Genomic DNA, 144179 nt, shown 5'->3' on the forward strand with positions numbered 1-144179 from the left:
GATAAGCACCTATTTAAGCAACAAAGGAGTTCACTTCAGCTTCCCATTCCAGACAACAATCCATTACCGAGAGATACTGGAGCAGGAACTCAAGGCAGGAACCTGGAGGGGAGACCGTGGTTTTGCCATCCCCATCATTCATTAGCTCAGGTGATTGGGTACAGACTGAGGCTGGCCATGAGGTGAGGACCGACTGTAAAGAACCCTCTGTCCTTGTCCTCAGTAGGAATCTGGGAGAACAGGGAGACATAAAGGGCGAGTCTCACAATCCTGAGAAACCAAGCAATCCAAGCAGGCAAAAGCACCTTGGTCTGAATACTGCCATTTTGACCTCAGGCTCCATTTTACCTGCACGGTGAAATCGAGTTCAGGTTCCCAAGCCCTAGGGGAGCTGAGGACTTCCCAATGGCTGACCAATCTCCTCTCTAAACCACAGGAATAGTCAGTATGCATATTTTGTTCTTTAGGAACATCATGGCTGCTCCTAACAACTGAAGGAAGAGATGAATTTGATTGGTTGAACTGAAAGGCGTGCATATCAGTTGACAATGATGGAACATTCAAGGAAGCCCCTAACATCTACGTCCTGATTGGTGAAAATTGTAACTGTAACTTGGCAACAACTATTTGTGGGTTTTGTGCTTATGAACCCCACTTCTGCCCCTGCTCAGGGCTGTGAGAACAAAGCTTCTGAGTCCTTGTCCTGCAGCCCTAATCCATCAGTGACTTGCTAATGTGGTGAGTTATCAAAATCTTTGGAACCATGGGTGCTGTCTCTCAATAATTACTGAGGACTAGGGGTAAGAACATACATAAATAATGAATTATGTTTTGTTTATTTTTATTTTTCCCTTATTAACTAAACTGTGATTTTGAGTATGGATATACTACTGTGATTTCCTCAATTTTCCTTACACTGTTCTTCTGATAATGGCTTAGACAACAGTTATTGAATGCCTTGCTGATCTCTCGTAATCTGGGACTTTGATACCACTGACTTTTTTTGTGTAACTATAATATAATTAGATCATTTATCCTAACCCTCTCCTCCCTCCAAACCCTCTCATATACCTCTCCTTGCTCTCTTTCAAATTCAAGGCCTCTTTTTTCATTTATTGTTGCTATAGGTATAAATATATATATATATATATATATATATATATATATATATATATATATGTATTTTTCCTAAATACAACCTACTCAGTCAGTGTAACTGTACATGTAGGTATGTTTTAGGGACAGACCATGTGGTGTTGGGTATAACTGTACATGTTTTAGGGATGGACCATTTGGTGTTGCGTGTAACTGTACATGTAGGTATGTTTCGGGGACGGACCATGTGATGTTGGGTAACCAGTTGCCATGCTCTTCCCAAGGAAGACGGTTTCTGCCACTCCCAGCATTCACTCCTTAGTTGCCTGCATGTCTTTGTGCAGGGTTGCCCCCATGGACTTTTCTTTATCCACTTTGGCCAGTCTGTTGTTGTCTTTGTTTAGGTCATGTATGAGCAGCTGTGTGGTTGAAACATTATGTGTGCAGCTTCTGATATTACTATGAGACACACTCTCATAGCAAGCTCACCAATCCCTCTGACACAACCTTTCCGGCCCCTCTTCCTTAATGTTTCCTGAGCCTTAGGTGTGGGAGTGTTCTGTAGATGTTTCCATAGAGACTGTGTTCCACAACTTTGCATTTTGATTGGTTGTGAATTTACCAATGACTTTTTTAAATGTCTAGGTCAGCTGTTTTTCAGAATATCCCTTGATTTGGATTTCTGTAATTGTTTCTTCTCTGTTAGGTTTAGATTTGCATTTGGGGCAGGAATCTTATGTAGGAAGTGTTGTGTCCACACACCGCCACCATGGAAGTGAAGTCTGGTCATTTAAGTAAGCAGTGTCTGCCAGATTTCACCAGCACCAAAGGGCACCTTTTCTTGTGTACTTAGTAAGCTTCTATGAGACAATACTTTGAGACTGAATATGCTCTTCTAAACAACCTTTCACTCAGTGACTTTAGCGTATACTAAAAATTCTTTCCTGAATTATTATAAAGATGGCTGAAATGGCACTTTTCAATTCTACCATTCCTTTGTATTGATTAACTGCCACTCTTCTACAAAAAAGGGGGGGAGTGGGGGTGGGGGGGCCTTCCAGGGACTGATGGCTCAGTGGCTGAAACCACTGGCTGCAATTACAGAGGACCAAAATTCAGTTCCCAGTACCCACAAGGTGCTTCCCAATTGGCGGGAAATATAGTTCCCGGGGATCTAGCACCCTCCTCTGGCTTCTGTGTGCACACGTGGTGCACACAAATCTGTGCAGGTAAAATACCCATACACATAAAATAAGAATACTTATTTTTTGAAGAAGGTGTTCCCTTCTCTCTTCTCTTTTATTTGGTACAAGTATGAACTGAGAGTTTCGTTTGGTTGGCCACAAGAACACCTTAAGTAAATCCTATCCCCTTCAGTTTTGAGCACAGTATAGTGGTATTTAAAATGGAAGTAATAACTTGAAGAAATAAACAGAAAGGACCTTGAAGGACTGATAACAGAAAGAGCTATAAAAATGACAAGCCAACAGAGACTCACCCTTGGCCAAGCCATGAAGACATGGCCATGGTCGACATACATGCAGTATTTACCGGTGGGCTTAAGAATACCATCTGAAGCCTGGCAGCGGTGGTGCAGACCTTTAATACAGCACTCGGAGGCAGAGGCAGGCAGATCTCTGTGAGTTCAAGGCCAACCTCGTCTACAAGAGCTAGTTCCAGGACAGGCTCCAAAGCTACAGAGAAACCCTGTCTCGAAAAACCAAAAAGAAAGAAAGAAAGAAGAAGAAGAAGAAGAAGAAGAAGAAGAAGAAGAAGAAGAAGAAGAAGAAGAAGAAGAAGAAGAAGAAGAAGAAGAAGACGACGACTATCTGCTTGGCAAATAATCCAGAAAGCTATGGGAAGCAAGCACAGCAGCACAACCATTGGATCCTCAGTTGTCATTGTAGTTTCTTTTCTGTTGCTTCTAAAAACATTCTGACCAAAAGCAACTTAGGGAGGAAAGGATTTGTTTCAGTTACAGCTCATCACTGAAGGAAGTCAAGGAAGAATTCAAACAGGAACTGGATATAGGGACCATAGTGATGTCCTTCTGTATATGTGTTGCTTTTATTGATTAATGAATAAAGCTACTTTGGCCTATGGCAGGGCAGAATATAGCCAGGCTGGAAGAGAGAGATAGAGTAGGCAGAGTCGAAGCAATGCCATGTAGCTGCTGAAGGAGAAAGATGCTGCCAGAACCATACCTGTAGGCCATACCTGTAGCCTCATGGCAATATACAGATTAATAGAAATGGGTTAACTTAAGATGTAAGAGTTAGTTAATAAGAAGTCTGACATAATAGGCCAAACAGTGTTGCAATTAATATAGTTTCTATGTGATTATTTGGGTCTGGGAAGGCAGGAATGAACGAGCAGGCTCAGGAAAGGGTACCACCCACAGTGGGCTGAGTTCCCCCCTTCAACAGTCCCCCCAGAGACATGGTCACAGGCCAATCTGATTTAGCCAGTATCTCAGATGAGGCTTCCTAGTTAGCGCTGCTATAGCTGTGATGATACCGTGACCAAAGCAAGGTGAGGACAGGGTTGATTTCACTCACATCTCCACATCACTGTTCATCACTGAACAGTCAAGACGGGAACTCAAGCAAGGCAGGAACTGGAGGTAGGAGCTGATGCAGAGGCCCTGAAGGAATGCTGCCTACCGGCTTGCTCAATCTGATTTCTTATAGAACCCAGAACCACCAGCCCAGGGATGGCACCAGCCACAATAGGCTGAGACCCCCATTTATTGCCAATTAAGAAAATGCCTTACAGCTGGATCTTCAGGGGGCATTTTTCTCAATAGAGGTTCCCTCTTTCAGATGGCTCTAGCTTGTGTCGAGCTGACATAAAGCTAGAAGCACTCCTTCAGCTGACTCTGGGCTTTGTCAAACTGACAATTAAACCTAACTAGGACAATTGTCTAGGAAGAGCAGGGGTTTTCAAGAGAAATCTGGGGCCACTATGCAAGCCGACCTCTGCTAGCCCTGAGGTAAGGGAGGCAACCAAGAGGAAGCTGAGCCCTGCAGTTCATGGAGGCTCAAGCAAACTGACTCATTTCACTGAAACAAAAAGAAAAAAAAAGAGAAAAAGAACAGCCATGCTTCCCTTGGACAGCCTGTTAGGGATTAGATACCAGTGTTCCCCAGATTCTAACTCCCGATGTGATCTGTTAAGAGGTGTAGGCCTTGGGCTGGGTGTGACGGCCTTGGGACTGGGTGTGGTGGCACATACCTTTAATCCCAGCACCTGTAAGGCAGAGGGAGATGGATCTCTATGAGTTTGAGGCCAGCCGATCTACACGGCAAGTTCCAGGACAGCTAGAACTACATAGAAAGAACCTGTCTCAAATAACAAAACAAAAGAAGTGTGGGCTCTGGAAGATGAACAGGTCATGAAAGTCAAGCCCTTATTAGTGGGATTGGTACCCAAGCGAAAGGGGCCAGGTGCCATCTTGCTTTCTTTTTTAGCACAGAAAGAGAAGTGGGCGGGCACCTATTTTTATTGGAGACAAGAAGCAGGCCGTCTGCAACCCAAAAGAGGCCCTCACCAGGCCCTAGCCATGCCTGCCTCAATCTCAGGTGTCTCACACCCAGAACACAGTCCTGGTGTTTATACCTGTCCACAGAATGGCGCTAAGAGCAATAGCAGACCAGGCATGCTGTGTGGCTTTAGTCCAGGAAAACCACAGAGAAGCCACTGAGGCTGCGATGGGGGTGCCACGCGTACCTGGGGGAGCGGAGCATTCCCCGCAGTGAGGGCATGGTCACAGAACTTTTGAAGGACGGAGAAAAGAGACTGTGGCCAGCCACAAGAACAACTGAGCCAAGAGACAGCAAATCAGTGCTACAAAGTAAGCAGCCCTTTCCCAGCAGCGGAGGAGGTCAGCCTCTAGTTACGACCTCTCCTGGCGTGGCAGGGGTCTGCCACACCTCACGGCTAACTAGGCACGAGCTGGTTGGTATCACAGGTCTGGAACACGGCCTGGCAATTCTTTCCACCAGGTAGAATGGAAATGAAAACAGATGTAGAATTTCAGAACAATGGAACGAGAAAAGAACGAATCGCTACAGGAAGAGAAGTGGGGATGAAATGACCTGGAACCATCCAGAATAGAATACACAGTATCCAGACAGGCCAAGCTCAGGGACCCCATGCTAGCCACCACTTGGAACCTTGCAGGACAGTTGCTAAGATGGCAACGCAGTGGAATGGAGACTGAGGCACCCCAGAGAAAACCGAAATGGCCACGGGTAGCGCTCCACAGGGAGACAGGCAAGAAGTCAGAGAATAGGAAGGCTGCAGATCTAAAACACTGGAGACAGTGGAAGATGCCTTTGTGTGACCAAAGCTCTAACCTTGATAAGGAGGGCAGCAGCCCTGAAAACAAACCTCTGCTCCCCTATGCTAAGTCCCTAAGCATTGTTTTCAAGAAAACTGTTTTCCCTCCAAGACCAAGTTTGCTTATATGCATTATCTCTTACCTCCCCCTAGTGTCTGAACACGGGAATGTTGGAGGCATTGGAAGTTAAAGGACCCCAGGAAGGTGATGTCGCTGGTGGCGGTAAGAAGGCTTCTTTTTGCTCCTGTGGTGTTGTAGGTCCCTGGGTGTGCTTCTGCAGGTAACCCCATGAATCTGGGCAGCTCTGGAGAACAGGACACATTCTCCCACCAACACATCTCACTTGAGCACTGGTTTAGACTCAGGCTCCTTCGGTCTTTTGATATCAGAAACCAACGTTACCATCTCCAAATTGACACTTGAGAACTGTGTCATCAAGTTCCAAGAAAAAAAATCACAAACATGGGGCTGGAGAGATGGCTTCATCATTTAAGGGCACTTTCTACTTTACAGAGGACCCTAGCTTGGTTCCCAACACCCACATCAGGTGCTCCAGCTCCAAGGGCTCTGTGCCCTTGTCTAGCCCCAAGGTGCAGGCATGTGCATGGTATACATACATACTGCGGTTTGGATGAAATCGACCCCGCACAAGCCCATAGAAAGTGGCACTATTAGAAAGTGTGGCCTTGTTGGAGGAAGCATGCCACAGTGGGGGTGGGTTTTGAGGTCCCCTTTGCTCACGCTTTGCTCAGTGTGACAGTCAGTTCGCTTCCCATCGCCTTGGGATCAAGATGTAGAATCCTCAGCTCCTTCTCCAGCACCACATCTGCCTGTGTGCTGCCATGCCCCACCATGACAATAATGAACTAAACCTCTAAACTGCAAGCCACCCAGTTAAATGTTTTCCTTTATAAGAGTTGCCATGGTCATGGTGTTCCTTCACATTAGAAACCTTATACATATACACACATATTTATTTTTCACATACTCATACATATTTTACATACACTTATATATATAAGGCAATACACATACACATTTTTAAATTGCAAACAAAACCTGTTAGGATTTATTTGCATGTGTATATGGTGTGGTGTGTGTGCTTGCTACTTTTAGTGTGTGCAGGTGTGTGTGGGTGCATGTGAGGCCAGAGGTGGACATCAGGTGTCCGTTTCTTTTTGATCGCTCTCCACCTTCTGTGTTATGGCTGTTAATTTATGAGTGTGGACATTTTTCCCATATGTGTATCTACACCATGTGATTGCCCAGTGCCCTTGAAGGCCAGAGCAGGACACTGAGTTAGACAGTCACGAGCCACCCATGTGAGTGCTGAGACTTGAACCTGGGTCGTCTGGGAGAGCAGCCAGGGTACACGCACAATTAGGCAACATGAACTTTAGGAAAATGCATATTTACCATCTTATGCCTATGCATAACAGACCATGAGTATGATTAAAAGCAGATGCATCATGGGAGATGTGTACAGTGAACCAAGACTTAGGTAACAAAAGCCCGTGGGTAAGAACAGAGCCTCACCGATGCTCTTCCCCTACCAATCTATTCTTTTCCTAATCCACCAAAGCAGCTGCGGGCAGCAGTCACAACTCTTGCATAAACCACTCAGAGCCCACTGCTCTCTTCCAGGAAAGACATCCACCATAAATGCTTGCCCTGCTCCTCGCATGGACATCAGGTCCAGACAGACACCAGCAGCATTGCCAGCCTATCTCCTAGCCTCTTCACCTCCCCCACAAAGCGGATAAACCCTGAGTTTGAACAGACCCTACAGGGGCACCAGGGACAAAGCTGACGTGCACTATCTCGAAGGGCGACTCTGGACGTCTCACGTGAGCTTCATGCTGGGCTGTACACTTAGTTACACAAGTCTTAGAGATAAACGCTCGTGCTTTCTCTGTAACGGCCCAGTCTGAGGAAGCAGGTTCATCAGACTGTCCTGGAAGCAAGTCTGTGTCATGTCTCCTGACTGTTACCTGATGTAGAAGGGCCCAGTCCCCTGTGGCCAGTACCTCCTATGGGCAAGTGATTCTAGGTGTGAGAAAGGTAACTGAGCGATGAGCCTGACCAAGTCAGCAAGCAGTGTTCCTCCGTCTGCTCCAGACTCACTGCACACTCTGAATTCCCTCAGCAATGGCCTGGGATTATGTCATGTAAACTGGGTTTGGTCAGTGTTTACCATAGCAACAGAATGCAAATAAGAATATATTCAAACATTCATTCCCAGAGTGGGCCAGCCAATTATAATATACAGTGTACATAGTACAATACACTCAGAAATATAGAACTATGTTTATTACTGTGAGTCAAAGAAACCAGACAAAGCTATACCTGATTCCATATATAAATTTGAGAAAGTTCAAAGTAACCTCAGTGACAGAAGCATATGAGCTGCTGGGAACAAGGAAGCAGAGACACAAATGTTTTGTAATTAATGCTTTTGTTCATTTTCTCAGCTGTAGTGCTACAGTGTAGGGATACAGCAAGATGTAGCCAATGGTATACATGTACCACACAGACTGCTGTTAAACAAGCCATAAGGTCTCTCAGTGTGCTCCCGTGTTGCTGATGAAAGCAATCTAGATCAATCTGTCTGTTTATTTCCTGTGGAATGCAAACTAACCAGCAGGCAAACCGCCTGACGGACCCATGTGCACACGCCACAAACCAGCTTTAGCCCTCGGCAGACAGCCTCAAGTCTGCTGCTAAACTACAAACGGCACAAAGACCTACACACATTTTCAAAGCATACAAAGCATATTGTTAGGGTATGTGCAGTTCTCTGGGTACATGACATGGATTACATGTTCACACAAGATAGTTCAAGTACAGGCTTGTTTAAGTCAAACATGCTAATAACTGATAAATGAGAGGAGGCTGTTTTGCTTCTTATTTCCTATAGGTGTCAAGTACCGTTTTAATATATTCAAAGACAACAAATCCATACATATAAAAACTTGTAACAAAGTAGTCCAGACAAAAACAGCTTAAAATTAATTTATTTAAAACAAATTTTACACAAAAGTTGTCAAAGAGCAAAATGAAAATTACAAAAATACAAAACAAGATACACTTTTTAAAATATGGATAATTGCCAGATGCCATCAAAAAACTACAGGAAAGAAACAGTATGCAGAAACAGTAGCTCTCCAATTTTTTGGTCTGAGAATTCCTTCAGATTTAAGAATCTATTCTGTAACAATATTTAATGTACTAAAATTAAAACCAAAAAATTATTAAAAACCTTTTTGTCATATAGCAGAGCTGATCATGCTTTTCCATCCCATGATTTCTTCCAAATCCTCCCCGTCTCTCCACCCACCCAACTCCACACCCTCTCTTAAAAAAAAAAAAAGTCCCACCAAAAAACAGAAACCAAAATATACAAGCAAAAGATCAGTAAGACAAAAAACACCCAAACAAAGCAAACTAAGAACACCACTGAGCTCATTTTATGACGATACGCCTGGGCATGGAACCTACCCTAAGGTGTAGTTTATATACTCAGTGAGACTCCATTGGAGAAAGGTAGTTTTCTTTTGCCAGTGGGTATCAAGTGCAGATTGTTTCTTGGTTAGGGGTGGGAGCCGTGTCCACCTCCCCCCAGCAGTGCTGCGACTCCATCTGGCGAGAACTGGAGCATGCCGTCGCCAGTCTCTGAGTCTCTATGTGCACCAGTCCGGTCATGGCTGGAAGACACTGCTTCCTTGGAGTAGCACAAGTGTCACGGTGAAAAGGGCAAATGGCGTCTTATGAAATTGGTTTTGACCTTCAAGGCCCCTGGTGCCACACTTGGGAGAACCACTGAGGTAGGCAGGAGAAGACGAGGAAGGCACAATGGCACCAGGAACAAATCTCTCCTTTTAAATTGACCTTTCCTGCACAATCTTAAATTTTCTCTAGCTACAATTACATGCACATTATTACAGAGATGTGTATGTAGATATGTATATGTTCACATGTCAGACACAGGCCAGAAGGCTTAGGCTCAGGACTGGCTCTCCTGAGAAGCCAAGTCCAGGTTTTCACATCTACAAGGAAGAGGGTGACAGAGATCTATCCCTTGCCTACCTCAACATAACCTGGTGAAGAATAAAACATGCACTCCAAGTTAAGTGCTTTTAAGCTAGTTAGTACACAATAAATTGGAGCATATTGCTAGATAACGTGAAATTATTCCAGGGAAGCAGAAAGCAAAACCTGAGTGAAATGAGAAACACCTACCAACCAGTCTGTCATCACCTAAACTTAAGTCTTCTTAGCCAATCAGTCTCCACCTCGCCCTGTGTTTTACACAAACACTGACCTTGGCAGCCCAGCTCTGGTAAGAAAGACTGTTCTTTCCTTCCTACACTCTCTTGTCTTCTGTGAGGAGCCAGATAATGGACTCTCTCACAGGAGGGTGCTACCGGCAGCCTTCTCCTGGTGGTCTCTGCTCCTCTCACACACAGCAATCTCCTTCCACTGCTGGACATGACAAAAACCACTTACAGCGGGATTTATTTTGGACAATGGTTTCAGTCTCTAATTGGCTGACTTCATTGACAGGGGAATATTAAGCCAAAGTGAATGTGTGCTGGAGGCTAGAACCTTTATGATACATCACCTGCTGGAGGCAAGAACCTTTATGATACATCACCTGCTGGAGGCGAGAACCTTTATGATACATCACCTGCTGGAGGTGAGAACCTTTATGATACATCACCTGCTGGAGGCGAGAACCTTTACAATACATCACCTATCACTAGGGCCACCAGCTGGGGACAAGTCTTCAACACACAGACCTAGGGAGCAAGAGAGCTGTATTTCCTATCTATAGCATATAGCATCTAGGGAAGTCCTCACAGCACCGGTCATAGCTGCAGTTCTGTGGGTAGTACAGTAACTCCCTCACTAGCCTAGGCTTTCACACAGTGTCACTGACTTCTAGGAAACTGGTGCGCTTTCTCACACCAAGGGAAAGGGCTGCTTCATGGGCATTCCCACCCATTCCTTCCATACCTCGCCATTCTCTTCCGGAGTATCGACAAGTCTGCTCCCAAACACATACGTTCTAAGACAGTGGAAAGAGGAGCACTGGGACTAGCAAAGCCTTTCACTGCCTGTACGACTGCAGCTCTAGGAATATTTAACCTAAGGCCAAAGACTGAGAGCCCAGAGCTACAACTGCCCAACTGAGCCATCACTGAATGGGAACATGGTCACCTTTCCCTATGTTACTCCAGAAGCTGGCTAGACTGACATTCTCCAGGGACAAAAATTTCTCATATGATTTTATATAAGAAATCATTAAAAATTACACATGCCCCAATAGCATTATCGTGAATATCCCACCACTTCACAGGCAAAAGATGCATGAATGTGTGCTTACAACATTGAGGGAGGGGGCAAGTAATTGGGGGTTAAGATGACATTTAAAACAAAAGAAGCCAGTTGCTTTGTGATTGGGTCTTACTTTCTAGCCTAGGCTAGCTTCTAACTCATGATCCTCTTGCCTCTACTTATCAACTGAAGTTTGATGAGTGTTGTGGTTGTTTGAATTGGTACGGCCCCATAGACTCATGTTTTAGATGCCTGGCTCTTAGGGAATGGCATTATTAGAAGGTTTGGCCTTGTTGGAGGAAGTGTGTCACTATTGGTCTCATATATGCTTAAGCTATTCCCAAAGCACAGTTCATTTCCTATTGCCGGCAGATTAAGATGTAGGACTCTCAGCTCCTTCTCCAGCCCCATGTCTGCCTACATGCCGCCATGCTTCTCACCTCTGAAACTGCAAGCCACCCCAATTAGATGTTTTCCTTTATAAGAGCTGTCATGGCCACAGTGTCTCTTCATAGCATAGAAACCCTAGCTAAGATAGGCGTACACCACTAAACCTACTTCAAAATAAAACAGCTCTAAACAGAAAGAACATGAAGTGCAAAACCTCTGTGTGGGAGAAGCATGACTCTTTGTCCAAGAAAACAGTAATAAGGGCTGGAAGGATACCTTAGAGGTTAAGAGAACCTCTGCTCTTCCAGGAGACCTTGATTCCCAGCACCCACATGGCAGCTCACAAATCTTTAATCTCCAATTCTAGCAGACTCAGTATCTTCTGCCCTCCATAGGCACTATATACGTGTGTTACACATACGTGCATGGCAGCAAATCACTCATGCACAAAAAATAAAAAACAATTTTTAAAAAAGAAACACCAATAATACTAAAAAGTACTTTAATGCTCGATGGTACAAGATAGTTGTCAACTGTTATTGCCATTTGAAGAAAACAGTGCCCGCCCCTTCTCTCTCTGTCTCTCTCTCTCTCATACACACACACACACACACACACACACCCTTCCAACAGCAAAGAGACTGCACGACAATATGACAGAGTCTTTGGACAGGAAAATTTCCCAGATGTTGCTTTAAAACAAGAGTAGTGATGGTAAAATAAAGCAGAGCCTCCCTCCCCCCCCCCCCCCGCCATGGTGGGTGGGACCTGCATGCCTGCACCTTCCTTGTCTTCACCCACACCATGGTACCTGACACAGCCCTGTCCCACAGAGGACACAAAGGTCTAGACAGGACTTGTCTTGTTTGGTGGCTGCAATTAGAAACTGCATTCTAAATGATCCCAAGTGCTAATGACACTGTTAAACTCAATGAGAATCAGAGTGGGTCGTATCTGAATAATAAGTGTCCCTTTATTTGCTGAGTACATTAGCAACAAAAGTGTTTCCTGGAGCTGATGTCAGTGGCAGTTACTTCCCAAATGTTGAGTAAAGCAGTGAACAACATCAGTATTAAAATGTTGAATTTCATGTTGTCTACACCACTTTGATCTTCTGAACAACTGAGCAAAACAAGGTAAACGATGACATTTATTTTATATTTAGGAATGTAAAGGTCTAATTATTCAAACAGTTTTATTATAAAACTAAACTCTGGAGGTGTCTACAGAGTTGGCTTTTTAAAGTGTTTTCTCTTTAAGTCAGTAGTCTAACAAGGGTTAGAAAAGACAAAACTGTTCAGTGTCTGACAAAGTAGAAAGGGTGAAACATAAATAAGGCTTTAATTTGGCAAAATATAATACAACGCCTTCTGTTAACTTCTAAGGAGTAATTTCCCGAAGACTTCACTCTGTAAAAGATAAGAAAGCAATCCATTTAGAGCACAGGCAGAAGAGACCCCCATGCTGTATCCCATGCATGTTTCATGAGATCCAGAGCAGTTCCCCCTGATGGTAATCCAAATGAGAGTCTCAGGATTCAGGAGACTTTTAGGTGTGTCTTAAAAAGAGAACAACCCTGAGAAGTCATTTTACTACTGTTGGTCAGAACAATGCAAACCTAGGGCACCCGTGCTGAACAGACTGAATGCATAAACCACAACATAAGCACAAACACACGCTGGGTCAGGAAGTAGTAGCCAATCTCAGGACATTTTTTTAAAGCCCTTTTCATAGCACCATATCTGCATACTTGCATCTTTTGCCCATATTTCCGATATCTATACCACTCACTATATGCAAAGAAAAGCTTCAGCAAATTATAAATGATGTTGGCAAAGTAGTTTTAGAAAGAAGTTATTCTAGAGTAGATGAAGAAATTATAGCAAGGAAAGAAAAAACGGAATGAGAAAAATGACTTATTAGGAATTCTTGTTAATAAGTGAAATAGAAACTTAAAATCTCAAGGTGATGATGGTGCACACCTTTAATCCCAACCCTCAGGAGGCAAAGACGGGCAAACCTCTGTTAAATTCGAGGCTAGCCTGCTACATACAGTGAGTTCCAGAACAGTCAGAGCTATACAGAGAAACCCTGTCTCAAAAAAGTGAAAGAAACAAACAAAAGTTTTATTTAAACAAGCAAACAAACAAAAAACTTCAACTGATGATCTGCAGGAGAAACAAGATTAAAGAAAGGAATGTGGTCATGCAGAAACAAAGCAGTGAGGCTGAAACCACAGGAAGAAGAGGTGAAATGCAAGAGGCTCCCTAGAAACAGAAAGCAAAGCTGTCTGCCTTCTGGGAGAGCAAAGTGCCTGAAACATGACTTGAGAAAACGGAAAAAGGAGCTTACACTGTCAGGAGTGAGCACTGAGGCGGTTCAGTGTGCTCAGTCTTCGGAGCGGAGGTTAGCATTTCTAATAGTATGAGCGTAGGTCGGCTAAAGGTCTCCTAAATAGAAAGTGTGACCGGCATAACTGCCACATCACAAGTAAGTCTGTCAACTTTTTCACACACCTAACCCATCTATGAGGTTATGGTATGGGTTCTGAGTGGCAGCTTGAGTTGCCCCTTTATATGGACAGGGTGTCACCATTATTTTGGAGCAAACAGTCCCAAAAGAAGACTATCTGAAATATTCTGTGTATATTCAAATGCTCTTCCCTAGGCAGTATGATTTAAATCATTTAAAGAAATCAAAACACTGTTAACAAAGCCTCCTCCATTCACCAGCAGGAATACAAGGCATTTTTAAATGCTGCTAAAGCTGAGCTTCTACAGTTATGTAAGCAACAAGAGCGCATACCATGATCTAATGATGGATTTATTATTTCTCCCAAAGCAAAACTCTCACTTAAAGTATAAAAAAGTAGCTTTTGTCCCCGGACCATCGAGCTACCAGGCGGCCCTGTTTAGGTACTGAGGAGTTCCATCTGGACAGGTGAGTGTGTGCTATCCAGGGGCGGATTGTCCCGGAAGAGAGCACAGGCCCCCCTCCCCCAGCTCCTCCTGCAGGGCTGTCTTTCTTACACCCGACACCCCCCTCCCCCACACAAGCCTGCGTTTTCTGCTAGGTCCTCTGCTCAGGAACAGTTTTCTGCTCCTACACTAAGGCGACCCACCCAGAGCGGTGAGTGCCTGCCTACCGGGCAGGCCTCAAGGACCCCCGAAAGGGAGCCCAGGCACCTTCAGCTTGTGCTCCAGGGGTGCCTCTGCACTCCTGGATCTCGTCCCGCCTGCCCGGTTTCTTCCTTTTGTCCCCGGATCATCGGGCTACCAGGCAGCCCTGTTTAGGTACTGAGGAGTTCCATCTGGACAGGTGAGTGTGTGCTATCCAGGGGCGGACTGTCCCGGAAGAGAGCACAAACCCCCCTCCCTCAGCTCCTTCGGCAGGGCTGTCTTTCTTACACCCGACACCACCCCCCCCCCCAAGCCTGCATTATCTGCTAGGTCCTTTGCTCAGGAACAGTTTTCTGCTCGTACACTAAGGCTACCAACCCAGAGAGGTGAGTGCCTGCCTACTGGGCAGGCCTCAAGGACCATCCCCCCCCCCCCCAAGGGAGCATGCCCACCTTCAGCTTTTGCGGCAGGGTGTCCTGTGTTCTACTTGTCCCCACCCTGCCCCCCAAGTTCTCCCTTTTGTCCGCTGGTCACTGGACTACCAGGCGTCTATGTTTCGGTGCTGAGAAGTTCCATCTGGACTGGACGGTTCCTGCTAACAATGTAACACTGAAGAGTTACAACCAGAGAGTCAAGTCACAGCAAAGACTGGACCAAGACACCAGGCCTCTCCTGGCTCCATTTGAAGGAAGAGATGGGAAGGCGCCAAGGCAAGAATTCCTCCAACAACCTGAAAGGCAACATGACATCACCAGAATCCAGAGATCCCGAAATAAGAATTGTACACCCTACTCTAGAAGAATTAGAAGAAATCGACTCAAAAGTGAATTATATGAAAATAATAGAAGACCTTAAACAGGAGGTGAAAAACTGCCATAAACAATTAGAGATCACAAACAAAAAGGTAGAGGAAATGAATAAAGCGCTCAAAGATACCCAAGAAAACCAAGAGAAACAAGAAAAAGCATTCAAACAGGTAAGGGAAGTAGTTCAAGACATGAAGAATGAAATGGAAGAAATGAAGAAAACACAAACCGAGGGAAGGATGGAGATGGAAAATCTGGGTAAACGAACAGGAAATACAGAGACAAGTACTAACAACAGATTACAAGAGATAGAAAAAAGAATGTCAGACACTGAAGATACCATAGAGAAAATATACACACTGATCAAAGAAAACAGCAAAGCCAACAAATTCTCATCACAAAACATTCAGGAAATATGGGACACAATAAAAAGACCAAACCTAAGAATAATTGGGATAGAAGAAGGAGAAGAAGTACAGCTCAACGGTCCAGAAAATATATTTAATAAAATTATCGAAGAAAACTTTCCCAACCTAAAGAAGGATATTCCTTTGAAGGTTCAAGAAGCATACAGAACACCGAATAGACTGGACCAAAAAAAAAAAACCCTCGCCATATAATAATCAAAACACAAAACATACAAAATAAAGAAAGAATATTAAGAGCTGCAAAGGAAAAAGGCCAAGTTACTTATAAAGGTAAACCTATCAGACTTACACCTGATTTCTCTATGGAAACAATGAAAGCCAGAAGGTCCTGGATAGATGTACTGCAGAAACTAAGAGACCATGGATGCAAACCCAGACTACTATACCCAGCCAAGCTTTCGTTCACTATAAATGGAGAAAACAAAATTTTCCAGGATAAAAACAAATTTAAACAATATGTAGACATAAATCCAGCCTTACAGAAAGTAATTGAAGGAAAATCACAAACCAAGGAGTCCAACAATAACCACAATAACTCAAACATCTAGAGACCCTTCACCAGCACAACTCAAAGAAAGGAAACACACAAACTCTACTACTAAAAAAGTGACCGGAACTAACAACCACTGGTCATTAATATCACTTAATGTCAATGGGCTCAACTCACCTATAAAAAGGCACAGGCTAAGAGATTGGATACGAAAACAGGATCCAACATTCTGCGGTTTACAAGAAACACACCTCAACCACAAAGACAGGCACCTACTCAGAGTAAAGGGCTAGGAAAAGGCTTATCAAGGAAATGGACCTAAGAAACAAGCAGGTGTGGCCATACTAATTTCTAACAAAATTGACTTCAAACTCAAATCAATCAGAAGAGATGGAGAGGGACATTTTATACTCATAACAGGAACAATTCATCAGGATGAAGTCTCAATCCTGAATATCTATGCCCCTAATATAAAAGCACCCACGTACGTAAAAGGAACATTACTAAAACTCAAGGCTGCCATCAAACCGCACACACTCATAGTAGGAGACTTCAACACTCCTCTCTCACCAATGGACAGGTCAATCAGACAGAAACCTAACAGAGAAATAAGAGAATTAATGGAGGTAATGAAGCAAATGGACTTAACAGACATCTATAGAACATTCCACCCAAATAGGAAAGAATATATGTTCTTCTCTGCAGCTCATGGAACCTTCTCGAAAATTGACCACATACTGGGTAACAAAGCAAACTTCCACAGTTACAAAAAATATTCGTAACCTCCTGTATATATCTGATCACCATGGATTAAAGTTAGAATTCAACAACAATGCTACCCCCAGAAAGCCTACAAACTCATGGAAACTGAACAGTCAACTACTGAACCACACCTGGATCAAGGAAGAAATAAAGAAAGAAATTAAAGTCTTCCTCGAATTAAATGAAAATAAAGAAACAACCTACTCAAACTTATGGGACACTATGAAAGCAGTCCTGGGAGGAAAGTTCATAGCACTAAGTGCCCACTTAAAGAAAACAGAAAAAGCACACATTGGAGACTTAACAGCCCACCTGAAAGCTCTAGAAAAAAAAGAAGCAGACTCACCTAGGAGGAGTAGAAGACTGGAAATAATCAAACTGAGGGCTGAAATCAACAAAATAGAAACACAGAAAACAATCCAAAGAATCAATAAAACAAAAAGCTGGTTCCTGGAGAAAAATCAACAAGATTGATAAAACCCTATACAAACTAATCAAACGGCAGAGAGAGAATATGCAAATTAATAGGATCAGAAATGAAAAGGGGGACATAACCACAGACACAGAGGAAATTCAGAGAATCGTTAGATCTTACTACAAAAGCCTGTATGCCACAAAACTGGAAAATGTAAAAGAAATGGACACTTTTTTAGATAAATACCATATACCAAAGTTAAACCAGGACCAGGTGAACGGCCTAAATAGACCTGTTAGTTGCGAAGAATTAGAAGCTGTTATCAAAAACCTCCCTACCAAAAAAAGCCCAGGACCAGATGGTTTCAATGTGGAAATCTACCAGAACTTCCAAGAAGACCTAATACCTATACTCCTTAATGTATTTCACAATATTGAAACAGAAGAGTCATTGCCAAATTCCTTTTATGAAGGTACAGTTACCCTGATACCAAAACCACACAAAGACTCAACCAAGAAAGAGAATTACAGGCCAATCGACGCAAAAATCCTCAACAAAATACTGGCAAACCGTATCCAAGAACACATTAGGAAAATTATCCATTATGATCAAATAGGCTTCATCCCAGAGATGCAGGGCTGGTTCAACATACGAAAATCTATCAATGTAACCCATCATATAAGTAAACTGAAAGAAAAAAACCATATGATCATTTCATTAGACGCTGAAAAAGCATTTGACAAAATCCAACATCCCTTTATGATAAAAGTATTGGAGAGATTAGGGATACAAGGGTCCTACCTAAATATAATAAAAGCAATATACAGCAAGCCGACAGCTAACATCAAATTAAACGGAGAGAAATTCAAAGCCATCCCACTAAACTCAGGAACACGACAAGGCTGTCCACTCTCGCCATACCTCTTCAATATAGTGCTTGAAGTTCTAGCAATAGCAATAAGACAACATAATGGGATCAAGGGGATTCGAATTGGAAAGGAAGAAGTTAAACTTTCGGTATTTGCAGATGATATGATAGTGGACATAAGCGACCCCAAAAACTCCACCAAAGAACTTTTCCAGCTCATAAACAGCTTTAGTAATGTGTCAGGATACAAGATCAACTCCAAAAAATTAGTCACCCTCTTATACACAAAGGATATGGAAGCAGAGAGGGAAATCAGAGAAGCTTCACCTTTCACGATAACCACAAACAGCATAAAATATCTTGGGGTAACTCTAATCAAGGAAGTAAAAGTTCTATTTGACAAGAACTATAAGTCTTTGAAGAACGAAATTGAAGAGGACACCAGAAAATGGAAGGACCTCCCCTGCTCTTGGATTGGGAGGATCAACATAGTAAAAATGGCAATTCTACCAAAGGCAATTTATAGATTCAATGCAATCCCCATCAAGGTCCCATCAAAATTCTTCACAGATCTTGAGAGGACAATAATCAACTTTATATGGAAAAACAAAAAAACCCAGGATAGCCAAAACAATCCTATACAATAAAGGATCTTCTGGAGGCATTACCATCCCTGACTTCAAACTGTATTACAGAGCTACAGTGATGAAAACAGTGTGGTACTGGCATAAAAACAGAGAAGTCGACCAATGGAATCGTATAGAAGACCCGGATTTTAACCCACAAACCTATGAACACCTCATTTTCGATAAAGGAGCTAAAAGTATACAATGGAAGAAAGAAAGCATCTTTAACAAACGGTGCTGGCACAACTGGACGTCAACCTGTAGAAGAATGAAAATAGACCCCTATCTATCACCATGCACAAAACTCAAGTCCAAATGGATTAAAGACCTCAATATCAGTCCGAACACACTGAACCTGACAGAAGAGAAAGTGGGAAGTACCCTACAACATATGGGCACAGGAGATCGCTTCCTAGGTATAACCCCAGCAGCACAAACATTAAGGGCCTCATTGAATAAATGGGACCTCCTGAGACTGAGAAGCTTCTGTAAAGCAAAGGACACTGTCACTAAGACAAAAAAGCAACCTACTGACTGGGAGAAGATCTTCACCAACCCCGCAACAGAAAAAGGTCTGATCTCCAAAATATATAGAGAACTCAAGAAACTAGACTTTAAAACGCTAATTAACCCAATTAAAAAATGGGGCACTGAACTGAACAGAGAATTCTCAACAGAAGAAGTTCAAATGGCTAAAAGGCACTTAAGGTCATGCTCAACCTCCTTAGCGATCAGGGAAATGCAAATCAAAACAACATTGAGATATCATCTTACACCTGTCAGAATGGCTAAAATCAAAAACACCAATGATAGCCTTTGCTGGAGAGGTTGCAGAGGAAGGGATACCCTCATCCATTGCTGGTGGGAATGCAATCTTGTGTAACCACTTTGGAAACCAGTGTTTCGGTTTCTCAGGAAATTCGGGATCAACCTAACCCTGGACCAAGCCATACCATTCTTGGGAATATACCCAAGAGATGCCCGATCATATGACAAAAGCATTTGTTCAACTATGTTCATAGCAGTATTATTTGTTAGAGCCAGATTCTGGAAACAACCTAGATGTCCTTCAATGGAAGAATGGATGAAGAAAGTGTGGAATATATACACAGTAGAGTACTACGCTGCGGTAAAAAACAATGACTTCTCGAATTTTGCATGCAAATGGATGGAAATAGAAAACACTCTCCTGAGTGAGGTAACCCAGACCCAAAGAGATGAACATGGGATGTACTCACTCATAATTGGTTTCTAGCCATAAATAAGGGTCACGGAGTCTACAATTGGTGAACCTAAAGAAGCTAAATAAGAAGGTGAACCTAAGGAAAAACATATAGTTATCCTCTTGCCTATGGGAAGTAGACAAAATTGCCGGGGAGGAAAGTGGGATCTTGGGGGTGGGGTGGGTTGGGGGTAAGGGGAGATGGGGAGAGAAAAGTGAGAAGGGGAAGATGGAGGGAACTTGGGGAAACAGGATGATTGGGATAAAGGAAGGCTGGATAGGGGAGCACGGAAGCACAATTCTTAGTTAAGGGAGCCACCTTAGGGCTGTCAAGAGACTTGAACCTAGAGTGGCTCCCAGGAGCCCAAGGCGATGTCCCCAGTTAGTTCCTTGGGCAGATGAGGATAGGGAACCTGAAACGACCCTATCCTATAGCAATACTGACGAATATCTTGCATATCACCATAGAACCTTCATCTGGAATGGATGGAGATAAAGACAGAGACCCACACTGGAGCACTGGACTGAGCTCCCAAGGTCCCAATGAAGAGCGGAAGGAGGGAGAAGATGAGCAAGGAAGTCAGGACCACGAGGGGTGCACCCACCCACTGAGACAGTGGGGCTGATCTATTGGGAGCTCACCAAGGCCAGCTGGACTATGACTGAAAAAGCATGGGATAAAACCGGACTCTCTGAACATGGCGAACAATGAGGGATGATGAGAAGCCAAGGACAATGGCACGGGGTTTTGATCCTACTTCATGTTCTGGCTTTGTGGGAGCCTAGCCAGTTTGGATGTTCACCTTCCTAGACATTGACGGAGGGGGGAGGACCTTGGACTTTCCATAGGGCAGGGAACCCTGACTGCTCGTTGGACTGGAGAGCGAGGGGGAGAGGAGTGGGGGGAGGGGGAGAGGTGTAGGGGGAGGGAGAGAAGGGTGGGAGGAGGGGGAGGGCAATGGGAGGCTGGGAGGAGGGGGAAACTTTTTTTTTTCCGTTTCTCAATAAAAAAAAAAGTATAAAAAAGTAAATTTCTTGGATTATCTACAAAAGCAAACTCAAACAAAACACCAACTTGGTGTGGTGGTGCTGCTGCAATTCCAGATCAGTGGGGGCCTAGCCTAAAACTGCCGGAGCAAGTCACCACAAAACAAGAAACAAACAAAACAAAACATGCCAAACCCCCTTCCATCTACAGAAACCATGGAAATCTGACGCTGCCATCTTTAGGTATACAATAAATGCTGTGTACACATTTCATGTTTCTAAGTGAGGATGGCTTCATTTTCAGTCCAGCATTGAGAAAACAAAGCCAAAAGCACCACAAGTCATAAAGGGAGGGAAATATCACAGAGACACTTGCCCTAACCTAGGATCAGAATCCACTAATGGGCAATTGAAGGCATCATGACAACAGACGGGCAGCCAAGGCAGGTAGCCAAGTCACAGAGAAGCTGCTCGACAGAAGGCTGAGTAACCACACTAAGATGCTTTTCCTTTAGACCAAAAGACTTCAAAATACACCATGAGAGAAACAAACAAGAAAGGTCACAGCTAAAGCTGGAAACGACCGGGATGGAAAGGGATCTTCTCTACAGGGAAGGAGAACTGATCTAATGGAGAGTACATTTAGACGTACTTCTCCCCCACTATGGTGTTCATAAAGAAGCAGCAGGATTTAGTGTCCATACCCGCAGCCAGGATCATTTCTCCTTCGTGAGCTGTTGATTGACTTCCTGAAGCAGCTGCTGTAACTGAATCACAGTCTGATTGAGACTCACAGACATTGTCTCTTTCTCAGGAGCCTCCTGAAAACACAAATACAAGAGATGATATTTTAAAAAATATAAATGTGGAAGATCTGAACATTTATTTAAAGAATTAGCAATAGTAAAAATTGAACAGAAAAATGTGGCACACACTATCTGGCACAGAAGAAACTATGCTGCTTAAAATACCAACCACAGAGGAAAATCTAGTCTGTGCATACTGGAAATAATGTATTTTTTCTTTTCAGAAGACAAAAAAATTATGTTAAAAAAAAATAAAATAAAAAAGAAAAGCCACCTGTCCACAAAAGAGAACATGCCTCCAACAACTCTAACCATAACGCCACACACCGGGCTCTGACTGGGTGCCAGAGCTACCCCCTCTTCAAGGTTGTGCCCTCTGACAACCCTAGGACAGGTAGTATTGCCATTTTCTTTTACTGAAGCAGAACAACTAGGGTTCCTCTAGGCCACATAGGGTGTTAATAAGAAACATTTGATCCCTGAATCTGCCCCTGCCCAAACATGGAAGCACAGCTTGAAGCCAAAGACTGGTCTTGCACATGTCTGTTCTTCAAAACATCCACAGGACAACTGGCCTAGAAAGCTGGGGCTACAGGAAATACACACCACTTCTGGGGAGACAGCACTGTTCCCGATCACGGCATTGTCTCCTGCAGCTTTCAGTGAGATTTTCGAGTGGATAAAGTTCAGTGACTGCTGAGCCTGTAACAAACCAACAGGGAACACAGACATCAAAACACACAGAACAAACAACCCAATGTGTAGTGTACAAAATTAAAGCTCCTCACAGTGTGCAACGTAAAACTTTCCTCACAAAAATGAAAATAGCTACATCTCCAACAAGCTAAAAAAACATATATTCACACTTTCAAGAATTCAAATACAGGAACTATATAAAGAAATCAAAACACTGATATTTAGGTTTAGTCTAGATTAAAGTCTAGATTAAAGATTAAGTCCACCAAATCCAACCCACTATCTGCTTTCTACAGCTCACATTTAAGAATAAGTTTTACCCTGTAGTAACTTTGGACTGGAGAGGGAGGGGAGAGGAGAGGGAGGAGGGGGAGAAGGGTGGGAGGAGGGGGAGAAGAGTGGGAGGAGGGGGAGTGAAATGGGAGGCTGGGATGAGGTGGAAACTTGTTTTTTTTTCTTCCTTTTTGAAACAAAAAAAAAGAATAAGTTTTACGTTTTAATTAATTCTGAGATAGCCTGATAGCTCGGACAAGGCTCATGTTGAACTAAGGACGCTCTAGCCCTGCTGCCCGAGTAGCTGAGTCATGTCCATGTGCCACCACACCTGGAGTTCTGTGTCTCTGATGTTTCTAGTTTTCACTACCGAATGAAACACGTACGAATATCACATGGAGACCGCTAATCCTAAACTGAGTTTGCTGACTCCTGGTCTGAATCCTTCTTTGAACATAAAACACATTTAGAGAAAACTAGCAGGAAATGTCCTGTGAATGGTCTCCACCATGCTTTATGTTTTCAACTGTAGGTTTTCCAAAGTGTTTTATTAACTCTTTCAGTCTGTAATGTCGATGTGCATTCCAATTCCAAAGGAGTATCCAATGGGGCAGAGGCAGACAGCCGCCACCTGACCTCGTCATTTCATCAGCACACATACTATGGCCTATCTACGTCTCTAAGCACCTGCTTTAGTATCCTCAAAGTTCTGTCTGAGAAACTGCATTGCCAGGCTAAAATTTTATATTTTGATTCATAGGCCAAAACTTAAAATTTAACAGACCAAATTAAATTAAGAGTTTGTACTTTCTCTGGGCATGGTGGCACACACCTTTAATCCTAGCTCAGGAGGCAGTTGGAGGGCAGTTGGTCTACACGGAGAGTTACAGACCAACCAAGGCTACACAGCAGACTCTATCTCAGAGCAAAACAAAACAGAGTTTGCACTTCAACACAAACTTCCTGAATTCCCAGTTAACATTTCATCTGCACTTAAGTAATCTGAAATATTTCAAGTATTTCTCAATTCTTAGTCTTCTGTATTAATAACAATAAGCATTAACTTTGAAAAACAAAAACTTTTTCCTATTCTTATGAAATGATACAGCATGATACTTAAATAAGAAACTTTTAAAAGATCTGTTAGCATATAAATATTTAAATATTGAGCAGTTCCCAGTAATTGGTGCAAGTATCAAAATTTAAGTTGTGTGAATACTTGATTCTGCAATTCCAAGAAAGTGACAGAGGCGATTTTTATGATATATATATACAATCTCCCATAAATACCAGCATGGTTCTCACCATCTTTGTTTTAAAGCTTACATGTTAGGACAACTACACATGTCAGAGTGACAAATCACCTGGAACCAAATGAAGAGCAAGAAACAACCCCAAAATCCTCAATTTGAGTATGAGAATAAGAAAAACATTTGTGTTCAACCTGGCAGCACACATCTGCAATCCAGCTGTCCCTGAGTTCAAGGCCAGCCGCAGATACATATTGAGGCCCTGTCTCAGGAGAAAATGGAAGGAAAGGCAAATGCTGGCACAAAGAACTGAATGAAAGGAACAAACTTCTGAAACTACAGATGTGTACACTTCTTCTTCATAAGCAAACAAATGTACTTTGTAAAGACAACGGCAAATCTTATTTTAGAACTTTGGAGGGCTAGAGAGGTGGCTCAGCAGCTAGGAGCAGGGGCTGCTCTTCCAGAGGACATGAGTCTAGTTTGCAGCACGGACATGAAGCTCACAGCCATGTGCAATCCAGTTACAGGGGTCCAAGGCACTCTTCTGGTCTCCAGAGGTACCAAGTACCCATGTGATAAGCAGACATACATGCCAACAAAACAGTTATACACATCAAATAGTAATTCTAAGGAATTTTTCAAAACTAAAGAAACAAAAAGTAAAAACTTTAACATCAAATGGGGAAGTATGTGAAAGTTTTTCCCCCATGCACCAGAAGCCTAAACTTCTAAGGACCCAAAAGGACAAGAGCAGTTTTCCAGTGTCTGCTCAGGAGGCATGCACAGCATAGGCGGGGCAGTTTCCTGGCCAGGCAGTGTCTTACCTTATGCAAATCATCAGCCACCTTCTTTCTCTCACTTTGTTCATTCTGAAGTTTTGCACGTGTTTCATTTAGTTGTGTCTTCAACTGTAGAAACAGAATAATTAACTTAATTTGCATACTAATTTGCTTAGGAAGCATGAATACAGAATGAGCTCTTAACAGCCTTTCCACCAAGTGGATTAGCTAAGAGCAGACCAAAAGCACAGAAGAACTGGCAGCAGAGGTCCCATCTGCAGAGCAGAACCTGAGAGAAGCTACAGAGTGAACTAGAGTTTAGTGTAGAAACCGTCAACCCCAAACCACAGCCAGAGGCTAGGAAAGTGCCTCTGAAGAGAGTTACTGAGCATACTTACTGAAATTATTCCAAACTAAAAGGAGAAGAGGAAATTTTCAATTGGCTTTAAAACACTCCTTTAATCTAAAGTTCTTTAAAAAGTCTGTTGTGAAATAACCTTTTTGTACAATGTGAAGATGTGTCCCTCAGAGTGGTTCAATACAGAGCTGAATGGCACAGAGGATGCTGGGAAAAAGCAGGGTGGAGTCACCAGCCAGATGCAGAAGAAGCAGGACGTGCAGCAAGAGAGGTAACACGACAGGACGTAGATTAGTAGAAATTGGCTAACTTAAGTTACAAAGGCTAGCTAGAAACAAGTCCGAACTATAGGCCGAGCTTTCCTAGTTAATAAGTCTCTGTGCCATACAGGGAGCCGCTACAAAGAGTCCCACTAGAAATAGCATCCAACATGAAGGCTTGTATTTTCACATGAAACTTAAAAAGGTTCTAACACACAAAAACAGAGCCAAATGAAGCTTCCTAGTTCCTCAGTCTCTCATTCGGCCATGGTATAGACACATGTCCCCTAGCCACTATCTGCATCTCCCAGTCACTGCCTATGGGCACCGTACCAAGAGCTAAGCTGCACAGTGATTTAAGATTTTGCTCGTGCAAACAGAAAAGGTTACAGATAAAAGCAGGCTAAGACGGGGGGGGGGGGGGGGACCTCTAAACAGGTTATAGTGTATTTAAAATGTGCATAGGCTTAAGAAAAGTAAATGGGTATAGACAGTCAAAGCAAAACAATAGTTTATATATAATAAGATAAGAGCTTTTAAGAAAAAGATAAAATATTAAAAGGGAAGCCACATAAAGATGAAAAATACACAGAGAGTCTGGATCCTGTATGGTATTGTATTGACTTTTAATTTTTTGATTGCTAATGAGTAAACAACAGCTGCTGAGAGACACTGGAATATAAAAACTATTAAATTAAAGCAACCTATATATTTTTAAATGTCTTTACTTGAAAATGGAATTCAAAAAACTATTTACATTGGAGAAGAGGCTAAACCTTTTTTCTACAGAAAACAAAAGAGTGTGGATTCACTGAAGGTTGATGAAGATCAGATTTGATTGGGGAAGACTCTCTGAAAATACTTGCTACAGACTAAGGAAATACAGCTTAAACCGTAAGACAGGTGGCATGTATTCTACCTACTCAGACATAGAAAAATCACCTTTACCTTTCTTCTGCACACTGCACAGTCCACACTTGTGTTAAGGTACATACGTATGTTACCCTTGAAAATTCAGGTCAGGTATGTTTTAAGATCAAGGGGGCAGACATCAATGAGAACAGGTGACTAAGGTGATCCAGCCTTAGAATGCCTCTGCTGAAGGCTCTCCAGAGTTCTGCATACAGAAGAACTTCAAGACTGCTGGCTGAGATGGTCCAGCCTCACAAACTATTTTAGCCAAGACATAACCATTACCTTAAGTTTTCTCAGGGTCCCCCAAAGATTCCAGAACCCCCAGAAAACAGGAAATAGTCTAGAGAACACAATGCCCATATTCCCAAGAGATGGGGCAGGTGGTTTTTGGTCATTCAGTGGGTTATGGATGTTTGTCGTGGTTTAGTGGGACTGATTTCAAATTATTATTGGTCACGGTCAGATCAAAAAAAAAAAAGCTGAAAAAGGTGAATCAGGGACCTCTTTCTGAAGAGAAGAAGTGATGTAGGAGGTCCCTCCATATACTGTGAATGTTTTATATTGGTTAACAAAGAAGCTGCTTTGGCCTATAGAAGGGCAGAATACAGCTAGGCAGGAAATCCAAAAAGAGAGAAAGGGAGAAAGAAGGCATAGTTGGGGAGACACCAGCAGTGGCCACAGGACTAAGACACCAGAACATTACTGGTAAGCCATGAAGAACATGGCAATATATAGATAATTAGAAGTTAGTTTATTTATATGTAGAGTTAGCCAGTAAGAAGCCTGAGCCATTGACCAAATTATAATATTAAGCCTCCAAATGATTATTCCATAAGTGGCTGTGGGGACTGGTGGGCAGAAGAGAAACCGATCTAGTGGATCTAATGCAACAGAGAAAAAACTTCCAACTACAAAAGGGGGGTTGTGATATAGATATGACGGGGGATAAAATAGAGATATGATATAGATATGATGGGGGATAAAATAGATATGATGGGATAAAATATAGATATGTAGATATGATGGGGGATAAAATATAGATATGATATAGATATGATGGGGGACAAAATATAGATATGATATAGATATGATGGGGATAAAATATAGATATGATATAGATAGGATGGGGATAAAATATAAATATGATATAGATAGGATGGGGGATAAAATATAGATATGATATAGATAGGATGGGATAAAAGGGTGGATTGCTGAGTCTACTTTTGAACACCCACTAGTCTCAAATATCTTACATCGATAAAGATTTTGGTATATTAATGCAAATTTAAAGTTATTCTGGGGGGCTAGTGAGATGGCTCAGTGGTCAAGAGCACTGACTGCTCCTCCAGAGGACCTGGGTTCAATTCCCAGCACCCACATGGTGGCTAGCAGCTGTCTGTAACTCCAGTTCCAGAGAATCTGACATCGTTATACCAATGCACATGAAATAAAGTTAAATAAAGTTTTTTTAAAAAGTTATTTTTGTTAGAACAGACTGCAAATACATTTCTGGTCTTGTTTAGGGCATTGTACCTATGCAGCTCACTTAACAATTTAATGTAAATTTCTAGTCACTGAAAGTTATTATTACAAACTATTTAGGATAATAAAAAACTGCAGGTTAGTAGTTAGCCATCTATAACTTGTAGTCATGTCAGGTATGTTTTCAAGGTCAAACAGATATATTTTAGATAGATGGTCATCAAGCACTTCAAAGACTGGCAAAACATGGCATTTAAAATGTTTGGTTAAAATAGGGCTTTTTATGACAATGAGACAGGTCTGCTCATGGTAGCACTGATTTACTCCAGAGAAGATGGTAGGCATCAAAGAAACTCCACATGGAGTTTGCTTTCAATGTGGCATGGCTAGCCATTTGGACAAGAAACTGCACTTGTCCTAACTGCTGACCGTACGCTGTCCAAACTGTAAAATCAGTATACAAAGGAAAAAAACTTTGGAGCTTTGCCAAGATAAGGCAGGTCAGTCCGTGAAATCTCCTGTTTCATAGAAAAGTCTGCCAGACATTCTGCAGGACACACAGGAATGCAGCTGCTGAACTCTGGCAAAACATGGTGTGACAGTCCTTCAAAATTCCTGCTTCACAGAAAAGTCTGTCAGATATTCTAGGCCTGTAGGCCAAGATGGATTCCCCAGCATTGCTGAGAAATCTTGTGACTGTCCAGCTGTTCTTAGTCACCTTGAGGTGTCTGTCTCTGTCGTTTCTTAGTTTTGAAAGTGGCTCGCACTGCCCAAGTCTTTCCCGGATTTGGAGAGTCTATGTAGTAATAGTATAGTTTCCTTAGTTTGGCAAAAGGTAAATTAGGTACAGAGTTTTGGGCTCATCAAGATAGAATAAATAATGGCATTATTTTCTTCTAATATGCCAGATACAAATGGACTAGATATTGTAAATGTAATTCTTACTTGATAATTGTTCTTATTGTATATAGTTTCATTTGTTAAAGCTAATACCTTTCTTTTCTATTTATTTATTTATTCTTTTTTTTGTTTTGTTTTCTTTGTTGTTGTTTTTAAAAATAGGGTTTCTCAGTGTAACAGCTCTGTATGACCTGGAACTCGCTTTGCAGGCCAGGCTGACCTCGAACTCACAGAGATCCACCTGCCTCTGCCTCCCAAGTGTTGGGATTAAAGTGCCACCCGGTCTGATAATTATTCTTATTGTATATAGTTTTACTACGTTAGAGTTAAAATCTTTCCTTTTTATTTAGACAAAAAGAGGGAAATGCTGTGAAATAATCTTTTTGTACACTGTAAAGATGTGTCACTCAGATTGATTTAATTAAAAAGCTGAATGGCCAATAGAATAGCTAGGCAGGATTTTCAGGGGATAGATGACACTGGGAAGAAGCAGGGCGGAGTCGCCAGCCAGATGCAGAGGAAGCAGTATGTACAGGAGGAGAGGTAAGAGCCACAAGCCACATAGAAGGATGTAGAAAAACAGAAATGGGTTAATTTAAGTTCTAAGAGCTAGGAACAACCCTAAGCTATAGCTGAGCTTTCATAAATAATAGTGAGTCTCTGTGTCATTTACTGGAGAGCCAGTGGCCCGATGAAAAACTCCAAATACAAAAGTCAGTTGGGGTACTGAAGAGTTAGCTGTGTTTAAGAGAACATGCTGCTCTTAGAGAGGACCTTGGTTTGATGCTCAGCACCCATATACTGACTTTAACTCTTCTCTCACAACTGTGCTAATTCAATAGAAAGGAAATCATCCATATTGCCTCAAAAGTTAATGCCAGGCATGGTGACGTATACCTTTAATTCCAGCATTTGGGAGGCAGAGGCAGACAGATCTCTGAGTTTGAGGCCACCCTGGTCTACAGAGTGAGTTCTAGGACACCCAGAGCTACACAGAAATCCTGTCCCAAAAATGGAAAGAAAAAAAATTAACTGATTTTGCCTCCAAGCCACAGGCATGACTTTCCAAACACCTCTGGAGACTAAACAAGAATAACAAGTAAGTAACAAGCAAACAAATACACTGACATTTAAAATGGAATGGGGAATTTCCACTTGGACAATTTATTTGGGGAACCAAATTTGAATGCCTAAAGCTATTTGCTTTTCTTACTTAACTGAGAGTTCAGTCTCTTTGGCAGAGAAGGTCACCGTTTGGCACAAGAACACAACGATGTGTATATGGCCAAGCAAACTCATTTTATTTTAAAATAAGGCAACTATTACAATCACTTAAAATGGTCTCCTAATAGCAGAAGGAACCTTCTAAACCACATTATAGGCTTACCACGGTGGCATACCACAGGCCTGGCAGGTGTAAAATACAGCAAATACATGCACAAAACTAGTCTTATATTGCAATGGAAATGGGTCTAATTAAAACAAGGGTTTGGTAAGTAAAACAAATTTTAAAAATAGGGGTGGGTGGGTGTGTGGGTGCGCCCACTATAAACATACATACACATATACATAGTACTCTGTATTTACTTCTCATACAACTCTTAGAAACTAATTCTAATAAATCACTGGCATGCATCTTGGGCGCCATGGTGCACACCTGTAATCTCAGTAAATCATAATGCTCTGCAAGCGGGGGCAGGCAGAGTGCTGCCAGTTCAAGGCTAGCCTGGATTATGTGGCCAAGAATGCCAATTAGGAGCAAACAACCAGGTAGAGGAAACAAGGGAAGACAGGGAAGGGTAGGGAGGAAGAGAACGGTGAGAGGTATGTATGAAGATGCTATGCTGAAACACAGTACTAAGCGTTAACTTAAAAACTTTTAACTGTAAAAAGAAATGCATTCCCTAACATAACTGCGGTGACAAAGAGCGCCCAGGAATGGGAGTAAATGAGGTGGAGGTTTTCCTTGAACCTGTGCAGAGCTCAATGAAACAATCTAGTGTGAAGAGAAACCTACTGGATTCTTCCTAAAATTTTACATCACAGGAAGATACAATGATTAGCTATAAAACAGAACAAGACAGCTGTTTCCACCTAACAGCTCAAAAAACTTTAACAACAGGAATGCAAAGAACTTCATGTCTTAAAATATTGAGCTGCAGCTAGGCCTGGTAGCACAGTCCCCACCTCTTGGGAGGCTGAGATGACCTGGACTATTAAAATCTCTCAGCTACCTTAGACAATTTAGCAAGACCCTTTATCAAAATAAAAAGGGGGGAGGGGCTGAGGATATACTTCAGAGATAGAATGCCTGACTATTATGCATGAGGTCCTAGGTTTAATTCCTAGAACCACAAGAAAGAAAAAGAAGGGAAGGAGGGAATCAGTCAGTCATTTTAGGTTATTATGTGCTAGACAATATATTGATAATGAATACTGGCTCATATCTGTAATCCCAGCTAAAAGACTGAGACAGAAGGATTACTGTGAGTACGAGATCAGTCTACGTAATAAATAGACCCTGTCTCAAAAGAACAAACAGAAAGAACAAATAAATTACTTTTAAAAGTTCTGAAATTTACTTTTAAAACAACTAGTTAGAAGCTTAGGTCACTCCCTTGAACGAAGAACACATATCTGTAAACTTTCACAAGCTTCCTACAGGTCAGACACTTAGGAAGCCCAGTTACCTGTGACAGCTTGAGAAAATAATCCTTGCTACTCCTCCAATCTTTTGTTTCTTTATTCACCAAAAAGTAACACATTGTTTGAGAAATTAGAATAAAAAAGGTAGGAAACTTTGAAATATAGCTGAAAGCCAAACATGCCATAATTAGGAGCTAAGAAAAGAAGAACCATCTTCAGAGACATCAGAAGAGGAAGACTGGCTCCCACTGAACAGAAGTGCCAAGCTAAAGGTGTTAGCCAGGAGTCTGGTGGGTCACCACCCCAGCACGCGTGTCTCCAGAGCCCACCGGCGCTCAGAGGAAGGCCAGCTGCTTACCAAGTTAAGCTCCTCATTCTGTCTTACTGCTTCAGAATATGAGTCATCAAGCTTTCTCTGCAGCTCAGTCAACAGATCTTTCAGCTGCAATGAAGTTTAAAGTTTAAGATTGATCGCCATGACGACCCATACTTGGTAGCTACCTGGAAGCTCTTCTACACAACTTAAACGGAAATAAAACACTCTGTCTCTACTTAATTTGAATTGAAAAGCACTTTAAAGAACTTCTGTCACACGTACCTCTCTGACCTCTGTCACATAAGTTGACCGTTCAACCTCTGCTTTCTCTAGCTCCATTTCCAAGTGTTCTCGTTCTCTTCTCAGCTGTCACACAAAGCAAGGAAGTCAATACATTTACATTTTCCTTCCATGGTTTTTCCCATAATGGGAGGTTAGGATACCCAGGAATTTAAAACTGTATTAACTCAAACTACTCAAGAGAATAAAAACATAATTATATCATTAGATATAAAAGTAGCCTTAAAATAGTTGGGCAACCCAAAATGATAAAAATGGGTTCACAGCTTACAAGTATAACTATCAAATAACATACATTTTCCATATCTTGGTTTTCTCTTCTTAGTCGCTCCAGCTCTTGCTCTGAGGACGTAAAGGAGGATTGCATCTGAAACATGAGACAGCGTAAGAGAGCCACTGGGGACAGAGGCACCCCACTCTCACCACAAGAGTGGACAGCACAAGCTCCCACTCTCACACAGGTGTCCATATTCTGAACTGGGACATGGTATCATCTACAAATGTTCTATCCTAGATCACAGGGTAGAAATCCTAGCTTAGAGTTTTTTTAGTTTTGCTTTTTAAATTTTTACTTGTTTTATTTGGGGAAGGGGCAAATATAAGGCACTGTGCATCTGAGGTCAGAGGACAACTTGCAGGAATCAGTTCTCTCCTTCCATAGGGGTCCTGAGGATGGAAGCAGGTTGTCAGGTTTGGCAGCTGCCTTTACCTACGAACCTTTCGCCAACCCCACTTAGAGGTTTCAAAATGCACCCCATACTGAACTGTTCTTAAAATAAGAGCCTCACTCACATACAACTTCATTTCAATAATGCTCAGAACCTACCTATTTATATGATCCTGTATTAAGAGCCAGCTAGAATCACTTAATTTTGTTAACATTAATAGCTAATCACTATATCTAATCCCCAAAGGCGTGTTTTGGTTTTTCTGTAGTTCTTGAGCCTCCTGAAATTCACTCTGTAGAGCAGGCTAGTTCCAGCACAGGCTCCAAAGCTAGAGAGAACAACCTACAGCCTGCTTGCAGCTTGCACACGCAAGGTACCTCATGCATTTGTTTCTTCACTACACCCATGAAAATAGCAGAAAAGATAAGACTACCAAGAAAAAAACAAAACACATACAGAAGAATGACTCAGTCTTTTCTTAAATACAATATGCTATGGATAGAGCACTATTTGAAGACTAATTCTGAATCTGGGCTTCTTGACTGTGTTTTCATGTGTGGTACCATCACTTTCAAGGTACTGTGCCTGCTACCCCGCCTGTTGGTCACTCCAGTAAGTGGTTTTCACACAGAAGAATCAGAATCAGCCAGGGCTGCTTCACATGATTCCCTACCCCACCATGGTGTAAGGCATAGTTGATAAATCACAGATCCCAGAGGACACTAGTGGGGACCCCACTGCTCGGCACAGCTGCTCTAAGCTTGTCCTTAAATACCTGCTTAATCGTCCTCCGTGACTCGTCAGCTTTAACCTTCCATTTACTTTCTTCTTGTTCCACACTTCGCTGCAGCTTCTGTAAGATCCCTTCCTGTAGACAAAAGCAGAATTAGTCTGAAAAATTCATATTCTAGTGTCAAGATAAAATCACATAGGCCAGGAGAAATACATTAACAACTTACACATAAAATCAAAATGCAATTCAAGTCATTTCCTACCGTTTCTGCGAGGACGGACTTGTACTTTTCACACTCTAGCTGCAGCAGTGTGTGCATCTCATCAGCTTCTTTCAACCTGTGCTCCAAAACCTGCAGAGAAAAACAATGACAACTAGGAGGGCCACATTTCATATTAGTTTCAATATCAGAGGACATAATAATCGGGAGAAATGACTTATGATAGGATATGACATTTCAACCTTCGTAAGCAGCAATGCACGCTGATGACCTTTTGGTCACATGATGTCCATCTTGACATTTACAGCAAGGATGTACTCTTTATACAGTGGAACAACTAAGGAGAGCCATCAATAAACACTACAGTGCTCATGCCACACAGTAGGCCTGCACTCTCTGTGCTCAAGGCTAAGAAGGAAGCCTGTTTCTGAGTGTGGCTGAAGTTGTCTGGGATGCTTCAGAAGCCAGTGAGACTAGCTTCGTATCTCAGCTGATCTTTACTTTCAAAAATTAAACTAAAAAGAAATAACAGTAATTAAGCATTTGGCTTTAAAACTGAAGGAACCACATTCTTTTCACTACCCAACTAATCTTTTCATCCTTTCACCACCCAACGTTACTGAGAACAAGGTCTGAGTATTCCACCTCACAGTTTATCTCCTGAACTGACCTTGACCGTCTCCGCATCCGACGTCCCAGCCACACTTGCCTTTGCCTTCTTTTCAAAGCCTCGTAACCATTCACTGTAACTCTGTGGGGAGAAAGGTCCAGGCCATGAATTTCCAAAAAAGTCTGATTATTAAAAGAAATATTCAAGCATCTAAAAGCACCAAATCAGACCATTATAAAAGAAAGCTACATACACTGTCGTTATACATATATCAGAGGAGGATATAACTTTCACAGACTGAACATAATCCAGTTTTTAAAAATAAACATCAACAAGAAAAAAAAAACACTAAAAGCCAAATGATGCCACATGCTTATAGCTACACAGCCTAGAAAGCATAAACAGGAAGCTACTGAGTTCAAGGCCAATCTGGGATACTTGTGAGTTTCAAGCCAACCTAGGCTATATAGGGAAACTATAACAAAGGAGAGAGGGAGGAAGGGAAAAAGGGAAGGAGAGAAAGGAAAAAAATTGAAACAGGGCCTCAATATGTTGCCTAGCTAAGCTTGAACTCACAAAGAATTTTCCTGCCTCTGCCTCCCAAGTGCTACGATTAAAGACAAATGCCACCATGGCCAGCAATAAATAAGTAAATAAATAATTTAATGTTCACTAAAAATTAAATACGCACACATTACTCTAAAATGAAATGTTTTTTATCCACACCAAGTTCTTCGCACTGAATTTTGGAAGCGATGGCAACAGACCTCAGCTCAGAACTCATGTCATGCTCTATTGTCCCGAAAAGTATGCATGAGCAAAAAGCTGCCGGGCTTAATCTCTAAAAAACTCAAAATCTAGAATGAGCAGCTTTTCAAAAACTTTTCCAGGTGAAACAATTCTTAAAACGAAGTAGAATTCAAAAATACAAAGTCTAACGAAAGGGGTTCTGTTCAGAGGATTTCAGATTCTTTGAGGGTATTCCAAAGTTCACCTTCAAATTAAAAAACAAAACATGCATTAGAAGCACATTTTAAATCATAATGGGGATGATACACATTTATTTAACACCAACAAAAAATTGGTTTCTGTTTATAGGTCAAGTAAAGAAAACAATACATTTATTATTGTTTTAGCCATTATCTGAAACTTTAGAAAAAAATATAAATTTCTGAAGCTTGTTAAGAAAACTTTAAAAGGTGATAAGAAGTGTCTAATATTGTAAAATCAAGTTTCTTCTTACATTTTTGGTTTAGTTTAATTGATAAAGGAAACAATGTTTATTAACTCTGTAATATGAAGCTTTCATTTCTGTAGCTGAAAAGGGGCATTCTAGAAGAACTACAGAAGAAAAGTGAGTGGTGCTGACGTTACCCCACGCTGCAATGCTTTCGTGGTCTGTCAATGTCAAAAGCCACTATCCATTTAAAAGAATGGTATTCTCACAATACAAGCTCGAACCACAATAGTGTACAGTAACAAACTGGAATACAACATCAATTAAACAAAATGAAACAGTTCCCTATTTGGATCTATTTTATACAGTGGCAATAGCAAGCAATAAAAAAAAACCTCTAGTTATGCTAATTTATCCTAATAATAATGAGGTTTATGGTAATTCTGTTTTTGTTTTCTCGTGTATCCAGTCCTGGCTAGTCTGTCATATAGACCAGGATGGCCTACCTCTCCTTCCTGAAATTAGACGTGTGAGCCACCATGTCTGGCTAAATTAAGTAGTTCTTTTAAAAACCTAGAATACAAAACTCTTTTAACTAGCACATGAAAAATTTAATATATATTTTAAAATACAGACAACATGAAGCAAGTTTCATCTTTTAACAAGAATGTGAACAAAACACAAAGAATATCATAATGTCTGATGGTGATTTAGATTTACTTATTGAATGTCAATAAATAATGTCATTAAGATGAATTTAACCAGGCACGATGGTACATACTTATAATCCCAGGTCAGGATTTGGAGACAGAAGGATCAGGAATCAAGGCCAGCCTGAGCTGCATGTGTGGCAAGACCATATCCCCAAACCCGCGAGCAAGTAGTAGCAGAACAAACAATAAGTCTATTAATATTAAAAGAAAAACTCTGGGGGCTGGAGAGACAGCTCAGTGGCTAAGACCTGGCTGTTCTACCAAAAGACCTGGCTGGGTTCAATTCCCAGGACCCACATGGCAGCTCACAGCAGTCAGTAACTCCAGTTCCAAGGTGCACAGCACCCTCATATAGATACACATGCAGGCAAAACACCAATATACATAAATATCTTTTTAATTAGAAAAAAAAGTGATGTCTACAATCTTTGAAGAATAGAAATTGCAGGTCTTCAGCATTCTTGGCTGATGAAATATTGTCAAATAAGTAAATCCACCAATAAAACATAAAGTAGAAACAAAAGCAGATTATGGCCACAGAAGAAAAAGCTATGGAATGTATAAGTAGCCCCTTCCTCTAGGTGATCTGTCTAATAAAAGACCTTTCTTCAGTTCTGTGCACCCTCCCCACAGCTATAGAGGAAACAGAAATCTTCCCTCCTTGCGTGAATTAACAGTAGGATGCATGTACACAGACCCTAAAGAGAGAAAGCAGCTAACGTTCTACTACTCATACAGTGCACCCCTGAACCCACCTAGAGGAAGGAGCCATTCCATGCTTGAAGCTCTAACTGTATGCAATAAATGAGGACCATCTTGCTACAGCCCAAGGCACAACAGCTACCAAAGGCCATCACAGACAGCCTGAGGAAGCTCCATTAAACCAGGCAAGCAGATGTTACAGACCTCAGTTCCCACTACCCACCTTGAAATACTGACCCTGAATCAGATAAGCCTCTAATGGGTGCCAATTTATGAGTTATACAAAGGACAGAGGACACACTAGCACTGGACATTCAGTCAGCTAAATCCAAACTACCAGAAACTACCTGTTACTACTGTAACAGGACACTTCTAAGCTAAAAATGAAAAAGGTGAAAAGCAGTACAATTATAGGGAATCAGCCAGCCGAAAACACCAATCACATATGTTAATCTTATTTGAGTTCTATATTTTATATCTTATTATTCGATTGGCATGAGCAATATATATAAAAATTAGGGAAATGACTAAATATGTAAAATTAACATTTTTTAAATAAAATAATTCTCATCTCTTAGGACTATGTGTTAAAATATTTGCTGATAAAATGCTCTGATGCTTGAGCTCCTTCTGAGTGATCTAACACAGAGGCTCTCTGCTGTGGAATAATGCTCTTGTACACTGTAAAGATTTGTCTCTCATATTGGTTTAATAAAACTCTGATTGGCCAGAAGCCAGACAAGAACTATAGGTAGGACAAACAGACCAAGGTACCAAACCACATGCTAAACATAGCCAAGAATTATGAGTTAAGTTGTAAGAGCTAGTTAATAATAAGCCTGAGCTAACAGGTCAAACAGTTTATAGTTAATATAAGCCTTTGTTTCTTTGGGACCGGACGGCTATGGGACCAGGAGGGACATAAACTTTATGCTACAAAAGGCACCCAAACATTTAGCAAGAATTTCCACATAAAGCCGGAGAAAGCTTAAAAAAGGATTCTAGACAAACAAGAACAGAATCAAGCACAGTTTCTTCGTATTCTTACTCCAATAGCCTCTGTTTACTAGCAGCAAGCAGAGGCATGGCTCCTTAAAGCCTTCCTTGACTCAGCATTAGCAAAAATCACATGGCAGATCTTCTAAGAGGCCCTACCACCAAACTCTTAAATGGTGTTTATAAACCATATGAAGCAGCAAGCTTCTTGGTGATGGCATGGAACTAGAAACTCTACAGAGTTGTGGCAATAAATGTGGCTCCTACCAGAACCTCCACCATGAAGCTAGACTCTCAAAAAGGTAAGGAGTGGGGTGAATCTAGCCACCAAAGAGGCAACTTTAATCCTAACCTATTGCTTAGCAGATTAAAGATTCATGTGGTCAGAAAAAGATAGAAATATGCAGTAAATATAGATTCAGATGAAAAATACCTCTCAACAGTTTACAATGTTTAAAAATATATGTAGGTTTGGGAGAGAAAAGAAAAAGGACAGAGAAAGTATTCTAAAAAGAAATAAAGTAGTTGGGTGTGGTGACACATGGCTTTAATTACAGTACTTGGGAGGCAGAAGCAGGCAGGTCTCTGTGAGTTCAAGGTATGGTGGCACACACCTTTAATCCCAACACTTGGGAGGCAAAGGTAGACAGATCTCTGTGAGTCTGAAGCCAGCCTGGTCTACAGCATGAATTCCTGGACAGCCAAAGATACACGGAAAAACCCTGTCTCAAAAAAACAAAAAATAAAAAATAAAAATAAAAGAAATGGAGTAAAAAGAAAAAGCCACGTAAAGATGGAAAATACATTGAGAATTGGGATACTGTATGTTATGATATTGTTTTTGAATTGTTTGACTGCTGAGGAAGGAGCAACAGCTGCTAAAAGACATGATTATAAATGCTGCTGGATTAATACAACCTATATATTTTGAAAATACCTTGACTTCAAAATTTAAGTCAAAAGGTATGTTACTTTGGAGAAGAGGTTTTGCTTTTATTTCCACAGGAAATGGGAGGCTGTGGATTCATTTTGGGTTAAGAAAAATCAGGTTTGATCAAGGAAGATGCCCTGAGAAATCTGATAGAGCAGATGACCCAGGTGATCCAACATTCCAGAGCACCTCTGCTGCAGTTTCCTGTGAGGTCTACACCCAGAACAGCCTCGAGACTGCTGACTGAGATGATCCAAGCCTCACAGAAGACTTCAGTCAGGACTTGATCATAAATCCTAAACTTCCTTTGGGTCCCCATAAGAATATCAGTGCCCCCAATCAGCAGGAAGTAGTCTAGAAAACTACACGCATAGTCTCAAAAAAATGGATTATGGATGTTTGTTTCAAGTATTGATTATAAGTTGTTATGGATAATGGTCAGGAAAACAAAGATAAAGGAGATTAAATTCAGAGTTCTTGTTTTGAACAGAAAAAAATGGGGGAATGATGTGGGATAATGCTCTTGTACACTGTGTCATGAGTATTGGCCAATAGTCAGAAAGAAAATATAGGTAGGGTAAGCAGACTAAGAGAATTCCGGAAAGAAGAAAGGTATAGAGTCAGTCACCTGCCAGACACAGAGGAAACAAGATGAGAATGTCTTACTAAGAAAATGTACCAAGCCATGTGTTCTCAACATTAAGTAACAAGCCCTCAGGGAAATCTTTATCTCAAAAAAAAAAATATTTACATTACAATACATAGCAGTAGCAAAATTATAGTTATGAAGTAACAAGGAAATAATTTTATGGCTGGGACACCACAGCACGAGGAACTGTATTTACTGAAGGGCGACACAGCAACGGGAAGGCTGAGAACTCTGATAATGGGAAGTCTAAAGTCACTCATGTATTAACACGAGTGTGCACAGTGACTCCCAAAGTGAGTCGGTCCTGGGACTGTTATCCCATTGCCTACACTTTTTTATTAAAAATTTAAGAAGGCCTATCTCACCATTTTAGCAACTTCAGGGACATTCCCTGATCGTCTCTGCCCTCAAATACTTGCTGCTGTCTGAGCAAGCTACTTTCCTATCCTACTAGAACCATTTTCAACCTCATACCTGGAGTGAAGAATAGATGAAAATCATGGTCGTAGGGTGGAATACATTAAAGGACAGCTGTTAAAACTAAGAAGTAGTCACTTCCAAACACATCTAAAGCCATTCAATTTGATAAAATACAACAAAAGTTTCAGGCACAGACAGATGAGCTTTGAGCCAAGTTACTTGGAAGCGCACCTGTCTGGTAAGTCACAGGGACACTGAGCGATTCAGCACGCTAACAAATCAAACTCAGAAATGAAATGCTGCTACAGACAACTTCCTACATAATTAACGTTAAATGTTAAAAAGCAACAGATTCATCTTACCAAATTAAAAGGGACAGACACCATTGGAAATAATCTTTGGAGAAGTTCTTTGGCCTCTAACTCAACAGCTTCCACATGTTGTTGTCTTTCCTAAAGAGAAGACATACCGGGTCAAACTTACATGGTTATACAATTTTTCAAGGGGGTGGGAGGAGCTAAAACCTTTGAAACTCTAATGAAGAAAAAAGTCAATTTTTAAAACTTACTTTAATATTAAAAAATATAATTTTGTCACTTTAAGGAAGTAAGTAAAACATACTTCCTTAGAGACAAAATCTGCAGAATCTCTAAAACATCCTAAATATTAAATAATACCTTGAGTTCATCAAGCCAAAGCAGTAACTGACAATATGGATTGTCTTTGGTATTAGAAATAAAGTGCTTTGCCCCTCTAGGAACACTTCACACACATCCCTTCCTATCAACTAAACCTCACAAATGACTTTACCAAGACAAACGTACTTGGGAGAAATAAATGAGGCTTAGCGACCAGTAAAGGTTACCGAAAAGAACAGTGACACTATCCTGTCCTGTTAAACAAAAGGGAAAAATAAATTGTGATGGGAAGTAAGAATGGGGGAGGGGAGGGACTAATTAGAAACATTAATAAGAATACTTTTGATACACAGTGGGCAGTAAATTTCAACTATTACTAATGTTTAATCTAAATTTCTTGAATTCTTACTCTTACTCCAATTATAAACTCAGAATCATGGTTTGTCAAAATTAGGGAAACAATCTGATCACACACACACACACACACACATCTCTTCAAATCTAATGTTCAAACTATTTCTGTAAGATTTAAAAGCAAACAAAGAGAAAGACACTATAAACCTATAAAAATGTACACCAAAGCCAACAAAATCATTCCACACACTACTGGAGTCCAGGAAATGACAAGAGGGGACCAAGCGGCACCTCAACCATCTCTCAGCTCTTTGAAATCTGTCCCTGACTTAAGACAATTTAAGAAAATGTTAGCCTAAATTATTACAACAGAAACTAGAAATTTCATATTCTATGCACACTAAAAGGTGCTGTACTACTAAAGATTAGTAGTAATGTTCTAGAATAGCTGTTTTACCAAGTATTTTCAATAATTTAGAAAAGTCCAAAAACTTGTACGTATATACCTAACTGCACAAAGTAAGGTATATGAAATAGCAATTAAAGAAAACAATTGAGACTGATCTCATCTGACTACAGGTAACATGAAATAGAAGCATCCTGAACCACAGAGGGAAAAAGATTGGCTTGTAATCAACAGCCACCACACAAACTATTCTACAGAGAATGTTTTAGTTACAAAGTTTTCATTTGACATAAATATGGTTGTAAATAGCAATTTCCATTCAATGCTTGAAAAGGATCTAATTTTAGAAACTGAATTATTTCTTTAGAACCTCCATTGATCAGAATATACAAAATATCTTTTATGTAAGTCTGTCATTTACAGTTTCTAACAAGTATTTATTACTATAAACGTAACTCTAGGCTAGGTATGGTAGCTCAATAACAATAAAACCACAAGCTGGAATGATAGAGTTTGCCTACAATCTCCAAACTTGGGAAGCTGAAGCAGAAGGATCTCAAGTGTCAGGCCAGCATGGACTTCATACTGAGACCCAATAAAACAACAAAAAAGAAAGAAAGAAAGAAAGAAAGAAAGAGAGAGAGAGAGAGAGAGAGAGAGAGAGAGAGAGAGAGAGAGAAAGAGAGAAAGAAAGCTAAACATCTACAGCCACAGCTATACAAAGAAAGCCTGCTTCAAAATAAATAAATAAACATCTAAGAACAGTGAGCTATCCTTCATTTTGATTTTATTTCTAGCACCTAAAAACACTAAAGGTGCTTTATGTAGTCACATCATAATGTGTAGCACTTAGTAAATCACGCATCACTTTACATCCATGCTGTGAACGGACTCAATTCTGTTAAGGAAAGACTGGAGTCTATTCCCCATAAATCATTAGCATCAAGCCAGCATGCACAGACTGGAGTTCCCTCTGTGCATTAGAAGACGCAGCAATGCCTTGTGCAGGAAATGCATGAAGAACACATTAGCTCTAAATAGTGAAAAACCCATACTAGAAAGTCCCCTTTGTGACAGGTGACTGAACAACAGGAACCCTTCACAATTAAACTGCATCTGTGTGGCTAGAGCCTCAGTCCCTGGCCTAAATTTCTCTGGCAGTAATAGCTGCCAACTCTCTCAACCTAAAACTGAATGAAAATTTTCACCAGGTTAAGTACCACAGTAAGCATAAATCTGCTGCACTAAAAAACATAAATATATATAAAATTAGCAAATCATAAAATTGTGCTGCTACTAAGAAATTGTTTCAAATATCAAAAGACTTTGTAATTAAAACACAATAGATTACCTTGGCACACAAACACTTTCAGAATGTGGACACATATGCGATCATATAGGGGCATTAATTAACCTGGCTTCAAAATTCAATGTTCATGTTGCATTCATACTCAGTTGTCCCACTGTCTATTACTCCACTATTAGGACGCTTCTCCCTAGTGGACAAACAGGGCTCAAGAAGAATGTCCTTTGTTGTTTTGGAAATGAAGGGAACATTTTTGTCGGAAGTATTTTATATACTCATCAAGAGAATTCTCCATTCATACTAATATTCCATACTTCACAGGACATGTGGGCCACAACTGCCCAGCCACTTCAAAATACAGAGTTTTAAGTCCCTCTCTTCTGAGGAATCATCCCCAGTAAAATACTTGGAATTGGAACTTTTTCTGTACTATTTAAGATTTTGCTGTTTCCTACCTTGCCTGAATCCTCCTGGTATGCTCAGACACCCCACTTTACTATGCACCACAGACACATGGTAGGTTTCTAAGTCTGTTCCATTCATTCACATCAACTTCTCTGATTGAGGGACTTCATCAAAGTTCTCTCAACTACACCAGTGGCACACAGCATCTGACAAGGAAGGAGGAAGGTCTGCACACACAGCAGGAGTTTGGACTCTACCACTTACAGCTGTGCTCACCAAAACACCAACAAAGTTGCCCAACAGACCAGACTGGCAGAAGTAAGGTCTCAAGGAGCAGACAGATGAAAGCAGAGATGGTGACGATGACAAATGTGGACAAGGAGAAACTGTGTTTAAAGTGCAGTGAAAGGAAAGTTCTGCCCTGATCTAGACAGGCTGCAGACTTCTCTGTGCACGGGCGTGTCTGGGAGTTAATTACAACCTTGGAAGTCTTGTTCACTTTGTCCTGCAGCATTTTTTCAGTTGATGCCAATGCTTCCATTGCTTCCCAGTTTTTCTCCCGAAGCTCCTAATCATTTTTAGAAAGAATGATTTCAGTTTATCCATTATTGAAAGATTTCTCCTTTAACTTCATCAATATTTTGCACTGCATTTAAATGCTTGTTACTGCAAAATCATTTCAATGGAAAAATGTGTATATTAGCTAAAACAAAAGTAATGTTTAGAAGTTTGAATGAGAAAAATAAAGATTCCCATTTCTCATGTTTTAGTATGCAACACCAAATATGCCAGTTTTTAAGAACAATTAACTGTACAAATGTGACAAAGAAGAAAGCATTTGAAGGTAAACACACCAACCACAATTGCAGGCATTAGAGCTAAGGACAGAGCAAATACACAGTACTGGAAAATACTTCTGTAATTTCTGTGAAGTCCAACATCACCCGCAGGACTATAAACTGCCGCATAACACTTTTTTCCTCTAACTCTATTTTAAATAAAACTGGTACATTTCCAGTCTTCCTAGGAATAGCAAAGTAACCCTCTGTGTTCTATATCTTGGCAAGGTCAAACATGGACCCCACATGCAATCAGACACAACTGTACTAGTCAGATGACTGAAGTAAATAAGACAGAGAAACGATAAAACACATTCCGTTAAGGAGAAACAGAGGCCATTTAAACACAAGCTCTGAAAGAAAGCATTTCCTTAGCAAACACAAATAAAAATGATATGCTATAATTCATCTTCAGAATTAGGAATAAACAAAAGTTAAAAGCCAACAATTATCATTTATTGCAAGTTTAGATGCCAAATACTGCATATTTAGCAGGCAACAAATTCTCATTAATCCTTATAATAATTTATGAGATTTTTATTCCCATTTTATAGATGGGAAACTACAGCTCAAGGTTAAGAAATCTGGCCAATGTGTGGAACAAATGAGCGGCAGAACTGGAGCGGGCTGATGCTGCACCCTGCTGGCCTCCACTGCCCTAGGAAGTCCACAGGTTTGAAATCCAGACCCGCAGAGCTGCTGTTGCGATGGTAAATAAACTAAACTCCATTATTGTGTCCTCCTTATTTCAGAATCCCAGCAATAAAGCAGTTACAATGTTAGAAATATAGTGTACCATCCATGCCAAATTTTGTGGCTAGGTTAATGACTAACATTACATAACACACAAAGAGCAGTCACATACCTAATTTTGACAAACTCGGGGTACAAGAAAATGCCAACTTGTTAGCAATTCAACACAAATTTTGAAAGATTTAACTTACGTTAAAAATACATTTATTATTGATATTCTCCTATCATCTAAGAACATCTTGATCCTGCTTACAATCAGCAAGCATATTCTCATGTGGAACACTTCTCCAGCAGGAATACTCACAGCTACAAGTTACTGCCTTTGGGCAGAGGGAACCTGTCTGCTCAGTAAAGGACCAGGACTTATGATCGGAAAGAACTACTCATTCCCATTTTGTTGTTGCTTTGTTGTTGGGTTTTCAAGACACGGTTTCTCTGTTGCTTTGGAGCCTGTCCTGGAACTAACAGCACTTTTTTTTTTTCGGTAATCATTCCCATTTTAGTAGACATACATTCAGTTCTAAGACCACTAGCAAACTTAATTACCAATATTTTCTCTGCCTCTCACTCGAAATAAAAAGAGCAGTCAAGGTAGGCTTTGCAAGCTGAATTAGAAAGACTGAACTAATAATTCTTTTAGTCTATCAGAAAAAACTCAAAAATAACAACAAAAGTTTAACCTTGTTTAAGTAAAAGGAAATACCTTTGTTTTTAAAATAACAAGTTTGAAAGATTTATTTTTCTAAGCAAAGATTTTAATACAAAATCAACCAATTTGGGTTTTTTTTTTTTAAAGCTCCATACTGGTATTTTTTGGTATTAAAATTCATCGTTTTACTACTAAAATTGTTTTCCAATAAAATGATTGCTCTAGTAACATCCCCAAAGACAGGAAGAAATCAAAAGGGCTTTCACACAAAGATCAAGACACCTAAAAAGGAAAAAAAAAATTAACACACACACACACAAAAAAAAAAAACCTCTGCCGTTTCAACATTAACGCTCTACAATGGAAAAGTCTGTTGTTCATGAATAGTAGCTTACATTGTTTTTCTTCCTCTGATGTTCAACAGCATTCTTCAAAGAATCTAACTCGTTGCGAAGATCAGTTAATTCTTTTTCCTTTTCTGAAATTCTAAATCAGAATGTGAATATATTTTAGATAAACAACATCTAAAATAAACAATAACACAACTTACATATCAAACAATAAAACCATTCAGATACCTAATTTCATTATTTTTAATACAAAAGAAAAACAGGTAGTACTGTGAAAAATGTGATAGATCAGTTACTGATCTAAGTAAAATAAAGAACCAATCCTATGAATTCTTAATTTCAAAACTGATTTTTGGGGCTAGAGATGTAGCTCCCCAAGCAGCAAAGGGCTTGCACCAAGCACGCATAAGGCCCTGGGTTCAATCCCACATATGACCCACATGTGTGACTGTGCAGCACCTGCAATACCAGCAATTGGGTAGCAGAGCCAGGAAGACCAGAAGCTCAAGGTTACCCGCACTGAACTGCATCCGTCTGAGCTGTAGAAATGTCTTAATGGGGGCTGGGGGTGAGTTTGAGACAAAGGAGTCTTTAAAAGCATTTTACTTTAAACGATGAAATCAGTTATGACTAATTAGCTCATTAAACCAACAACATTATATTAAAGTAACCCGGTATCTACTGCTATTTTTACCCAATCTTAGGATTCATGGTTTTGATTTTGCTTGTTGTTCTCCTGGTCCTGCCTTAGTTATTTCCCAGAAATTCAGAAACAAAGACAAAATTTCAGAATTTACTTGTGTTATACTGCAGCAGAATATCTAATTACAAACAACTTTCTGATGACTAAAGTGTTGACCAACAACCAACTTGGTCCTGGAGCTCAAAAGCTGTTTGTTATACTTTGGACATGAAGTTACTTCCTCAAAAAGACTCAAGTGATGGGAGTTTGGCCCCACGTGGTGGTGCTATTTTGAAAGGGTCTGTTAAACCCATATGGGAAAAGATTATCACTAGCAGTGGCCACTGAAAAGTTTACCTTGTTCCCAGTCCAGATCCTCTGAGATGGGGTTCTTAACATCCTCTTCTCCCATTATAGCCCAGCATCAGTAGAGCTAAGGATGATGGACTATCAAGTATCTTGGTCGCAGTAACAAGTCTGACTAATAAAGTAATACTATTGGTTTTGGTTTAGGGGTGGGTTTTTTGGGGGGGAAAAGGGAGGAAGAGCTAAGACAAAATCTAACTATGTTGCCAAGGTCGGTCCAACACTCACTGCTCAAGTAATCCACCTGCCTCATCATGCCAATAGCTGGGATTACGGTGTGCACCACTGTGTCAGTAATTAAAATAGGGGCTAGAGTGATAGATAGGTCAGTGGTTAAGAGCACTTGCTGCTCTTGCTGAGGACACAGCTTCAGTTCCCAGCACCCACATCAGGCCACTCACAACCACTCTGAGGTTTCAGGGAATCCAACATCCTCTTCTGACCTCCATGAAACATAGACAGACAAGCAGCCAAACACACATACATATAAACAAGAATAAACCTATGTGTACACAAAACAGAGTAACAGCATGAAACTGGACTTGCTATGGTTCCTGAAGCCCAAAATACTATCAGCTCATTAGAGAAAATGTCTGCAGTTGAACTCAAAGCTCAGTTAAACAACTAACAACTAGCCTACTAAATGGGCAACTTTGCAAATAAGTCAAGATGGGAAAACATTTAGACTATTATCATTTATTGATATACTTAAAATGGTTCGTATTTAGCATTTTCAAACAAACTGTAAGCAGAAATGACTTTCAATTATTAGCCTCTTGGATAAATCAAGGAGCAAGAAGAAAGAGCGTTCCAGTATTTTAAAAACAGCAAACAAATACACAAGCCTCTTTAAAAGAGAACTGCAACCACTCCAACAACTCTGGGTTTCATAAAAACCCAAAGTCTGCAACATGGGTCCAGAGTGGGCCAAGGAAGAGCAGGCAGAAGAGCTAAGGGCTGTGCTGACCTGAGGAAATCCTGCGGAGTGCAGCTCCGCCCCATCTGAGTTCTCTGAATGTCTACAGAGGACAAGAGTAAGAAAGCAAGCACAAACACCTCCCTCCGCAAAACTGGAAGGGAGACATACCTCAAAAGGCGCTTTAGATAGAAAGGCATAACTGCCCACAAGCCAGAAGTCCAGAGCATTTAGACAATCATGAAATTACATTAAATTCCTTGTCTAAAGGTAATTCAACATTGTATAACACACCAAACTTTGAATAAATGCATTACTTACACGGTTTGTAATTCTTCCTGAGAGGGAAAAGATGCCTATTAAAAGAATTAAATATTAGTTCAAAATAAAGCTATTAAAAGAATTAAATATTAGTTCAAAATAAAGCTTTCTAGAATATAACAAAATTAAATATTCTATTATGCCAGCATCCCAATCAAGAGGTTTTAATAAAAGCATATACAAACTTATAAGGTGTACTGAGTGGTAAGTTTCATTATCATTCCATAAAGGGTTTACTTTGTATAGCACCAAGGTACTTTTCATACTGGCTCCTAAAACTAAATAAAATCAACAACAAAAATTTAAAAAGCTGATTTTTCTCACATCCAGTAAAAAAGTGACTTTATATAACACGCGAAGGAAACCCAGTATGCTGACTAGTCTTCTCAAATCCGCCCAGGTTGTCAACAGGGACCCGGACTGTCTCTGATCCCCCCATACATGCTCAGAGAACAATGGGCGGCACCCGTGAGGAAGGCTTAGGACTTTCTCAGTGGTGCTGCACGTGCTTGGCATGCACGAGGCCCCTAGGTTCAACCTCCAAAATGCCAAAAAAAAAAAAAAAAAAAACACAAAAAGGTGCATATCATATATATCTTCTTAAAATACCTTATGTTTATTCTTACCAAACAGTATTATATATTAAAGAGCATATTAATGCTAGCCCATTACTTATAACATCTATCTTATATATCTATCAGTTTCTTTCCAATTATTAATGTTTTGTTTAAGGAGAAAAGATAAACGTGCACTTAGATTTCAACACACCTGGGCCTAGACATTAGCTGACTTCCTAAGAAAAGCATTCTGTAAGACTGGAGCATATGCAGGCACATTAGCATGTGTGTATATAACAAGAGTTGGAACACTGATCAGAGCCTACACATGAGTATAATAAAGCTGGAACACTGACCAGAGTACACATGCACACGTGTGTATATTATAATGGAACTGGAACACTCATCAATGCATACACATACATACATGTTTATATAAGAGCTGTAACATTAATTAGCACACACACGTGTGTGTATATATACATACATAAAGATAGAAATATAATAGAGCAGTAAATATAATAGAGCTGGCCAGGGCACACACATACGTATTATTTTATGTGTGTGTGTGTGTGTGTGTGTGTGTGTGTGTGTGTGCGCGCGTGCGCGCGCGGGCGTGTATGTGTGTGTGTATATATATGTATATATATACATGTGTATATATACACACATTATATATTAGAGCTATAACTGGTCAGGGCACACACATACGTGTTTAATATATGTGTATGTGTGTGTGTATATATATATATTAGAACTATAACTGGTCAGGGCACACACATACGTGCATATTATTATATATAAAATAGAGCTGTAACTGATCAGGGCACAGACATACATGTGCATGTATATATATATATTATATTGTGTATGTGTCCTGACCAGTTATAGCTCATATATATAACTTATCAGGGCACACACATATGTGTATATTATTATATATAAATATAATAGAGCTGGTCAGGGCACACACATATATGTTTATTATTATATATATAAAATAGAGCTGTAATTGGTCAGGGTACACACATATGTGTATATTATAATAGAGCTGTAACACTGATTAGAACACACATACATATATATGTATATAACAGTTGGACCACTGATCAAAGCATATATGCACACATATATATTATAATAGAGTTAAACAATGATCACACATGCACATATACAGCAGAGCTAGAACACTAATCAGAGCACACATACACGCACATATGTATATAATAGAGCTAGAACACTGATCAGAGCATACACACATATAATTGAGCTGGAATACTGACCAGAGCATACATATATATGTGTACATTATTATGGAGTTGGAACACTGATCAGAGCACACAAGCACACACATGAATATAATAGAACTTGAACACTGATCAGAACACACACGCACACATATGTATATAATAGAGCTAGAACACTATTCAAAGCACACTCCCACACGCGTGCACATACAGTAGACTTGGAACACTGATCAGAGAACACACGTGTATGTATGTAATCAAGCTGGAACACTGATAGTAACATTACTTTTACTCTCCGTGAACATGTAAAAAAAAGAGTAACTGGAAACAGCTACCATATAGGAAAAGGTGAGACTTGGAATAATCCCTACCTGTTGGTGGTTCTGTTGAGTAAGCTGTTCAACTTGGGATTTAAATAATTTATTTTCATCTTGTACTTCCTATAAACAAAAATTAAACATGAATACCTAAACAGAGATTTTTATTTTTCTATAAGGCTTTAAAATGTCATACAGTCTAGGAAAACTCCAAAACAGTAACAATTTAAAAAAGATGGAAAAGTCCAAATTAAAAAGCACTACTAGCCAGGCAGTGTTGGCGCACTCCTTTAATCTCAGCACTCGGGCGGCAGAGGCAGGAGGATCTCTGTGAGTTTGAGGCCAGCCTGGTTTACAAGAGCTAGTTCCAGGACAGCTAGGGCTGTTAAACAGAGAAACCCTGTCTCGAAAAACCAAAAAAGCACAACTAAATTAAAATACAGTAACTTTATTTAGTTCTAGTCTTGGAAGGGGTATGTTTCAGTAGAATAAACTGACCCAACACCTTTGAGACTCTAGTATAGGGTGGCATGCATCTGCCAGGACAAGGTTTTCAAGCACCACACTGCAGCATCGTTGCAGGCTCTTCTGACAGACTCCAGACAGGGGCAGCGACAACCTGAGATGCCTGCTGCTACCGTTATAAAATCCCGTGTGGAGCACTGCAGTGCTGACAGATAGTTTACTGCACAGTTAGCTTCCCTTCCTAAGGTTAGAACGCTATTCTCACCACTCAGTGCGGTAAACTACATGAACTAAAATTCTACTTATTAAAAGGAAACACAAAAGTGTTCAAAATCACAAAATGAGAGTGCTTTCTTCCTGTGACTTAAAACAGGAACTGCTTATATTTTAATGTATAAACACTCTCAATTTTAGAAGAGAGGACGGGAGTCAAAGATAGTCAAACCTCACAGAATAACAAAACATTCATTTTCAATTTTTTTTTTTTTTTTTTTTTTTTTTTTTTTTTTTTGGTTTTTCGAGACAGGGTTTCTCTGTGGTTTTGGAGCCTGTCCTGGAACTAGCTCTTGTAGACCAGGCTGGTCTCGAACTCACAGAGATCCGCCTGCCTCTGCCTCCCGAGTGCTGGGATTAAAGGCGTGCGCCACCACCGCCCGGCCTCATTTTCAATTTTTAATATTATATAAAAAGATCTTAAAGTTAGGTTCTTTTTTTAAGTCATCCCAGAAGAACAATTGTGGAACAAAATTAAAAGATCAATTAACATACGCATGACTTAAACATACTAAGAAATCTCAACTTCTCTCAATCTAAAGCCATTTAAAATGATCCTTCTTTTTAGGTATGACATCATGTCTACACCTTTTGCCAATGCTGGACATGAAGGGGAAACAGTCCTGTTGGCAAGAGTGTAGCTTAAGTAAGAACACATTCAAGGAGCATTTCAGCGTGGCCTAACAAAACTGAACATCCTTAGTGAGAGAGGGCTTGTGACAGAACGGCTCCACCTAGAGCACAAACATGGACCAGGCTGCTCCAAGGTACTGCACGCTGCTACAGACTCACTGCCCCTTCAGGCTAATGTCCGTGGCTACTTTGAGTAGTAAGTACATAGAAAGTGCAAACTGAGTTTCTCTTTAAACTACTAATCGCTCTGAAAACAAAGTAAACTTGTTTAAACCATTAACACAGAATGTTACTTCTAGGAAAGTATAAGACAAATAGTATTCAAAATATGTTTGCAACAATAGCTAATGAAGGGGGCTGGAGAGATGGCTCAGTGGTAAAGAGCAATGCCTGTTCTTCCAAAGGTCCTGAGTTCAAATCCCAGCAACCACATGGTGGCTCACAACCATCTGTAATGAGGTCTGGTGCCCTCTTCTGGCCTGCAGACAGAATATTGTATACATAATAAATAAATAAATAAATAAATAAATAAATAAATAAATAAATAAATAAATAAATAAATATTAAAAACAATAGCTAATGTAGTGTACTTGTAACTAGAGAACAACCCTAAATACCCAGGTATCTTCATCAGCTGTGATTGCTTATACAGTACAAATGAACAAACTCACTAAAGGTAAAGGGCAGCTGGGCATGCTGACTCACATGCCTTTAATTCCAATACTCCTGCTCAGAGGCAAGAGGAGGACCACAAGTTAGAGGCTAGCCAGGGTTACATAGCAAGTTCAAGGCCAGGCTGAAACACTGTCTCAAAAAAAACTTTAAAAATCAAAAACTAGTGATGTAGGTAAGTATAGATGGAGCATTTGTCTTGCATGTACAAGGCCTTAGATTCCCTGGATTTGGTCAATATGAAACAAAACAAACTGTTAAAAAAAAATCAAGAAAGGCATTTCTATGAAAAGTCTTAACACTAGAACTTAAACTGAGCACTTTCTCAAAAGACAGAACCAGCCCACAACCTGAACAATCAAAGAACTCATCTACTAATTAATTTTAAGTACTCACACTTACCTGTAACAGCTTTGATTTGTTGGAAAGATCACTCTCTGTATCTTTTAATATAGCTTCTATTCTCTTAATTTCATATTCCTTTTCTTTCAACCTAGAATTTTTACAAGGACCTTATTTAGTACTGTACAAAGAAAAACCAGACTATGCTATCGTCCCTGAGAAAAAGACAGCACAATCAATGTCTACCAGCCATTTCTCTATTCTATCTACTTAGGATTTGTTTTAAAAGACAGTACTTCCAAGAGCTTTATATTTCCTCGTCCAAAACAATCTAAAACAACATACTTTATTCTAATACTTCTTAAGTAAATATGGCATTGCACAAGAGAAAAAACTAAAATGCTAAATACAAACCAGCATTTCAGCTACTTCTATTAAAAAAATGTCTTAGCCACAATTCATTAACCCTAGAAGTTAGAAAACAATCCTTGTACTAAAGATATATACATACTGTTTAATTTGATACTTTACTTCTTTCAACTTTGTAGTTTATTTCTAAAGACAGAGTGAAGGGTAGGTAGGTATACAGACACCACGGCACACACCAAAAGCCAGGAAATAACTGACAGGAAGTCAATTCTCTCCCACCGGGTGTGGGGCACGGTGCCCTGAGTGACTATGTAGCACAGTACCAAGAAGTCAGTTTCTCTCTCAACCAGAGTTTTAGCCTTGGGATCAAGCACCTTTACCCAGTGAGCCTTCCCTCACATATGTAAGGCTTCAATTTAGCCCAAGCCAATTCCAACTGCCCTTTCCATTCTAAACAACAGAGTTCTCAAAACACCTAACACCACTAAAGGATATGTCTACTTTCTCAGGGCTAGAACCTATCTTTATCCTTTTCAGTATCCTCCGTGTCTAAAGACATATGTCTTTAGACTCATCAAGTACTTTTATCCTTCATTAATTTAGAAAGTATCAAGAAATTATAGGTATTTACAAAATAATGACACAAAGGCATACATAAACAGTAAAATTTTTAAAAATGGAAAGAAAGCCAGACATATGGGTACATGAGTGCATTCAAGAGGCTGAGGTAGCTCAAGGCCAGCCTGGTCTACAAGAGCTAGTTCCAGGACAGGAACCAAAAAGCTACGGAGAAACCCTGTCTCGAAAATCAAAAAAAAAAAAAAGAGGCTGAGGTAAAAAGTACGTTCAAGGCCAGCCTGGGCTACAAAGGACACCTTGTTTCCTGAATGAAAAAGAAAGAAGGAAGAAGGTGGAGGAAGAGAAGAGGGGAGGGGAGGAATAAAAACAAAGTAAGAAAAGGGGAAAAAAGGAATGGATGGTGGAAAGGCAGGGTGAGTCTTAGATGCATTCCCCTAAGTGAAGTCAATCTAAGAAGGTCGTGTGTACTGTATGGCTCCAACCAGGTCCCTCCCTCCGGAGAAGGTAATCTACAGAGGAAGGCAGTCCGTGCATGCCAGGTTTCAAGGGAGATACTGGTTGGAGAGTGAATGGGGAGGGGAGAAGGAGGGAGGGATGGAAAGGTTAACAAGAGGGATCCTTGAAGGAGAGGAAAACTTGCCCTGCATGACACAGTGATGATGCATTGTTCTTAAACTTTTGCTGAGAGCTAATGGAAAACACAGTGTTCCGCTGCTAACAACCATAGCTTTTTGTTCAGCTGTGGTAAGGGGTATACTGCATCAATGTTGACATGTTAGTAACAGGAGGAAACGAGAGTGGTAATATGGAAACTAGACTTCTCAATCTTTTCTGGAGATCTAAAAGGGCTTCTCCCCAAATAAAGTCTATTATTTACCAAAGGAAAGGTCAAGAACCACTGTACACACCTATAGGTCCCAGAACTTAGGAGGCAGAGACAGGGAGATCGTCTAAGCCCCAGGCCACTCAATGCTACACAGTGGGACCCTGTCTTAAAAAGGTAATAACAGGGCAGGTCAAGAAAAATTAAGGATAAAAATAATCCTAAAACTATATACTTTAGTGATTATAAGAGGCCATAAATGTATCTCTAAGCTCCTACTAGCAGATGAGAGAGAAATATCCTGATAGCTACTCAGTCTATAAATACATACACAATCATGATGCCCAGAAAGCCAGTCCCTTGTATTCAAAAACACAACCTGCAATCTTCATAATCTTAAAGACACTGTTCAAAGAAGGCTCTTCTTAAACAAATGTCAATCAATGCTGACGGATATCCTGCCAAAGAAAAAGCTCTCAAAAGTAATCCTCCTCTGGCCAATGAGATGGCCCATCAACAAGTGGAGGCGCTTGACAACAAGCCTGACACCTCAATTCGATTCACAGCAACATGGTTGAGGGAGAAAACTGATTCCTGTAAATTGTCCCTGTAGCCTCCACACACGCGCCATGCCTCACAAAACCACACGTACACATACAATGAATGTTTAAAGTGATTCTCCAAAAACATGGGAACTAGTTTTAATTATTTAGTTTGTGGTGTAGTTTAAGAAAAACAACTGTGAGCTGGGCGGTGGTAGTGCACACCTATAATCTCAGCACTCGTGAGGGAGAGGCAGGCAGATCTCTGTGCATTTGAAGCCAGCCTGGTCTGCAAGAGCTAGTTCCAGGACAGGCTCCAAAGCTAGACAGGGACACCTTGTCTCAAAACAAAAACAAAAACAAAAACAAAAACAAAAACAAAAACGGAAGGAAGGAAGGAAGGAAGGAAGGAAGGAAGGAAGGAAGGAAGGAAGGAAGGAAGGAAGGAAACACTTATTGGGTGTGGTGGTGATCTACTGAGTAAGTCTGAAGCCAGCCTGGGCAACAAAGTGAGACTCTGTCTCAAAAAATAATGACTTTTGCAGGATAAAAACAATGCTATAATACTATTCTGGTATGAACACCTAAGAAGGCAGATCTCTATGATCTAAGTGGTGGTGATATTTTTATTATTCAGCATGGAACTAGCTTGACAAGACCCATGCTTCCTAAAAACAAGTACAATTATGATATGGCCACGATCAGTTATGACTAGGATTATTTCCTGATTAAATGGAAATCAACTGATTTCCTCTTTATAATAATTGAACAATTTGTTTGTGGAAAAAGTCTATATTTGCAGAAAGAATACTGGAGAAAATGGGCAAGTCTTTAGGTATTCTTAAACATTTAAAGGGTCTCTGCTTTACTACTCAGCAAGCAGGAATTTCTCTTATCTGTCTCTAGACTATAATTAATATTTGACCATGAAATCAATGACCATGAAATCAGAGACCCATAAAAATTAATTTTAAGCACATTATGGCACACCTCATCAAAATACTAGCTAAAAGCATACTCACATATTTTCAAGTTCTTCAAACCGTGGTGTTGAACACACCTAAGAAACAGATTTACCTTTTAATGTTAGCATCAAAACAAATCATCATCAAAACAAATGCATGCCGACATTATACCCAACTATAAAATAAAAATATAATCATGCTAAATTTAAGATTAGGTTGTTTATTTATCCCTTTCTATAGATTTTTGAAACAGAGCTCACTATGTAGCCCAGGCTGGCTCAAGCCCAGAGTGACTCTTCTACTTCAGCCTTCCAGGGGATGGGATCACAGGTGTGAGCCAACAAGCCTAGGAGGAATGAGTTTTCCTGATCACACTTATCTTTTAAAAAGTATTTTTTTAAACCATGTGGTGGCAGTGCAGGCCTTTAATCCCAGCACTTGGAAGGCAGAGTCAAGAGGATCTCTGAGTTGGAAGCTAGCCTGGTCTACAGAGTGAGTTCTGGGATCCTGGATTAGTGTACCGAATAAGCAGCACAGTTAAGCATAAGCCTGCAGTCTATCTGACAAAGAAAGGAGAAAGAAATGCTTACACTATTAGCTTGACAAATCAGGCAGTTAAACTTGGCTTGACAGTAATAAAAGTTAACAAGAGCAATAACACACAAACTGAGAAGATCTCCCCCCTTACTCTAGAGTGTTACATGGGATGCACACTGCTTCCCTAGCACTCTTGTTTCTACTGTACCTCTGACAAAGCAGGCAGCGCCACCTCCTGAACATGAGCCTTTAAAGATTTGTTTTCTTCTCGAAGATCCTTAAAAAGAATAGATATGAATTGATACTCAACTATCAGAGAAAGGGTTGCTCTCACTGCTATTTGCAGCTTCTCACCTGTATCCATTTTCCTCTATCTGTCAGGTCTCTGTCTTTGTCTTCTAACGCAGCCTTCATGGTGTTCACCTCTTCTTCCTTGCCTCTTAATCTGGCAAGTTATTAAGAGGGACAAGTAAAAATTTTACATGATCTTAAATACCCAGGTGTTTTTGTAGTCCACATCTACTGTACTATTGTAGAAATAAATATTTCTACAAACCATTTTAATATAAAGGAATACAAGATTTGAGATATAAAATTAAAAAGGGTAAGATAAGCAAAGTCAAGCTATCACTGAACATAGAGAATGGAGGAATTAATGGAGCTCTACTCTTATCCCACACCATCCCATCTAGGCAGTATCAGGAAATTCACACAGCTTAGCAAACCGGCTCAGGTGTCAATTCCATGGCCAGTTTTACATGGTAATTAAAATATGCAAGAAGCAACATCTCCATTTAAGGTATACTATGATTATAACTCCAAAGAATAGGGATTTTCATACCACCACCTCCTTCCCACAAAAAACTAGTAGCTGTTAAAATATGATGAGAACCAAAGACTTACAAAAAACAAAAACAAAAATCCTAAGGACTTTTGAAAAAACTCAGTATTTTCCAGAACAATAAAATCAAATTATAAAAAAGCTACAATTTTCATTAAATTTAACTTATAGAAAAGAGATATTTATAGGAAAATGAGATAAATGTTACTTACAAGTTCTGAAGCTCCTGAACTTGAGAGGTGACAGATAACTAAAACACAAAGGACAGAAAAAGCAATTCAAAATTCTTTCTCTAAACTAATCAAGCTTTATGTTGTAAATCTTTATAATGTATATACTTCAAAATATAAATTCCAAGCTAAATTGTCCATGCCAAAATTAGATGAATTTACATTTCACCTCTTCTAGTTCCAGTGACAGTTAAACTAACAAAGTAAATAATAACAGGGCAGGGCCAAAGTAACAGTGATTATTATAAATAGCAGACCTGCATAAAGAGGTTAAAGAGGTATCGCCACAGTTAAGAACATGAGTCTTCCCATCTCCACACACTTCCATGCACTATCAGAATTTTCCAGCCTGGTCCTCATGAATGTTTGCTCTACAGTGCTCTGTGTTTTCCTTAATTTCTTACTTATTTATGTATGTTATTTGTTTATGATTGAAATGTGCATGCATCCACAAATGTGCAAGAGGCAGAGGTCAACATGCTGAATCTACACTCATCTACTGTTCTTCACGTTATGTTCTGAAACAGTCTCTTTACTGAACCTGACGCTTGGATTGGTTAACCTGACTGGCCAGGGAGGTCCTAAGATCTTCCTGTTTCTATCCTCCAGCTGTGTACTGCCATGCTCAGCTTCTACAGAAAAGCTGGAGATCTGAATTCTAATCCTGTGCTGGTACAATGAGCACTTTACCCTCCCCAGCCCTGGGCTTCCTTTCTAGAAACTCACTGGCAATCTAACACTGTATCCCATTCACTCATGGCCTTGATTCAGATGTTAGCTCCTCAGAAGGAGCCTCTCATGAAGGTTCAGTCACAAAACACTATCTCCAATCCTAGCATGGGGCTTTGACAGGCTGTTGCATTAATCCAATGGATGAACAAATCATCTCTTCCACACAATCTCATCATTTTAATGAAGACTTATCAGATTAAATTTAATAAAACCCATCTACCAAGTAAAGTCTACTTCTAGAATCTCCAAGGAAACTCATTTTTTTTTTTTTTTTTGCTACATTCAGAGGATGAATACACATTCTATAACAACACATTCTGGTCCATGCAGTTTGTTTTACCAGTGTTCTGTATTTTGCATTTTTTAAACGGATTAAAATGAAACACTAATAATACAGAGAACTTGTTCTAGAAGAGGGCCTTGGTAAAAGGTTTTAAAAAGGAATATAAATAAATATACTTGTAGTAAGCTATTAAAGGGCTTTTCTGAATAGCAAGAAGAACCAAATTTAAAGTAGCTCATATATAACATAGGCACTACTGAGTCTGTCATGCTGTGGCTCTGGGATTTTTACCTGGTGAGCCTTTTCAAGCTGGGCATTTCCTATTTCTTCTTTTAGAACCTCTATTTCCTGTTTCAAAGCCTTGACAATGATAAAACAGACAAGATTGGACAATGGAAACACACTGAAGTTGACAACATATAAACACATGGAATCAAATGGTATCAACTCGAGTTGAACAGAAAGCCCAGACACTCTTCTCTCTCCTAATACCTGAACAGTTTTCTCCTTATTAGCAACTTTGAGAAGTTCAACTTCTAGAAGCTCTTCCACAGACTTGATCTGTCCATCTTTCTCATGGATCCTTAAACAAACAAATCAAATATTAACTTGACTAGAAACGGCTGAGACCCACCAACTAAGCATAGAAACAGCACCATGGCATGAGAACTCTCCAAGCCAACTCCTTCATTGAAAGTGAAACAGTACCCAACTTCACAGACAAGCAGAGAAAATACTTAACACTCCTTTCAGGAAGAATGTAATCAACATCTACTAGAAATCTGTGCATACAAGAAGATGGTGGTGTGCTTCAAAATACACAGGACACCCACCATGTGTGCCATTAAAATCCCAACACCAGGGAGGATCAAGCTCCATCCAAGGACATGGGCTTATAGGACTTTGAGCTTACTACACAATATGACATCAAAGCTGGTAGGTACCTTGCAAGGGGAACGCATGCTCGAAACTGTATCTCTGTGCAACATAAGCTCATCTGTAATAGCTTCTGCTAAACACGGAAAATTAACAATTGATGTCACATAAAAAAAGAATCAATTATGAAAATGGATTTTAAAAAGATGAAATCTTTCAATTTGGATAGCACTGCTAATCTCCCTTAGTTCACTGATAGAAATTCTAGAATGCAGGTTCAACTGAGTCAGGAGTGGTGTATACACTATCTCAGTCCTCAGAAAGGTGACAGAAAAGCAGCAGGAGTTAAGACACCAGGCCCAAGTAGTAGAGAAAACCCCGGCCAGACTGAACTAGAAAGGGAGAGGGGGTGAAAAATAGGGGGAAGTAGGGGGGAGTAATGTAGTCACTTATAGAAGATAGGTAGGTAGGTAGGCAGAGAGATAGATATGGATGGATGGATGGATGGATGGATGGATGGATGGATGGATGGATAGATAGAGATGTAATAATGTATGTCACTTATAGAAGATAGGTAGATAGGTAGGCAGAGAGATAGATATGGATGGATGGATAGATAGATAGATAGATAGATAGATAGATAGATAGATAGATAGAGATGTAATAATGTATGTCAACTATTACAAATAAATAAAACTCCATTTAATAGCACTAAGAAAATAAGTTAAAAAAAATTTATAACAATGTTATCACTTACACTCTCCTAAGCTCTTCAACTAGAGACACAAAAGAAACCTAGAAATAGAAAGATGCATAATTTAGTAACTTTTAAAATTATGAGTGAGTCAGAGAAATATACATAATCCTTAAATTTGTTATTATACAAATTCAAATCAAAAAGGAAAAAGAAAGCCCAGAAATTCTAGATTTTCTTAACATCATAATGGTAAAAGTGAGGAACATTGTGAAAATAAGGAGATTTGAGCATGGCCCAGAAAAATAATCATTAGATAAACGCTTAATTACTTAGTCATTCTAACCAGGTGAAAAAATTACACCTAAGAAATTGTCTCAATTCTTGTAGTCTTTTTGCCGTCATTAGACTTGAATTATATATGTAGTCAAAACCCTTTATTGTTGTATTAAAAAAAAAAAAAGAAAAAAAAAAGAAAATGGCCAGCAAGATGGCTCAGAGGGTAAATGCTTGTCACCCAAGCCTGATGATGTACATGAATGTGGATGGAGAGAGCACTTCCTAAGTTGTCCTGTGACCTCCACAAGCGATCCCTGGTACATTTGAACCTTCATATATCCTACAAACAGCAACACCAACAATAATAATAACTTTTTGGGGGGGCGGGCGGGGGTTTCAAGACAGGGTTTCTCTGTAGCTTTTTGGTTCCTGTCCTGGAACTAGCTCTTGTAGACCAGGCTGGCCTCAAACTCCCAGAGATCCGCCTGCCTCTGCCTCCCGAGTGCTGGAATTAAAGGCGTGCGCCACCACCACCTGGCAATAAATTTTTTTTTTAAATAAAAAAAAAGTTGGGCTGGAGGGATGGCTCAAAAGTTGAAAGCACTGGCTACTCTTTCAGAGAACCCAAGTTCAGTATCTAGCACCCACGTAGCTGCTCACAACCATCTCAAACTCCAGACCCAGGACATCTGATGCCCTCTACTGACCTCTAAGAGGCACTGCCTGCACGTGATGCATGGACACACATACAAGCAAAACACTCATATACATAAAATGTAAGTAAATTTAACTAGATAAAGAAAAAAATGAAATCCTATTTGGAGTAGTTCATAGAGTGCCTACCTAGCATGCAGACAGTTTTCAATAAACAGCAGCTTCTATTACCACTCAAGTCACTAATGATTCATTGATTAAAAGTTTAATTGAAAAATTCAGCCTTGGAAAAGAAACAACTGGGTGTTGCAATTCAAGCACCAGCTGTGCCTACTATAAGGAGAAATGTGTAGGATCAACAGTATGCATTACACAATATGAATTACCTGGTCACTCTGCTTGGCCTTTAATTCTTGAACTTCTTTCGTCAGGGTTGAGTTTTCTGTTCTTATGGCCTGTTTTAAAACCATAAGCACAACATACTTTTTTATTCTTAAAACACTTGCTAGTTCAAACTAAGCTAGTCTATTCTTCCTCTTCTACCCTTTTCCCTGTAACCTGATAGTTAGTCAACCATTCTGAAATTCAGTTATCACCACATACATTTCCACTGAAGTGCCAACACCCTCAAAGACCCAGAGTGCTATTTCTCAGCTAAGCCACAGCAGTTATAAATTCAATTACATCTTTTAATCTACTTTCCCAAAGGTCCGTGTTAATTTAGTAAGGGGCAGTGAGCACAGAGCAGTTGTACCTGACTTGCTCACCCCACAGCCAGTCGCAGACTTAGGATGTCTGCTGGTTATAATCTGAACACGGGTGCCAGAGGAACACACACACTACAAACTGTAGTGACAGCATCTATCTAACTGAGGTGGTGAATACTGCAATCATCTACCCATTTTCAGTTTCTAAAGAACTACCATTTAAATAATATGAAATTTTTCCTGAACTTGTAACATACAGCACACAATCAGAGAAACCATACTGACAAAATGACACAAGGAAAACAAGCTGGAAAATGCTTTACATTAAGCTCCTCCTCTTTCGTGGCCACCTGAATGAGTCCAGTTTCAAGTAATTCTTCTACCGTCTTTAACTTTTCATCTTTTTCTTGAATGCTGAAATTATAAATTTAAAACATATGTATGAACGACTTGATCAAGGTAAATATCATTCCTAAGTATTTTACATAGATCAGCCCCTCTGTCCCTCATTCATTATGAACTTTTCATTCTAGAAAGATTTCTGAGGATCTCAATCATGGTGTTAAGGTGGACTCCTCACCAATAATTAAAACATGCTCAGGTAATATATGGATGACAACTGCCTGAACAAGTCAATCCATATCACATGACACCCACAAACATACCATACAGTAACCCTGACTAAACCACAGTCCAGAACACCCTTTTCTACCACAAAACACAAATAGAACTTTAAGAACCTAGATTATTACAGCTAACTATTCTGTCACCACAAATTTGGAAGGAATGAGTCACTAAAGTAATGAAAAGTTAAACTCTTACCATTTTTCCATTTGTTCCATAATATCTTTATTAGGCTAAAAACAAAAACAACAAAAAGGCTTTATTCTACCAAGTTTGCATAAGATAAAATTAGTTTACAATTCACAATCCCAGAGAACCTAGACAACAAAGAGGATCCTGAAAGAGACATACATGGATCTAATCTACATGGGAAGTAGAAAAGACAAGATCTCTTGAGTAAACTGGGAGCATGGGGACCATGAGAGAGGGTAGACTGGAAAGGAAAAGGGAGAGGGAGAGGAAGAGAGGGGAGCAGAGAAAAATATATAGCTCAATAAAAATAATTTTAAAAAAGATTAATTTAGAAAAAGATTCTGTGGAAATACTTCAGGATTCTAAGTAATTCCAAAATTTAGTCCTTCTTTGAGGACTAAATTTAACAATTACAAATTTTTTAATCAAAAGAGCAGAAAAAACCATCTACGTCCAGGATACAAAAGGAGGGACGTGGCATCAGCAACTTAAGGGTAATTTTCAGTCACTAAGTGACAATGGAAAGATTTCCTCAAATATAAAAAAATTTAGGCATTTAAAGGCTAAAGTCACAAGAGACCGTTTCCTTTTTTGTTGTTGTTTTTTGGGGTTTTTTTTTGTTTGTTTGTTTGTTTGGTTGGTTTGGTTTGGTTTTTTTGAGACAGGGTTTCTCTGTAGTTTTCAGGCCTGTCCTGGAACTAGCTCTTGTAGACCAGGCTGGCCTCGAACTCCCAGAGATCCGCCTGCCTCTGCCTCCCTCGTGCTGGAATTAAAGGCATGCGCCACCACCATCAGGGGTGGCCTTTCCTTTTATCAACTGTTTTACCCCAACCAACACTGAAGTCTAACACAAATTCAATTGCATAAATCTTGTTTATAATCAGTGGGTTTTGAACAAGTAGATAGATATAATAAAAGTTACCAGACCACAACAGAGACTATATTAAAAAGTGCGTGTGCACTGCAGAAGCAGTACACAATACATCTCCTTATAAAGCATGGAAAACATGACATTAAAACTGGTCATACGCACTTGACCTTTCAGTCCTAGAACCTAGCATGTGCTCACCTACAAATGTCTGGGGTTATTAATATACGTATGGAAGCAAAGCTTTCTCCCTCCACATTCTTACCCAGGCAATTTAGTATCTGGCCAAACAGGTCTGGAGTTTTCTATCCATACCTCATTAAACAATCTCCTAATTCTGTTCATTTCCGATTTTTTAAGTCTATCTCATTATACTCATTTTCAAAAATAAAACTAATGTTCCACTGCAAAATCTGAGGCCTAAGATTCCACCTCTTCTATATTTTTACATCATTCCCTTCTTTTTGGTGCCTAAATGCAGGTCCTCATCTTTACTCATCCTGAACACAATGCCCTAAATTCTGTCTGTACTTCATAAAAATTGTTTCGTTAGCTGCAAAGGAAAGGTGTCCCAATGAGGAAAAATTGTTCCATTATGAAAAAAAGGAGAGAAGAAATTCCCAGATTACATCAGTATGATAGTGTAGAAACAACTCTGACAGGTTACTTTTTAAAAACTTAAAACTCTCATGGAAAGTCTTTAATCCGCATTTGTATCAATTAACCCCACCTTACAAAACAGACAACACTATAAAGCCCAGCTTACCTGTGCCTTAACTATTTAGTTGTCCTAGGCTCTCACTGGATCCTACTGCTTCTCTGACTCCTACCTTCAGACACCTCACTTCCATCACTGTGAGTTCTCTCACACGTAGAGTAAATGTTTGTCCATCCTTGCAATGATCTTCATGGTTACATCGGGTTCACAAGCCTTACACAATGAACAAAGCTTTTCCTAATTAGGCCCTAGCAAGTCTTTCTCTAGCCCCACCCCTATTCTCTGCACTCACACAGCATCTCTGCATGTTCCTGCTGTACACCAGCATGCTGTTGAGAGTTTTCTCCTAGCCACGGCCCCTCAATGTTCAGCAAACTCCTGGCTAAGCTGTCCCATGTTACCTTTCCACTCTTCAAATGAAATCTTACTGTAAACCTAGACACAGCTCAATAATCTAACTCACCATGCTTTTCTCCTATACACGGCTATCTGCACATTAAGTCATAGCCTCAAGCCAAGAATCAAGTTCCAAGCACCTTCAGAGCCTCAGCATAGACATAAATATCTAGTGTACACTCAACAAACACTCAATGAACTCAGCTTCCCTAATAAAATCGTAATTAGTTAAGTACGCTGGTTCTTTGGTTCAAATACTGACCAACATTTTTATTTTACTACATTCTTTATCATCCTAATCCAGTCCTATTACTTGCTCCAGCACGATAAACCTAAACCTTCAATAATTCAGTATGATCATGAATAGGTGTCAGGCAAAGAAAAGCAATTTCCCATGATTTTTACTTAGTAACCCTGATCACAACTCTTAAAAACCTTCTGGAGCAAAAATAAAGGCATGCTGCTGCTCGGCTATCACATCTGCAAGCACGCCCAGCCACCCCAGGCATTAGCTAATGAGCCGCAAATCTGCACACATTCAGCCTCCCTCTCCTCAGTGTCTGAGCACACTCCCGTACCTGGGGCTCTGGCCTTTGCCTTCCTACACCTGAAGAAACAACAACATGGCAATGTTACCAGCTTCTCCTTCAATAAGTTTAACCTCTTCCTCCAGAATAAAACCATCGGCAAGAGAGAGGGAAATCTTACATCACAAACTCGTTCTCTCTTAACTGTCATTTGGAATTCTAACTGCTGGACAGGAAGGGGGAGGTTAAAGAAAGGTGGAAATGAAAAGAAACTTAGGGACACTTTCTTTATCTCTTATTTCACAGTCAGTGAAAATAGAAAGGCGACTGCAAGTTGTTGAAGAGTAAGGCTGGAGGACGGCCCAGAAATGAGTGTGCCTGTCGCCAAGCTAATGCCCAGGTTCAACACCTGAGGCCCACATGGTGGAGAACTGATTCCTCAACTACACTGCAAGCTGTTCTCTATGTGTGCGCACTAGATACATGTTTAAAACAAATGACAAGCTGTCCTGACTTGCGAAGACAAAGGCCTCAGGCACATATTAAGTTTTAAAATAAGTATACAAGTCACTCATGGATGGGTAGAAAACATTTTTATCTGCTGAGCTATCTAGCCAGCTCCGAGAACACTTTGTACAATTATAACTTGAGGGGTTTATGTGAGAAAAAGGTGAAAGCAACACCAGGGAAGCAGCAGAGAAAAGACACCACTAGAGGTTGGCTTATGAAGCAGTGTCATTCATTAGGAAGACAGATATTGGTAAGTTAGATGACTGGGAGCGTGTGTGTGTGTGTGTGTGTGTGTGTGTACACATGTTACTTTTTAAGAATATGTGGTGTATATATTGTAAAAGGAGCATGTGTGTGCGTATTCCTTATCATCCTAATTGCTACTATATACATACGTATGTACACACGTGTACACACACATTTTAAACAAAAAGAAATGACTCGGATGTGGCTTATATGCAAAAAAATGAGACTAAGCAATATATTTAAGTTTTGTCATTCAATTCTAAGAGATCGTTTAGTACCACACTGGTGTGAAAGACTAAGTGAAAGGACAAAGAAATGTTAGCAATTTCAAAATGCTCCAAAGTTGCAAACCCACACTCCTTTTGAGAAAACATATTGCCTGTATGAAAAGATTAAGGCTCCAAAAACAGACTTTTCTTTCTTTTTGTAAAATACTTAATGAAAAGATTAACATTTGCTTCATCTCAGAGACACAAAACTTTAATTCTGAAACCTGGTAAGCACAAAATGGGCAGGTGCAATGGAGAGACACATCTAACTGTAGCACAATTTCTCCATCAGTTAGTTGGTTTCTCACTAGACCTTCTTACACTACATGGAAACCCTCACCTGTTGAGAAACAGCAGCCTGTAGCTTCTGAACTTCCAACTGTAATGCTTTGTTCTGGTCGTTCAGAATCTGGAGGGATAAAACCCAATTTACTTTTTGAGAAAGAGAAAGGCAGTAATCATTTGAATTGAGATTTTCAACAAGCAACCCCATACTGTTCATAGCAATGCTACAATTACATACATACATGCTGTGGGACAATGGTTTGTACCCTGTCAATTTTATTTTAAAAAAGCACTAATTGGCCAATAGCCAGGCAAGAAGTATAGGGGGGACAACCAGGCAGGAAGGGGGAGCAACTAGAAAAGTAGAATTCTGGGAAAAGGAAAGCTCTTTCTGCAGTCCTGACCCAGCCGCAGAGGAAGCAAGATGTGACTGCCTCACCAAAAAAGGTACCAAGCCACATAGCTAACTAAGATAAGAATTATGAGCTAATGTAAGTTATAAGAATTAGTTAATAAGAAGCCTGAGCTAATAGGCCAATCAACTTATAAATAATGTAGACCTCTGTGTGATTCTTTGGGACTGAATGACCACAGGACCTCAGATAACACATACATACATAAAAGTTCAGAGCTCAACAGAGATTAGCATCTCAGCAACAGCGTAGACATCAAAAACTGTGCACAAATGTAAAGTACTCATTTAAAGATTGCCAAGGAATGCTTGGGGCAAAATAAATTTCAAACATTTATTTAAAGATAAAAGTCTAAGCCAGGCGGTAGTGGCACACGCCTTTAATCCCAGCACTAGGGAGGCAGAGGCAGGCGGATCTCTGGGAGTTCGAGGCCAGCCTGGTCTACAAGAGCTAGTTCCAGGACAAGAACCAAAAACTATGGAGAAACCCTGTCTCGAAAAATCAAAAAAAAAAAATCTATTAAAAATTCACTATTCACAGCCAGGTAGCAGTGCACACCTTTAATCCCAGCACTCAGGAGGCAGAGGCAGAAGCAGGCAGATCTCTGTGAGTTCAAGGCCAGCCTGGTCTACAAGAGCTAGTTCCAGGACAAGCTCCAAAGGTACAGAGAAACCCTGCCTTGAAAAAGCAAAACAAAACAAAAACAAAAACAAAATTACTAAGTCACCACATAAACTAAGGAAATAATGTTTCCAAATGGCTGTGTTAATAAATAGCATTTTTTGTCATTATAACTAAACTCATAAGAAGTTGTTCTGAGAAAGCTGAGTTCACAAGCTTAATCACACACCTTAAATTCCTCCATTTTGCTTGCAATCTGACGCTGCAGCTGCTCCTCAAGCACTCGTATTTTGTCATCCTTTACATAGATGCTACAAGGAGAAGAGCAGCAGTTACCACCAGCGCAGCCGGTCAGCCTCAGCTGAAGCAGCGTGGCACATGGATGTGAGCACCAGTTTCTCTGCACAGAATGCAACACTCACCTCTTCTGCATCTTCTCTACCTCATGCACTGCAGCGGCCTGTGTGCAGAATAAAGGGAAAACCTTATTATTTCTGAGAAAACCATAAAACTATTCATCTATTCATTCAAAAACTATATTTCCATACATTTGAGTTAAAGATAACAAAACTATGTGCTTCTTTGTCTTATTATTGTCCATTAGTTTTTACTTCTCAGAGGTCAATTTTTCCTAATAAAAAGTTTCACTTTTATACATTAAAAGGAAAACACTAAGCAAGCAGTACATTAAGACTGTTTTAACAATCTCTTCTATCTCAGAAATGAGGAATTCATAGTATCATATGAACATTCCAATATGAATAGGTGACATCTAGGTGGTCTGTCAGAGGATCTCAATAATACATCCCAAAGCCAAACATAAGTAACCATTATAGACAGTATTTATACACAGAAAGCTGGGCTCACAGCCTCAAACAAACAAGAAAAGGCAAATCAAAATTCTGCAGAGGTAAATAAGCAAAACCAATCTACCTGCTCATTAGCCAGGGACTGCAATTTCTGCACTTCAGCTTTTAATAAGAAATTCATATTCTGTATATCCTAGAGCAAGAGAAAAGTACACAGTATTAAAAGAGTTTGATAGAATTTACTTTAAACTTGTGGCAGCATATCTGTCCTACTTTAAGTGTTAGGCAAAAGTCTGAAATTACAAATTTCCTAAAACAAAAAGAAAGATCATCAATTTCTGTTACTTGCCAAATTTCTGAAATTGTTATGAAATGCATCATCTGAGTAAAACCTTTTAGGTTTTTCCTCTTAGAGATAAAGTATTTATAGCTCAGAAATAAGAAGCACTTTGTGATGCATTCCAGAGCCTTTGTCATCCTTTATATAACACATACTGACTACAGTCTTCAATCTGAGTCCTATAAAATACCGCAGCAGAAGCTGAGTTACTGTACCTTGAGCTCCTCCTCTTTGCTTGCTAAGTGGTCATGTTCACTTGCTAAAGAATCTTCAGTCTGCTTTAGCTGCTTGTCCTTTTCTGCAATCCTTCAAAAAGAAAATACATTTGTGCTTTTAATAAGCATTACCAAAGGACTGAGAATTACCTAGAAAGAATAATCTTAACTAAGTTTCACATAACTCAAGTTTCTCTTTCTACACTCTTAGTCTACGAGTAACTGTCACAAAGCATAGCACCCTAAAATATCAAGCGTGTGTGCGTGCGTGACAGAAGACAGTGTTTGTGTATGTATGCGTGCGTGCGCCAGAGGACTGTGTGCACGTGTGTACATAACAGAAGACAGTGTGTGTCTGAGTGCGTGTGTGACAGAAGACAATGTGTGTGTCTGAGTGCGTGTGTGACAGAAGACAGTGTGTGTGCGCACACGTGTGTGGCAGAAGACAACTTGCCAAAGTCTGCTTCCTCCTTCCAGCATGTGAGACCAGAGGATAAAATCTGGGTCATCAAACTTGACAGTGAGAGCCTTTTTTGTGAAGGTATTCCTGCAGTCCAAAATAGACCTTTTTCATAGCAGGATGATGGCTCACACCTGTACTCAAGAGGCTAAGGCAGGAGGATCAGCACAAACTCAATCACAAATACACAGATGGATACACAGAAAGATCCACTGTTTTATACATTAAGAAGTCTGGCATCAAACCCAGATTAGAGATCTCTGCAAACAACTGAGCCGTATCTGTAGTTATGCACCAGACAACGCATATCCTGGTGTACAGGCTACTGTCACAGGGCTAGTGCAGAAGAGCCACAACAGGCACTAGCTTCGTTCCACTACTCTGAAAACACAATTGCCTCTTCCACATAATCACATAACCAAATGAAGGAACATTTGCCAGGCTCTTTCTACAATAACAACAAAAACATGCAATGTTTGGAGACTAAACAAACACAGGCTAACAGAAAAGAATAAATAGAGTTTAGAGTAATTTTTCAAACAGATCAGAGTATGAAGTTAATTCTGAATTGTATCAAACAAGTATGTTAGTCACTATGACACAATTATAGGAGAAGTGTGGAATGCAGGCTTACACTTTATGTAATTCTTCTGCTAGAACTGAAGCGGAGGTCTGAGAAAGAAAAACATTATCAACATAAGAACAATTGAGAAAAAGCTTAAAAGCTGTACAATAATAATCACAACAGAGATTTTAAAAAAACAAGAGAAATTAACATATAAAGTTGCTAAAGACATATCTGGCCTACAGTGAGTAGCCATCATTCTGAAAGCACATCTGATCCCCAACAGCCAGTATTAGGAAATTACACACCACATCATGGACTATAAGATTTAAGCAAGTGGGCAGGCTGGGAACTATGAAAGTGACACGCAACAAGTACGTAAGGCACAGGTCCATTCACAAAGGCCATCACTACCCCTGTGCATCTCTTCCTCAGCAATGTCTCCTGAAATGATTAAGACAATGTGAGGAAGCACGTGCTCCCCTGCTAACGGCTCTCAGCACTCCCCAACATTTCTGCCCAAGTCGGCCAGCTGATGATAAAGATCTCAATCCAACCTCAGCAAATTTTAAACTATCACCTCTAAAAGAAAGCAATTTAGAAAAATATGTTTATGTGCAAAAAACTTTGGAGTTTGAACTCTAAAAGACACTTTTATTCACTTTTAACATAAGAGTCAAATTTCTTTTTTAAAGATTTGTTTTTATTTTGAATATTGTAAGTTGGGGGGGCACGGACACATGCGCTCAGATGATGGAGGGGGCCATTAAGTCCCCTGGAGTTGGTGTTACAGGCAGTTGTGAATTGCCGAATACAGGTGCTGGGAACTGAACTCTGATCCTCTCGAACAGCAGCAGGCACATTCTACTGCTGAGCCACCTCTCCAGCCCACGACTCAAATTTCAAGTATTTGTTGCTACAAATAATTTTGATAATTTAAAAGTTGAACTGAAATTTACAGTATGTGTGTTTGTGTAAACTTTTACTTTTTCTAAATGTTCTATCACTTATATTCCAAAGCATTGATTGATATATCAATCAATCAAAGCATAGTGCAATGATGTCAAATCACAGGTCTTACAATACCGTAAAAAAACAAAAACAAAAACCTGTGCGATGTTTACCATTAACTAAACTGAAGCACACATTTTATATACATTTTGGGAGCTGTAGCTAACACAGCTGCCCTCTGTCATCTGGAGATTCTTAAGGCTCAGTTACTGTGCTGTGGCAGTCCCTACTCTGGGCTCCACTTGGCTCCCTTTTGCTCTGTGACAGAGTTGGGAGCATTTTTCCAGGGGAGAGTGCTTTCACCTAATCCTTCTAATTATACAGATTTGGGGTTCTTAGTGCTTCCCAAGCACTAAGTGTCTGAAACACGGGCCACTACATACTGATTCAATGACTGTTCTTCCAACTACTGAAGGCTGCACTACACAGGTGTTCAGATAATTTGTTCAAACAGCTGAAGAGTTAGGATTAACGGCAAGCAAGTAAAAGTGCACCATTACCTGGGCAGCTATCTGGGAATGAAACTGCTGAATCTGAGCTTTCAAAGACTCATTTTGTTCCAAAATATCCTTTTCACCAACAGGAAAAAAAAGAGGGGACAAATGTGTTATTAATAAATATCCACATGCACATGAACACAATGATTTACATGCTCTTGGTATATCTTTAAACTGTCTTTATTTAAAGCAGTTAAGCATTTCATTTTGTTAACTTACAAGGGAGACATCTAGGCTGTTTTACTGTCCCTGATACTATCACAAGAAGTCCTAAGGAAGTGGATGAGCTCATCTTTAAACAAATGCTCAAAGATTAAATGTTAATTATTTACCACTATTTAGAATTGACATATCACATTTATCCTAATTCCATTTTCTTAATGATTTAGACATTGAAACAAAAGTTTATTTGAATATAATGTATTCATATAAGTTTTACATTTTCTTTTTTGCAATTTTTAAATTAAAATATAATTACACCATTCCCCCAACCTCTCCAAAGGCTTCTCTCCCTCTCTCTCAAATTCATGATCTTTCTTTATTACTGTTACACATGTAAACAATAAATACACCCCCTTATTTTTAAATAAAGAAAAACAAATACCTGAACTTGAATTTGCAAAGACTCTTCTTTGCTCACCCTCTTTTGCTCTGACTCCATTAACTGCATTAGTCTTTGCTCCAACTGTTGTTTTGATACCAAGGTGTCTGTGAGCTTACTATGCAGACTCTGGACTTCATTTTCTTTGGCCACAAATTTACTTTGTAAATCTGTAGCAAACAAAAATATTAAATCTTACAAAATGCCTTTCTTTGACCCCTTCCATCCCTGGTATGTGTCACCTTCTCTGGAGCACTTGCATGGACCTTCCCCTTCCCCTCTGCAGTCTCAGCAGACTGTCCTTGCCTGTATAACACTAGCCACCCTGTCTAATTCCTGTTGCTCTTAAGAGATTGCCTTGCCTCTACAGCCAAAGCTGTGCCCAAAGACATAGCACAAAGCTCAATAAACATTAACTAAATGGAATATAAAAATCTTAAATGATTCTACCAGTTCTTAAAAGTACTTTTTATTTCCCCCAGAGATAGATGAATAATTATGCTAGCAAATTCATGTAAATTCCTTGAACTTTGCTACACAGAAAGACACCAAGGAAATCTACTATGTAAAAGCTGACATTTAAAATGCCATTTAAATAATTTGAAATGAAAGGTAACTTTTCTGTTTGCTTTTCATCCTCCCCACAGATAACACCCCCCCAAAAAAATATCAAAAAAAAATTACATATAAGCCATCCTAATGCAAAATCACAATAAATGAGAACAAAGTAAATTTAAAGACAACCATTAACTTGGCAGAGAAGAGGAAGGGAAACACCCTAAATCAAAAAGATCAATGAGAGGAGATAGCAGGCAGCATGAGAACCATCAGCCATTCTGATGAACAAACAAGCCCACAGGTCGGAGGGAGCATTACCACAGACAGAAACATGTAGCACGAGTCTCCACTAAGAAAGGTAAGTTCTCATATCTATAAAACAATAACTCAAAAAGAACTCCTGATAATTAAAATATAATGGACATATCTGGGATTATTACTCAAGATATTTACTACCACCAGTTAAAGCATTAAGTTCATGATGTCAAAATTCTGTAGATGAAATTATTGCTGACTTACAACTCATCACAAAAAGGTCTAGAATGAACAGAACAACTGAGCCTACAATCAAACCAATCCAATACGGTAAAGATGCACTTCCAGGCATACTCATATGCGGCTAGTGAAAACCAAGCTTTATTCAATGAAAGAAGGCGACCATGGCAGTGACACAGACTCCAAACAGAATGGAGAGAGGACAAAGTCTTAGGAAGGCAGCTGTGGAGGAACCTGGAAGTAACAAGCACTACAGAAGACCGACCTCCAGAAAGGACCATGAAGAAAATGTAACCCAACTCCCTGCCTCTAGCACCTAAGATGTTGAGGGGCAGTGGATTAAAAGATATTTAACATTAGACAAAAATTTTAAAATAAAGTAGCATCAAGCAAGAGCAAAGCAAAGTAATAATAAGCTTCAGGAAATAAACAGAGCAAAGGAACAAATCAGTTTTAACAAATATCCTACATCACCATCCCATTATTGTCATGCTGACAAAAACATGAATCCTGATGTCATGAAAATCCATCAGCAGTTCAGGACAATAAGATACAAGGAGAGGAGTGAGATTAAGACTTTACTTTCTGTAACAAGAAGTCAGTTTCTGCCGAGAGGAAGCACTTCTTTATTGTTGCTTTACTGACTATAGCAAAGAATCAAAACCAACCCAGATGTCCATCATGGCACATACACACACATGCACATGGGGTTTTTTGGTGGAGAATAAATGCATATAAATGTATTTGGTAGTGAAGGTGTAAACAGAGCTCCTCAGCTCTGGAATAACTTCTCTGAGTTCATTGAAATATAAAATTGCATCTGTTTGATTTACAAGGCTTTTTTCTATAATAAGGTTTATTTTAAAAAAGAAACACCAAAAAAAAAAAAGAATACTAAGGATCAGGATTACATTTGTTTAAAAATATGGAGTAAAATACTGAGATTCTAACAGCAAGATCAGTTAGAGCACAACAGTTAAACAAAAATAGGAGGTAAATCACAAAAAGTAAAAGAGCACAGTTATGGGGCTGAGGGTGGCTCAGGAGTTAGGAGCACTTGTGGCTCTTACAGAGGACCAGTTTTGGTTTCCAGCACACAGCAGCTCACAACCATTTATAACTCCAGCTCCAGGGGATTCCATACCTTCTTCTGACCTTTTTGGACACTAAGCATGCATGTACATGATACACATCAACACATACACACACACACATATACACATACACACACACATATATATGTATGTATGCATGCATGCAAAATACATACATACAATAAAAAAGATAAACCTATGAAAATCTTTAAATAGAGTGCCATTTTACTCTATAGCTATTTGGTTTATACTGGCAGCCTTCTTAGCAAGATTCCTGTGTTTTAATGATAAAATGTTAAATTTCTAAGTAAGTATCTTCACAGAAATACCAACTTTCTATAAAAGTAGAAGTCTTAAAGTACCTTGTGTGCACTCAGAGGAAAACAGAGCTGACAAGTCAGAACTCTTATCTACCCTATGTGGAGCCATATTCAAGCACGAAAGATATGCTAGCTAGTTTTCATGTCCATCTAACAAAGATGGAGTCACCTAGGAAAAAGAAATCATAAGCAATTGTTCCCAGAGGACTGGCTTGTGGACAAACCCATAGGGTATTTTCTTGTTTGATGACTCGTATGGAAGGGTCCAGGGTGGTGCCCCCATGGGGCTGGTGGTTCTGGGTGCTATAAGAAGGTAGAATGAGACGAGGTGGTGGTGGCAGCACATATCTTTAATCCCGGCACAGGAGGCAGCCTGGTCTACAGAGCAAGTTCCAGGATAGCCAGCCCTACACAGAGAAACCCTGTCTCGAAAACCCAAAACGAAGAAAAAGACATCATGAGAAGCAAGCCAGTAAGCAGTGTTCATCCATGGCCTCTGCATCAGTTCTTGCCTTAAATTCCTACCCTGACTGCCCCACATGATAGACTACAGCTCTAAGTTGATATAAACCCTTTCCTCCCCAAGCTGACTTTGGTCACAGCAACAAAACCCTAACGAAGACAAAAGGCAATGGCAGGACTAAAAACAGCAGACATGAATGCATCCAATTATGGATGAGAAGACAAAGTTAACAACTACTAAGGTAGACAGATTCAAGAAAGCAACTTGCTTCTTCACAAGTCTAAGAATCCTGACAAGACCAAAGGCAAACCACAGAAAAAACGGATGTCATGACCACGCTTTTCTGCCCTATCAGGTGCTCATTCTCCTGCAGACAAGGCTACAAGGTTGCTCATTTTAAAATACCTAACAAATATTGAAAAGATAAGACAATCCAAAAGGACAAAACCTAATATTATTTGGCTCTTCTAAATGTCAATAACCCTTCTCCGCGGGTAGACGAGACAGGAGTTCCCAGTATGCACCTTGCTGTGCAGCCTCGTGTTCTGCCGTTCTCTTTCTGATGTAGCTCTGAACTTCTTCCCACCTTCTCTCAGCTTCCTGTAGTTGAGCCTTGATATTTAAAGAGAGAAAGAAAAAAGGGGGAAAAGAAAGTCAACATAAGCAGACAAGATTTCAATTGTAAAAAAAGTGGGGCATTTGTTATGCACATCCACCATCTCCTCCAACATCTCAGACACTCAATGTCTGGCAGATCAAGACAGAGGACATAGCACGACCTACCATAAGCTTTTAGGAGACAAGCTAGAACCTTTATTGCTAAATTTCAATATTAAAATTCCTATTTAGAAATATACATATGACAAAAACTAAGATTATTAATTGTAATGCCATGTCTTATTTATTCATATCTATAGAGAACACATTCCCTCATCCACGTCAGCAGTAAATCCCCCAGGAAACCCAGTATTAAAGGAAAGATCATTTTCACAAAGGGTTCATCAAAACACACACACAAAAAAGAAAGAAATCAAATTATATAACTTCTAAAGGTAATTATATAACCATCTGGAACCAGCCTCTGGGTGTACTATAACTATACATATTTTTAAAAAAATCTTTTTTCGCAGCCTAGAGAGATGGCTCAGCGGTTAACGGCATTGCCTGCTCTTCCAAAGGTTCTGAGTTCAATTCCCGGCAACCACATGGTGGCTCACAACCATCTGTAATGAGGTCTGGTGCCCTCTTCTGGCCTACAGGCATACACACAGAATAGTCAGCCTGGGCACCCCTCCACAACTCCTGAGAGTGTAAGCACCTCTGCACACAAACCACCATACTGGGATCGGGAAAACAGTAAGATTTTTGTACACCATGGGCTCAAGTGCAAACCCCTGGAGTACTTTAGTGCTGTGTTCAAAAGAAGGGAAAAACAAACTATTACAACACTGGGGGAATTCCAATGCTGGGAGGGGTTCTATCGAAATTGATGAGGAATTCAAGTTACAGATGATCAAAGTAATGCTAAAGGTTCTTTTCTAAAATAATTTTTGCCTTACATGTGTAGACTCTAACCACCTTATATAAAACAAAATTCTACCCTTATGCGTATAACACTTGATTTCATTTTTAATTATCTTCAGTCATTAGCTTCAAATCCAGGCCTACATTCTTTTATCAAAATAAAACTTTGAAGAAGTAGAGCCCTACAGCGTGGGTCTCATTAAACTCCATCCTAAGTTTCTGAACTCCACATACACATTCATGTTATGAAGCTGGACATGGATAGCACTGACGAAATAGAATAAAGAGGCAGGGTGGTGTCACCTTCAGCTGGGTAGCAGCTTGCTCGGCGTTCTTCTTCTGAACTCCCTCCTGCTGCAGCTTCCCTGTCTTCTCATTCAGCTCACTTACCAGCCTCCCACAGTCCTGGCGCAGTTTATTTAGCTCAGCAGACTGCCTGAAAACAGTGGCTAGATTAGGGGCTTTGAATTGTTACACACACAATGAACTCACAAGAACAACATATTCTATGCTAGTTGTGCTGAGCTAGCACCCCACTTCCAGGCAAATGTAAAGGAAAGTGACTAAGTGGGAATACTGTTCCCCTAAGTGTACTAGTGTACTCCTAAATAATTCAAATCAAAACGGCAAACTCTAAAAGGAAGGCTACAGAGCAGAAAGGATAGCCAAGAGGGTAAGAGCTACAAGCTACACAGCCCAACCACCTGAGTTCCATCCCCAGATTCCATGGTGGCAAGAGCTATTTTGTGAATGCCATACACAAAGTCCATGGAACACAGGACAGGAAAACTCATGCTGTGGCATATACTGAACAATAACAAACTAACTTTAAATTTGAAAATCACTATAAAATATTCTTAAAACAGAAAACCAAAAACTCAGGAGCATGAACAGACAATGGTGCCATTAAACTAATCTAAAAGCTTCCTAAAATGGAGGTTGGAGAGAAAGACCAGAGGTTAAGAGAGCACTTGTTGCTTTTGAAGAAGGCCCAGGTTTAGTTCCCATCACCCACATTGGTTCAAAACCATCCTTAATTCTAGTTTTAGGGAATTCAATACCCTTTTCTGACCCCCCATAGGCAGCAAGCATACATGTGGTACACAGAGGCAAATACTCATAAACTAAATTAAATCTTTTTTAAAAAAATCACCTTCCTAATACCAATATCACTGTAACAGGACTTGTCCTATTGTCAGGAAAAAGAGAGCATTTTGAATTCTAATGAATAAGCTTTTACTTCATTATTGAAAAAACTCACCAGTTAAGACTGCTTACTTTGGGTCAGGTGGTGGTGGCACACACCTTTAATTCCAGCACTCAGGAGGCAGAGACAGGGTGATCTCTGTGAGTTTGAAGCCAGTCTGGTCTACAGAGCGAGTTCCAGTACAGTCTCCAAAGCTACACAGAGAAACCCTGCCCCCCCCCCAAAAAAAGTGCTTACTTTGTGTAAAACTACTAGGCTCTCTAAGAAATGGTTTCTCCACTCTGGGCCCCTGGATCACAATCTGTATAGAGGCAGGAAGACCAGGACTATGCTTTTAAATTAGTGATGAAAGTCAGGAGTGCTGGACCGCAAACAGACGGCTCCAACATGTGTGAGCTGCTCCACAGCAACAGCGATGCTGGGGGCTGCAGCTGCACAGAGGCTTACCAAGAGCCAGAGCCCTTCACGCAGAGAAACAGTTGTTCTTAGAACAAGTTTAGAAGCAAATGGAACAAGTCTAACCAGTTACTATCAAGATCCTTTTGACGACAGAAGAAAAGAGCTTGCCATTTAGTGGAGAAGGAGAACTGGAGACATACTTGCTTTCCAGCTGGCTGGCAGTGTTGCTGACAGCGTCCCTCAGTATACCGTTTTCCTGCTTCAGATGAGCTATCTCTGCTTCCATTTGCTCCCGAACTTGCTGAAACTATTTTAAAATATAAGATTTAGAAAACAAAGAACAAAGCCACCTTTTATTTTTTTTTCTAAATTTTATTTATTCTTTTTTTTAAATATTTATTTATTTATTTATTATGTATACAATATTCTGTCTGTGTGTATGTCTGCAGGCCAGAAGAGGGCACCAGACCTCATTACAGATGGTTGTGAGCCACCATGTGGTTGCCGGGAATTGAACTCAGAACCTTTGGAAGAGCAGGCAATGCTCTTAACCACTGAGCCATCTCTCCAGCCCGAACAAAGCCACCTTTAAGAGAAATTCTATCATAGTAAAAGAGTAAAAAGCATTAGGAAAATGAAATCCAGGGCTGGAGAGATGGCTCAGTGGTTAGGAACACTGACTGTTCTTCCAGAGGACCCTGGTTCAATTCCCAGCACCCACATGGCAGCTCACAACTGTCTAAAGATCCAATTGCAGGGGATCTGACACCTTCATACCAATGCACATAAAAAAAAAGTTAAAAAAGAAAATGAAATCCAAACCATCCTTTCCGGGTCAGTATGAAGACAAAGAAAAAACTGCTTAGCAATGAATGGAAAGTAAGTACAAACTGCCCAGCTCAGACCTACGCTGATCGACAGATACTCTCACATCTGATAGAACAAAGTAAGTACAAACTGCCCAGCTCAGACCTAAGCCAATCGACAGATACTCTCACACCTTGAAATAAGAAACAAGCGTACATCAAGTTTCAAAAGCAAGACTTCTCACACCCAACACAGAAGCACTTGGTGCTCTTGTAGAGGACGCAAGAGGATCCCCAGCACTTGCAAGGCAGTTCTCAACCATTTGCAATTCTAGGGGATCCCATTCTCTCTTCTGACCTTTGAGGCCACTAGTCATGCATGTGGTACATATATATTAAATGCAGGCAAACATTCATACACATAAGATACAAAAATAGATATTTTTTAAAAGATCACATTTAAAAAAAAACAAACTATGACTATCTTCAGGCATTGGGGAACTCTTTAAATAGGTCCATACTTATTTCTATATCTTTTCTTCATTCCAACCTTGGCTCTCAACTCTTTAAAAATGCATTTCTCACAAGGTTCTGGGTTCCCAAAATAGAGCCAATGAATGGTCTGAGTTGAGAATAAAGAATTACACCAAGTAACTCTTACAGCCTTTCCCCATTCCTTCAGTCTCTCTTGACAAAGTTAATTCCGAAGACTCAACACAGTCTGAATACTGTGTCTAAAAACTCTTCTCTCTACTATCAACACTGTCCCACCTTCCCTCCTCCACTGCGGCAAAGCACCCGGTGCTCACCTCTACTGCAATGGAGTATTTCCCTATCAGGTTCCAGCCTTCCTACTTACCTCCATACAAAACACTTACTTTAGCATGAAGAGTGAGTTTAACTCGCCACTCTATGTCAATGCCCACCCCGTACAAGGCACTTAAAAGTTTATGAATTAAATGGACAGAAATATTTCCTCTTACTTTCGAAGACTTCAACATACCTTCATTTGCATCTGCTGAGCATCCTGGTAACTGACGTGCATTTTGTTTTGAAATATATTATGTTCCTTTTCTAGTGTTCCAATCCGATCTTTCATCCTTGCTATAACTACACTGCTTCTTTCTTTCTCTGTCATCAATTCCTAGAATAGAAAATCAGAAAAGAATTTATGAAGAACTTGTTATGAAAAAGGTATTATAACACTATCAAAGATGCAATGTTTTAAGAGTATCAAACTCGTGAATGCTCAATCAGAGCTTGGGCACAAAGCAGAGTTGGGATTGAAAACCAAGAAACCAGGAGTCTTCTGTATCTCCCCACTCTTCCCAACTCCTTCATAGTACAGACACTCATTAGTGTGCTTCTATTTCAAATGCACTTTCTGATTTACTAATTAAAGATTGTAAACCTAAAATAAACCCTAAAAAATATAATTTAAGGCAAAATAGTGATTGTTTGTTCCTCTCCTTTGAAGTTCAGTGAAAGACCGGGAAGGATACTAGAAGGGGAAACCAAGGGAGGCCTCTCTTTGGACAGTGTATGTCTACAGCAGAAAAGAGATGTGAAAACAGCTAAGTAAGGAAGCAAAAGCAAGTTTAGTTACCTGAAGGTATGACTAGAGTCCAGCTTTAAGAAACTGGGGCAAAACTTAAGTTTTCATAAAATTTATGAAGCTATTTATATACTTCACTTCATTTTTAAGACATATTTAAAAGCTGTTATATCAACATACAATACACATAAAAATTTCTTTTTAAAGAACTACACTAAGCCGGGAGGTGGTGCCACACACTTTTAATCCCAGCACTTGGGAGGCAGGTAAGACTCTGAATTTGAGGCAAGGCTGGTCTAAGTTCCAGGACAGCCAGAGCCGTTACACAGAGAACCCTGTCTCCAAAAAAAAAAAAAAAAATTACACTAAATGTATTTACACAAAAGCACCATACTAAAGCCAGGTAGGTGGCGCACACATCTATAATCCCAGCATATGGAAGTGGAGTCAGGAGATCAAGAGTTCAAGGTTATTCTCAGCTATAGAGCCAGTTTTAGCTAAGACTGTCCAAAAATAAAACAGAAAAAAAAGTACTGCACTTTATTTAACTCCACATAAAATATGGTGCTCAAAAGCATTATTAAGTTTTATTTAAAGGTAATTAAGTCAGATTTATTTTTCACCAGCTATTTAACTGGTGTGGGATGCCCCTCTGTATGCTATGAATATGTTTTATTACCATTGGTTAATAAAGATGCTGCTTTAACATGTAATGGAAAAATATAGATAGATGGGAAAACTAAACTGAATGAAGGGAGAAAGAAGGCAGAGTCAGGCAGACTCCACATAGCTGCCAAAAAAGAAAGATGCCACAAGCCTGTCCCCAAAGAAATAAGACATGTAGAAAATGAGGCAATGTCATGGCCACATGGCAATACATAAACTAATAGAAATGGGTTAATTTAAGATGTAGGAGCTAGTTAGGAATATGCCTGAGCCATTGGCCAAACAGTGTTGTAATTAATATAGTTTCTGCATGATTATTCAGCTCGGGTGTCTGGGAAAGGAAAAAGCAGTCTGTTTACATGTACACATCCCCAGTATACAGGATGATTAGTCACTAAAAACAGCTCAGTGGGATGGAGAAATAATTAGCCATTAAAGGCTGGGCTCATAACCAAAATGTCAAAAAGTAACTTATCTATTTTTTTAAACTTAAATCAACAGTATTAAATGATATTCACATCAAACTATATTAAAGCTCAGTATAAGGAAGCAAGCTTACAGACTCTATGCTTCCACTGACTTCTCATTAGTCAGAAGCACACAAAGGCTTTACACTGTCAAGTGGGTGGTGAAGAGATGGCACATGCCAGGTCGGGGCGCACGCCTTTAATCCCAGCACTTGGGAGGCAGAGGTAAGCAGATCTCTGGGAATTCAAGGCCAGCCTGGTCTACAAGACCTAGTTCCAGGACAGGCTCCAAAGCAACAGAGAAACCTTGCGTGTGTGTGTGGGGGGAGGGGTTACATCAAGGGTTGTGGGTGCTCTTTAAGATCTCACTGCTCTGACTCAGGAAGCTCAGCCCTTAACTAAGAATGTCTTCACCTGCGTTAACTGCTTACAGCGCTCCTTTGTGGCAGCAGCGTCCTCTTTCACGGCAGAGAGCAGCCTTTCCTTTTCCTGAAGCTGATGCACAAGAGAACTCAATTCTCCTTTATTCGACTGTAATTGGAAATCAATACAGAATGAGTAAGTTAACACTGACCCACTGAAAACTGAGAGTGAGCTATCTGGCATCAGAGCCCTTGGGTCAATGGGAAGGACAACATCTAAAATAGAATGACTCCTAAATACCAGTCAGTCACTCCAATAGTGCATATTCTAACACAGGGCATACCCTAAAATTAGTAGAGTACAATTAGAGTAGAAACATATTTTAACAAAGAAGTATACACTTACAAGCCCAAAAGTCAAAAACAGCAAATTTCCCTCCTTATTTTTCCAGAAGATTAAGAGACTATGAAATCAAATGTGACCTCTCACCATAAAGCAATCATGTGCCCTCCCAAAGCCTAGTAAAGAAAAGACAGGCTGTAGGAATATTATTTTAGGGTGTGTGACTTTTGTTATTCTGCATTTGTTTAACTCTGTGAAGCTGTGATTCTTTGCCTGTCTAAAACACCTGATGGTCTAATAAAGAGCGGAATGGTCAATAGCAAGGAAGGAGCAAAGATAGGCAGGGCTGGTGGGCAGAGAGGATGAATCGGAGAAATCTGAAAGAGAAAAGGAGCAATGAGGAGGACTTCAGGGGCCAGTCACCCAAATACACAGACAGATATGGGGTAAGAACTAGTAAATAAAAGGTATAGAGAGATGGAAAAAGAGAAAAGCCCCAAGGCCAAAGATAGAGGAGATAATTTAAGAGAAGCTGGCAAGAAACAAGCCAAGCTAAGGCCAGGCATTCAAAACTAAGAATAAGCCTCTGTGTGTGATTTATTGGGGAGCTGGGTGGTGGGCCCCCAAAATGCCAAAAGACTAAAATGCCAACTACAACAGACAGAGCAGGGCAGATCAAACACAGTGCTCAACAACTCTCATCACAACACGCCCAGATGCCACCAGTGCCCAGTTCTCTGACATCAACAGGCACTATTCCCAATAGAAGGGGAAAAAAGCAAAACCAGAATGTCCCATTTGACATGAGGAAGAAATTTATATCGTAGTTCTTTTTTAAAAGATAATTGAATATGTAAATGAAAAAAATGTTAATTTTACTTTTTATTTATTTCTATCAGCAATGGATACTGAACCTGAATGCCAGTGTGTCCTTTTCTGCCTGTTTACAACCAGACCACCAAACAATGTTACTTTTATTTCCACTCTGAGTTTTACCATCAAATGTTCTCCTTAATAACTACTTAACTTCTAGCTAGGCCTACCTAAACTAAAAAAATCAAAGGTACTCTGACTTGTCATTCAGTCTTTAAGACTTCAAAAGTGCTTCATATAAAATAACTATCTTCACATGTCAGCAGCAACATCCTTAATAAGACAGACACTTAAAAGCAGTTGATTGTAACTTTAAGGACAGTAATTTTAAACAGCAAGGTAGTAATGTCACCTGAAATCACTCATGTGCTACAAACTTCCCACATCCCACAAATAACTAAAACCTCTTCAGAAACATTTACCCATCTACAATAAAAATGAATCAAAGAACAAATTCTTTAACCAAGAATACCAAGAAAGCTGAACAGTGGTGGTGCACACTTTTGATCAACACTCAAGAGGCTGAGGCAGGTGCATCTCCAAGTTTGGGCCAGCCTGGTCTACAAAGTGAGTTCCAGGACAGCCGGGGTTACACTAAGAAACCCTGTCAGGAAAAACAAAAAACTAAAAGAATACCAAGAAGTTCACTGCAATGGAACAATCTGAGTTTAGATTCAAAGTAACTTATATTTGTTGATTGTCTTAAACACGTCACTTACACTAGACTACTGTTAGTACAACCACACAGTCTAGGTAGCATACTACATGTATGTATTATGTATGCATGTTTGTATATAGCTAGCACACTAAAATGTAAGATGTCAGATTTGCTAGATGCACTGTTCACATACCCAGAAGTACGGACAGGTTTGCAAGGCTGTGACAAAAAACCCTCCATAGTTTCTGACAGAACAGCAATCGAATATTAGCACTCAAGTTAGGCACACATGAGAAAGTGACATTGGCAAGGAGGGGAGAGACTGCTGTGCTGGAAGAGTCAAAGAGCTGGTTCAAGTACCATGCAATGGGTGCTAAGAAAAATGTCACTAAACACAACTACAAAGAAAAAAGATGCATAAATCTCACTCTGAAGGGGAAACAGAGCAGACAATGCTAGTGGAAGGGGCTGGAAGGGAGAGTGGGGATGGGAACAGGAGGGATCAGGTAAGGGAAGGATGGAGGGAGAGAGCACTGGGAGAGAACTGGAATCAGGAGGCATCTCTGGGATGAGCTAGAAACCTAGAGCAACAGAAATCCAGGCAAGACTTCTAGTGGAGGGACTGGGACACTAACGCAGCCACAAGCCCTTTGACCTACAATTTGTCCTGCCTGCAAGATGTGGTAAACAAGGCGCAGAAATTGTGGGAATGGCCTACTAATGACTGGCCCACCTGGAGGCCCATACCCTGAGAAGGAACCCACCCCTGAGGGTCAGGACCCAGAGACTGGACAGCCCAGAGACCTAGGATAGAAGCAAACACAACTGGAAGAAAAAAAAAAGTCAAGGAAATGATTCCTAATGATATTCTGCTATACTCCCAGATTGATGCCTAGCCCAAATGTTATCAAAGAGGCTTTCACCCAGCAACTGATGGAAACAGATGCAGAGATCCAAAGCCAAACATTAAGTGGAACTCAGGGAATTCTGTGGAAGATGGGGTTAAGGACACCACAAGAAAACCCACAGGACCAACTAACCTGGGCTCACAGAGACTGAACCAACCATCAGGGAGCTTGCATGGGACTGACCGTGGTCCTCTGCATGTGTGTTACAACTTGGCCTTCTCATGAGACTCTTAACAGTGAGAGTAGGGGCTGTCTCTGACTCTGCTGCCTGCTTCTAGGCAGATTCCTCCTACCAGATTGCCTTATCCAGCCTTGATAGAAGAGGTGCCTAGTCTCACTGCAACTTGACATACAATGGTTGGCTGATATCCATGGGAGGGGGTGGGTGGGAAGAGAAGCTAAAGGGGAAACTTTGGGATGTAAAAGCAAACAAGCATTCTCAAGGAAAATAAAGTTTAAAAAACATAAATTTCAAAAATAACAAAGGAGAAACACTGCAGGGGAAAATAAGAAATAAAAAAGTCATTTTAAAAAAGTGTACAAGTCTACATGCAGAAAAAAGTAAAAATGGGGTTTTAAACGATGAGTAAGTAACCTGGTTTTCCTCTTGCAGATAACCTCATAGATACACAGAAAAACAGACGAAAGGTCTAAGAAAATACTAGCTAGATGATGCAGGTGACAGGGGATAACTCCCACTGGCATGTTCTTCCAGATAAAACCCAAGTGGGTTTAAAAGCCAGCTAAGTGGGTAGATGTGTGAGTGTACATGACTGAAAGTAAGGAAAACTAAGTCAACCACAGGACACTGAACCCCAGAACGCCGGGTCATCTTTGATACAAGTTAATAGCTGCGAACCTGCCACTTTTTCCGTACGACACAGCATACACAACAGTATAGTGAGCATGGACCATAAACGCAATGTTGGTTGCAAGGGTTTTGTTTTGGAGGTTTTTTATTTTACATTTTTTGTTAGTCGCAGCAGTGTAGACTGTCTAAGTGGGGGAGGGGCGTTACACAAAAGTGTAGAGGTCATCAGATGATACTTCTCAGGACGGTCATCAACCTTGTTTGTTTGAGGCAGGGTCTCTCCCTTAGTCCTAGGGCTCAAAGACTCAGCCAGGCTGGCCAGCTGGCAAACTAGTGAACACGGCAAATCCTCCACAGGGACCTCCTGTCTCTGGCTCCCTGGCACTAAGCCTGTAAGGACATGCCACACATTCAGTACTTAACATAAGTCCTAGCGATGAGAGACTGGGCACTAACCGTTTATTAAATGATCGTGGTTTCCATGTACCCAGGGATGGGTTCTAGAAATCATACTCAGACTCTACGCTTATGCATCAGCACTTTACAGACTAAGACACCTGCCCAGCCCAAAACCATGTGTTCTTGAAGAGAAACGAGAGAGAGAGAAAGAGAGAGAGAGAGAGAGAGAGAGAGAGAGAGAGAGAGAGAGAGAGAGAGAGAGATGCTCTAGCACTGAACGAAAGGTCCTAGGGTCTTTCCAATGTGAAATCTTGGATCACAAAAGTATTATCTGTTTTCTATCTAGAAATCACCTGATGCTGACTTCATCAGGACTTCTAGTTAAAGCAAAGCAGGATCCAACTTAAGAGCCAAGTGACTTCAAAGTCATAAAAATCTTGCCTATTTTTAAGCAATTGGCTTTTGTGAAAGCAGCAGATGACTCAAAGGCTGCTTGACTTAAACAAGTGCATAAATTATGCATAAATTAGAATAGATACGTGAAATGATTTCTAAAGCATTCCTGAACATTTAGATGTGACTATAAGGGCATTAAAAACAGAAATATCAAATAATTACTATAGCAGCTCTCATTTGGAAAACTGTGCCATGATAGAAAGCTATGCTTACCTGCTTTAAAGCATCTTTTACGGCACCAGACTTCTCCTTCAGCAGGTCTACAACACAAAGAGCCTCATCGTCAGAAAACACCATGGTCTTCAGGGACAGAAGGAAATCTTTAAACTTCACTTCAGCATTTTCTTAATCAAAACACAAAAGGAGGAGAAAGTTAGCAGTAGAGACCCAACCCAAGCAATACTATGAGCAAAGGTAAACATAAAAAAATTCCTGAATAACCACAAGAAAATGGACTTTTCAGGTCAAGTAACAATAGATACTTTAGTCAAGAGGGAAAGCAAGTGTTTATCATCTGCACCTAGGAAAAGTTACATCAGCTAAAAGTTTTCCCAGACTGCAGGATACTAAATCGCCAGTATGTTCTCGCTTTTTATTCTATTTATTTGTTTATTCAGGAGGGGAGCAAACATGAGCAATTCAGAAGACAACTTGCTTGAGGTTCTATCCTTCCACCATGTTTGAATCCCAAGGCTTGAACTCAGGTCACCAGGCTTGACAAACAAACACCTTTACCTACTGAGGAATTCTACTAGTACTACCTCACTTTTAAAAACATTTAGGCATTTAGTATGCGCCAGCACTTGCACCAGGTCTAGTCACAGTATCCTCATTTAGTACACGCCAGCATCTGTACCAGACATAGTCACAGTATCCTCATTTAGTACACACCAGCACTTGCACCAGGTCTAGTCACAGTATCCTCATTTAGTACACGCCAGCATCTGTACCAGACATAGTCACAGTATCCTCATTTAGTACACGCCAGCATCTGTACCAGGCATAGTCACAGTATCCTCATTTAGTACACGCCAGCATCTGTACCAGACATAGTCACAGTATCCTCATTTAGTACACACCAGCATCTGTACCAGGCATAGTCACAGTATCCTCATTTAGTACACGCCAGCATCTGTACCAGGCATAGTCACAGTATCCTCATTTAGTACACGCCAGCATCTGTACCAGGCATAGTCACAGTATCCTCATTTAGTACACGCCAGCATCTGTACCAGGCATAGTCACAGTATCCTCATTTAGTACACGCCAGCATCTGTACCAGACATAGTCACAGTATCCTCATTTAGTACACGCCAGCATCTGTACCAGACATAGTCACAGTATCCTCACTTAGTACACGCCAGCATCTGTACCAGACATAGTCACAGTATCCTCACTTAGTACACGCCAGCATCTGTACCAGACATAGTCACAGTATCCTCATTTAGTACACACCAGCATCTGTACCAGACATAGTCACAGTATCCTCATTTAGTACACGCCAGCATCTGTACCAGACATAGTCACAGTATCCTCATTTAGTACACGCCAGCATCTACCAGGTCTAGTCACAGTATCCTCATTTAGTACACGCCAGCACTTGCACCAGGTCTAGTCACAGTATCCTCATTTAGTACACGCCAGCATCTGTACCAGACATAGTCACAGTATCCTCATTTAGTACACGCCAGCATCTGTACCAGGCATAGTCACAGTATCCTCATTTAACTCTAATAGCTGTGACTTTGTAAACCAAATTCCACTGATGAGAAATAAGTCTAAGATAATTATAAGAAGGCAATCTACATCTAAAGAGATCTAATATATACAAATATATATTAAAACATTGTATGCAGTAATGTCTCCTGGGTTTGCCTGTTCTAATTTCCCTAGGACTCCATGTTAAGCAACAAATTCCCTTTCTTCAAGAAACTTCTACCCGAGACCCAAAGCAACCAGTCTAAGCCTCTTACACATCAGCTGCACTACTTGTTTAAATAATAATTGTGTGCATATGTGTAATGAAGAGTAAATGAAAACTCTGCATTTCCTACTTAATTTTGATATAAACTTAAAACTGATCTTAAATATATAGAGACCATATCTCTTTATGTAGCCCCTGTTGGTCGTTCTTACTATCTAGAGTATTGAAAGGAATGTGCCCAACTAACACAGTCTATTAGGGGCTGGAGAGATGGCTCAGTAGTTAAGAGCAATGGCTATTCTTCCAGAGGACCCAGGGTCCATTCCCAGCACCCACACACAGGCTCACAGCTATCTATAACAGTCCCAGATCACACACCCTCTTCAGGGAAGGAAGTCAGCACAAATGTCTCTTACTGTCTTGTTCCCCATGGCTTGCTCAGTCTACTTTCTTATATAACGAAGGGCCCCCCTCCTGGGGTGTCGCTGCCCACAGAAAGCTAGACCTGCCCACGTCCATCAGGAAAATGCCCCACAGACTCGCCTACAGGCCAATCTGATGGAGGAAGTACCTTCTCAACTGAGGAACCCTCTTCCTAAATGACCCCAGCTTGTACACAAGTGTCAAAACAGACAAACAAAGACCACAGCAGAGGCCTGGAAGAAACACAGAGGCTTTACAGCACACACCAGTTCCTCTGCTCTTACAGACACAATGGTCTAGTGACAGAAGACGAGGAACTGGTGCTTTCCCGCTGTCATTTCCCAGAATGTTCTCTAGATTATGATGTTAGAATGCTTGATTTTTTTTTAATCAGGTTTCAGTTACCAACTTGAGGTTTCATTTCTTTAGTACTAAATGAATTTTGGCTTAGGATTAGGACGGAATTCCCAATATTTCTGAAATGGCCCTAAATAAATATACTTCTGCCATTTTGTACTACATATTTATATGAAGCCACATTCTCAGCATAGAGAATTTTAAAATCAAAATATCAACCAATTCAGAAAGATACAGATGTCCTGCAATACCAAATATTTAACATTTAAGAATAACATAAATCTTTATGTAAAAATAAACAAACATATCCATCTCCTTAAAACACAAATTTCCTTTCAGCTTTAACCAATGGTAAACTTGTATGTATACCAAAGAATTGTGGAAACAAATTCCTTTGACTTATTAACAGTAAATGTTTCGTTGGCATACCAGTTTTATATACCTACGATTGCAAAAAAAAAATCTCTCAAGAAAAAGATGGTCAGATACTTAAAAGTTAAAAAATCCTGAACTAGATAGAAGTCTTTTACTTCAATGTTTGCTAGTCTTTTCCAATTTTCTGAGCCTATAAGAAAATGCATACCAGTCCAAGCCTCAAAATCCTAATTTTATAATGTAACAGAACACATTTCTCATACTACCTTTGTCAGTTTCAATCTTCAGCTTTTTAGGTCCAGATTTATGGATCCCTTCCACATGGTCTGGTTTAATCATATCAATAATTTCTCTCTTGTCCATCACAAGATTTGAGTTAGCATTATCCATCGAAGGAATGGAAGTAGTTGCATGAATAAGGGGCTCATCTACCAAGACTGTAATTTAAGTCATAAGATCATAATTACTAAGTTGTTATAACAGAGTAAACAATACACAGCACAAGTAAATTTAATTGCAAATGCGGTGATTCTAAAATCTTTACTATTAGCTCAATTTTGTTTCAAATTCCCACTTCATCATTTAATATGACTTTGAGAGTAACACCTTAAAATTCTTAAGTCATTCAAGTCATCTTAAAATGGGGGATATCAGTCGGGCGGTGGTGGCGCCCGCCTTTAATCCCAGTACTCAGGAGGCAGAGGCAGGAGGATCTCTGTGAGTTCGAGGCCAGCCAGGACAGGCTCCAAAGCTACAGAGAAACCCTGTCTTGAAAAAAAGAAAGAAGGAAGGAAGGAAGGAAGGAAGGAAGGAAGGAAGGAAGGAAGGAAGGAAGGAAGGAAGGCAGGCAGGCAGGCAGGCAGGCAGGCAGGCAGGCAGGCAGGCAGGCAGGCAGGCAGGCAGGCAAATAAAAGGGGGAGGATGGATGACATCTTCTCTGATAATATTGAAAACTTTTTACATCTACCCTTTAGCTAACTCTTGTTTAATCTTTCTAAACTTGTCTTCTAAGATGAGATCTCACTGTATAGCCCAGGATAACCCTGAATGCGGGATCCTCACGCCTCAAGCTTCTAAGAGATGAAATTATAAATTTACTACAATGCCAACCACTTCTGTCGGAGCAGAAGCTAACCTTTTCCATCATTAGTGCTCTTGGGCAGTTCATTTTTATCTACAGTGATGAATTACTCTTATAAAAGGCACTGACCACTATCAAGCCCGGGGTGGCTCTAATGATTCCCTAGGCAGTATGCACGTCCGTGCCCTGGATTTAGTAGTGCTGGGGATTAAACCCATAACGTTCTGCATGCTTGCCAACCCAGAAGTGAATGAAGTTTCTTTCCTACGCTAGGTACAAAATCAGTCATTTATGTTTACAGATAGCGTCTCATTTTAAGGTCATATTAATTTCTATGGCACACCCTACTATATGTATCAAGACTAGAAAAAAGGCTAGTGTGCATGCCTTTAATCCCAGCACTCAGGAGGCACAGACAGAATCTTGACTTTGAGGCCAACCTGGTCTACACAGTGTGTTCCAGAAAAGACAAGGATATACAGAAAGGTCCTGTCTGGGGGGGGGGGGGGGGGTGAGATGGAGGGTAGCTTGATAATCTTAGTCCCAAACTTCATGAGAAACTCAGCAAAGAATCTGACTAGTACCTTGTTTAGAGAGAACAAGTATTTGTACCCAGATGAAAACCTTGATACATTCCGGTACAATCCAACTTTCAGGGCACGAGGATGATCTCAGTGGCCATGCACTTCTAGCATGCGTAAGGCCTGGGTTTACTCTTATACAGCCTTCCCCATAAGGACTTTGTATTAATAATTCTTATCTCTTATTTTAAGTTAGTGAAGTTTAACTGTATCAAAATATCCAGGTAATATTGTCTCATAACTTATGTGTGAAACATCATAATTTTAATGTACATGAAATTTCATCATTTCTCTTTCCAAACCCTGTCTTCTAGCACTGAGTAATATGACAGCCTAATACCATTTGTAAACACTGCTATGTGATCACCGTAAACCCAATAATCAAGCTTTCTCTGGAAAGTTCTGCAATCTAAGATTGCTTTGTCACTTCTAACTGGATGCCTACCATAAACCCATGCAAATCTGTAGGACAGAATAAGAAATGCAGGGTAACACTAGGTCTAACACATGTGGATTATAATTTTCAAATGATATTAAAAAAAGCATGAATATTGCACGTATTCTCTCATCTGCAAAAACTAACTACCTTGAAAACAGAAGCATGACTATGCAGGAAGAGCACAGCCCAGAGGAGAAAGGAGGGGCATTGGGAAGGAAAGATGGTAAGGCTCAAAATGACCTATGTGTGAACACCTCACAGCACACATGTCACATTAAAGCCCATTCCTGGAGCTGGGGATGCAGCTCGGTTAGCACAGTGCTCATCTAACACACAAAAGCCCTGGGTTCAATTCTCAGCATCACACAGAATCCAGACGAGTAAGGTGAACTTAGCACTGGGGAGCTGCAGACAGGAGAATCAAAGTTCAAAAGTCCCCCTAAACTACACCTGGGTCAGCAGACAACCTGAACATGAGGCAGTCTCAAAACAAATAACTTTAAAAAATTGTTAGTGTATCCAATTAACAGGTTAATAATTGTAACAAAAATAAAATGTTTGGAAAAAATTTAAGTATAAACATTTGGGGAATATTTTTACTCTATATAGCTCGTATATACTGTTATTTTTCAAAACCAAAAATGATTACTTAAACACAAGCATTCTTAGCACATCTGTAAAGCAAGGCAAGCTATACAGTGAAAATCACTTTAGACTTGCACTAGAATTCCAGTGGCTACAAAACAGGAGCAGTCTCCGGAGCTACGACCCACACTTCTCTACAGTTAGCATTCCTAAGATGCTCATCCGCACATCTCACCATTTTCTGTCTTTTGCTTCTTTGACACACCTTTCTTCTTTCCCAGCCCACCTTCCGGTTTAGTCTCATGAGGGAACAGTGACATGTCTTGCTTTTTTGAAGGTGTCATCAGTATTTCCACATTTTTATCTTGGTCATCTTCAGTAAACATAAGTGGGAGAAAAATCATAGCAAACAATGAACACAGCAGAAAACAAGAAATTATTAAAAATTCCCAGCATGCTTTACTACAAAAAGCTTAATCTCATATTCAATCTCTCTTACCAAAACTTTCCCTTCCAACTTTCTTACTCTCCAGTATCAAATCCTTACTACACTGGCCCTTTCTTCTCACTTCAGAGCCATTCCCAGCCCTTCTCACCCCACAGTACAGTCAATTATAATTTGAAAGTTGAAAACCTTCCCTACCACTGCCAATTTCCACCTTCCATATCCATTCCCATGGACAAAATAACAGCCTGTGCTTTCTTTCTACAGACCACTAACTGCACCTTAATTTTTATCTCTCCCATTCCAATAAAGGATTAACTAAAATCTGACTCCCAAATTTTACTACAATTAAAAAAAAATTAAGCTCCCCAATTCTCTTCTTACTTTCCTTCCGAGTGTCCTTTGTGAACTGCTTCAAAGGAACACCTCACATGCTGGTGTTCATCACACTGAACGACTATGCCCACGACTTCAACTACTACCTTCACACTCTGGCATCTAAGCCTGCATTGTGCCTGCGTGGAGACACAGCAACAGCATTTTCCCCCCTCTCACCTCCAGGCTCTCCAACACTCCTTCCCTCAGGGCTAAGAACCATGTGCCTACTCACAAACTGGGAACGTTTCTTTATTCTGAGGACCGCCCCATGCTGCAGCACCACAACCATGAGCGTTTGTATCGACCACTGTGACAGCTGGTCACAAACACACAAGTGGCTGTGATCAAAATAGTTTTATGGGACCTGAAGCCTAGCTGATAATTTCTACATTTCTCCAAGTATCATTTTTTGATTCTTTTCTGCAATCATTTAAAACAAAAAAAATCTATTCTTGCAACAAAAGTCAAGATGACTTAGCTCACAGACTTAGGCCTGCTAAACCTATTCTAACTTAGACTCAATCAGCTTTGAGCCTATCTTCTTTCACACCTCTCTCTCTCTCTCTCTCTCTCTCTCTCTCTCTCTCTCTCTCTCTCTCTCTCTCTCCCCCCGAAATAAGGTTGATCATTCTCTACATCCGAGCCTTTTGGCACTACCACAATCTGGTCCCATGACCTAGCTCTGGAATACTGTCTGAACAGTCTTTCTGCCCATATGAAAATGCCTCTGAAATATGTTCTTAGAAATTCTGTCCAAGAATTCTAAAATCTAAATCTAATCAGGGACTAGAGAGATGGCTCAGCAGTTATGAATTCTGCAAAGGACCTGGTTCAATCACCAGGAGCTGCATCATGGTAGCTCACAATCATCTGTAAAACTCCAGTTCCAGAAAATCTGACACACTTCAGGCACCAGGAACGCAACTGGCACACAAATATACATGTAGGTAAACACTCAGATACATGTAAAATAAATTCTTAAAAATATGCATATAGTTCTTTAAATATACTTACATTATATAAATCAAATGCAATCTAACATTGCGCAACTCATTGTTCCCCTACAATGTACACGAAAGATGGATTCATAGATGGATGGAAGGATGATGGATGACAGCAAAATTAAAAAACTGACTATATTAACCTGACCGAAAACTCTAATAGTAATTAATGTAAGCCCTACTTTCTGGGGTGTTTACAAAAAACATCACTACCTAAGTATTGTGACCACCTCGACTTTGTCCACTGCACTCTCAAAAGTACTCTACACTCATAGCCAGCGGTGGTGGCGCACGCCTTTAACCCCAGCATTCAGGGAGGGAGAGGCAGGCGGATCTCTATGAGTTTGAGGCCAGCCTGATCTACAAAGCAAGTTCCAGGAAAGCCTAAGATACAGAGAAACTCTATCTCAAAAAAACAAAACAGCTGGGCGCGGTGGTGCATGCCTGTAGTCCCAGCTACTCGGGAGGCTGAGACAGGAGGATCGCTTGAGTCCAGGAGTTCTGGGCTGTAGTGTGCTATGCCGATCGGGTGTCCGCACTAAGTTCGGCATCAATATGGTGACCTCCCGGGAGCGGGGGACCACCAGGTTGCCTAAGGAGGGGTGAACCGGCCCAGGTCGGAAACGGAGCAGGTCAAAACTCCCGTGCTGATCAGTAGTGGGATCGCGCCTGTGAATAGCCACTGCACTCCAGCCTGGGCAACATAGCGAGACCCCGCTTCCCACAGGTCAGGGAACCCTGATTGCTCTTCGAGCAGATGAGGGAGGGTGACTTGATCGGGGGAAGGGGGAGGGAAATGGGAGGCGGCTGCGGGGAGGAGGCAGAAATCCTTAATAAATAAATAAATTAAAAAAAAAAGGATGTGATATGGAAAAAAATAAAAAAATAAAATAAAATAAGTTACTAACCTATATAAAAATAAAAGAACAATAAATTCCTGTACTTTATTATGAAATATTTTTTATAGAGTTGCTAAGTGGGTTGAATGTGGGAACAATGATCAGTCTTATTAAATAATTTTATTACAAAAAAACAACAACAACAACAACAAAAGAAAGAAAAGAAAAATACTCTATATTCATGTATCTCTCCTGGGCCCTGAGAAGCAGCTTTCTGTCAATGAAGGGAAAGACCTTCCTCCATAAACTATTTACCCATAAATACCGTTATTTATGTAGGTATCACTATTGCTGACTTCTGTATTTCTTCTACATTATTTCTTCCACACTTCTACCTGGCTCACATATTCTCCTTCCTAAGGCATGCGGTGCTTCCTATTATTTTTCTAGTACCGTATGTGGTCATAGCTGCAAGCAAGTCCTTTAAGTCCAACCTAACCATTAAAACATAAATAAGGCTACACAAAGAATGTCAGTCCCTTCATACAATGCCAACCCTCTGCAGCTGCACACATCAATTGCCATTTCTCAGGAACTGTTCACTGTACACTCGTTCTGACACCCATGGGGGGACAGTTCTAGAAAGCACCACCAATACCAAAGCCTGAGTGCTTAGCCTCCTACAGAAAATGACATGTATTTCACTACAGCCCATGAACTTCTCCTGTATACTTTAAATCTCTCTAGATTACTTATAATAACACATTATAAAAAGTGGACATTATGTAAATAGTTGTTGTAGCATATTATATAGGGAATGATGACAATTTTAAGTTAATACCCACACTGAAAATGGACATTCTTTATGAAATATTTTCACAGAAACAATCTTTTTTCAAGTATTTTGTATCCAATGATTATATAGATACATATATGTGCATACATAAACAAATACGTACTTATATACACAATCACAACTAGCCAGCACTTTCTCAAGCTTTAAAAGTAATGCCTGGCACTGCATGTTCCAAGGGGCCCGCCTTGGAAGTCCTGAGACCCAGATCACCTGATCTTGTTCTGCCACCATGACCTCTTATTCTAGTGTCTACAGCTGGCATATGACTCATCTCTGCAGGCCCAGTGCCTCCAGATATGGAACTGTTTGAAAGCCAAATCAGAAGTGAAAAGCAATGTTTCACCTTTCCAACCCTATCACACTGATTACAAAGTGTTCACTGAAATGTACTGTGAGTAACTACTTAAGTCCCTGAAGTCAGGTGTATCCATTTCCAGCGAGTCTTTACATAGTTCTGGATGTTTAAAGTATTTCTTTAATCACTGCTAATTTCTATTGGCAATTCCTATTAGCCAAAGCAAACAGTTAGGTGAACAATCTGTTTCAGACTCACTAAATGCAATCATGCAATGAGTTAAAAAGATTATGTACCGCTTCCATTTTTAGACTTCTTCTGCCCTGCTTTCTTCTTCAAGGCAGCTGCTTCGGGAGGCGGGGCCGGCGGCTTTGTAACTAGGACGGGCTCTACTTTTTTGCCCGGAGTCTTTGATGCATCACTTTCTTTGATGATCTGTTCCTCAAGTGAAGGTTTTTGTTTCTTTTCCTTCTTCTTTCTTTCCCTAACACTGCTGGACGTTTCAAACATATTCAAAGGAGCAGGTACAAACTGCTCATCCTCCACAACCGAAGCGTTAGATAATTTAAAGTCCCGAGGTACGTTCTCAGAATCAGATTCATGAATGGTCCCATTCTGGATTTCTTTCTTCTTATTCTTTTTCTTTTCTGCCTTCTTTTTATCTGTCTTTGTAGAAATCAGCTTTTGTTCTCTTTTCTGTTTTGCAAGAACTTCATCATATAATGTTTCTTTCATGAAAAGCCAGAAGAAAAGGAAAATGACGGTAATAACCACTGAAGGGATAAGGAAAACAAAGTATGTTGACTCATAAAACTCCATGGTGTTTCTCTTAGCGTGAGCCTGGGAAATCTAAATGGGGGAGGCAAAAAAGACAAGGAAAAATCCCAGTCAGTCAGTTAGAAAAAAAAACTTATAACAACCTGTCCGTTCAATTAGCATTTCAAATCCAATCCAATTTACAAACATAGCCCAAAACAGTAAGCAATAAAAACATGGGCTCTACAACTGAACTATACTAAGAAAGGGAAATGGGTGGTGACCAAAGAATGGAGGTGTCCTTTCCTTCTCAAACCACATGACAAGATCCTAAAAGGGGGAGGAGGGGGAGGGTAGTTCTTCTCCACTGCCCGACAGGGTAGGAGGGGAAAGACAAGTCAGGAGAAATACTGCTAGGAATTCAACCCAGAACATCCCAAATATATGTATGCCATTTACTGTTGTGGACTAATCCTCTGGCACACTGTAAAGATGTGCTGCTCTCACTGGTTTAATAAAGAGCTGACTGAACTATAGCTAGGCAGGAAGAGGTTAGGCAGGCGAGCCAGACTGTTCTGAACGCTGTTCCTGAAGACGAAGGACAGAGCCGACAGCCAGACAGAGAATGGGGAGATGAGGTGACAAGCCATTAGCCCAGTGGCAGCACGTAAGTTAATACATATGTATTAATTCAAGTTGTGAAAGCTAGTTAATAACAAGCATAAGCTTTTGGCCAACCACTTATAACCAATACTAAGTCTCCGGGTGATTACTTGGGAGCTGGCAGGCAGGACAGAATATTCCACCTATAATACACTATACCTCCAGCCTCATTTTAGGTACTTATTTTAATACTTAGAATCCCCCATTTCAGTATATAATATATACTACTTACTACATGTGAAAATAAAGACATATTAGCAATAACCAACATTAAAAGTACCAAACTTTTAGACACTGGCCATGGTGGCACACACTTTTAATCTCAGCACTCGAGAGGCAGAGACAGATGGATCAAGGCCAGCTTGGTCTACAGAGTGAGTTCCAAGACAGCCAGGGCTACAAAGAGAAACCCTGTCTTGAAGAAATAAAAAAAAAATTATAAAAGGAAAAGATGGGGGAGATTAAGACAACTGCTAACAAATGTATTTCTCTAACAACCAGTCTCATGATGCAATGAGATACAGCAAGAAAATGGAAACTGAAGTTAAAAAAAATCACCATGATGTCATATGGTATTGACATTACAAGCACAAAGAAGATGCTTTTCTCAAATCCTCTGATCTTACTCTGATGTGGGAGGGTCTTCTGTTTTGTGTTGATTTCATTGGTTAATAAAGAAACTGCCTTGGCCCTTTGATAGGACAGAAAATTAGGTAGGCGGAGTAAACAGAACAGAATGCTGGGAAGAAGGGAAGTTGGGCAGATACCATGCCTCTCTTCTCCAGGGCAGATGCCATGGAGCCAGCAGCCAGGTCAGACATGCTGAATCTTTCCTGGTAAGCCACCACCTCGTGGTGCTACACAGATTATTAGAAATGGGTTAATCAAGATGTGAGAACTAGCCAATAAGAGGCTAGAACTAATGGGCCAAGCAGTGTTTAAATGAATACAATTTGTGTGTTGTTATTTCGGGGCATAAGCTAGCCGGGCGGCCGGGAGCTGGGTGGCAGGAACACAGCCCGCAGCTCCTTCTACATTTCTTCATGGATGACACAATTCACCATGCACTGCCAGTCTTCTACAAGGCTCTACCTCAGCAGCAGTGCCTGACACCCACTATCTGATGACTCGGTGCTGCAGTGCTGCGTGAAGGAGTACTCTCATTACCTGGCCACATCTGCCTTGAACACAGACATCATAGGCCTCACCTCCTGGAGTTTCTGCAGAACTTAAACTCAAAGTAAAAGTGATGTGGGAGTTTAGATTCTAGATATCAGTATTCCCATATATATGTCTATGCTACATTTATTCTTTCTGTTTTTTGTAGCTTTGGAGCCTGTCCTGGAACTCACTCTGTAGACCAGACTGACCTTAAACTCAGAGATCTGCCTGCCTCTGCCTCCCAAGTGCTGGGATTAAAGGTGAGCCACCACCAACTGGCTGTTAAATGTATTCTTATGTTACCTCCACTACGTTGTAAAAAACGGAGCATGTGTAACACAGATATAGTTACTATGACACACTTATATTAAAGCAAATTGAAGCAAGCTAACCTTTGTATTTTTAAAAAAGATTTATCTTCGTGTGTGTGTGTGTGTGTGTGTGTGTGTGTGTGCGTGCACACCTGAATGTAGGTGTCCTCAAAGGCCAGAAGCATCGGAGTTCCTGGAGCTAGGATTACAGGTCTGTCACCTGACTTGAGAACCAAACTCAGGTCCTCTACAAGAGCAGCTCATGTTCTTAACCACAGAGCCATCTCCCCAATCCCAACTTATGCACATTTAATGTAAAATAAATGTAAGAATATTTAAGCTTTTTAACTGATGGTCTTGAGATGATTCAAGGAGTCAAATTCTGGGGGCTGGAGAGATGACTCAGAAGTTAAGAGCACTGACTGCTCTTCCGGAGGTCCTGAGTTTAATTCCCAACAACCACATGGTGGTCACAACCATCTGTAATGAGATCGGGTGCCTTCTTCTGGTCTGCAGGCATACATGGAGGCTGAACACTGTGTACATAATAAATTTAAAAAAAAGAAATTCTGAGGCTGATAATGGATCTACTGGTAGGCCTAACAGTCACAAAGCCCTGGGTTTGAGCTCCAGCACCTCATAAAAACCAAGCTTGGTAGTACAAGTCCCTAAGCCCAGCACTCTAAAGATAAAGCAGGAGCATCTTACATCCCAGGTTACCTCTAACTACATAGTGAACTTAAAACTAGCCTATTATACTTGAGATCTTTTTCTTAATTGAAGCAATCAATTAATATGTAAATGTGTTGTTTTTAAAGGGGATGGTCTAGGGATGTAAACAGTGGACAGAGTGTTTGCCTACCATACACAGAGCAGTTTGATTCCCCTCATGAACTGGGTATAGTGATACATGACTCTAGAATCCCAGAGTCAGGCCTGGTGCCAGGACAATAAGAAGTTCAAGTTCCCTGACACCAAGTTAGGCCAAAGAAGAAAAGAGCAAACACACAAACAAATTCTTCCTAAATGTAGAATCATTGTTCTTAGTTACTTTAGAACTTTGGTTTACTGAAATTTTTACAAACTTACAAATATTACCAGCTAAAATAAAGGTATCCAGTGTGATGATGCACACCTACAACCCCAGCATTTGGGAGACAAAGGTAGAAGGATCAAGAATTGAAACCCAATTTGGGCAGTGGTGGTGCACACCTTTAATCCTACCATTCAGGAGGCAGAGGCAGAACTCTTTTTGAGTTCAAGGCCAGCCTGGTCTACAGAGTCAGTTCCAGGACAGGCTCCAAAGCTACATAGAGAAACGGTCTTGGGGACTGGGGGAAGAGTTGAAACCCAACCTGAGCTACATGAGATCCTCCCTGAACATATATTAGTAATTTTTTGTTGTTGTTGTTTTTCAAGACAGGGTTTCTCTGTGGTTTTGGAGCCTGTCCTGGAACTAGCTCTTGTAGACCAGGCTGGTCTCGAACTCACAAAGATCCGCCTGCCTCTGCCTCCCAAGTGCTGGGATTAAAGGTGTGCACCACCACTGCCCGGCTCTGAACATATATTAGTAAAAGAGCCATTTGTCTGTGTTAATTGCCAAGCCAAACAGAATAACTGTATATCTAATCATAAACAGCTTTAAGCTTATTAAAATCAACTTTGTCTTTCAATTAACTTATAGCTCATTTTAAAACCAGCATTCTTAATTCAAGTTACACCAGCAATGACCCACATCTAAAGTTGAAACAGAACCTGAAAACAAAATAGTTCCACAGGCACAACAGAGATTACTCTGACTAAAAGTCACATTTCCACAAGCATTTTACTACAATAACATCTCGTAAATTCAAGGGGGTGGGGGGGAATCACATGGTAACTGTTTAATATTGTTCCTCCCTAACAACTCATCTAATTTGTGAGTCAATTAAACACTGTTTGCTGTGCCGGCCTGTGTTCAACTGAAATGTTCTTAAAGATTGGTGTTCAGTGTTTTATTTTTTTAAATATCCACAGGATATACAACTGTACTGGGCCACTGAGAGAAGAAAAATGAATGGTACACATTTCAAACTTTTACTTATCAGCAGACAGACACTAAAAGAGTAAACTAAACCTATACACCTATACATACATAGGCTTCCAGAGTCTTCCTCTGTGATCACGCTAACAACTTCCTTCAGATAGAAAGGAAGAGCAGCAAATGCTCACGGAAAGAGCCCAGTGTCAGAGCACAGAGCCTGAAACACTGCCCTCAGAGTTCTGCTCAGTTTTGACGGCCGTTTGCAGGGCCCACGGAGCTCAAGGAACAGTGCCGCCTTCCTTTGGATTTTCATGGACTCCCGCATGACCACACTGTCAGGACACATAGCAGCATCACATACAAACTGCAGACACCAAACACTCAGTGTCAAAACCAACTCAAAGTGTATCTATAAGAACTACAAGTACTTGGGGGTGGCTCAGTTGGTAGAGTGCTTGCTGGCACGAGATTCAATCCTTAGAACCACTTAAAAGTGGATGTGCTGGTACAAATTCAAAGCCAGCTTGGGTGACACAAGACTCTATCTAAAAAAGATAAAACAACAACTACAAATGCTGTGACTCTTGGTTAAATCCAGTTCTACTGAAGTCAGAAATCACGTCTTTAATTCCAACACTTGGGAGGCAGAAGCAGGGGGATCTCAGAATTCGAGGCAGCCTGGCCTACAGAGTGAGTCCAGGACACAGAGAAAACCTGTCTCAAAGAAAGGGCAGCGGATAGTGTTTCATAAATCAGGCAGAGTAGCACATCTTTAATCCCAGCACTCAGGAGACAGAGGCAAGTGGATCTTGAGTTCGAGGCCTGGGTACATAATGAGTTCCAGGACAGCCAGAGCAACTCAATGAAACCCACCGTGTCTTGAGCACAGTATTTGGGGGAGGGGAGAGATGTGTTACATATAATAAATTTAATAACTAAAGTTTAAAAGTCATGATGATTAAGATATGTTACATATAATAAATTCAGTAACTAAAACTGGTGATAGAGCACTGTCAGAATCACCTGCCTTAAAATATTGAGCTTTGACTTAAAAGATTACAAAATGTTCAATTCCATATTTGTAGCAGGTAAAATAAATGCTTAATACATAAGCATGGATTATATCCATTACTACACCTCAAACTCAAATTGTATCTGCAGGCGACAGGGTTACAGATTAAGGAGAAAAGATGGCAATAAAGGCCTAGGAACAAAATAAAAAGTGAACTCAAAAAAATAATGAACTAAATAATAAATTTACCATGTGAAGAGGTAATGGGAAAGGGGCTGAGACAAAGTTAATTGAGCTGTAGTTGACAGAAACACTATGATTAAAATTTTCTAAGGCCATAGTACGCAATTCATTATGTTTGAACTGGTAACAGAGACTAGACAGACTTGGCAAAATGACCGACGTAACCTCTTCCTTTCAGGTACAGAGTATTAATCACCTTTCTAAACTAACCACATGTGAATTTTAATGGATTCTATTCTGAATGCTGTAACAGCCAATAAATAGCAACTGAAATTTCTGTTAAGTAAATCAGAAGTGAAATTTTCACAGGATCACAAGAAATCAAGCCTAAATTCTGCTCAAGGCACAGTCCACACCAACTGTCATCTATATTTTACTCAAGCTAAATTTTTCACCAAAGTGATGAGATATACCTAGTGTTTCTTTTTCTACAAAAAAAAAAGTATACCCACTAATGTTTACAAATATTTCCCAGGTTCTTTCAAGGGAAAACATACATCTCTGCACAAAAACCTTGTTCTAAAATAAGAATCAAGGATTTCAACCCTGCAGTCCATTTAAAGAATTCCAAAAATATTAGCAATATAGAAGATGGAATTACTCAGTGGTAAAGCATGTGCCTGGCATGTGTGACTTCCACAGCACTCCAAACAGAAAAACTGGAGGGCAAGCTCACATGCTGTATTTCAGAGCACATATCATGAGTTACCTGGGAATCACCTTGCTGTTAAATGTGACTGAAGCCTACTCCTGCAGGCTGACACAGGAAGATCACCACCAGTCAAGACGCCAGCCTACACCACAGAGGGAGACCTGGCCCAAAGACATTTAAGTCTAAAAATAATTTTAAGAATTCCAATCAAACCACTTAACTGGCAAGAGTATATCTGTGCATACACACAGAGAAAAGTGTATTTCACTGTTTTCAATAGGAAAACAAATTATTTCAATGTGGAATATCTACAGAAATATTACACAACAGAGTTAAGACTGCAATATAGAAAAATACATAAAAGATCATTTATATTGAACGTAACAGTTACATAAACCAAGACTATGAATAAAAAAGAATCATTACATTTTTAAATAGAATGAAATCATAAATAGTTAAATTTCTTTCACATTAAAACAGAAATTTAAGTAATCACTTTTTTATTGTTTGTTTTTCAAGATAAGGTTCTTTTCTGTGTGGTCCTGACTGCCCTGGAACTGGCTCTGTAGACCAAGCTGGCCTCACACTCAAGATTCACCTGCCTGTTTCCTTTGGTTCTCAAAGCAAGACAGGGTTTCTCAGTATAACAGCCTGAGCTGTTCTAAAACTAGTTATAAAGACCAGGGTGGCCTTCAACAGACACAGAAAGATCCAAAACAAAAGTTTTTTTTTCTTGGGGGAGGAGGGGCGAGGTTCTAGACAGGGTTTCACTGTGTAGTCCTGGCTGTCCTGGAACTCGCTTTGTAGACCAGGCTGGCCTCGAACTCAGAGATCCACCTGCCTCTGCCTCCCGAGTGCTGGGATTAAAAGCATGCACCATCCACCACTGCTAGCCAAAGCAGTGGTCCTTGAACAACCCTTTCATAGGGATCGCATATCAGATATTTATATTACCATTCAAAACTAGTAAAATTAGTTATGAAGTAGCAACAAAAATAATTTTATGGTTTGGAGGGGGGTCACCACAACCTGAGGAACTGTATTAAAGGAGGTTGAAAACGACCTCCACTATTAAAGCTATGTGCCACCACTCCCTGGCCTCTGGTGGCAAGCTTTATTTGTTAAAACATAAACAAAATATTACTACAAGGAACTTAAAATTCCTTAACTATAAAGCAATGGCATGGGACAACTAACTGAATACAGCTTTAGAAAATGTGCATGTCAGGAGTTAGCCCACAGCATGCTCTGTGGACAAGGTAGTTAGCAAGAGCTGTGAGGTCTACACTGAGCAAGTTTATTACTACATCCTGGTAAAACAAGCTAGAATCGGATCACCAAGCCTAAATACTCTGCGTCCCGCACAGATCTCCACTGTATCATGCTTCCAGTCCTTTAAGACTGCAATACCTAATTTTATGTGGCTTTTTTTAAGCCAAAAGCATTTTTTTAGAAAAGTTTTTCGTTTATAGTCAGTATGCCATAGTGACACGCAATATGTATTACTGGTGGCCAAAATATCCAAAAGCAACACTCAGAAAAAGGAACATTGCTAGAGCTATCACAATGCCTGGTTTCAGCTTAAACTACAGAGCCCCAGCAACAAATACAGCATGGTACTGGCATAAAAATAACCATGGAGCCAATTTAAACATTCAGAAACAAACCCAAGCATGTATGGCCAATCGTCAACAGAAGTGCAAAAACACGTACTGGAGAAAAGGCAGCCTCCTTCTGTGCTAGGAAAACCAGACATGCAGAAGACTGAAGCTAGAGTCATCTCTCTCACCCTACCTGGAAATCCACTCACAACAAATCAAGAGCCTGGAACCCTTTCACGGCCAGCAGAGAACACGTCAAGATATAGGCACAGGCAATGACTATACATTACCCCAACAGCTCAGGAAGGACTAGGAAGTGACCAACGAGATTGCATCAAACTATGGAGCAAAGGAAACAGTGAAAAAAACATCTAAAAAGCCTCAAGGAAATCTCTACAGACTACTCATTTGACAGAGGACTAATATCTAGGACTTAGTCAATCACTTAAAAAAAAATTACACCAAAAGATGGTACTTGGGGGAGGGATATAATATAAACTATTTGATATAATATAAACTATTTGAAAATTTGTATGAGGGACTCTAGAAAGATAAAAATAGAATTATCATAGCCTGCTATACCACTCCCTAAGTAAATACTAAAGGAATCAAAACAGCACACAGTAAAGTTGCGCACACATCCATGTCTACTGCAACAATATTCATAACAGCCAAGTTTATGGAATCACTCAGGTGTCGATCAACTAAGAAAATGTAGCATATACCAGTAAAGAATTCTTTCAGCCATAAAGAAGAAAATCATCTTGTCTGCAGGACAGACAGAACTAGAGACAATCATGTGAGCAGAATAAAACCAGACAGAGAAAGACAAGTATCAAATATTTTCTCCTATGTAGAATAAAGGAAGAAAAACACATGAAATGTAGAAAGGGCACTACCAGGAAGAAGGGCATTACAGGGAAGGACACGGACAGATGAGGCATGAATATGATCCATGCATGACAATGTCACAGTGATAAACGCTGTGCTATGACAAATAGGATAGACACTAGAGTCGTTTTGGAAAAAGGAACTTCAACTGAGAAAATATAACCAGATAGGCCTGTGGGCAAGCCCATGGGGGTTGGTGATCATGTATGCAATGAAGAAGGCAGCTTGAGCAAGTCATAAAGAGCAAGCAGCCAACAGCACTCCTCCATGGCCTCTACATTAGTTCTTGCCTCTGGGCTCCTGCCTTCAGGTTTCTGCCACAATTTCTAATCTGATTTCCCTGGATGATGGACTATAATCTGTAAGATGAAACTGTCCTGTTCCTAAAGACACCCAGGACAAGTCTCAGTACCTGGGGCTCCTCCCAGCACTTCTCACCCGCCCTCATCCTAAACCTCTCCAGCCACTGGGGATAGGGCTTCCTTTCCCTTCCCCCCAGACTCTGATCCCTCTGTAACTCAGCCATTTTGGCTACATGCACTCTTGGCTCCCATGCACTCTCTTGGCCCCTTGGTTCCTCTGACTCTCCCTTCCCAAAGCCTGGTTTAGTCTGCTGGCCATGGTCAGTCTGGACCCTTCCAGATGCCTCTGGCTGTTTGTTCTCTACATCATATCTACAATAAAAAGCCTCCTCAACCACACCCGGGAGAGGTCCATTCAAAGCCGTCCTACCCACACTTGAGACTCACGGTATTGACTCCAGCAACAGAAGTCCTGGACAAAAAGCACTCAATAGGAAAAAGTGACTTCACAAATAGGAATTAGGATTTCTGCAAAATAAAAAGCAATCAAAAATTTAAAACTAATAAATGATTAAAAATAGTTTCAAAAGCCTGGGTATGGTGGCACCAACACATAGAGGGCTAATTCAGGCAGACGGACAGATTGAGGCCAGTCTGGAATAGAAAGTATGAGCCTGTCAAGGACATCCATTAACTTGCCTTCAGTTAGATTAGAGGAGAGACACAGTAATGGAATACAACCACTTACAAGACAAGGTCACCTTGTAAATTAAGAGAAGCCTAAAATAACTATGTATTTTGCAAGATTCCATAAATGAAAACAAATTACTTTACACACGCATAGACACACAAAGAATAAAAGTAAATATTTTCTTTTAGTAATTAAAAAAAAAGTCGGGCGGTGGTGGTACACACCTTTAATCCCAGCACTTGGGAGGCAGAGGCAGGTGGATCTCTGTGAGTTTGAGGCCAGCCTGGTCTACAAAAGCTAGTTCCAGGATAGGCTCCAAAGCTATAGTGAAACCCTGTTTCAAAAAATAATAATAATAATTTAAAAAAAAAAAAACACTAAACCAGGTATGGCAGAGCACTCCTAATTCCAGTGCTCAAAGCACAGGGAGGCTCATCTCTGTGACTTCAAAGCTGGCCTGATCTACACACTGACTTTTAGATCAGTCAGGGCTATACAGTAAGACCCTGTCTAAAAAACAAGCTAACTCAAGGAAATCCAAATAGATTACTGAAAGTTATTTCCCATCAGTAGAGCAAAGACAAGATCATTTACATTAAATAAAAACATCCAGGGTGGATGGTGGTGGCGCTCGCCTTTAATCCCAGCACTTGGGAGGCAGAGGCAGGTAGATCTCTATGAGTTCGAGGCCAGCCTGGTCTACAAGAGTTAATTCCAGGACAGGCTCCAAAGCTACAGAGAAACCCTGTCTCGGAAAAAAAAAATCCGAGAGGCTCAGGTACCTGATGACGCTGTGGAAACTTATGAACCAGGGCCCTGCTAGACAAGCAGAGCACTAGAGGCCTTACCCAGCTTCCGGCTCTCCTGGCTTCCTGTATACACAGGGGTGTGATCTCCCGCTTCCTGCGGCCACACCTTCCCTTCAGAACCCACTCCACCTTTTCTTCCCTAACTTGTTTTTGTTTTTTTGGGTATTTTGGGTTTTTTTTGGTCAAGGTATTTTATTGATACACAAGTACCTGACACCACCCAAGCCTGCCCACTGCAAGTCTGATTCCTTGATTCCCTGGTGGAAGGACATACAATTCCAGTCAGCTTCTTTCTTTTGCTTTTTTTTTTTTGTTTTTTGTTTGTTTGTTTGTTTGGGGGTTTTTTTTGGGGGGGGAGGCTTTTTTGGTTTGGGTTTTTTCAAGACAGGGTTTCTCTGTGTAACAGGCCTGGCTGTCCTGGAATTTGCTCTGTAGACCAAGCTGGAATTAAAGGCATGTACCACCACAGCCCAGCGTAATTTGTTTTCTGACCTCTGCTCATGCACTGTGGCTCATGTACCCACACATACACATCGTAACATTCTAAATAAATCCAAAGTTTTATAAGTAGAAAGCAAAGTACTCAAAACCTGATAAAATAATGAGTTGCTTTTCTACAAGCTAAAGGCTTACAAATACACTACATTTGCCAGATTTACGAGATCTTTAAAAAAGACTGATATAAACCAATTTGTGAAAGATAAATAACATGCACTGAAGAAATGGCTCAGCAGTTAAGTGCACCAACTGCTCTTCCAGAGGACCCAGGTTCAATTCCCAGCACTCATAGCTGCTAACATCAGTCTGTAACTACAAGATCTGACACCCTCACACAGACATACATGTAGGCAAAACACTGATGCAAGTAAAATAAAAATAAATAATTTTTTAAAAATGTAATTAACACAAAAGACAATATAAACGAAGCACTAACCTTACCTGAAATGACCATCAAAATGCAAAATTTTACCTAAAACCGTATTCTACTAATCAGACTGGCTTGTAGGGATTTTCTTCCCCCTCCCCACTTTCTGGTTTCTGTGCTGAGTCTCAGGCAGGCACCACACCATGCCCACACAGCCACATATGTATTTCCCAAGCCACCTCAGTAACACTAAGATAAGCAAACTGAAACACTGTAACACCTTTTTTAGTTGGGCAACCAGGGCAAAAGAAAACCAGGTGCCATGAGAATGGGACTCACTTCCCTGCCAGCGGCACTATACACAAATGGGCTTATTGTGGGCTAGAGGTCAGGAAACCATCAGAAAATTACATTTAAAAGTATTATCACCTTTCACTAGTGTTGGTAAATATTTAAAGGCATGGACTGGGAAGAAAACTTTCACAATTACTAGTTTGAGTACAATTAATTCAATCACAAGAGAACTTTGGAAAGGCATAACAAAATATAAAAATAAGACTGGCAAGATAGTCAGTGGATAAAGAGGCCTGCCACCAAGCCTGACAACCTGAGTTCAATCCCTAGAACCCATGTAATTAAAGAGGAAAACTGACTGCAAAAAATTTTTCTCTGGCCTCCACACACCTGCATACACATGTACACCCGTACACCTGTACACCCGTACACCCACACACACACACAAACACACACAATAAATAAATAAATACATAAATTTAGTAAGTACAAAAATAATGTGTCCTATTCAACAGAAATTTTCTTTCCTGGTGGTTCATGCTAAGGACACTCTCTCAGGTGGGCAAACTCAAGGGTGCTCACTGATTCGTGCTTACGATCTAATCTGTAGTCTACACTTGAATTCTGACTTTAACGTCAGTCCACAGCAAACTCCCAGCAGCCTATGTAAGGGAAGCAGAGTTGGAAGGCCGGCACACAGTGGACTCCAGCACAGACAGCTGTGCGAAGAGCACACAGAGAAAGTGCTCCTCAGACAGACTAGGCACAAGTCCTGACAAGGCCTGCTCTAAGATGTTTACAATCTTTCACATTTCATATGGGCGTGGGGTTTGATATTTCAAACTACTTAACTATCTATACTTTCTTAAAGAATTCTACATAACTAATGAAGCAAAACATGCATACAATTCTCAAAACAGCCCTACACTGTAGGGAACTACTAAGGAATCTCGTAAGCAAACACAGCTTACAGCTGGAAAACTAAAAACCCGACACAGTGCAGAGTTTGCAGAGAAAGAAACCATCGCATGAAAGAAGAAATCACAAAGTCAACTTCAGGAACAGAACTATGAGAAAGCACAGAAACTTTGGAAGAAAAATGCAAGAATATCCTCATACTTTTGATCTTAATACAATCTCAGGATACAATGTATAAATCACCAAGGAAAATAATGATACATTAAAACTACTAGTTTTAATACAGTCAACATAAAAAATGACAATAAATCAAAATGCAGCAGAAGTTATTTGTAATACATAATCGGCCATGAATTAGTTTTCAGGTCATACAGCCAGAAAGAAAGAGCCAATGGGAAAATCAACAGCCATTTGTTAAGAAACCGAGACAAGAATGCCCAACAACTACAGAAAGCTACAGACAGGCACAATGATGTAGCTGGTCTCTAAAGTCAGCAAGCAGGGAGGTCCTGAGTTCAAGGTCAGTCTGAGCAACCTGTCACAGAAAGAAAAAGCAATCATACAAAAGTTAAGTACCATGACTACAAGGTTTAAGTGGAAAAGGGAAGCTTCAAATAAATTCATACAAAAAGAGTCCCACTTACAGAGTTCAAAAGGAACAAAACAAAAAAAATGGCTTAGGAACAAAACATATATGCAAGTTTTAAAAAAGGCAAAGACCAGCTGGGCAGTGGTGGCACACCCTTTAATCCCAGCTTTTCTGGAACTCAGTATGTAGACTAAGCTGTCCTCAAACTCACAGAAATCCACTTACTTGCTCTCCCCCAGACCTAGAGTGCTGGAATTAAAGGCACGCGCCACTTCATCTGACTAAAGTGCGTAAGTATTTTAAGTCCTTATTTTAATCCATTTTTTAAATTAACCAAGGTCATCTTATACAGAGTGGCACTCAGTCTCCACCACAGTGTAACATTATTCCCTCACCAAAGGTCTCCAGAGCCCCCACACCACTCTCTTCTGTCCCCTGAAAGCTCCTAGGAAAGAAACAAACTAAAAGCCACAGGTATCCGTCAAAGAAAGGAACTGCAGGATACAGGCTTAATTAATTCATGTGACAAATTCTTACTTAGCACCTATTATAGCCAGGCAATGCCTTAAACACTTAGGTTAAACAAAGGAGTATCAGTTGTAATGGCATCTAGTTATAATCCCATACTGGGGAGAAGACAAGAAGGTTGAAAATTCAAACCAACCTGGGTTACATAGCAAGTTCAAGGTCAGACTGAGCTATGATGATTCGCTCCCAAAATAAATACATACATAAACAAGCAAAATAAATAAAATACCTGTTCTGTTAAAAGTTGTATTATAGTATGTGTTTGAGGGTAGAAGAAATAATAAACTCAATTAACAGGGAAATTATACAGCATGCTAGAAGGCACAAGGGCTTAAAGAGAAAATGTAACAGTACAAAAACCAGAACACAGCACAGAGACTAGAAGTAGGGGGTATCGTTTTAAATAAAATAGGCATTAAAAATGACACTTGAATAGCAAAGGAGGTAAGAGAGTAAGTCACAAAAATATCTTACGGGGAAAGTGATAGAAGGGTAATAGTAATAGATCACCTACAGACCGTAAGCCAGGCAGCAGGGGTGGGGTTAGCAGTTAAATTGAGGCAACAAGGGAACTGAGAGGGAAAGCCCAGACTGTGTAAGACCTTCCAGGCTGTAAGGGCTACTTCTGAAAAGGGATATGCTCTGCTGCTGCAAAGACTGGGGAGCTAGAACTGACGCAAGGAGGCCAGTTAGGAGGGCAACTTCAGCTGTCTAAGCGGGAGGCGAGTTCCTTGGACTGGGCCATTAGCAAAGCAGAGCGACTGGATTCTCATCGTGTTGTTAGGACAAGAAAAATCAGAGCATGTCAAGCATCAAACAGATGAGCAGAGATAACGCCAACAATCTTTGCCAGACCATTAGATGGATGGCATCAGCTGTAAAGGGGTTCAAGCATGGGAAGAAGCAGATAGAGAAGAAACAGGGAAACTCAGTTTGAGTGGAAAAAAGACCTAACACTGTCTAAGTGCAGAGGGAAATCAGACTAGACATACAAACAGCTATTTGAGCCATGACACTGGATGAGACTGCCAGAAAAACAGAAAGAGAAAATGAATCAAGGATTAGACATATCCTTTTACAGGAAGACCAGTAAAGAAAAAGTGCACATTAGTGAGATGGAACCCAATACGCAGAGAATCCTGGAAGAAAGGAGTACAAACAATTGCAACAATTAGTGAACAAATCACTTGGCTGAAATCAGACTTAACGTGTAGTTAAAAGTTCTCAATTCTTCTGTAGTAGTTAAATGATGAGCAATACAACACTTGCCTACCATATGCGGGGCACGGGGTCAGTCCTCAGTGGGGGAGGGGGGGGGCATAAATGATATGCACAGCAGCAAAACCTGGCTTAAAGAGCTGAGCAATTCCTATACCTTTTCTGGGAATGTTATATTTCCAATCAGAATCGCTACCAAAATTTTTTTTTTTATTGAAAGTTTGTCTGGCTTCTTCATATATAAAAGCAATTAAAAGCCCACAGGAGTCAGGTGTACTGCACTAGAGGCAGCTGCAGAGACAAGGATCTCTGAGTTCAAAGCCAACCAGGGCTATACAATGAGTACCTTTGTTTTTTGTTGTTGTTTTTGTTTGTTTGTTTTAGTACCAAAGTGTTACATTAATTTATTTTATAAACTTTAATTTTAAAAATTGCAAATAAAAACATCAAACACCAAAATTCACCAGACCCAAAGTATATACAACTTAATGAGCTTCTATACAGTTAGGATTGACATTCAAAATGGAAGTTATGAAGCTATACATTAATTTTACACTTTCAGTGCCTATCTACCACCAAAAATAAAAAAATCCTTGTCAGAATTAGAACTAGAGAAGCAACTGGCCTCATAACCTCAATCATAACTCATGTCAATCACCTGCACTATCCTTCCTCATTCCCATATTTAGACTTCCTTGTTCTTTTGCCTTCATGTTGTTTGTACATACATGAGCACTGTTTCACATACGGAATAGGTATTATAGGCTAGACTACGCTTACGAGAGAGAACATTCAGTTATTCCTTTCTGGGATTGTATGGCCTTAATTACTAGTATATATTCCAAGTCTATCAATCTTCCTGCAAATTTTTGACAACATTTCTCCTTAGAGCAGGGCAGCATTCTGTTTTATACAGAGACCTATTTTTCATTATCCACTCACTGTTGATAGACAACTAGGTTGATTCCAATTCTTTGCTATAATGAATAAACATGGGGGTACTACTACCTTTATAGTAGAGACTAGACCCTTTAACAAACTCGGGGTACAACTATCTCTATTGTAGAGACTAGACCCTTTCTTTTAAAGGTGGATGAGGGGACAGTGTTAAAAGCTAAAGCTCACAATCTTTTTTTATTTTTATTTTGGAAACAGGGTCTTACTATGTGACCTTAGTTGGCACCTGTCTCTGGCTTGTGCTGGGATTAAAGACCCCATCATACCCAACAGTATTTTTTCAAAGTGAAAAGGATTAAAAGCAACTTATTACACTGTCAGCTCTTTCAAAGACACTGTAAGCACCAATCCATTCACATGACAAACACTTGCAAATTATGACTTTTCTCTTCCAGACTTTAGAGATAGCGGAGTTAAGCAAACTCTTTAGTTCATGGCACCTTTATTAAATTTCTATGTATAGTTCATACTTTTAGAACAATTTCCCCTAGGCACTTCCACAAAAATTACATCTTTTTTATCAGAACACCCCAAATAATGTTCCTAAGAACTGAAGCAACATGAAGTTTATAAATAAGCAATCACTGTCACCTCTAGACAGTTGCTTCTAAGAAGCCTCTATGCATACTTCGGATTTGCCTTCAAAGTTCTTTCCAAACACACAAGCACCTACAAGGTTACTGGCAAACACCTAAACAACCATGAGTAGCGTGGCCATTTCCTGCACTTCCTTACTACCCGTACGTCAGATTCATAAACCAAACCGTCCTGGAACCATTATGTTTACTACCAAGTAGTGAAAAACCTTTTTAATCAAAATTTTGCTATAAAAAAAAAAGCATAGAAGTAACAATACATATCCCAGGGCCAGAGGTATCACTCCAAAGTACAGTGTTTGTCAGGCATTCTCAAGATTTTGGTTCATCCCAAAGCACCCCTCCCTGCAAAAACAATACATCCTCCAAATGTTTCAAGGAAAATTCCAGCTAAAAGCTGACCAACAACCAATCTTAATGTTAAGCCTCAGAATATGTCTCTACTCTTTAGGTGTTTAGAAAAACCTAACAAAAGAAAATCAAAACCTACAAACTAGCAAGTCTGTGAACCGCTTGAGTGGAGAGGGTTTGGGATATATTTTGATTTTGTTTATCGGGTTCTGTTTGTTTAGGGGGAACTACAACAGAGGAGACATGGGGGGGGGAATTACAACAGACTGCTAATACTTAGGGAGGACACAGAAATAACCCAATGCAATAAAAAAAAGAAAAAAGAAACTAATGCCTCTTCATAATGCTGACAATGAATCAAGAAAGGATAAACCGAGTAGCCTTTATGACATTGAAGCGTTTAAGACATTTGAGGCATTTTTTCCAATAGGTCCCGTTATATTTGAAGTTTCAGTGTGTCTCTCAGTAAAGTAGAACACCTTATTCTCTAAACGCATCTGATACTTAAGACACTTTATGTCTACTGAGGGCAACAAAATTAAGAGATGCTTCTAATTCAAAGTAGGCATGGGAAAGAAACCTACATAATTTAAGCCCGGCTATTTCAAGTAAAATCCATTTTTAAAAGGTATGGGGGGTGGGCTTATTTATCAAATATGAACAGTTCTTGTGGGACATACAAAATACAGGTCATCCAGAATGCTCCAGCTCAGCCCAAGGGAAGAGTATCTCAAGTCTCAAGCCACAGTGGAGCCGCTGTTGCCGCTGGTCTCTGGGTGAGGTGGGCAAACATTCAAATGACCCTAAGTCATCTGCTAACTACACAACGCAGTGTCTAGTCCACCTTTGGGGTGTTCCCCTTTCCCTGCGTGTGGGGTGTAAATTTCTCAAAACACCCTACAACTCTGAACTGTTCAGCCGTGGCTTTTGGAGATAGGCTTACTCCAGTAGCTGCTTGGGAATCCGCGTGTAGCAGAGGCCCCGCTGTTAGAACCCCGTTTTCCTCCTCCTCCCTCCCCAGGACCGGCTGACACTAGCAATAGCCCACTTTCCAACCTGATCGCGGTGCAGCCGGACAAAGGAGAGGACGCTGCTCCCCCTCGAGTCCCGGTCTGAGGTGGCCGGACTCTGCTCCCTCACCCCCCGCACGGGGCCCGGTTCGGGACGCCCCACATCCCATTGTTGGGACTGAGGCGGACACACCCCTGGGAGGGAGGGGAACTTCCCGGGTTTCCCCCAACTCCGCGCACCGGGCGGTGGGAGGGGCCGCGCTCCGGGACCGGCGGGAGGCGAGCGGCTCCGGCGCGGCGTAACGCGTGGCCCGGCCGCGGCCCAGGGCGCCCGGGGCGAGGCGCTCCCTCCGTCCACCTTCCTCAGAGCCTTAATCCGCCCGCCCCTCCCGGGGGCCCGCGGGCACGGCTAAAAATAGGCTCCACGGTCACCCCGCGGCCCGAGCGGCCCGAACTCGCCCTCGGGAGGCAGCCCCGAGTGCAGGCGGTGGCGGAGCACGGGTTGGGCCTCGCGGCCCCGGGGAGGCCGAGGCGGAACCCGGGAGCCCGACCCCGCAGGCGGAACCAGAGCGGGCCTGCGGCGGCGCGGCCTGGGCGGACGCTGCAGACTGCGACCCCCGGGCCGAGGCCTACCAGGCGGACGCGCCCGAGCGCACGGAAGCCCCCGCGCCCCGCTCCTCACCCTGTACAGCCGAGAACCGGGCCGGGACGAGCGGCGCGGGCTCCACCGCCGGGTCAGCGCGCTCCAGGCCCCGCCGCAGCAGCTCAGGTGCCGTCGCGCCGCCCCGCAGGAAACGGGCGGCTTCGGGGCGGGGCGGCTCCGCACGTCCGGGCGTCGCGGCCAGATCGGCCTCTTAAAGGGACAGGCCCGCGCGGCCGGCGACCTCGAGACGCCCCGCCGCCCTGCGGAGACGGCGCCCCTCAGCCTGGAAGTCTATGGAATCCCTTCATCGACTCAGCGCTGTTCTTCCTCCCCGCCCCCCCCCCCAGTCGGCCATGGTCTCACGTGACCCTCGCACAAGCGTACCACTTGGCCCCGACACCGGATAATTCCTTTTAACCGAACTCAAAGTTGCTAGAAATCACGCGCACTCACACTCAGCTGGGTGTGAGTTATTCTCAGAAATTGAAAAAAAACAAAAACCGAACTCTGCCTTTGCTGAGTATCTATAGAGTTCTCTCTGAATTCTCTTTGGGGCACCGAGAGAAAGATGAAGCACCGACCTAAATAGTGTGCGAACACTGTGAGGCTGCAGTGTGTGCTGGCTCGTGGTCATTCCTTAAGCCGGGGGAAATAACGAGAACGCGCAGCGCGAAGAGGGATTGACCTTAGAATCCCTGCTTCTCTCTGCTGTAAGGATGGAAGTGGGGTGTTGATTTTTAGTGGTTATTTTGTTTCATTTTCTCAGAGAATGGGGGTCACTACCCATAAGGTATCTTCCAAATACTTTACGCTATTCTTAAAAGTTACCAAATGATTGACACACTTCTGGAGTGGGGGTAGAGACACGGGAATCAGACACATCACCTACATCCTGACCAGGGACATTCCTTAAGGATTGAGCTGCCGGAAGGTCTCAATATTAACAGAATATCCTCATTATAGGCTAGTTCAAAGAACACTGTGCATCTGTATTCAGTTGAGTTCTGTCCAAGTTCTCCAGAGCACCTCCAAAGCAGAAATAAAAACTAAAGCAGAGGCGGCGGCAGCCTGATGAGCTGTTGCGAATTCTGCCCTGATCTAGTCAACGCTTTCTCCACGGCGAAATCCTATCAGATTTTAACCCAAGGAGCCTGCTCTTCCTAGTTTCTCACAAGTATTACTCAGCCCTCAGCGGCTCCAAGACCCACAAAATACTGTTTCTAAGCTGTTGTCTGCTGAGCCTGTGAATGCCAGAAGATCCGGCTTTGTTGGGAAGTGAAGCCATTAGCGGCTTAATACAAAGGGGGACTGTATCATTTCTGTAATGGAATTTAAAGGTTCTTGAACAGCTTGCAAACAACTCTAACTACACAAAAAAAGGAAAGGAGAAAAAATACGTTTCCGAGTAGAATTAATTTTTTTCTATTTGACTTTAGGAAAAGGACACCATTATTTTACACACGATTAATACTTAGGTGCATTTGTTAGACAGTAAAATGGTCTTTAGGGAAACGGTTCTCTAAATGTACTACTGCTTATGGTCGATTAAAAAGTACAAATGCACCAGCCTCTTCATCTTCTCTGGATGAACTTTGACTTTTCAAAGGGAAGTGGCTGATGCCTCATTCTTTGTAAACTTTCTAATTGCTCACAACAAAGCCAAAAGAGTGCCCCCCCCCTCGGCAGTAGTGCACACCTTTAATCCCAGCACTCGGGAGGCAGAGGCAGGCGGATCTCTGTGAGTTCGAGCCCAGCCCGGTCTAAAAGAGCTAGTTCCAGGGCAGGCTCCAAAGCTACAGAAAAGCCCTGTCTCAAAAAAATAAAATAAATAAAACCAAAAGAGTTACCAGAAATATTACAGGTGGCAGTCCCTGTTGGGACTTAAGACTGACCCTCTTAAGTTTTGAAGTATAGTAAAATGTAACATAATTAACTGTAATTAACACATATAATCAGCATAAGTTATAACTTTAACTTTGCTGCTTACTTCCCTCCAATGTTGCCAGAAACCACAACTAACTTGCTAAAAAGGATTAGCACTCAGCATTAAAATAACCAAGAAATTAAACCTTATTGAAAACTGTAAGATAGAATGTAGTTACCTAAAAAGTATTTCTCCTTCTACCCCTCATTTGACAAAAGTCCAGTTAACTGCTTTTAGTATGGAGCAATTTCTATCTTCCTGGATTCTGAAAAAGATTTAGAGACATGGAATATACAGACAGAGGAGGAGACGCCTGCTACTCCTGCAACATATGAATAAGAGAAGATTGTATCTCCTAACCCCACCAGCTCAGGGGAGACAGAGATGGGCATATGTGCGAGGCAGGGCCCAGACCTGGGAGGGAGGATTCCAGGCCCGCCTTCACTTAAACAATGGAGTACGAAGGTTCTTAGAAACTTCAGCTGCACATCTACAAGTAACCAGCTCTTAAAAGAGTTGAGCCGTGCAATGCTGGGGCACACCTTTAAACCCAGCACTTGGGAGACAGATGCAGGTGAATGGCTGTGAGTTTGAGGTCAGCCTGGTCAAAAAGCGAGTTCAAGGACAGCTAGGGCTACACAGAGAAACTGTCTTGAGAAACACACATACACACATACAGGGGCTAGTGTACAGATGGGAATCTGTGTTGTGCCCCTCGTACAGATAATCTTTTCAAACAAGTGGCATGCAAGGGCTTGCATAACAAAGAGGGTCACTTTGGATGTATGTTCCCATTCTTGAATCTGGGCGGGCTCTGTAATATCTGTAGCCAATCAAAGGCAGCAGAACTGACATTATGCCAAGTATCAGGCCTGCATCGTTCCACTCACTGTCTCTTGGAGCCACTAATCTCAGAGCTCTAAGTTCCCTCTGAGGAAATCCCACTCTGTTGGTGAAGGGACGACTTCGAGAGACCCTGAGATTGGATAAAGAGGGAAATAGCTCAACTGGACCCCCAGTCTCTCCAGCAACTGTCCCCTCCAAGGTGCCACATTGATGAATGAGTTTGCCAAGCACCACCATACACAGCTGGTTGAGAAGGTTTTTTTGTCTTTTTTTAATTTATTTATTTATTAAAGATTTCTGTCTCTTTCCCACCACCGCTTCCCATTTTCCTCCCCCTCTCCCAATCAATCCCCCCTCCCTCGTCAGCCCAAAGAGCAATCAGGGTTCCCTGCCCTGTGGGAAGTCCAAGGACCACCCACCTCCATTCAGGTCTAGTAAGGTGAGCATCCAAACTGCCTAGGCTCCCACAAAGCCAGTACGTGCAGTAGGATCAAAAACCCATTGCTATTGATCTTGAGTTCTCAGTAGTCCTCAGGTTGAGAAGTTTTGAAAAGCTACCTTTGGGTACTTCTATATATTGTTTAGGAAATGTCACACTTTTGAGAAGAAGTAAGCAGATTCCAAGCTCCGTTGCAAGTCATTATTCTGTGAAGGCTATAGAATAATCTTTCTAGACGACAAGCCCCATGACTCGGAGCTCTGGCTGTCAGCCCTCTGGCATCCTGAGGTTCTCACTCCTTCAGCATGCCCTCCTGGCTCTGGTTCCTATGCTCTCGCTCTCTCTGTCAGTCATGTGAGAGGTGCTCACCTGACAGTGTGTTCTCTCTCCCCATTTGATACCTATCCTGTGGCAATCTGCTCCTACGCCCACAGCTAGATTCTGCAGGACTCCTTAGCAAAGTGACCAGTGACATTCCTGGGGACAGCCATGCAGCTCTTACAGTTCATCTGGTACAGATTGTTTCTTGAACAGCTCCTCTTTCTTTGACTTCCATCACATGACTTTTCTGAAATACAAGATGCCATGCTTCTGAGATGGGAGCCCATTTCCCATCAGAAAGAGTCATGTCACAGCTAAGACCTGAAGTGTTTACCAGAAGTAGCTGACGTGACTGAGTGGTGGGAAATGACTGCTAAAGACACAGTTCAGGAGATGAGCAAGAGACATGGTGGCTTGCAACACTGGAGTGTCGCTCTACACCCCCCCCCCTCTCTCTCTCTCTCACACACACACACACACACACACTGCCCTCTATTATTTGCAGATTTCGAGATCTCCATTCCAATGAGAGGAAGGCAGCTACTGGGAGACATCTATCTGCTTGTCAGAAACTAGAGGCCTCCGTCTTGCCTTTTTTGTTTCTAAAAGCAGCAAACAACACAGAAGGTGGGTGCTCTTCTGATTTGGGGGTTATGGCTCTCTGTTAGCAAGATCTGATTTCTGATCGGATCTCTCATGATGTCTGAGAATTTCTCTGCTCTCTCATGGAATCATATTCCAGGGAATTCTTCAATCCTGGGAAAACTGGAACCGTTGATCTTCAATCTTATTTTCCCCAACCATCAAAAATATAGAATACAATTGCTTTCAAATGGTTCTTCCATATGTCTGCCCCTGCATTTCAAAGTTCATCCTTCATGACACTCAAACTTCTTTTGTAGCCCAAGGAGAAAATATTAAAAGATAAAACTGGATTGCCATTTTTACTTGGTTACTCTGTTCACAGACATCTTTGTGGCTTGAATTCATTTCATTACAGCAACTTTATGGGAAAGTGCTGAAGAATACACAGTTCAGCTCATTTCATCTCTCTTTTCTAATCTCTCTCTATATGTGTGTGTATGTATGCACACACATGCACATTTATATGTACCAGGGTAGAAGATGAACACTCGCCCACACAGGCCAGAGAATGATCTCAGGAATCCTTCATCAATTATGCCTCCACCTGATTTTTTGAGACAGGCTCTCTCACTGAACCTGGAGCCCAACATTTGACTAGACAGCCTGGCCAACAAGCCCAGAATTCATCTGTTTGGGTCCCCCCAACCGTGGGGCCATGGGTGTGTGCTCCTGGAGACCCAAACTCAGGGCCTTGCACTTGTGTTGTGAACGCTCTAGTCACCGAACGATCCTCCCAGTCCCAGTGTCTTCCAGTTCCATCATGATCTTGACTTTTTTGTGTAAATTTTCTTCATATATTTTTTTTCAGTACTACGAGATTGTAGAGAGCATCCCAAACTCAGATACGCAGGTTCATGCATAATTTCTCCACTGTTAAACTCGATTCCTTGCCTTTTGGTTTACATATTGTCATGCTGCTCAGGCATTCCGGCAGATACAACAGGACACTTGCATCTCTCACCCAGCAGGTCATGGCTTTCTGCTTGGACAACACTGACGACCTGTGACTCACTTCCTCAGTGTTCTCCAGCATCTCACTGGCTATCACTGATCTCCGAGAGCTTGTTCGAAAGGGGCCTCCACCTTCTAGGTTGGACATCAGTGTCATTCCCTGGTGTGCCAGGGCAATGACATCTGTGACTATCAGAAGAGAAGCTTTCAGATGGGCTCGGATGACTGCACCAAACATGGAGGAAGGTTCGGTTCATTTCAGGGGAGAAACAACTAGGGTAGATCAATGCTTTCCCGGTAAACTCAAGCAAAAAACAGCTTAAGTCAATCGCTCATCTCGAGTTATGTTCTTACAAGTAGGTTCTCTAATTTTCCTAGGATGACAATAAAGAACAGCAGGTCCTGCAGAAACAACTGGGTGTGGCTTTTCAATGCTAACCCAGTTTGCTTAGAAACTCAACCAATTTGAGAGAGTCTGTCTCCTAAGAAAAGGACCTGGGAGAAAAGAGCTCATGATTTTTTTATTATTATTAAAAATCTTATTATTTTATATGTTTAGCCTTTTATTTGTGGGCAATGGGGTGGCCATGAGGCAAGTCAGTTCCTACTGGTTCCTGACTTTGCATAGAAACTGAGATTATAGAAGCACAAAGGCTAACAGCAACAATGTCCTCTTCAGTGTCTGACCAGACAATGGAGAATAGAAATTAAAACTGCTCAGCAGCGTATCTAACGCTGACCCAGGAGAGTTCTGGGAATACTCGTGCTAGAAATCACTTAGGATAGAAAAGGAAAAAGAACAGAAAGAAGCAAGTGCCGCAGTTTAAAAGGCTTTTGTTGTTGTTTTGCTTTGAACCAGCTGCTGAAAGCTTAGGAAAAAACAAAAATAACCCTTCCTGTTTAAATAGCCCTAGACATTTTCCAGCTTCTTTTCACACTCTTGTGCTTGATCTTATCTCACCACCTTGAGAGTCTGTTACAGGCACAAGAAACCTTCAATGGCTTTGGAGCAAAATGGAAGTCTAGGACAGAGTTGTAAGATCTGATTAGGATGTCAGTAGAAAGGTTAGAGAGATGGCTCAGTGGTTAAGGGCACTGGCTGCTCTTCAAGAGGACCTGGGTTCAATTCCCAGCACCAGCATGGTGGTTCCCAACTGTTTGTAATTCCTATTTCAGGTGAAATTCTCTGTGTCTCTGTGTCTCTGTCTCTCTCTCTCTCTCTCTCTCTCTCTCACACACACACACATGCACGCACAGAGAGAGGGAGAGAGAAAGAGAGAGAGAGATAGGTGTGGGGAGGAAAGGAAGGAGAGAAAAAAGAAAGATAGGTTAGGTTAATTGGACTCCATCAAAACTAAAAGATTCTTTCTGAGACATGGTCATGGTGTGTTCAAGCACTGCTCACAGCTCTGTCTGCCCCTGTCCTGATTCTCACGCACCCCCACTCCCACGGAGAAGCAAGCTGGTCCAGGCTGCTCTGCAGTCATGGCTTTTAAAGAGTCACAGGATCCGAATTACCCTCACCAGGAGCAATGGCAAGTGCCTGACTTCACCACAGGCAAAGGAAAGAATTTAAAAGTCAAAGGACCAGTTCACAGGCCAACCAAGATACTGAGACTTCTAGAAGGAGAAACACCACTCACTGGTGCTTCCAGATGAGAGTCCATCAGATGCTCAATGACAGACCAGTTCTGAGATCTCTGAGACCATGGAGTAGATTGCTTCCGTCAGCACTGACCCAGGAGTGGAGGTTGAAATTACTATTGCAGGTGTCTAAGTTAGTTATTTTAATAAATTGACTTAACCAGTTGCAAAAACAAAAACCTAAACTAAGAGGTAGTGTGCATGAAGGTTCACTAACAAACAGTGAAGAGAGTCCTAGAATGAGACAGAATATGAAAAATTAAATTAAAAACTACAGTGAGAGCCGGGCGGTGGTGGCGCACGCCTTTAATCCCAGCACTCGGGAGGCAGAGGCAGGCGGATCTCTGTGAGTTCGAGACCAGCCTGGTCTACAAGAGCTAGTTCCAGGACAGGCTCCAAAGCCACAGAGAAACCCTGTCTCGAAAAAAACCAAAAAAAAAAAAAAAAAAAAAAAAAAAACTACAGTGAGTTACCCCGTCATAGCCAATAAGAGAACTATTGTTGCCAGGCAATGTGGCACATGCCTTTAATCCCAGCACTTGGGAGGCAGAAGCAGGCAGATGTCTGTGAGTTTCAGGCCAGCCTGGTCTACGGAGTGAGTTCCAGGACAGCCAAGGCTGTTACACAAAGAAACCCTCTATCTAAAAAAACAGAGAGAGAGAAAGAGAACTCGTGCTATTGTTAAAAATAAAATCCATGAACTATTGACAAGAATGTGAAAAGTTTGCATTGCATCACGTCTGTATTTCTTGTGGAAATAGAAACTGATAGTAGTCACTATGGGAAGTACTAGAGAGGTTATACAAAAGATCAACAGAAAGTTAGTGTGTAATCTAGCAATTTTGCTTCTTAGACCCAAAAGAAAGCTGAGGCTTAAAAAAAATGCACAGCACTGTTCACAGAAGCTTTATTTATAACAGCCAAGAGACAGAGATAAACCAGATGTATCCTTACTGATGGACTCACAAGCAATACAGTGTCTACTAAATGGATAGTATTTAGCTATAAACAAGAATGAAGTTCTGAATCAAGTTGCAACATAGACAAAACTTGAAAATACTTTAGTTCCAAAGCCAGACACAAATGCTGGCATGTTCCATAGCAGCACTCACGTGGACTATTCAGGATTGGCAGATCCAGAGACAAAAGCAAGTTACTTACTGGTAAGTGATTGCCAGGGGCTTGGGAGGGTCTGGGAAGCTAAGTGGTGGCAGAAATGGAATGCAGAGTGGCTGCTCCATAGCCGAGTTCCCAATTAGGTTGAAAGTTCTGGAATATTAGAGATGTTCCACACTACTGTGAATAAACTGAACTGCAAACCTTAAGGGGTTTGGATGGTATATATATATATATATATATATATATATATATATATATATTCCTTTTATTTTATTTTATTTAGTTTTTCTAGACAAGGTTTCTCTGTATAGCATTTGGATGTCTTGGAATTCACTCTGTAGACCAGGCTGGCCTTGAATGTACAGAAATCTGCCTGCCTATGCCTCCTAAATGCTGGGATTAAAGGTGTGTGCCACCACTGCCCAGAATTTTTCTACAATTTTAAAAAAAAGTTTTAGAAATCACGCTAAGTGAAAAAGCCAGATACCAAAGGAGCTATTATATACTATATGTATATGTATATGTGTGTATATATGATACACACACACACACACACACACACACACACAATAATGCTCCACTTCCTAACTCGGACAACTTCAGATCAGTTACCTGCCTCTTCCGAGCCCCAGCTCTGTCATATGTGAAGGGGGAGGAGCCCAATATTCAGAGTTGTTGCATTTACTCATTTATGCTTGTGTGTACCGTGGCGCTCACGGGGAGGTCAGAGGACTCCTTTGGGGGCAGGGAGGCTGGTCCTCTTTCCTCCTCTGTTCTCTTTACTCAATCCTCAGGCTAATGTGGCAAGCGCTTTCCCCCTGAGCCATCTCGCCAGGCTCACATTCGGGGATATCGTGGAGTGAAATGAAGCCAAGAATGGAGGGCCTGGTAGAGCTGCTGTCCACATGCACTCAGTCTTTGATCTCGGTGCTCTGTAGCCTTAAGGCTTTCATCTTAAGGAAGGTTTCCAGAACATTAATGAAGACATTAAATACCAACTATGTGCTTCCGGCTTTGTGTGACAGCGAGGGGAACTCCAGCGACCAAGGTGACTCCTACTGTTTCCCATCTGAAAAGTTATTGGGAATAGTAAGAAAGAGGAAGCCAAAAGCCTCCACATGCTTTTAGAACCTTAAAGTCAAGTCAGGAATTACATTCCTCTCTCCAGTAAAAGTAAAACAAAGTATAAGGTACCTGAAGGATGAAACAGTCACTTCAGGACTGATGGGATGGTCTGGAACCTCTGGCCGGGAAGGCCAGGGCAGAGCACTCTCAGAGGCAGGGTCTCCGGAGGGAAAGACTGGAAAGTAGAACAAAAAATAGTCAGGCAGAGCCTGTTACTCCGCCTTCCTGAGGCAGAGAGGAGTTGAGAATAGTCTGTCAAAGCCAGGAAGCAGGGGAAAATGTCTCCTCTATGGCTGAGTCTTCTCACTCTTTAGATGTATGATTTGGGAAGAGTCGTTTGCATCCCTCTTTCTAAACTAGTTTTGCTATGTCATCTCTGATATTTCTGCCAGGTCTAACCATTACCTCTAAATCTGGAGGCCCACGGTAAATCATCTCAGAGCTGATAGTATCTAACGTAGACAGGAAATGAAAACGTTTGCACCTAGCGCTCAAACTGCTTTTGCGAATGGCAGGCTGTGGCGGCTTGAATTACAATGTTCTCTGGGGGGTTGACTTTATGAAAAACCTTAGGCACTTTGAAAAGTTCACAAAATTCTTTCGCTTGACTTTGAGCATCCATTTGAAGTCTTATTTATAACCCAGAATAAACAGAATCCAGCCATGAATCCAGTGCCTTCCACCTGTAATTTGGGAAATCAGATTCAGAGCCAGACAATGGAAACCGACATCCTCCGGACCATTCAGGATCCAGGATTGCCTGTCCACTGGGATCTCTCCTGGCCCCAGCAAGGCCAGAGCTCCTGCTCCAGGCGCTTGACTCTGAGGCATGTCATAAAGGAAAATCCCTGGCCCTGGCCCTGGCCCTTCTGCACATGCTCACAAGCACTACAGAACATTCCAGAACTGCCTCATCAGGAAATTCCACAGAAGCATTTGTTCACAGAACAGCTCAGGTATGCCCTTTAGGTCTCAGCTTAAAGCCTCTTCTGCCATTTCCTCCCAGTTTCTCTCAGACATCTCTCGAACCCGAACCCTGGGCTTTCAGTCTTCTCGCGTTGTCCTTTATCATATTGCAACGCGCATTCAACTCCCGGGGAAGTCCTGTTCCCAAGAGTGCGCCTGTGGTTGGAAAGATTAAAGAACAGTTTGTGTTGGGGTTTGTGGCTTTGGTCATAGCGTGCCTTCCTGCTGCTCAAACTGCCCATTTCAATTCAAATTAATCAGTGCCTCCCGGGTCGTACATGCCAACACGCTGGCCGAAGTGCGGCTGCCTCCAATCCATCACTGCCTGGCTTACCCAAGTTCCAGGTCAGTATTCCCTGATTACATTCCACGGCCTTGCTGTTGCTCCTAGCCATTCATCACACAACAATTGTTGCCGTTAGCCGTCTTTCTCACATGACTAGTCCTGCAAAGTATGCCAAAGAAGAATGCCACTGGAGCTGGCACCACGCCAGGCGGCTGCCCAGGATTCATAAGTAACCCTAAGTGTCATACATAGGTGAAGGCCACGGATAAAAATTGATCTATGCTGAAAGTATATGCCGTTCTCAAGCCAGGCTCTTTCCTCGGGAGGTCAGAAGCCTCCTTGATTCCTGTTGTGAGCTGTGGTGTGACTACAGGAACTTCTGCCTGCTTGAGAAACTGCTGTAGCTTTGTCCAGTTATAAATCTGAGTAAGTTTAAAAGTCGAGTGATTAGAACGAATAACTGCAGTTTCTCCTGCTCTCTCTGCTTCCTATGCTTGGGCTGAACCCTCTGGTCATGCATTTATTCTTCAATCAATATTTGCAGAGTGTTCCAGGCACTGGAGACAGGAATCTATTTTCTTTACCGGTAAGTCTGGTAGTCAACTAGAAACTCCATTGCCCCAGGACTGGGCTGCTACGGAAACAATTGACATGCACCCCTTCCCACACACACCCCAGAGAAAAAACCATGGACCTGTGTACCTAGGCAGGTAGATCTCCAGATGGCCGTTTTGACCTCTCTCCCCCAGAGTGGCAGAGAAAAGGAGATTTGACTAGAGGCTTCCTTCTCCTTGAATCCCTTTCTCCAGGAACTTTGAGTACTCCGGCAGGAGAGGAGACCAGGAGAAGGAAGACATAAGGGGAGGCATAATGGCCTGATCGCGGGCTGTTTCACTTTTTAGCCAATGTGGTAAATAAAAGTTTGAAATAGAATTGAGTTGATTTAGAGAAAAATGCCTGGGGTAAAGCATGTAAAATTGCTGAATGATTGATAGTTTTTGGCATATCCAGTTCTTGGGTTCAACCTATAAACCATATATTTTTGCACTCCGATCCCAGCTTATAGGGAAAAAGAATTCAAAATTGTCATTTTGCCTTATATTTCTTATTGTCTTAGAAAAAAAATCACTCAAGAAATCAGAGAAAAAGAAAATCTTCATCAAAAGATTCTATTAAAAATTGAAAAATATAGACGTATGAGGGGGATTTGTTGGTAAGAAGGGGTTTAAAGGGAGGAAAAGAGTATAAGAAAATGTAGAAAAGCCTGGTAGTGGTAGCACACATCTTTAGTTCTAGTACTCCAGATGCGGAAGTCACAGATCTTTAAGTTCAAGGCCAGCCTGGTCTACAGAGCAAGTTCCAGGACAGCAAAGGCTACACAGAGAAATCCTGTCTCAAAAAAAAAAAAAATCAAATAAATAAAAGTGTAACAAGTGGGAAAATGAAAAATACATATACCTATTAAATTTGCAAAATAATAAATCAGTCATAAAAAGTGAAAGTTAACTGTACCTAACCCTTTCTTTTGGGCCACTAACCAGCTCCCAAATCATGACACAGAGACTTATTAGTTTTGAATGTTCAGCCTAGCCTAGGTTCATTTCTTTATACAGTTAAAGTAGTATTTCGTATTATAGACAAATGTAATACATCTTTGCCTAGTTAAAATAATATTCTACAATAGTAAACCAAACAGAGCTCAGGTCACACTGGAAGGCTACTAAGCTTTGTAAGCTTTCAGCCAATTAAGTTGTATTGCTCTTGTCTAGTTTCTGGGTAAATCTTACTAATACATACTCCTTCACGAAATGTTTGCATAGAAACCCATAAATATTTGGGGGTCTCTAGAATCTTTCAAGGGTCCAAATAAATGATAAGAGTAAATACTTCACTAATTTTTTCTCTTTGTAGATTTTTGGTTACATTCTCATCTAGTTAAATCCAGAGTGTGGATTATACATCTCTCAACAGGGTTTCTCTGTGTAGCCCTGGAACTTGTTCTGTAGGCCACTCTGGCCTTGAACTCACAGATCTGCCTACCTCTGCCTTCCTAGTGCTGAGATTAAAGACCTGAACCACCATGCCTGGTGATATACTTCTTAAAAATGTGTATTATTGTTTTGTTTGTGTGTACGTCTGTACACCACATGCATGCCCGGTGTTCCCAAAGGCCAGAAGAGGGCATAGATTCCATGAATCTGAGTGTGGTTGTCATCCACCATGTGGGTCCTCAGATTCAAATCTGGGTTCTCTGAAAAAGCAGTAAGTACTGTCAACTGCTCACCCATCTTCCCCGGCCCTTGGGCTAGATATTCTTTAAGGGAGGTGCTCTGTAGCAAGCTTTCTTTCAGCCACTAACCAGCTCCCAAATCATAACACAGAGGCTTATTATTTGTTGTGGGATATTTTACTCTTTTGGCTTTTTTTGGGGGGGTCCACCAGGATCCAAGTAAATCTCACACAAAAAGTCTTATTCTTAATTATAAATGCTTGACCTTAGGCTGGCACCAGCTTTTCTTTTCTTTTTTCTTTTGCTGTTGTTGTTTTTTGTTTTGTTTTTCGAGACAGGGTCTCTCTGTAGTTTTGAAGCCTGTCCTGGAACTAGCTCTTGTAGATCAGGGTGGCCTCAAGCTCACAGAAATCCATCTGTCTCTGCCTCCCAAGTGCTGGGATTAAAGGTGTGTGCCACCACTGCCCAGCTACTTAGGACTTTTCAATATAGGATCACACTTAGGCACACAGGCTGCATCAGGCAAGACACAGCTGGCTCTTACCATGGACAATTCCAGTAAGTTGTGTGTGTGTTTTTTTTAATTTATTTATTTATTAAAGATTTTGGAAGGGAGCTGTAGGAAGAGCACAGGCTGGTCCCCAGGGCTCTCACCAACAACAGATGAGTGGTCACATCCCTTCCTTATGTCCAAAAGGAAAAGGACCTAGAAGGTCCTAGAGGGTATGAGGCCCAGTGGTTAGAACACTTGTATGAAGTGTTCATACATCTACTTGTATGGCGCTCCATTCCATCTTCAGCACTGAATAAAAAAATCCCAATCACAAAACAAGAACTGGTTCTTAGGATGAGGAAAAGAGGACTTTGCTGAGGAGGTCACCTTGAGAACAGAACCATGGCCAGTGAGGAAGGACTAATGCTTTGGCCTAACCCCAGTCCTTCCCTGTCTTCTGCTGCCTGGGACCAACCAGAAGCCAGGTGGCAAAAGAAGCAATGAAAATAATTCAGGTAACCAAAGAATAGAGATGAGAGTAGAAAGTAGACATTGGTGAATCAACAATTGCTTTAAAAAGATGTTAGTGTGGCCCTATTGCCATATTTATAAAACCATAACGCTGGAGTGAACCTAAATGACCCAAACTATGGGGAAATTTTAATAATGTAAAGAATTCAAGGTAGGGGCTGGAGAGATGGCTCAGAGGTTAAAAGCACTGGCTGCTCTTTCAGAGGTCCTGAGTTCAATTCCTAGCAACCACATGGTGGCTCACAACCATCTATGAGATCTGGTTTCCTCTTCTGGCAGGCAGGCATACATGCAGGCAGAACATTTTATACATAATAAATAAATAAATAAATAAATAAATTTTAAAAATTCTGCTAAAAAAAAAAAAGAATCTAAGGTAGCCAGGCAGTGGTGGAATACACCTTTAATCCCAGCACTCAGGCGGCAGAGGCAGGTGGATCTCTGTGAGTTCAAGTCCAGCTTTATCTACAGAGTGAGTTCCAGGACGGGTTCTAAAGCTCTGTAGGGAAACTCTGTCTTGAAAAAACAAAAGAAAAAAAAAAGGTAAGTGAATGTTGTGTGGCCATTCTGTTGCAGGAGAGCTCACAAGATTTGCATAAATCAATTTCCCTATCTTTTAAAAAATATGCATGCATAGATATGTAGTTTGCATACACACACAGAATAAATGAATGTAATATCTTAAAAATCATAAAATAAACAATAGCCAAAGAGTCATTAAGCCAAGAGAATGCTGAAGAATTTTTAAAGCCGGGCGGTGGTGGTGCACGCTTTTAATCCCAGCACTCTGGAGGCAGATGCAGATGTGAGATCGAGGCCAGCCTGGTCTACAAAAGCTAGTTTGAGGACAGGCACCAAGGCTACAGAGAAACCCTGTCTTGGAAAAAAAAAAAAGAATTTTTAAAATGGCAGCTAGAAGGAATAGCCCCAATCTTCTTACACATAACAAAGAAAAACCAAGGAAGAAGCTTCCAGAAGGGAGGAGACAGCCAGAGACCCTGCTGAAAAGGGTGTGGCACCCAGGTCCTTATGCTGCTTGATCGTGGGAACCTGCCTTCTGGATGCTCTGGAGGATACCAAGTGAAGCAACCTACAAGGAAGGCTCTCACTGGAGACACTGTGCTTGGGAGCCAACTGAGCAGTCAGTCATTGTGGGGGAGCTGCTGATTGCAGAACCTGGGAAGGTGGCCCCAGGAAACCCTTCTCCTACTACAGCGTCATGCCAGATCCCTGGACTGAGACAGAGAAACACAGGGCCAGCTGACAGCAGGAACATATACACACCATTCATCTCAGTTTTGCAGAGCAGACATGAAATTGGGTGCAGAGAGGCAGTAAACTGAAAAGTAAATTCTAAATCCTAGTCTCTTGAGCATTGTGTAGGAATATATGTACATGTGTGTATGCTGTTATAAACTTGTTTTTGCATTATGATGCAACATAATTGCTATATTAAATGTCCTACATGACAAAAATTCATTATACATTAATATTTTTATTATTGACTATTACATTCTGTATGCTATTTATCATACTTGACTTATTATTCCTTTTTTCTTTATTCTTTTGTTTGTTTCTTTGTTTTTTTGAGACAGGGTTTCTCTGTGTAGCTTTAGTCCTGGCTGTCCTGGAATAATTTCTTATTCCAGTAAGAATCCGAACAGTAAATCAGGATTCAGGCATTATGTTGGCCTGCCCTGTTATCTGGCAGGATGCACCCAAGCAGTACCATGGTCAGCCCAGGGTCCTAGTCTATAAGCAGGTGCAAAAGGTCCCTTTAAGAAATAAGCCCCACCTACGCCAGCTCTCTCCCTGCCTTTCTTCTGAAAAGGCAAGCAGGTCTTTGCTTGTCTCCTGCTCTCCTCCCACTGTCCTTTTCACTTCCCTCCCTCCCTCCTCTCCCTCTTGCTTCTTCTCTTCTTCTCGCTCTCTCTGTCCTTCCCATTACCTTTTCTCAATAAACTCCACATTCAAACTCTGTGTGTGTGGAGTATTTGTCTCCCATCCTCCATGAAGTCTCTGGCTCTCACCCACCAAGGTCCACCTGATGCTGTATTCATAACTTTGGTGTTGTATTCATAACTTTGGTGCTGTGACTCAGATTTTATGAACATGGCCAGAGTTGGAACCTTGGCAGGTGAGGGCTGGTGGGAGACAAATATGCCGGGCAGACAGAGCTTGAATGTGGAGTTTTGTAAAACACAACATCTGGGTAGTATGTGAGCTGGGAATCAGGCTCGAGATTTAAACACACACAGAGACACAGGGACACTGATCATCCTTGATACAAGAATGCCAACTTTATTATGCTCAGAGGCAGCTTATATAGGGCTCTGGCCTCGCCCCAACTCTTGGGATCTTTCAGCTAAAATCCACCAGAATTCATTCCCCCGCCATCAGGAACTCATGAGGGTCTCCAGTGCTCAGAGCAGTTGCAGGCACAGGTAAACAAGTTGTTTTGCTCAGTTCACTCCAGCAGGCAAAGGGTCTGAGGCAGGCAAAGAAAGTCAAGGGGCCAGGCAGGGGTCTGCAGCCCCCAACAGAATTTATTGAGATAAAGGGGATGGGAGAGGAAAAAGAGAATGGGAGAAAGAGATAGAGAGATGCAAAGAGAGGGAAAGAGAAGAAAGAGAGAAATAGAAAACTGCCTCCTCAGGGAAATGGCAGAAAGGAAGAAAGTGGGAGTAGGCAGAGTTTGTCACTTAAAGGGAACTTTTGCCCCTGCATACAGACTAGGACCCTGGGCTGGCCAGGATACTGCCTGTGTGCATCCTGCTAGTGACAGGGTAGGCCAGCATGATGCCTGAATCCTAGCACTTAGTGTTAAAATGTATCCTTTTTTACTATTATGAGCAGTGCTACATTGAACATCTTTAAATAATTTTTTTTTGAGCCAGGCATCTGTGGCACACCCCTTTAATCCCAGCACTTAGGAGGCAGAGGTGGGCAGATCTCTGTGAGTTCAGGGCCAACCTGGTCTACATAGCAAGTGCCAGGATAGGCTCCTAGTCTGTACGCAGGGGCAAAAAAATCTCTGTGTAGCTGAGAAACCCTGTCTCGAAAAAACACTTTTCATATTAAATTATAAAAAGTTGCCTTGGAGCAATGATTCTATTAAACTGATAAAACTATTTTTGAGTATTATTTGTTGAATTTTGTTGTGGTTGTTTTGTTTTTTGTCTTTTGAGATAGGGTTTCTCTGCATAACAAGTCCTGGCTGTTGTGGAACTCACTCTGTAGACCGTGCTGGTCTTGAACTCAGAGATCTGCCTGCCTTTTCCTTCCAACTGCTAGGATTAAAGGCATGTGCCACCACCACCTGGCCTACTTGGTGACCTTTGTTTTCACGAGGAAAACATTTTGGCACACACGCTCACACCCACACAAGCGTGCACAAGCAGGCACACACACAAAGCATTTTTGTTTTGTGTCCTTCTCAACAATGCGTGAGAAAGATTGTATTTTAGGTATCTGATCTGGTAGCAAAGTCAAACAAGGTCAGATACCACAATGAATCCAGGAAGAATTTCTCTGAAAGGCAGGTGGCCCGACCAGGAAACTGCCTGCAAAAGATGCTGTCTACCCATACTAGCTTTTCACTAAAACAGCACATAGGATTTGGGAATAAGTAACCTTTATTTGCAGAACAATGTTAGGCTTACAGAAAATTTAAGTCAAAGTACAAAGTTCCTATATTCCTTCTGTCCCCACGTACACAATTCTCACTGTATGTGAGCAGCGGCTTCAAGTCCCTATTGCCTTGACTTCCCTGCTATGGTGTACTATCCCCAACAATTGAACATCAAAATAATCCCTTTCTTCCAGAGTTGTTTTTTCCAGGTATTTTATTAAAGCAACATAAAATAAATTTTAGACACAATAAAATTGTATGCTGACGTTGCTGAGACCTAATGCAAGAAACAAATTCATTTACAAAAATTATAGCTGGGCGGTGATAACACATACCTTTAATCTCAGCATTTGGGAGGCAGAGACAGGCGGATCTCTCTGTGAGTTCGAGGCCAGCCTGGTCTACAAGAGCAAGTTACAGTACAGCTAGGGCTGTTACACAGAGAACCCCTGTCTTGCATATATATATATATATATATATATATATATATATATACACATATATGTATATATATATATAAATTCTGGCCAGCTTTATACACACAAACGACCAAAGTTAAAATTAGCAGGGGAGATCACTGATTAGGTAAGATGGGCATAGCCTTAAGAGGGAAAAAAAGCAAGCTATGCAGACTGCAGGACTTGGCATTATCTGTGATTTCAAGTGCCCCCTACTGGTCCTGAATTGCCCCTCCCCACACATTTATAGTTAAATACAATGCTGCTGCCATCTCTCATCAGTTATGAATAAGAAAGAACAGGTGAGAGGCTAGCTGAGTGGATAAAGCAGTTGCCACTCAAGCATGAGATGGGAGCACAGGTATCCAGTGCCCTCATAGAGTAAGGCAGGTGTAGCAGCTACCAATGACCCCAGTGCTCAGGAAATGCAGACACAGCATCCCTGAGGTGAGCCGGCTAGTAAGGCTTGCCAATTGGCAAACTCCAGGTTCAGTAACAGACCCGGCCTCAGTAAATAAAGTGGAGAGCAAGTGAGGAAGAAAATTGTATTCATCAAGGTTCTCTAGAGTAACTGTAATGGTCTGTCCTATCCCATTAAGAGACAAGCCCCACCCACTCCCCCCCTCAGATAAGCAGATCTTCCTTCTCTTCCAGCCTGAGTTCCTTTTGTTTCCATCTCTCTCCCAAAGAGGCATCTTCTGCCTCTCTCTATTCTCTCCACTTCTCCCCTGCCCACCCCACCTCTGCTTCTATTTCTCTGTGTGTGTGTGTGTTTCTGCTCTTCCCCCTTCTCCCCTTTCCCCCTTTCCTTTTCCCCTCCATAACCCACTAAATAAATATCCAACCTCACTCTGCATGGCATATGACTATTCATCTCTGTCTCTCACCCACCACACGGCTCCCTGCCTAGGACCCACTGGCCCTCGTGTCCCACAGGCCACTCGGGGAACCACAGTGTTTTACCACCGCAGTTCCTTGTGGCCTGCTGCCCGTCACAGCCACTCTGGGAATGGCACCGTTTTATTTTTACCATAACAATAACAGAAGTTAACAGCACACACACACCTATCTATAATGTATATAACACATATATAATGTATCTATTACATTATATTATATGCATTATATATTTCTTCCTTCTTCCATGCTCTTTATATAGGCTGCCAGCAGAAGGTGTGGTCCAGATTGAAGATGGATCTTCCCACCTCAAAGATCCAGCTTAGAAGCAGGTCTTCCCACTTCAAATGATTTAATCAAGAAAGAATTCCTCACAGGTTTGCACAGTCATTAGGGTTTTAGTTAACACCGGATGTAGTCAGGCTGACAAACCAAGAATAGTCATCACGTCCTCACAGTGATCAACACCCACCTCTGGTCTCCACAGGCACATGCATGTGAAAACATGCACACACACCACACACATACACATATGTAAAAGAGAAGAAAACTGATATGGCCTGATGGTGTGCGCCAAGGTGAGTGAGTCCGACCTATGAGAGAAAAGAATGAAGGACGCAAGTACTCAGTGTGGGCCACACGCTGAATTCACTGCAGTCCTTGGGCTTGACACCCGGTACCACACACAGAAAAAAAAAACAAAAGGCACTTTACCCTGTGCTGTTCCCAGAAGAGCCGCACCCATGTTAAACATTCCAGGAAGCCTGAGGAGAGTTAGGGTTGGGAGCCACATCATCTAGGGTGATCTTTATTTCCCTTCATAACCATTCATTGCCTCCTCTGCATGGGAACTAGCATCCTCTTGACATCAGGTCAATGCCTTTGAAATGTTCAAACCCCCAGCTCCCAGCAAACCTAAGGCTAAGAATGTCATCAAATAGCATCGGAAACATCACGGAGGTTTTCCTGTTTGCTGTGACCTTCTGCTTGATGCTCCCACTGATAGAGTTTAAAAGTACCTTGCTTTATGACTTTCTTGTTTTAATAGTACAAAAAAGAAAGCATGAAGTGCTATCACACTGGATATGGTATTTGGGCCAACCTATATCTGTGTTCTCTGACCTTGACACTCACACTCATATTTGACTTCGGAGTAGACCATCTCTGGACTCCCTTTGAGGGGAGAGCTGAGCTCTTGTCAGCAACCTTCGTGTTCTCATTCTCTGGCAAACATCCTCTCTGGGTGCAGATCTAAATTCATGAATCATTTGTTTTAGCATTTCTTACAAGGTGATTCTCTGGCACCAAATTTCTTCATTTTTTTTTTTTTTGCTTGTCTAAGAGTCTCCCCCCTTTCCCTTTGAGACAGAATCTCACTGTGTAATCCTGGCTGTCCTGGAAGACACTCTGTTCACCAGGCTGACCTTGAACTCCAGAAATCTCCTTGTACTGCCTCCTGAGTGTGGGATTAAGGGATACTCCGTGAATGATGCTTGGCTTCCTTCTTAATGTCCTCTGAGCTCCTGGATCTGGGGTTTGGGGTTCCGATGTTAGCTTGGAGTTACTACTACTAACCCTTTTCTCTTCTTCTAACAGTCTGTTACCTATCGGTTCCATCTTCTGTAGTTGCCCCGCAGTTGTTAGCATTTTCTTCCTTTTCTGAGTTTTTCTTTTCTGTTCTTCAGTTTTACAAGTTTCTGATGTGTTTGTCTGTGCATGTGTGTGTGCGCGTGCATGTCTGTGCATATGTATGTGTGAGCTTGCATACAAATATGTGTGTGGTGTGTGTGTTTGCATGGGTGTGAACATGTGTATATGTTGGTGTGTGAGTGGACACCAGAGGTCCTTTTTGGGTATCACACTCCATTTTATCTTTTGAGACAGGGTCTCTCATTGGGCCCAGAGCTAGCTGATTTGGCTAGATTGCTGACCAATGAGCTTCAGGCTCTGCCTGTCTTTGCCCTTCAGCACTAGGGTTCCAGGCCTGCATCTCCATGAGGATGTCCAAATTCAAGTCCTCATGCTTGGGCAGCAGATACTTCACACACTGAGCTGCTGTGGAATATTATTTTAAGATGTGTTACATTTGTTTATGCTGCATTTGTTTAATGATGCAGAGATGTTTTGCATTTTTTTATTTTGCATTTGTTCAACTCTGTGAAACTGTGTTACTTTGCCTGTCTAAAACACCTGATTGGTCTAACAAAGAGATGAACAACCAATAGCAAAGGAGGAGAAAGGATAGGTAGGGCTGGCAAGCAGAGAGAATAAATAGGAGGAGAAATCTGGGAGAGAGATTAAGGAACGAGAAAAGAAGGGGCCAGCCACTCAACTACACAGCCAGACATGGAATAAGAAGGAAAAAAAAAAAGAAAAGATATACAGAAACAGAGGAAGGTAAAAGTCCAAAAGCAAAAGATAAATGGGATGAGTTAATAAAAACTGGCTAGAAACAAGCCAAGCTAAGGCCAGGCATTCACAAGTAAGAATAAGCCTTTGTGTGTATTTATTTGGGAGCTGGGTGGCAGGCCCCCATAAAGAGCAAAGAATAAAAACACTGAGCCATCTCCCCAGGGTCAGTTTTACAAGCTTCTACTGTCATAGCCTCCATCTCAGAAATCCTTCCTCTGTTTCCCATCTACTAGTGAGCCCGAAAGGGGGGGTTTTGTCTCTGTGACAGTAGTGTTTTTTTCTTCTTCTATTTCATGGTTATTTTTATTTTCTTAGAGTTTCCATCTCTCTACATACATTATTCATCTGTTCTGTAATACGTCTACATTTATCCTTTATCACTAAAGCCCTTAGCATATGAGTTATAGTTTTAAAAATTCCTGGGTTGATAATTCCAACATCCTTGTCATTTTCTGACCCTGGTTCAGACTCTTAGTCCATCCTCAAACTGTGGTCCTTTGAGTATGACTTGTAAGTTTTTGTAGCTAGGTGGATTTTGACCTGGCAAAGGACCTGCTGAGCACAGGCTATTAATGGAGTGATGGGGTGGGGGGAAGGTGGAACTTAACAATCGTGAGGGCTCCATTTTTTTATGAGCCTGTGCCCTTGGATTGTGAAGCTTATCCTTGTAATGGTCCATCCTGTCCCTTTAAGAGACAAGCCCCACCCACTGCCTCCCTCTGTCCACTGAGGCAAAGGATCTTTTTTCCACTTCCAGCCTGAGCTCCTTCTTTTCCTGTTTCTCTCCTGAAGAAGCAGCTTCTGCCTCACTCCCTTCTCCCCACTTTTCCCCTCTCCCTTCTCTGGTTCTCTCTCTCTCTCTCTCTCTCTCTCTCTCTTTCTCTCTCTCTCTCTCTTCTTCCCCCTTCTCTCCTTCTTTCTTTCCTCTCCATAACCCACTAAATAAATATCCATGCCTCACTCTGCATGGCGTGCCTGTCTCTCACCTGCCACTGCTCCTTGTGGGACAGGTCTCTGTCTCTCACCTGCTGTGTGACTCCCTGCCTGGGACTGGCTACCTTCGTGGCCAGCCATGGTCTGATGCCTGCTGCCCACTGCTGCCACTTGAGGAATGGCGCCGTTTTATTTTTACCACCACAACCACTGATTTTCCATTTTTCCCCTTTGATAAGGCATGGGTGAAGCTGGGCTGCTCATCCCAGGAAAGTCAGCCTCAAAGGTCCCCAGAGAAGACTATACTGAGAGGAAATGGCCTGACACATCTCTCCTTCCCCTGACTGTGAGGACTTACGGTGCTATCTCTGTGACTGGTGTTCCATTGCCAGGTTGCAGAGGTGTCACCCTGAGCATCCATTCCCCATTTCCTGCCCTGGCATTGGTTCCTAGAGTCTAGTCTGCTCTGGTGAGATGATTCTGGCTGGTCTAGCTATCTGGCTTTCTGCTGGAGATAACACTTTGCTCTACAGTGAAAAGTTTCTGTACCCCAATAAGCCTCTCCACTGATGCAACAATCCACATCAGACCAAATAAATCTAATCAGGAAAAAGCTCAGGTTTAGCTGGGTGTTGGTGGTGCACGCCTTTAATTCCAGCACTTGGGAGGCAGAGGCAGGTGGATCTCTGAGTTCTAGGCCAGTCTGGTCTATAGAGTGAGTGCCAGAACAGGCTCCAAAGCTACACAGAGAAACCCATATCAAAAAAGGGGGGGTTGCTGGGAGATGGCTCAGAGGTTACGAGCATTGCCTGCTCTTCCAAAGGTCCTGAGTTCAATTCCCAGCAACCACATGGTGGCTCACAACCATCTGTAATGGGGTCTGGTGCCCTCATCTGGCCTGCAGGCAGACTATTGTATACATAATAAATAAATAAATAAATAAATATTTTTAAAAAAGATTTAGGAAAAAAAAGTCCAAGTTTAATGGATACAATGCTCCCAGATTTTTTTTTGGTCCCCCAGAGAGGAGATAAGAAAGACAGACCAGAAAACCACAGGTCTGTTTTTTAGGGATAGTTCTTTTTTTCTTTCTTTCTTTCTTTCTTTCTTTCTTTTTCTTTCTTTTTTTTCTTTTTTTTGAGACAGGGTCTGGAGCTTTGCGAAGTAGGTAAGGCTCTCACACTTGACAGTTTCTAAGGATCCACCTGTCTCTATCCCCTCCCCCACCTTACAATTGCTGGCATTACAGGTGTGTATTGGGACACTTGGCCTTTTATAGGGACTCAAAGGAGCTTGACTCAGGTTCTCTCACTAAGAAGGCAAGCGCTTTACTAGCTAAGCTATTCCCTTAACCTGAAATGGACAATAAATTTTTTATTATTATTGTTTTATGTGTATGGGTGTTATGCCTGCATGTACGTCTGTGAAATGTGTCCATCCCTTGACCTTCAGAGGTCAAAAGAGGGCATTGGATCCCCATGAACTGGAATTACAGACGGCTGTGAACTGCCAGGTGAGTGTTCAGAATCAATCTTCCCTCTCCTGGAGCACAGAGATAGACAATTCCCAGCCTCTCCCCTGACCCCCTCACACAGGGTTTCTCTGTGTAGCCCTGGCTGTCCTGGAACCAACTCTGTAGACCAGGCTGTCCTCAAACTCAGAGATCCTTCTGCCTTTGTCTCCCGAGTGCTGGGATTAAAGGTACAAGTCAGCACCGTCACACAGCTCCACGCAGATTTTTTAAAGCAGAGGGAACTTTATAATACAGTGAAATGATAATGGTGGAGATGGGGAGGCTGCAGGAAACACATGGCATCCTGGGTATTGGAAACACTGGGGCTCCTGGGAGCCTCGGGGTCGAGGGACAGTATTTGTAAAGCCTCCAAGACCACAATATGGAGGACAGGAGTCCAAGGGCAGGTGGCTCACCTGAGTCCTTCATTTACAGTCTGTTAAGGCCAAGGTCAAGTTGGGAGGGTTCTGTTCCTTTCTGGAGTGTAGAGGAAGGAAGCTGTATCCAGTTCATTCAGGCTGTTGGTAGAATTCAGCCTGGTGCAGGCTCCAGGTGCGAGCTCTATCTCCTTGCCGACTGTCCATCAAGAGTGACTGACTTGGGGCTGGAGAGATGGCTCAGTGGTTAAGAGCATTGCCTGCTCTTCCAAAGGACCCGAGTTCGATTCCCAGCAATCACATGGTGGCTCACAACCATCTGTAAAGAGGTCTGGCGCCCTCTTCTGGCCTTCAGGCATACACACAGAAAATTGTACACATAATAAATAAATAAAATATTAAAAAAAAGAGTGACTGACTTGTCTAGAGATCGCCTATAGGATCTGTTTCCCCTCTACCTCCATCTCCAAAGCCAGCCAGTATTTCCCGTGCTTCTGGTCTCTTGACCTACCAGCCCAGGACAGGACTCCACTTAGAGGGCCCAAGTGACTGGAGTAGGCTCATCTGCACAGCCCAAGCTCATCTCCTCAATGCAAGGTCCCCAACCTCAATGCACACACAAAGTCACTCCCCCCCATAGAGTGAGATGGTGTTTACAAATGTTTCCAATCTTTCTCAGAGGGTCGTTCTTAGTAACCATCTTCTACCATTGATACTGCTTCTCACTAACAACCCCTTACTGCCTTATTACCCCAGTTAATTTGAAAGCAACAAAAGAACTATTGAGGGGCCTAGAGAGATGACCTAGTAGTTAAGAGCACTTTCTACTTATGCAGAGGACCCTAGTTCTGTTCCCAGCATCTACATCCTGTAGGCTCATTCATTTTCCAACTGTTCAGACCCAAATAATCACACAGAAACTATATTAATTACAACACTGTTTGGCCTATTAGCTCAGTATTCTTATTAACTAACACCCACATCTTAAATCAAGCCATTTCTATTAATCTATGTATCGCCATGAAGCTGTGGCCTACTGGTAAGGTCTGGTGTCTTTCTCCCTCGGCAACTACATGGCACCTCTCTGACTCCACCTTCTTTCTCTCTAGATCTCTGTTCGGATTTCCCACCTGGCATTACTCTACTAAGCCATTGACCAAAACAGCTTCTTTAATAACCAATGGTAATAAAACATATTCATAATATACAGAGGGGATCCTACATCATGATCCATCACATCTGATCTCCTCCTGCATGTGAAGAAGGTGTACATACCCATACAACACACACACAATTAAAATTTAAACACATTTTCTCAGTCTGTGATTGTTTTGAACTCACCTTAAGGGCAGTTTCTGAAGAACTGTGTTCCCTTCATCACCCCCCACAAAGGCAAGTTTCCCTATCTGAGTATTTCATGCTCTCACTCTTTTCCTTACCTGAGAGTTTCTTTTCTTGCTAATATGAGGTGTTTGTGTTCTTTCTCAGGTCTTCTGTAATGCTATGTTGAAGGGCAACCTTGGTTGTCGGCTTGATTGGATTAAATAGTGAGTAACTGGTTAGTAAAGTTCCCTTCTGGGTGTGCCTGTGAGACCGTTTCCAGGGATGGTTGAATCATGAAGGAGAGAACTGACCCTGCAAGTTGTCCCTTGACGGCCACAAGCAGACCATATTATACATATACATACGAACAACTCAATATAAGTTTAAAAAAGGAAGGAAGGAAGGAAGGAAGGACAGAAGGAGGGAAGGAAGCAGGGGGAGGGAGGGAGGGAGGAAGGAAGAAAGGAAGGATCCCTTGATAGACTCCTCATATGATGGCATTCTTGGAAGGTGGTGGGAACTAGGGACCAGGGCTAAGTTGGTAGAAATGGGTTACTGAGAGTGTGTCCTCGGGGACTCCGTAGTGCCCTGGTTTCATCTTATGCTCTTTTCTCTGCTTCTTTGCACCAGCAATGTGAATTACTTTCCTCCACAGCCTCCCTGCCATCTCCCTGCCATGGTGGATGGAATTCTCTGAAACTATGAGACAAACTACCCTTTTTCCTCACTAAGTTGTTTCTGTCTGGGCTCTTGCTACACTCATATGAAAATAATGAGCACAGACATGCTCCAAGTGCTACTATTGATATATATATATTATATATATATATATATATATATAATATATATATATACTGCCAACTACCAAAGAGCTAACTTCTCCTCTGAAGGAAATAGATATTCTTTGACTGATATCTGTGGAAAAAAATCATTACTTTTTAGATCAGGACTTATTTTATACCTTTTTTGAAGTTTAACACAGCCATTGCCATGTTACTAAATACAGAGGTATTTTAAAATTATTTTTTAAATGCTCATACAGTACAGGTGTACCCTCTTTGACATCCAGTTTTGTTGACTTGGACAGATGAAGCGTATGTGTGAGCGCCATCATCGAGAACTTGAATAGTTTATCTCATCGCTACCCTGAAAAAATTTATGGGTCTGTCACTGACGACCACACCCAACAGTGGCATGTGCCAGGCTGCTCTCTAGCCCTGCAGTTCTGTCTTCTTTAAAATGCCATAGGAGTGAAATTGTGCACCATGCCCCTTGCAGTTTGGAGGCACCTGAGATCCATCCAAACTGTTGTGTACGCTGGTAGTTCATTTCTGTAGATCGCCGAGTACTATTGTACTGTGTAAGATATTAATTTTATTTGGTTTCAATAACAAACGATTCCAAATTTAGTGGCTTAGAGCAACTGAATATTATCCTCTCAAAGTTCTCAAGGCCACAAATTTCAAATCAGTTTTCATGGACCCCAAACAGAGCCTCTGGAGGCTTTAGAGATGAACCTATTTCCAACTTCTTTCAGCCACTGGTGGCTGCCAGCATTCCTTGGCTATGGCCACATCATTGATGTGGCAGTTTGGGATCTTTAAATATTGAACTGCTCTAAGACTGGAGAGATGACTCAGCAGCAGGTAAGGAGCCTCCCACTAAGCCCAAGAACCTAATTTTGTTCCTTAGTGGCCCAACAGTAGGAGAGATCGTATTATACATAAACATACAGACAAATAAATACAAGTTTAGGAAGGAAGGAAGGAAGGAAGGAAGGAAGGAAGGAAGGAAGGAAGGAAGGAAGGGGGAGAAGCGGATTTCAGACTTTTTTAAAGGGTGACTCCATTCACATTCCCCTCAGCACCATGAGCATCCCTCGCCACCTGTGCAGTCACCAGCTGTGCAGTCACCAGCTGTGCAGTCACCAGCTGTGCAGTCACCACCTGTGCAGTCACCAGCTGTACAGTTACCAGCTGTGCAGTCACCAGCTGTGCAGTCACCAGCTGTGCAGTCACCAGCTGTGCAGTCACCACCTGTGCAGTCACCAGCTGTACAGTTACCAGCTGTGCAGTCACCACCTGTGCAATCACCAGCTGTGCAGTCACCAGCTGTGCAGTCACCAGCTGTGCAGTCACCACCTGTGCAGTCACCAGCTGTACAGTTACCAGCTGTGCAGTCACCAGCTGTGCAGTCACCAGCTGTGCAGTCACCAGCTGTGCAGTCACCACCTGTGCAGTCACCAGCTGTGCAGTCACCAGCTGTGCAATCACCAGCTGTGCAGTCACCAGCTGTGCAGTCACCAGCTGTTCAGTCACCAGCTGTGCAGTCACCAGCTGTGCAGTTACCACCTGTGCAGTCTCGTTTCCATGGTAGTCTCTCAAGTGGGTTTACATGGCTCACTGACCTTCCTTTAGGTACTTCTTAGCTGCTGGTGACCAGTCAAGCTGGGCCTCTTGTCCATGTGCTGAGATCTTACCGTGACATCATTTCACCCCCTCTCTGAATGTGCTTTAGGGACAATTTAGAAATAATCAGGTGGTGGTGTGGTGGTGGCTCAGACCTTCAATCCCAGCACTTGGGAGGCAGAGGCAGGTGGATCTCTGAATTAGGGGCCCGCCCGGTCTATAGAGCAAATTCCAGAATAACCAAAACTACATAGTGAGACTCTGTCTTGAAAACCCCAAATATAAAATAAAAATGTAAAGAATATTCATGCAACAGTCTCAATATGCCCAGTTATCACAAGGCGATTGGGGAAATTGGTTTTTCTTAAGTGTGTCTATATATTCTTTTCCAAAAGCTGAGTGAAGAGCGACATTTTTTTAAAGTAATATATGTGTGTTGGTGTTTTGCCTACGTATGTATATATGAGGATGCTGGATCCCCTGGAACTGGAGTTACAGACAGTTGTGAGCTGCCATGTGGATGCTGGGAATTGAACTCAGGACCTCTGGAAGAGTAGCTGTTCTCTTAACCACTGAGCCATCTCTTGAGCACCCAAGGGCGACATTCCTTGTAGTGGGCCCGAAGTCCTCATGCTTATGGACAATCACTAGGGAAATCAGGAATATTAAACACACAGGGTCATCTCTTCCAGGGAAGAGATGCATAGCCTGTTTTCCACCCAAAAGGACGAGTATGGATATGGCTAGTAGCCTAGTGACTGCTGTGCTATCTGGAAGATCAGGCTACGCTGGCACCCCTAAGCTCTTACAAACAGGACCAGAGGTGGTGAATAGCCTGGTGACCTTTGTGCTTTCTATTTGACCAAGTGACCAAGACTACACGAAATCCTCCCCAGGCTCTTAAGAAGGAAGGTGTAGTATATGAGTGTAGTGCCTCAATGGGCCAGAAGAGGGCATCAGATCGCTGGTACTATAGTTAGAGGCAGTTGTGAGGTGCTGGACATGGGGGTGTTGGGAACTGAACGAGGGTCCTCTGCAAGTGGGCCTGCTGAGGGGTTTCTCAAGTACCAGTATTAGTATGTTACTTACATATGTTACCTTGTTTAATGCTTCTTCTATTCAAAACATTTTAACTGTTATACAAAGTGTTCATTTGTATTTCTCCCTAAAGGGAGACTTACATATCCAATGACTACATTTGTATTTCTGTCCCATGCTTCAAACCTCCCTCTGGCTTGAATATGCATATTGAACATTTCTCCTTGGAAGAACCTCAAAGCAAACGCGTCTGAACCTGTTCTCCCCACTACACCCCAGTCAAGCCTGTTATTTTTCCTACATTCCCTTTCTCTGGAATTGGCCTACCACCTACTCAGAAATGCAAGAAGCTGGTAGTCATCTGGGTTCTACTCTCTCCCCTCCTTCCCACGACCCAGCAAGCACCTGCTTCCTTTAGACTGTGGCTTCCTCACTCCTGCTGGCCCCTCCCAGTCCATGCCTGGCTCTGCTTTCCTCGGGGCCCTTTTTTCTTTGCTGAGGCAAAAGCAGACTTTCAGATCCAAGTTCCTGTGGGATATTATTTTAAGATGTGTTACATTGGTTTATGCTGGGGAACTTTTTTTTTTCGAGACAGGGTTCTCTGTGGCTTTTGGAGCCTGTCCTAAAACTAGCTCTGTAGACCAGGCTGGTCTTGAACTCACAGAGATCCGCCTGCCTCTGCCTCTCAAGTGCTGGGATTAAAGGCGTGCGCCACCATCGCCCGGCTCTCTGTAGCTTTGAAGTCTGTCCTGGAACTAGCTCTTGTAGACCAGGCTGGCCCCCAACTCACTGAGATCCACCTGCCTCTGCCTCCCAAGTGCTGGGATTAAAGGCGTGGACCACCACTCCCTGGCAGGAACTTTTGTTTTAATGATGTAAAGATGTGTTGCTTTTGTTTGTGTTGCATTTGTTTAACTCTGTGAAGGTGTATTACCTTACCTGTCTAAAACCCCTGATTGATCTAATAAAGAGCTGAATGGCCAATAGCAAGGCAGGAGAAAGGCTAGGCAGGAGTGACATGCAGAGAGAATAGATAGACGGAGAAAAAGAAATAATCGAGGATCAACAAGGAGAGAGGATATTGGGAACCAGTCGCCCAACCACATAGCAAGTCACAGAGAAAGAAGTAAAGAACGGTATACAGAAAGATAAAAGCCCAGAGGAAAAGGTAGATGGGATAATT

General features: G+C 41.3%; 1 protein-coding gene across 11 annotated transcripts; it reads right to left on the reverse strand.

Moving 5' to 3' along the window:
- Window positions 1-12486: 12486 nt before the first annotated feature.
- On the reverse strand, window positions 12487-114652 carry Ktn1 (kinectin 1). Of its 11 annotated transcripts, none has more exons than XM_075949733.1 (44): window positions 114526-114652; window positions 95699-96251; window positions 91824-91961; window positions 89169-89339; window positions 86037-86167; window positions 81428-81544; window positions 79329-79469; window positions 77720-77826; window positions 76217-76349; window positions 74914-75001; window positions 71463-71629; window positions 70862-70930; window positions 69420-69457; window positions 68326-68416; window positions 67895-67963; window positions 67384-67421; window positions 67191-67272; window positions 65983-66051; window positions 62115-62149; window positions 61616-61706; window positions 60972-61040; window positions 59716-59753; window positions 58575-58665; window positions 58374-58442; window positions 57050-57087; window positions 56351-56441; window positions 56205-56273; window positions 55517-55554; window positions 52242-52332; window positions 49851-49919; window positions 47676-47710; window positions 45436-45526; window positions 43281-43367; window positions 40053-40142; window positions 34163-34243; window positions 33535-33624; window positions 33315-33407; window positions 32167-32238; window positions 31854-31937; window positions 31614-31697; window positions 24740-24823; window positions 22300-22395; window positions 21592-21708; window positions 12487-12573 (listed from the first exon to the last, which is right to left on the reverse strand). In XM_075949733.1, the coding sequence occupies exons 2-43, from the start codon at window positions 96219-96221 to the stop codon at window positions 21604-21606; spliced, it is 4053 nt and encodes a 1350-aa protein (XP_075805848.1). In that variant the 5' UTR covers window positions 96222-96251; window positions 114526-114652; the 3' UTR covers window positions 12487-12573; window positions 21592-21603. The 11 variants fall into 11 exon arrangements, with proteins under 11 accessions (XP_075805848.1, XP_075805836.1, XP_075805846.1 ...); XM_075949721.1 differs by lacking the exon at window positions 114526-114652 and adding an exon at window positions 113890-114022; XM_075949731.1 differs by lacking the exon at window positions 89169-89339.
- Window positions 114653-144179: the final 29527 nt, after the last annotated feature.

Source organism: Microtus pennsylvanicus, chromosome 15, assembly GCF_037038515.1.
Source record: "Microtus pennsylvanicus isolate mMicPen1 chromosome 15, mMicPen1.hap1, whole genome shotgun sequence".
In the NCBI taxonomy this organism is placed as follows: Eukaryota; Metazoa; Chordata; class Mammalia; order Rodentia; family Cricetidae; genus Microtus; species Microtus pennsylvanicus.

What these genes read in the sequence shown, in the direction of transcription:
- Ktn1 (XM_075949733.1), bottom strand. Translation starts at nt 96,221, where the DNA reads ATGGAGTTTTATGAGTCAACATACTTTGTTTTCCTTATCCCTTCAGTG. An exon ending in GCAAAATGGAGGAATTTAAG is followed by an intron (nt 66,052 to 67,190) that starts GTGTGTGATTAA and finishes TTATCCCTCCAG; the next exon opens with ATTCTGAACGACCAGAACAA. An exon ending in AGCTTGAAAAGGCTCACCAG is followed by an intron (nt 57,088 to 58,373) that starts GTAAAAATCCCA and finishes TTTGTGTTTTAG; the next exon opens with TTATCTGTCACCTCTCAAGT.